The sequence below is a fragment of the Elgaria multicarinata genome, chromosome 7 (assembly GCF_023053635.1).
Source record: "Elgaria multicarinata webbii isolate HBS135686 ecotype San Diego chromosome 7, rElgMul1.1.pri, whole genome shotgun sequence".
Lineage (NCBI taxonomy): Eukaryota > Metazoa > Chordata > Lepidosauria > Squamata > Anguidae > Elgaria > Elgaria multicarinata.
This window is the reverse complement of record NC_086177.1, coordinates 44,729,170-44,873,348: the sequence shown is the minus strand read 5'-3', so window position 1 is coordinate 44,873,348 and position 144,179 is coordinate 44,729,170. Positions and strand designations below refer to the sequence as shown.

The 144,179-nt window shown below is 42.3% G+C and overlaps 3 protein-coding genes across 3 annotated transcripts in view; 1 reads left to right on the top strand and 2 right to left on the bottom strand.

Moving 5' to 3' along the window:
• Window positions 1-35,948: 35,948 nt before the first annotated feature.
• Window positions 35,949-54,681, bottom strand: LOC134401499 (cytochrome b5). The gene is made up of 5 exons (XM_063130504.1): window positions 54,371-54,681; window positions 45,406-45,534; window positions 41,803-41,832; window positions 39,765-39,799; window positions 35,949-37,202 (listed from the first exon to the last, which is right to left on the bottom strand). The coding sequence occupies exons 1-5, from the start codon at window positions 54,521-54,523 to the stop codon at window positions 37,124-37,126; spliced, it is 426 nt and encodes a 141-aa protein (XP_062986574.1). The 5' UTR covers window positions 54,524-54,681; the 3' UTR covers window positions 35,949-37,123.
• An 8,876-nt stretch (window positions 54,682-63,557) lies between these two features.
• On the top strand, window positions 63,558-108,909 carry C7H18orf63 (chromosome 7 C18orf63 homolog). The gene is given in 13 exon segments (XM_063130021.1): window positions 63,558-63,613; window positions 63,615-63,689; window positions 66,564-66,642; window positions 67,587-67,643; window positions 76,993-77,104; window positions 80,420-80,461; window positions 81,794-81,870; window positions 83,203-83,312; window positions 83,967-84,063; window positions 84,158-84,258; window positions 88,297-88,480; window positions 94,408-95,361; window positions 108,868-108,909. Coding segments are annotated over 13 exon segments (1,986 nt in total).
• Window positions 108,910-137,432: 28,523 nt separating this feature from the next.
• The window catches only part of DIPK1C (divergent protein kinase domain 1C), a 20,235-nt gene continuing 13,488 nt past the window's right edge, over window positions 137,433-144,179 (bottom strand). The window contains exons 4-5 of the mRNA XM_063130020.1: window positions 140,382-140,546; window positions 137,433-137,675 (exon numbers count right to left, since the gene is read on the bottom strand). Coding sequence (XP_062986090.1) covers window positions 137,433-137,675; window positions 140,382-140,546 — 408 coding nt within the window. The remainder of the gene's footprint in view (window positions 137,676-140,381; window positions 140,547-144,179) is intronic.

Sequence of the window (144,179 nt, the reverse complement as noted above, 5' to 3'; positions counted from 1 at the left end):
ATTGCTTGAATCTTGATTTTTCACATTTATTGAAATGAGATCTAACTTTTACTATTGCTTATATGAGCATGCATTCAAATTACATATTGCAATCCATGAGTGGACTTCTGTTTAAAGGAAGTGGGGCAGAGCTGAGTTACTTTTGTCAGTTTTGTCTTCCCCCCTGTTCTGAAGGATTCCCGTAGACTCCAAATTTGCTTTTTAGATGGCACTGGGGGAAGGGGGTGGGGAAATAAGTGAAAATCCATCCCCACGCTCCTTTAGCAGGAAACTGCTGGATCCATGACCCTTCCGCAAATGGAGGTCAAGTATGCAATAGTGCGTCTGTGGCACCTTAAAGGCTAACAAATATACTATGGCATAAGCATTTGTGAGTTAAATCCCCCTCTTGTTAGCTCCACAAAATAGCCTCCAAAGTCAATTGGTATAATTTCTACATATGTACAGTTAAAAAAACAAGTGACCTTGCTCAGAGGACTCCGATAACATACACCCTCTAGAGCTATAGCATAAAACTTTCAATCCAGGATGACTCTTCTTATGTTCTTATGATGGGAGGTTGCCCAGGACCCCTGTGTAAACTGCTCTCCATTGGAGGAAGCTCTGAGCTGTTCACATGGGCTTCCAGTCTCCAATCCAAACACTAACGAGCCTCAGACTTGCTTAGCCTTAATATTGCACTATTTTCACCTGCTTTTCTCACTATTTCACACTGGTTAGTCCCTTTAGTGTGTGTGTGTGTGTGGGGGGGGGAAATGGGTCTGAACCGTATGACCTTGTGCAATGCTCCAGGCTCACAGACTGCCTACAAGCATGGCACAGGAAAAACAAAACAAGAAGGAAAGTCTTATGAATTCTTAGGCAGACACCATTGTTTTTCCTGTCCCTTTGTATTTAAGAACAAAATTCACTAGGGGGTGGGGGTCTTCAAAAGCTTGGATATCGTGAATCTTTTCATATATATATATATATATATATATATATATATATATATATATATATATAGCACTGACTTCTCTTCCAGTATTTTAAAAACCAGTTAGTCCAATAAGGGTGCAATCCTATGTGAGTTTAGACAGAAGAAAGTCCTACAACTCCCAGAATGCCCCAGCCAGCATGGCTGGCAGGCTGAATGCTGGAAGTTGCAGGACTTTTTATGTCTAAACATGCATAGGATTGTGCCCTAAAAGTCATAACCTTCCCTTGCTCTGTAGTTTTCATTCAATGGGGAACAACATGGTAGATGAGGTTCTAGAGGTGCTTTGACAAGGCTTTTATCACTGCATCACCTGCCTCATTCACAGAATTGTATGGGAGGTCCAGGTTATATTGTGGTTCACTTGTAATCCTCCCGTGTTCTCACACATCTCTTTTATTACCATAGAAATCTGTTGCGGGGGAAGGGACACACAGCATTGTTGCGCAATGCCTTTTGAGTAGCAGCACTAGGCACCCTCCATCTACAAACACCCTGATCTGTCTTCATTGTGGTGATAAATGGCCAGTTCTGCAACTGGCATAAATTATCTGTTTAAAACTTGCTGAGAGTCTGGTTTAAAGAAAGTGTAGTTACACACCTCCACGATTAATTTGGGATACCATCTAGAAAAGTTTGTTGTCTCAAAAATGTTGTATTTTTATAGATAACACAGTCAGTGTGTCCCTTTAAGTGAGAAAGTGAATCAGAAATCACAGCAACCATGATTCTTTTTTGATCTGTTGTTCACCACCTCCTCCTTTCTGCAATATGCCTGTGCTAGTGCATTCAGGAACGTGTGCTTTTTTCCTCTGCTAGCTGCAGAGCCAATTTATCTGAATAAACCACAGGCAAGCTGGCTTCAGTACAGGACCCAGCAATTGATTTTTAGGCTGGATTAAGCTTTCCCCTTCAATGCCTATCGACTCGATGTCCGGCAATAAATTATATGATCCCACATGCTTGGAATCCCTCATATGCACAATGCACAATGAGACTAGCTAATTTGCAGACAATCTATGGCAGTATAAAAGGAATTGAAGGGCACTTTAAAAAGAAATCTGTTTGCTAAGTGTAAAACACCAGGCCAGTGCAGAACCTAAATTTCTCAACTGCCAACTTTTGTTGGTGTGAGCAAGGTCCCAAAATAGAGGACTGAGATCCTGAAGTTGAGTGCAAGATACCTTAAGGTGGATTGCCACCAGTGACTAGGGTGACCATATGAAAAGGAGGACAGGGCTCCTGTATCTTTAACAGTTGCATAGAAAAGGGAATTTCAGCAAGTGTCATTTGTATATATGGGGAACCTGGTGAAAGTCCCTCTTCATTACAACAGTTAAAGCTGCAGGAGCTATACTAGAGTGACCAGATTTAAAAGAGGGCAGGGCACCTGCAGCTTTAACTGGTGTGATGAAGAGGAAATTTCACCAGGTTCCCCATATATACAAATGACACCTGCTGGATTTTCCTTTTCAATACTACTGTATATTTTCGATGCAGGAGCCCTGTCATCCTTTTCATATGGTCACCCTATCAGTGACCCTTGTGGAAAGTGCGTCACATAGATCCAGTAAAACATTCTCCATGAATGGGCAGAACTGTTTTACTCTGTACAGCACCATGTACATTGATGGTACTATATAAATAAATAATAATAATAATAATAATAATAATTAATAATAATAATAATAATAATAACTGACAAACAGATTCTGAGGGAAAAGAAGATTCTATTTGTGGGTGTGAGTGTTTTTGGGTGACCCTTTTTAAGTTCAACTATGACAGAAGAGAGTCCCCTCTAATATTCTTTCCTATTGCCCTTCCATTATAAAGCTTTTGTGTGGTTACACCTTTCCTCCCTCAACTTTTCAGGCTTACATTTTACCATTTTGTGAGGCATAACTTTTAAAAAAGCTTTCTCAGAATGTAATGAACACAAGTGAGAACCTGCCACAAAATGTTGTGTTCCTGTTCAAGGCTCACAACAGGCGTGTGAGGTAACTTAGGCTGAGAGTCAGTGACCAGCCCAAAGTCATCCAGTGAGCTTCATGGCTGAGTGGGGACTAGAACCAGAATCTCCAGAGTCCCATTCCAACACTAACCACTGCACCACACTGTCTCTCATTCCACTAAAGGGCTCAAATTATGAACTGCTACCTAAAACCATGGCTGCATTTTCTTTTCCCTCCTCTCTTTCTCTCATGTTACAAGCAACCAATACCATCCACACAGAATGATAAAGAGTCGGAAGGAACCTTAAAAAGTCATCCCCTGCTCAGTACGGGATGGCCACAAGTAAAGCATTCCTTCTTTCTCCTCCTTTCCATCTTCCACACAGGGTTTTGGTTAGTTTTGTAATCCTGACACAAAAGTCTTGTACAGTAGTTTAATATTTCCCCATAGTGCAGAATGAGTAACACAGCTCAGAAAGAGGCAGGATCTACACTACTGTTTTAAAATGGTTTATAACAGTAGTGACAACTTTTGGGGCCCAAGACACAGTCCATAATACAGTTTTCAAACTGTTTTTCAAAGTATCCTATTCTGGAGAGACAGACTGACTGACTTATAAGTACTTTTTTGAAGTACTTATAAGTACTTGGCACACGGCATAGGAAACATTCAAGCTTAGGATTTCATAGGTTACTGTACTATGTGCAAACTTAGCCAGTTAGGTACTTGTGTTAGGATGACCATATGAAAAGGAGGACAGGGCTCCTGTGTCTTTAACAGTTGCATAGAAAAGGTAATTTCAGCAGGTGTCATTTGTATATATGGAGAACCTGGTGAAATTACCTCTTCATCACAACAGTTAAAGCTGAAGGAGCTGTGCCAGAGTGACCAGGTACAAAAGAGGGCAGGCCTGATATGGAATGGTAGCAAGAAGCCCATACTAGTCTGATAATAAAACACAGTCAACTATTTTGACCCTTGGACCACTGGGTATATAATGGTGGGGCCCCACATAATACAGTTGGCCACCCCATACATTGTAAAGGATGTAGGACCACTTTGCAGAAGATAAGCCCCACCATACAGGACACAAATCTGCTGTGCACTGCAGCTGTCCAAATACGCTACCATGCAGATAGATCAATTCTCACTATGTGATCAGGGTTATTTCACTGCATGCTTCAACTTGATCTGGCCATGAAGTGAGAAGAGCCAGGTAACCATGTGGCCAGCTGTAACGTCTGCTGGATTTTCCACAGACTTTGGGCCCTTTCAAATGTAGCCACAGTGGTGAAATAACCCCATACCCTTGTTGCAATCTCACTAAGCCACAAGCTACACATGAATGATATAATGAAATCATGTGAGGAGGGCTGATTTCTTGGGTCTTTCCGATGGAACAAGACCCACACCATTGGCCCCATCACATCAGCTTGAGGCCCACTATTCACACACAGATTCATACACAAGATGCCCTTGCAGGGAATTGCTCATCAAATGACAGCTCCCATAATGTTGCAACTATATGTGAAGTGGGCCTCAGACCTTGGACTGGATTGTTTGAATCGGCCTTTTGTCTCAAATAAGAGTTTAGCTCTAAAACCCTATTTTCATTCCACACTAAAGTCTATTAAATTGGCATTTTTTGAGATTCGCTTGAAGGAAGCAAATCACCCTCATGTACATCTGTGACGCCAGATGGATGCCATTTTGGATTGAAGCTCTCTTATAAACTCAAGCTTCAACAATTGAACTCAGTTCCAAGGGACTGGTTCCAATGTGGCTTTATCCATTCATAAACCGAGAAATTCTGCCATTCATCCCAGTCTCAGCATGTATTACTAACCCGCCTAATATATGATCTGATACAATAATTATAATATATGATTTTATTGCCAAACCAGCTGCCAGGAAAACCATCGCAATACATAAGAGTTAACTAGTTCCATTTTGTTGGCATCTGTTTTACACATATATTTTATGTGTGTGAATTTAAAAGAGCGACAGCATTTTGTTGTTAACAGAATAGATGCAATGCACAAAATTATGGTTGCTTTTGTAACAGATGGCACCAGTTCCAATCAACAATTTAGCAAGACCGCTGCCTTTCCACTGAGCAGCATTTTTTTAAAAGTCTCAGAAGATGAGAACAATAATACAATTTACCTAACCTACTAACAGGCAAATATTGAGGTCCTCACATTCCCTTTTATCACTAGGATTATCTGAGAATGGCTGGTATCATATAACATTAACAATACTTTGCAATGGCCAATCTAGCAAAGTGTAAGCAGCAGGCAAAGTCTGAAGTCCAGCCTGAGGTCCAATTCATAATAAATCCAATTCAAGGTCAGGAATGCAGAAAACACAGTAATCAGCAGAACCAACAACAATCACAATGCTTGTTGCCAGTGCTGTTTGATTCCTTGTGCCGAGTTTTATTCAGGGCCTTAGTCCAGACCCACCCATCTCCAGCTGAGGCTCATTAATGAACCTTCCATCGCAACCAGCTATATAGGTGAGGCTGTGGATGTGCTGAACCAGTGTCTAGCTGCGACAATGGACTGGCAGGATATAAATGTAATAATAATTTAAAAAATCAAATTTAGAGAACTTCTGAAATATACCATTCTGGGATAGGAGAAGACATATTTTCTTACCTTTGGGCCCTTCCCAATTTTTCTTTGGTGGGGGAGGCCATGCTCCCTGCCCCACCCCCACACACATACCATCCTGTAATTTTGCAAAATACCACCTGCTCATTTGCCTCTACACCCTCAAGCTGTCATAACCTGAAGAGGCAGCATCATTTTATCAAACGCAGGATCTCTGCTAAGTGAGAAACTTGAGAGAGGAATTAGGATGTGGGCAGACCTGGGGCACTTCCAGATGGGTGGGGCCCTAGCACTAACAATGAGAAGCCGTTGTGCAGTTATTCCCTCTTTTCATCCGTACTGGATTTTCCACATTACAAAAGCACCTTGAACAGCTCCCTTATTGCTCTGATTGGGTCTAACTGAAACTCAGAGGGGAAACCACACTGACACTGGAACTACCAGCCTCCGCAGCCTAGAATATTTTCACTGTATAGTTCATCCTATAAGACTTATCTAGACTTGGCTAAATGTCCCCTGACTCTCATCCCAAATCTTCATTTTAGAATTATATAGCCTGCCTTTCCTTCCAACAAGAAGTTCAAGGTGGTTAAGCAATTCCTAACAGTGTGCTTCAGTGTAAATAAAGAGCAAGGTTTTGCTTCTGTGTGCGGAAAGGTGGATTACTGCTGCACTTGAACTGCATCCAAAAAACTGCAGATCTCTTCCCCACCCTCCACCCCCTACTGCCACATTCTTTCTCTCAGCTGCATCCTTCATTTTATTCTCCTTGTCATCTTGGACCAATCCTCACAACCTCTATCAAGATTCATGAGGGCTGCCAGCATGCTGAGGAAAAGAAGAAAATGGTTTTTTTAACCAGTAACAAAAAGTGATATGCTAGCCGCCTTCCCTCCCCCCACCACCACCATCACACACACACACACACACACACACTCTGTTGCCTCCGTCCCATTTGATTGATAGGAGTCATTTAGGCAAGGAAACATATTTCACTGTTTCTACCAGAGTTTATGGCACCTCTCTTTTACCAGAAGGGCAATGCTGATGGACTGTCAGATCTCCAGCTAAAGAAAGTCCATCATGTATCTTAGATGTCCCATCTAGGGTGAATTTCAACAGTTCCTTCTGGAGTCTCTTCCACAAGAGGATTAATCATAGCAAATCCTTTCGGTGTGCCCTAGTTAATTTTATTTCCCATTCAGACCCATATGTTGTGAGGAAACCTATTTTGATAGCATCATTAATCTCTGAAGTGGTTTAGTTAGGACACAAATTCTTCCTGTCTCAATGGTTCTGTACTCAACCAACTACACTTCAGCTGATCTTTTTAAGCAAAGCTCTTCCTCCTGATTGTTACAGAACTGCTAGGTTCCATTTATCTCTCTCTCTCTCTCTTTATTCATTTATTTAATTTATATCCTGCATGTCCATCAGAATGGTGTTCGAGTCAGCTAATAATATAATACAGCTTTTTTAAAAAAAACCCCACACAATTAAAACATAAAACAATTAAAAACACATCACCATATTTACTGGGGAATTCTGGGAGTTGTAGGACATTTTTCTGTCTAAACATGCATAGAATTGCTCCCTAAAACAGACAGGCATCACCCAACCAATTAAAAATTCCTTCAGCAACAGACCAGTTTACATGCCAAATAAATAAATAAATAAATAAATAATATCTTTGCCTACCCGCAGAGGAACCACAGAGCCAATCTAGCCTTCCTTAGCAGGAAGTTCTTCTTCGTGGTCTCTATGCATCACACATATGGGCTTTGCGCCTGTGCAGAGACCAGACCGGAACCTACTATAGCTGAGTGGAACGTTTTTGGCGGGAACCCCTCCCCCCACGCTACCGCGCATGTCCATGGGGTTCCCGCCCTTACCTCAGTTCTTCGTCGTCCGCCATTGTGCATAGACATAGAACCAACCTGCTTAGCGTTTTCTCTATTAAAATACCTTTTTCTTCATTCTTCCTCTTCTCGTTTGCTTCTCACTTTAACTTGCCCTTTTCAGCCTCTATTCTATCCTATAAAAAAAAAAAAGATATTTGTAGTTAGATTTCTCCTCAGCGACTTCGGTCGCGTGAGGCCTTTATGGCAATCAAAGCACCATTTAGAAAGTGCGTCAAGTGTGGAGCGAAGCTCCCTCCGTCTGACGGGCATTCATTGTGCATTATTTGTTTGGGAGAGGGACATGTGGTAGAGACTTGCCACCATTGTATGTCCTTTACCAAACAGACCAGAAAAAACCGAGCAGACCGACTCCGTTCGATACTCTGGGAGAAGGCTCTTAAGGCCACGGAGGCCCCGACGATGGAAAGAGCGGCGGTTCATAAGTCTGTTGCCCGTAAAACGGCAGTTACAAAGACTGTTACGGAAAAACCGCCAGACCACAGCACTGAAGTGCAGGCCAGAGCAAATAGGGCTGAGATACCCCTCACGCCTGGTCGGTCTTTATCGAGTTCGATGGCTAAAAAGGTTTCTAAGAAAGCCAGAACTCTGATACCTTCTTCTGAACTGGAGAAGAAGAAGAAGAAAAAGAGGGACGTGGAGAAATCCACCGTAGCGTCACCTCGGCCGCGGAAATCGGCCAGGAGCCATTCCACCCCTCCTGCCGCGCCGACCACTTCGATACCGAGGTCTCCTTCGGTATCGAGATCGATGTCGGTACCGATGGCCACGGTACCGACGTGCCCTCCAAGTTTATCTGAGGGTGAAATTCGGGACTCCGTGTCGGTAGCTTCCGCTCGGCAACCTATGAGGCCGCAAGAACTTGTACAGCCTTCTCCAAGACGGACCTCAAGAAACGATTGGGAGCAGTACTCTGATTCCCAGCCTAGATACGGCAGTTATGACTGGGAAAGATACCGTCCTCAACAATTTTTTCAAGGGGATCAAGGGTACTACCCGCAGGAAGGTTATTATGCACACCCTCCTCCAACAACAAGAGTCTGCCAGTTGCCTCTACCTTCTCCTCCTGTTCTAATGTCGACGGTATCGACGCCTCGACACCGTGTACAGCACGCAATACCATCTGTTGCATCTGCTACTGTGCTGCCGCAAGAAGAACAACATGACCTGCAAGTGGTGACGTTATCATCACCAGATGATAACTATCCCTCTGACTCTGAATCTGAACATTCAGTGGTCCCAGCTGCTCCTTCACCGGACAATGCAATTGAAGATGCAGATCCTTCTTCGCCTTCGGACGATATGGTATGTTTTTCGGACCATATGCTTAGGATGGCCAGAGCATTGGGACTCCATACAGGAAACAGATGAATCGGTAGTCGACCCAATCTATGATGTGTTTCAGTCGACAACGAACCAACGTTTGGCGATTCCCATTCCTCAAGCCTTGAAACAAACGGCTCAACTGTCGTGGAAAACCCCTGCAGTTACACAGGCAACATCAAAGAGGTTGGAAACACTCTATAGAGTTAAGGAAGAGGATGCACAATTTTTGCTTCAGCATCCTAAGCCGAATTCCATTGTAGTGGAATCAGCACAGGGACAGTCACAGAAGACTCATTCTGCACCTGTAGATAGGGAGGGGAGGAAATTAGATCAAACTGGCAGAAGAATTTATTCGTCCTCATCCTTGGGCATCAGAGCGTCGGCGTACAAGGCAACTATGGCGAGATACCAGATTTTCCTTTGGGAAAAGATAGGTTCCCTATGCGAACATCTTCCGGAGGATAAGAAGGAGCTCGCAAGAGTCTTTCAGAATGAAGCGACAGCCATAGCAAGGCAGCAATTGTCTACCGCTCGACACCAGGTGGATTGTCATTCGAAATCCATGATGGGGGCCATTTCTTTGAGGAGGCACGCTTGGCTCAGATCAGCCAATCTTACTCAGGAAACAAAGTGGAGGATAGAGAGTATGCCATTCGATGGCGAAGGTCTATTTAACACAAAGACCGACGAGACGCTGGACTCTATCTACAAGGCGAGAACAACAGCCAAAAAGATGGGGTTTACTGCTCCTCCTCCTCAGACTCAATATAGACAGAAAAGATGGACAAGGCCTCCGATGCAGCAACAGCATCGACCACAATATCAGCCTCAACCTCGGCAGCAGCAACAACAGCTACAGAGGAAGAGGCCTTACCAAAGCCGATTCCAGCTGGACAAGAGGCAACCTGACTTCAGCAAGAAGCAGCGTGTTTGACTCTTCGGCCCCAGATCCACTCCCTTTTGCGAACCGCCTAGCACCCCATTACCATCAATGGGAGTCAATAACAACAGACTCCTGGGTGCTCACTATCATCAATTCGGGCTATGCCATCGAGCTCGATGCCCTTCCTCCTTTTTCCGGCGTGAAAGTAACGACTCCATCCCCTCCTCTGCTGCTCGAGGTACAGACCTTGCTGTCGAAGGGAGCCATTTCTCCCGTACCCGCAGAGGAAATCAACCAGGGATTTTTCTCCCGTTACTTCACGGTCCCGAAGAAAGATGGAGGTCTTCGACCGATCATGGACTTACGACAACTGAACAAGTTCATCACCCCGAGGAAGTTCCGTATGACAACGGTTACTTCAATTTTGCAGCTTCTACAGAAAGGAGTTTGGTTCGCAGTGGTGGATCTGAAGGATGCGTACTTCCATATCTCCATCAGGAAGTCGCATCAAGCTTACCTTCGGTTTTCGATCGGTACATCCCAGTACCAGTTCACCGTTCTTCCGTTCGGGTTGGCCACGGCACCGAGAGTCTTCACGAAGGTCATGGCGGTGGTATGCGCCCACCTAAGGCAGAAAGGCATTTACGTTTATCCATACCTGGACGATTGGCTCCTCGTAGCAGCGGGGCGCTTCAGTCAGACATACTGACCACCCTCAACCTGTTGGACTCGTTGGGCCTGTGGGTCAACCAAGAAAAGTCCATTTTGACTCCACAGCAGAGATTGGACTTCATAGGGGTAACCCTATCCTCTCGAGACGGGAGGGCATACTTACCGTCGACCAGAGCGAACACCTTACAGCAGTTAGCCGTCGATACCGAAAGCTGCCGAAAAATTTCGGCATGGACAGTACAGAGACTACTAGGTCTGATGGCAGCTACTACGGCGGTCATCAGATTTGCAAGACTCAGAATGAGGATATTGCAAGCTTGGTTCTTGAGGACTTTCGATCTCAGGCACAATGCTCGACGAACTTACCTTTCGATACCGAAGCAAGTGAGGGCATCTCTGAAATGGTGGTTCTCGATGTCGACTCTTCTCGAAGGCGTTCCATTCCAACAACAGGCGCCCTCGGTAACGATTACGATGGATGCATCCTTAGAAGGATGGGGAGCTCATTGCAACTCCCTCACCTCTCAAGGTCGTTGGCCTCTATCCCAGAGAGAACATCACATCAATCACCTCAAACTCCTGGCGGTAGAAAATGCAATAAAAGCATTTGCACAGATGATCGAGGGCCAGAATGTCTTGATCGCGACGGACAATACTACCGTAGTGGCATACATCAACAGGCAGGGTGGGACGAGGTCACACCCTCTGAACCGTTCTGCACTCAGGATATGGAACTGGTGCATAAAGAGAAGGACTTACCTGACTGCGATCCATGTAGCCGGCAAGGAGAACATCATTGCGGACTCTCTCAGCAGGTCCTTCCATGTCGACCACGAGTGGGAGCTCGATGTCGAAGTGCGAGAAAGCCTTTTTCGGTACTGGGGCCGCCCTGCTGTCGATGTCTTCGCTACCGAAGACAACACAGTCTGTACCAGGTTTTGCAGCAGGGCAGGAAGAGGAAAGCACTCGTTAGGAGACGCTTTCACCAGGACTTGGAGAGGAAATCTCCTGTACATTTTTCCACCTTTTCCGCTATTGACGAAGGTGTTAGCCAAGATCCAGATGGACAACTCCAATTGCATCCTGATCACACCGTGGTGGCCTCGACAGACGTGGTTCCCTCATGCCCTTCGGTTATCGAGAGGGGATTACATCAGGCTTCCGTCGATGCCAAAGCTACTGTCTCGACACCAGGGCAGGGTTCGACACGCAGATCTGTCCACCCTCAAGATGACTGCATGGAGGATAGCAACCACTCCTCTGCTGGAACCAGAGTTTTGACTGTGGACCACATTATATTGGCAGCTCTAAAGCCTTCCACAAGGAAAGCTTATGCAGCAAAGTGGCAAAGATTTCAGAATTTTGCATCGGAAAAGGACAAAATACCAGAATCTTGCCACTTATCCTTCATCCTCAATTATTTATTGACACTTTTCCAGCAGGGACTTAAGCTCGCATCCATCAGGGTTCACCTTGCTGCGATTACATCTTTTCATCGGGGTGTGGATGGTTTTACACCTTTTACCCATCCAACAACCAAGAAATTTCTGAAAGGTCTGAAGAACACAATACCGACTGTGAAGACTATCGTGCCGCCATGGAGCTTGTCAGTTGTGCTGCAAGCATTGACACGCAAGCCCTTCGAGCCCATGGCTTCGACAGACCTTATGCTGCTTACTTTAAAGACTGTCTTTTTAGTAGCCATCACATCGGCAAGACGTGCAAGTGAGCTTAAAGCTCTTAGGATAGATGTCCCGTACACTATTTTTCATAAGGACAAGGTTGTGCTACGCACAGACCCAGCCTTCCTACCTAAGGTAGTGTCAACTTTTCATCTGTCCCAGCACATTACTTTGCCTGCTTTCTTTCCTAACCCAACTACACCTCTTGAGTCTTCCTTGCATACTCTCGATGTAAGAAGGGCTCTTGCTTTTTACAAAGACAGGACGGACAATTTTAGAAAGACAAAACAATTGTTTATTTGTTATGGTGAGCCTTCTAAGGGACTCCCTGTGTCTTGCCAGCGCTTGTCATGCTGGATAGTGGAGACTATTGAATTGGCCTACTCTATTTCTAAATTAGAGTTAGTGAAACCTGTGACAGCTCATTCCACCAGAGCTGTCTCAACATCAGTGGCCTTCACCAGAGGTGTTCCCTTGGCAGAAGTCTGTAGAGCCGCAACGTGGTCCACTCCGTCCACGTTTGTCAAGCACTACAGTTTGGACACCCGTGCGAGGCAGAACTGCTCGTTTGGGAGGACAGTGCTCTCGGAGATCTTCAGATGATGCACCAACCCACCTCCAGAGGTATGTCAGCTTGCTACTCGCCCATATGTGTGATGCATAGAGACCACGAAGAAGAAATGCAGGTTGCTTACCTGTAACTGTAGTTCTTCGAGTGGTCATCTATGCATTCACACAACCCACCCACCATCCCCACTTGGTGGTGTGAGACTTATAAATGACACTGTTTTTATTGTGGAATGTACTTTATTTTATTTACACTCATGTTTATGGGGGCACAATGTCGGACTCCTGTAAACTGAGGTAAGGGCGGGAACCCCATGGACATGCGCGGTAGCGTGGGGGGAGGGGTTCCCGCCAAAAACGTTCCACTCAGCTATAGTAGGTTCCGGTCTGGTCTCTGCGCAGGCGCAAAGCCCATATGTGTGAATGCATAGATGACCACTCGAAGAACTACAGTTACAGGTAAGCAACCTGCATTTCCATAGCCTGGGAGCAGCCACCAAAAAGGCCCTCTCTTGCATCACCACCAAATGTGCCTGTGAAGATGGCAGTACCAAGAAAAAGACTTCCCCTGAAGAGGTGAAAACCCAGCCGGGCTCATATGGAAGAAGGTAGTCTTTCAGGTAGCTTGGTCCAAAATCATATAGGGTTTTATAACCAGCACTTGGGATTGTGCCTGGAAACAGACCAATAGTACTATGCAAGACAAGGGGACTTGTTTGCTCCAAATATAAAAAAAAATACAGTTGACTCTTTGGAACCTTGCTTCATTTCACAGCAACTTCATAAAATTTTTGTGACAAATTCCTGGCATCATTGATCTATAGGCATTCTATGGTGATGAAGCTTAGGTGTTAATCTGGAAACCTGTTTCAGGAAAGGATGTCTGTGGGCCTGTTAGGCCACTAACCCTTTTTCAGCAAGAGGTTAGTGAGTGTGTTTAAATTTGGTAATGTAGCCACCATGGTTAGGAATGATTCACATGACACACTAAGTCATAGTTCACAGGACACATTAAGCTATCATGTTTAGCTCAAAACACTTAACCATCATGGTTCAGCCTCTTGTCTAAACAGGCCCTATACTACAGAAACCTTAAAAGTAGGGGTGTGCACGGACCCCCCAATCCACTTCTCTTCCAGATCCGCAACTTCCGGATCGGGTCCGCTCCGCTCTGCTGCGCTTCGCCTATAGTCCGCTCCGGTTCGCTGCGAAGCTCTGGATCCGGATCGGAGCTCTGCTTTTTCCCCCCATAGGCTTGCATTGAAATCCAAAAAAGCCTACAACTTTTTTTCTGTTAAAGTTAGAAACCTCAAATTCGGCACCATGACACCTCATGCACGTATACACATGCATGCCAAGACTCAAGCCAATCCAAGCCTCCCCTGATTTTTGGGGAATTTTTGAAAATTGGACACCCCATTTTCAGACATGGGATTTACTCTGACATTTTGATAGATAAAAACTTGGAAGCAAGCACATCCGCATTCATGGCAAGTTTCAAGCAGATTCCATTATCCCCTGATTTTGGGGGGAGCTTTAACCTCCAACGCAGCACCCCTAACCCCAATTCAAACACCCCTTTCTATATCTCCGTCAATTTTCATGTTAGAAACCTCAAGTTAGGCACCATGACACCTCATGCACGTATACACATGCATGCCAAGACTCAAGCCAATCCAAGCCTCCCCTGATTTTGGGGGAATTTTTGAAAATCAGACACCCCAGTATCTCAGGGATTTAAAGCTGCAGACAGCTCAATGGGGCCATTTCAAAGGAAATCCCAACATGCCATGAATTGGGGAGTAGATAAACCTAAATATGAATCTTCTTCCACACTTGAAAAAATTATTTGGAACTTCAAAAAGTCTAAGTGAGCGCAGGAAGGACTTATCCCCTGAGTCAAAGCAAGACACACACAAACCATCCCTGCGAGGCGGGCAGGGGAGGAGGGAGGGAAGGCAGGCAGGCAGCAGACATTTCTGGGGGCACAAGGAAGTGCGGCAAGGATGGCTTGTTTCTTTCTAAGCCAGCAGTAACGCATTGCAAACCAACCCTGCGAGGTGGATGCAAGGAGTGAGCAAAGGATGACTTGTTTCTTTCTAAGCCAGCAGTAACGCATTGCAAACCAACCCTGTGAGGCGGGCACAAGGAGTGAGCAAAGGATGGCTTGTTTCTGTCTAAGCCAGCAGTAACGCATTGCAAACCAACCCTGTGAGGCGGGCGCAAGGAGTGAGCAAAGGATGGCTTGTTTCTTTCTAAGCCAGCAGTAACGCATTGCAAACCAACCCTGCGAGGCGGGTGCAAGGAGTGAGCCAAGGATGGCTTGTTTCTTTCTAAGCCAGCAGTAATGCATTGCAAACCAACCCTTCTTGGTGGGCACAAGGAAGTGAGCCAAGGATGGCTTGTTGTTTCTTTCTAAGCCAGCAGTAACACATTGCAAACCAACCCTGCGAGGCGAGCGCAAGGAGTAATCCAAGGATGGTTTGTTTCTTTCTAAGCCAGCAGTAACGCATTGCAAACCATCCCTGCGAGGTGGTCACAGAGGAAGAGGACAGGCGGGCAGAGAGCCAGGCAGAGATATGCCGTAGATCTAGTATGGGGGAGTCAGTCCCGGCAGATGCCCCACCACAGCAGCACTCCGGGGGGCAGGCAGGCAGGCAGCAGACATTTCTGGGGGCACAAGGAAGTGAGCCAAGGATAGTTTCAAAGCCAGTAATGCAAACCATCCCTGTGAGGTGGGAGCAGCACAGAGAGATGCCTTTTCTTTTGCATCTCATAACTAGGAGGCTAGGAGGATAAGAGTAAAGCTTTGCGATCCTTGCTTCAGAGTTGATTGACTGCACTGTGATCACAGCCATTATTAAACAACAACAACAACAACAACAACAATAGTAACGTTAATAATAGCAGTACTAATTAATATTAATAGCAATAATAATAACAACAACAACAAGGAGTTGAACCACAATGAAAGCCTGCCTGACTTCACTGAAGAGTAAAAGCCAGGAGAGCTTGGGCTATGGGGTGTAAATATAAAATGGAATAAATAAATAAATAAATAAACAAACAAAGGAGGGGTGGAATTAAAAGCAGCAGTGTTGCTGAATAAACAACAAGAAGATTTTTTTAAAAAAATCTTTTATTTACCTAATATATGATTTCAGGTTGTGTTTGTGCATTTGGTGGGGCTACTGTTTTAAAAAACACTGGGAAAAGTCCGTTCAGACTAAGAAAGAGAAGTTTCCCAGTATCCCAAGTTACTAAGTATCCCGTTTTGCCTATCCCCTCCTTCAACTTTGGGATTGGAGGATGCTTCATCAGGTGATCATGACTGGGAGTTGAATCTGCCTCTCAGCACTTCAAAAAGGTACCTTTCCTGCTTTTTTTACCCGATTTTTTAAAAAAATATAGCAAGCGAACCGCACCACGCAGAGTGCTGAGAGTAGGCTCAAAATGACCCCCAGCCACAACTCTCTAAGCACAAGAAATTTCAAAAAGATAGCTTTAAAAACAACACAGTTATGCCCTAATCTTTTCCGCAATGCAATCCTATGGGCGAAATTATCCAAAATGGCAGGCGGATTGCTCCGCGAAAAGAGAAACGTTTCTCCTATGGCCACTTCTCTTCGCCATGCTTCTAAGGGTCCCCGGTTCGCTTCTACTCCGCCTCTGGGCAAGGCGGAGCAGGCCAATTCGCTTCTGATTCTAAGCGGAGCGGAGCACATCCCTACTTAAAAGTGGAGTTGTGTTTAAATCCTTGCTATTGATATCAATGAAAGTTAAAAGTGTTTTAACTTTAGCTAAATTGTTTGTGCCCTTCTTTTTTATTGTTTTAGGCTGCTTCTGTCACACTGGAACTTTTGCCACATTTCACTATTGTTTATCCCTCAATAGTCCGAAACAGATTGGCATGTTTTCCAAATGAATCTTTGAATTGTATGCTTGAATACAATTGTTTCCTTGAATACTCTTCTTTGAATTGTATATTCAATTAAAACAAAACTGAAGAGCCAGTTGTAGTGTAGAAGAACCATGCAAGCCAACTTGGGTTTCTTGCAAGAGGAAAAAAAGGCAGGATATAAATGTAATAATAAATAGTAAAATAAATACATACTCTTTCAAATACGATACAATGTAACAAAAGAGGTAGCAGTAAGAGGACATAAGATAGGATCATGAAAGTGCCATGTTTGGGAACCATAACGTTGCCATGTTTTCAGCTTCTGCTACCAAAGCGAAATTCCTGGGTGAATCAGGGCATTTATAGATACAATGACAAAAATAATAATCAGGTGTGATTTTTAAACAGTTACTGGCATGAAAGAGGAAGGATACAACATTGGTCAGGAAAGGTCAATGGAGAACTTTTGGGAGACAGAGTGCACACCATAACTGATCATGGGATGCAATATGAAATGCACTGTTTTATTTCGTCATAATGTACCCAGCGCGACATAAGAGTTAGGTGTATGTCAGCGCACTGAAATCAATCCTGGAGTGTTCAAGGTGTTTAAGATAGATAATACTTAAATCAGAATAATGGATTGGGGGAGTTCAATCGGAGTAATTGATTTTTATCGCACTACATGTGTTATTTCGCTCACCTAGTGCGAGATGTTTGTTACCAGCAAAAGCTGCCCTGTAAAAGAACCACTATTAATAATGTGATAACCAATATGAGTACTTTTAGCACTGAATTTCCTTTTGGTCTCACTGTTTACACACCCATCTCTCTCTCTCTCACACACACACACACACACCACCATCACCACATAAACCTGAAACTCTCCATAATACTCGATGTATCTGATGGAGTGAATTATAGTCCATGAAAGTTTATGCCACTATGAAAGTCTTATCCTTAAAGGTGCCACAAGACTCTTTGCTGTTGTTTTTTCTGCAATAGACTAATACAGCCATCCTCTGGAAATCAAGACAAGTATATCAGCCATTTATGATGCAGTCCTATGCAGGTTTAGACAGAAAAAAGTCCTACAACTCATAACATACATAAGAGGAGCCCTGCTGGATCAAACCAAGGGTCCATCTAGCCCAGCACTCTGTTCATAGTGACCAACGAGTTGTTGCCCAGAAACCCACAAGCATGACACGGTGCAACAGCACCCTCCCACCCATGCTCCCCAACAACTGGTGTACACAGGCTTACTCGTAGCATTCCCCAGTCAGCATGGGGAATTGTAGGACTTACTTCTGTCTAAACATGTATATGATTGCATCCTAAATTGTATATCGTATAAACCATATTTGAAACAGGAGGGTGTTTCAGAAGCAGGATGCAGTGTGTGTGTGTGTGTGTGTGTGTGTGTGTGTGTGTGTATATATATATATATATTCACATACTTACATAGATATGCATGCACATCACATTCCAAACTGCCTTTGAAACATGTGCTGTGTGTATATGTGTGCTCGTATGTATGTATGTGTGTATATAATATACAGGCTGTTCCACAAAAATAGCCCATTGGCTTTTGCCTTTTGAATACCCCTGTCATTAAATACCCATTTCTAATGCAGCACAGTAGATAACATCACTGCTGCACATTGCAGATCTAGGAATGCTGTACTAGATTTACAGGCCAGAGCAGAATTAGTTATTATGAGGGAAGGCCCATCCTTATAGCCTCAATTGAAAGTCCAACTTAATTGTAATTACAGTTGCCATTTAGGCAAGAAAATGGATTAAATATTTAATGATAGAATGAGGGATGGATTTAAATAATTTTCATTACTCTCAGATTAAAAATGCCCACGGATTCTCAGCACTGTTACCTTTATCGAATGCATTTGTTGTAAACATTATGTATTTTCATAAACATTTAATGAGGACTAACTGTTAGAAATGTAAAACTATTTTTCTCGTTATTTTTTATGTGCAGCAGTTTCAACACAGCATAGGATAATACAAATATTTACATACCATCTTAACTTAATTGGGAAGTATTTTGAAAACAATTTGAATACAAGCCTGCTGCCTGATGAAGAGTATCAGATGGAAACAGTATCTGCAGAAAACCAGGGATAAAACCTGAATCAAAAATAGAACAGTCATGCCAGAGACCTAAAAAAGAAAAGAAAAAAAGAACACATATTTCTAAAACTAAAAATCCTGGGAAACAATCAGCATTTGATTTATTACATTTCTATACTGCACCATTGCCAAAGCTCTCTGGACAGTTCACAAAAAATTAAAACACATTGTACAAAGTACAAAAAAGAGTATTCGCATAAAACCATATAAACAGATAAGGCAGAGACAACATGTACCTAAAACCACCAGGTGGGCCTCATCAGAGAGATAATTCCATAACTGAGGATGGGGGACATCACCAACAAGACCCTCTCTCTTGTTGCCACCCTACAAGCTTACCTTGGAAGAGGCACGTGGAGGGCTTTGGATGCTGAGCGTAGTGTACTTGGCGGTTTATACCCGCAGAAGCACTCCATCAGGTATTGTGGTCCAAGACTTTATAGGTAAAAAAACCCCAGCACCTTGAATTCGGCTCTGAAACATACAGGCAGCCAGTGCAAACGGGACAGAATCGGTCGTATATGTTCAGACCTCCTGTCCCCGTTATCAATCTGGCTGCTGTATTTTGCACAACCTACTGCACCCTCTAAGCTATATATTGTATATACAAGTACAAATCTGAGTTACTACAGATCAGGGATTAATTAAAACAAAACTCTTAACAGTGGCAAGAAGTGCTGCACACAGATGAAAGCAACAAACTAATACTCATATTTTACAGGTGATGAAGACTGAGGCTGAGATAGGTAGTTAGCCCAAGGCCAGGCCCGGGCAAAGCTGGTAATAGGCCCGGGTCAGATAGGAAATGTAGGCCCCATTTCAAACTCCTCATTAAGTATTTTTAATCAGTTCTAAATACATATGAACTAGAACGATTTATTAAAAAGGTATGGCAAGCACTTTTATTCAAGATGTATATAAGGCATCACTTCTTCACATTCAGAAATGCTTTACGTGCTTTTCTTTGGGCAAATTCATCATCAACAACAGAAAAATCAAGCAACTTTGCCCAGGGGGATTCGAAGTGAGCCCCCTCAAAATCATAGAGGCCCATGCCAACTGCCCCCACTGCCCCCCCCTCTGCCCAGCCCTGCACAAGGCCAGCCATGGCAGAAATTTCTTGCTAACTTCCACTTACTGCTGTTAAACTATTAGGCATCAGAAACACATGGTGATCTACTACAGTTCAACCAAAGATCTACCAATTGACCGCAATCTACCTTCTGCCTCTCCCTGGGTGCTTCATGAGAAACATGAGAGAGCAGTTTGTACAGACGCACCCATGATAGTTGTCCTGGTGTCTACACAAGGGCAGTGAAAGTATGCCACTTAATCTAGGTTTTCTAATCTGCGCTGTGAAAAATCATTCAGCAGCCCTGTGAGAAAATGCTGGCTGTGATGCTGTAAAGCTGTGGAGCTCAAGAGATTAAAAACAGGTTTGGCTAGCAATCATGTTGAAGACATCATCCAAGAATAAATTATTCCAATACAGAGTATAACAAAGCTTTTCATGAGTGCAATATTCTTGGGTGTTTACCAAGTACACATAAAAATTCTTTCAGGGATTGAGAAACAGTACTACACAAGGGAAGAAGAGAAACAAGAGCGCTTCCATTACAGCAGCTGGGAACAACATTATCCAGACATTCTCAATTCTTTTTCATTTACGTATTCTCAGGAGGTCCTAGTTTCCTAAACATCTCAAGCTATTCTAAAAATGCACTACTCTTAAAGCAGGGGTGAGGAATCTCTTTCAGTCCAAAAGCTAAATTGAATTTCGGAGAAGCTCTTGGGTGCCATGTCCCAGTGGTGGATGGCAGGTCCATAGCCAGCCAAGCATTCAGGGGAGGGGGGGGGGCTACAACAACAAAAAAGTAGCGGGGCACACTTGATCTCGTTTGCAGACCTTTCAAAGCCAAATACTGTTTAATTATTTCTTTGTAAACAAACTTGGGGGGAGGGGAGGCAGAGAAAATTTAGGGGGCAGCCCTTCCCCCTAGCCCACCTCTGGCTATAGGCCTGGTGGATGGGTACAAGACAAAGAGGGCAGATCTAATCACAAAAGGGATTGGGGGGTGGGAAAAGAAACCAGCGTACCTTAGCTTTGATTTCTTATCAGTAACGAAGCCCTTATGAGAGGCATTCCAACATTTTAGAATGGGGAGGGGGGAACTGCACAAAAGCAGGGAAACCACAAGATTTTCAGTAGTTGGAAAGGAACATGGCCAATTGGGGACCCAGGAGAGCAAAACCTGATGTTTCCTATTTTTGTTTTAAGGAGTACAGACTATCAGGACTACACATATGCTTATCTATCCTACATGCAAGGAGCAGCATTGGATTGGATCCCTGAGTTCATGGAATGGGATGCTCTCAGCCCTAAAGTGCCCCTCTCCCGTAGGTCTGCTCCAGAGGATTGGATGACCCTCAGAACAGCACCATGGCAGGAACCATGCCTAGGGATGCCAGTGACCATGGAATCACACAGGTCGGCACAATGGGTTGTATCCAATGGTAACCCTACTTAGAGCAGACCCAATGAAATGAATGGGACTTAAGTTAAGACTAACATTAGGTTGTACCCAATGGATTGTACCCAATGTGTCCAACTCTGACGGCTGCTTAAATGTGCTTCAAGGCTTTGCTACATCAAAGCCTTGTCTATTCACTAGTTCTTTTCACATTATGATCTATCTATAGATGCTGTTTAGGATACTGAAGTGGAAGTGAAAGCTTATAAAAACCGCCACTGATTGTCAGGAGGATACATTTACTTTTGAAAGTGAAATGGGCAGAGTTTGAATGGCATAATCTGTTATATTTGCCTACAACAATTTACTGCCATGAATTAACCTTCCCATCAACTCAAGTTTACAGCACTACCTCAATGCATTGCCCTGGATCCTAACATAAAAACTGTGGGAGGAAATTTTTCTATCCCCTCTCCCTGTGATCAACTGCATCTTCCGAAAAGCCTCTCTGGGATCTGGAGGACCTCATATGCCATGTGGATGGGGTGCTGCCCAGAGAAGAAGGAATCCTATTTTGTGGGGGAAACATAATTTCTTTTGAACCCTAAGCATGAAGGCTTGGCAACAAGCTTGTTAAAGTTTAGCATTTTAGAAATCTGAAGACATGAAGTGGGAATTTTCTTGAAATTAATGAGTTTAGAATAAAGCACTTGTTGAGGGAAGGGGTAATCTCAGTTAACTTTAAATATGCTGAGGAATACATTGGTGAGATAGGAATATACATGGTGTTCCAGTGGAACAAATGACGTGGAATTATCAATTCCAAGATTAGAATCAAATTTGGATTTATGGACAAACACACTACTATAAAATACGTTTTTGCTGTCCATATGTACTCTTTGCTAGTGAATTATTCTACTTTATAGCAATAGTTATGGCTTGTTCAGGATTATTTATCATATGGTTCTGCTTTATGTACCATCTAATGGATTTAGTTCAGTTTATATTTAATTTATTTTGGGATGTTTTGTGTAGTGTTCTGAAAATTTTATTTGTTCAATACAAAAATTACTTAATTTATTCTTAGATATTAATAGGTGTGTTATGCTGAGTGTTTTTTGTTGTTGTTGAATAGCTGAAATAATTGACAGTGTATAAAGAATATGTTGTATAGCAGTATATTGTATGTTTTTTGTTGAAATGAATAAAGTGTTAAAACCTGGGGGGTGGGGAGTGGTATGTGTGGTGGGGAGGTGGTTCAAGAACAAATGGGTGGTGAAAGCTGGCAAAATATTTTACCACATCTGTTCTTTAAGCTTGTTATTGGACTTATATAATATATTGTCAGTGCATAGAAACTAAAGGTAAACCACAAAGCACTCTGGTTTACTCTTAGGCTGGAGTTCCATCTAAGCATTCACCAGAATCCATCTCCTTGTTTTCTCATGTGCCCTCACAACTGTTCTGCAGTCACAAAAGATCATTGGAGCAGGAAGAGGTTAGTTGTGCGCTGCTACAGCCATGTAAATGCAGCACACAAGCAATAACACGCCTCATAGGGTGCTTATTGGGGTAATGCGTGCAATAACATGTGAGGCTATGTTGCTGGATGTGATCCAATGTTGCTGCATCATGCCAGTTCAGTATAGCAGTTCTGTGCAAGTTTTACGGATCAGGGCATTTGTTGTAAAGCCTATAAAAGCAACTTACATGTCTACGTACCTTGTAACAATAACTAGCAAATGACTTGAAATTGAAAGAATCCTCTTCAGAAGCAAAAAAAAAAAAAAAAAAAAGTGGTTAAGGAAAACTGATTTAATAACCCATTTCCCAGCTTGTGCAGCCAATGAATACTTCACTTCATATACCAATGCATGAATTGTTCTCTGTAGTTGAAAAGACAACAGTTATCACTGGTTTTCTTCCCAGAAAGGGGATGGACTTGAAGGAAATACTTGGTTTACTAGAGTAGCCAGATGTTTCCAGCTCCCTACCCTGAGCTCAACTTCTTTCAGGAGTGACAGAGGATACAAACCTTAAAGTGTCTAGGTGAAACTCTGACACCTGGCAAGACTAGTGCCAACCTTAAAAGTATCCTGTAAATACTGAAATATTTTAAAAGCTAGAAATATAGTCACTCTGAATTTTTTTAACAACATGACTTTGTCTGATGGAGGTAGCATTAAACCTTCTGTCACAAGCATTAAGAGTTTCTGTTTATCTGATTTACTAAAGTGTGGCAAATTGCACAATTATTGAAAATTAGTGTAGTGAGGTTAAGAGATGGTAGACAACAGATATGCAGGTTGCTTACCTGTAACTGTAGTTCTTCGAGTGGTCATCTGTGCAGTCACACAACAACGGGCTCTGCGCCTGCTTGGAGTCTTGTTTGGGAAAAAACTTCTATAGCTGAGGCGTTTTAGGCGGGAACCCCTCCCCTATGCTGTGAGTGCGCATGCGCAAAGAGGGGGTTCCCACCCCATTTCCTCAGTTCCTGGAGACCGACATTGTGGCCTCGGAACCGAGAGAATTCTCGGTATCAATGGAGACATCGTCACCGAGAGAATGTTTTCATTACAATATCCACATAAGGACATCTACCTCAAATGAAGGAAAGATTTAGTTATAGAACTCATCGACACCGTAGAGGGGATGGTTGGGTGGGTTGTGTGACTGCACAGATGACCACTCGAAGAACTACGGTTACATAGGATGACCATATGTAAAGGAGGACAGGGCTCCTGTATCTTTAACAGTTGTATTGAAAAGGAAATTCCAGCAGGTGTCATTTGTATATATGGGGAAACTGGTGAAATTTCCTCTTCATCACAACAGTTAAAGCTGCAGGTGCCCTGCCCTCTTTTAAATCTGGTCACTCTAGTATAGCTCCTGCACCTTTAACTGTTGTGATGGAGATGGAATTTCACCAGGTTTTCCATATATCCAAATGACACCTGCTGAAATTCTTTTTTCTATGCAACTGTTAAAGATACAGGAGCCCTGTCCTCCTTTTCATATGGTCACCCTACGGTTACAGGTAAGCAACCTGCATTTCTTCTTCTTCTTCAACAATGGGAGATTATTGAGCTGACTTACTGGAGGTGGGTCAGTGTCCTATGTCAATATAGATGATAGAACAGCCCTCCCGAAAGAGCAGTCGGCTCTGGCTCTTATATCCAAACGATAGTGTTTAATGAAAGTAGATGGCCTCAACCAAGTTGCTGCACGACAAAGATCTGGAATGGGAACGCCTTTTCCAAATGCTGTCGACGTTGACATCGCTCTGGTGGAATGAGCTTGGATTGGCGTGTCCAGAGAGAGTCCCCCACCTGATATGCCAGCGTGATGGTATCAACTATCCATGTCGAAAGTCTTTGAAATGTGATGTGTCAGTGTATTCACTCTAAGTAAAAAGGATTTTACAGACCTGAATGGTAATGGTTAACCAAGCTCCTGAAATGAAGAGAGCTAATTGCATCAGCCAGAGTGTGCTGATTAGCAGCACCTGGGATGTTGCTGGTCAGGTTGAAAACCCTGTGTATATATTCTGTAGGTGATGTTCATGTTGTGGTTGGGTAGTTGATGTAGTCGGTGGTGGATGGTTGTTAGAAAATATATTTATGATTAATTGGACCAGCAGACTCTGTGTCTTCCTTTGGACTGGAAGAAGGGAAGCGCGTACTCTGTCAGGTTATGGGCCCAGAGCTGACTTGAAAGCCCTGATTCTGTTTGAGTGGATCCACTGGTGAGCAGTGCTTAAGGCATCTTCTTGAGCTGTTGAAGGTTTTGTAATGAGGCCTGAGAACACCAGAAGATATGGAAGCCGAGGCAGCAGTTGCAGTGAGTGGAGGAATTCCTTTGAACCGACTAAATGAACATAACTACCTAATGTGGTGCATTAAAATGGAAATGTACCTCCGGAGGGAAGGTCTCTGGGATGCAGTCAGTAATCCTCCAGTAAACCCTACTGCAAGAGAGCTGAGAGCTGATGAAAAAGCTAAAGCATGTATAATTTTGGGTCTGGAAGACAGCCAACTTGTCCACATTCGTGGGTTAACAACTTCCAGTGAATGCTGGAATGTTTTACAACATATTTATGTCCGTGACACTCCAGGCAGCAAGATTGCTTTAACCAGAAGGCTATACAAAGCTAGCTTGAAGCTGGGGGAAAGTTTATCTCAGCACTTGCAAAACATGAGAACTTTGTTTGCAGAACTGGAGGTAAGAGGAATGACTTTTTCAGAAGCAAACAAAGTATATATTATTCTAAGCTCCCTAGATGATTCCTGGAATATGATTGTTGCCAGCTTAGAATCAATGCCAGAAAGACAGCTTACTTTGCATTATCTTACTGGGAGGCTTCTCGAAGAGGAGCAGAAACGGACTGATAAAGCACAGGAATGTGCCCGTGCAAAAATAAACTTGCGAGGAAAAAAAGACATGGAGGAGGCAGCGAGCAGCGGAGGAGTAGAGAGAGCTCTGGCTGTAAAGCGTTGCTACAGATGTGGATCAACACAGCATCTGAAAAGAAATTGTATGGCTTAGCTGCAAGAAGGGGCTGAGAAACCCAGGAACCAGTGATTAACAAGAGGCAAACGTCAGCAGTTTGTTTCAGTGGTGAGAGCAGTTGATGAGCTGCAAAAAGAAACCTGGCTCCTAGACTCTGGATCCAGCCAGCATATCTCCAACAGAAAAGAAGATTTTGTGACTTTGAATCCAACTTCTAAAGACCATGTTAGTTTGGCAGATGGAAAGAAATCTGCAGTTCATGGTCAAGGGCAAGTGTTTGTGCCAAGCATGAACAAAACATTTGATGGGGTATTACTGGTGCCAGGCTTAGAGTACAATCTTTTAAGTGTTTCCTCTCTTACACAGGATGGATATTCTGTATTATTTAAAGGAAAGTATTGCAAAGTAGAAAAAAATGGAATTCTCTGTGCAAAAGGTGTGTTAAAGGACAGGCTGTATGTCATGTTACCTAAAGAAAATATCTCTGATAATGTAAATACTGCAATGTATAACAAACCAGTGCATGATAATTGTATACATTTACTTCATAGAAGGTTAGGTCATGCAAATTTCAGAGCTTTGGCCAAAATGCCTGAAATGTGTGAAGGGTTAAACATAAAACAGTGTGGCAAGTATTTGGATTGTGCTGCGTGCAAAGTATCAAAATCAAAGGCTTACCCTGTTAGTAAACAGAGTAATAGGTCAACGAAAAAACCATTTGAATTGGTGCATGCAGATTTAATTGGTCCACTGCCACAAAGCCTAGGAGGGGCAAAATATGTACTGGTAATAATAGATGATTTTACAAGGTATGGGTTCTGCCATTTGCTCAAATCCAAAAATGAAACGTTTGAGACATTTAAAAGCTGGGTTGCTTGGGTGGAGAGGAGGTTTTCCTACAAAGTGGCTCAGTTACAAACAGATAGAGGGGGAGAGTTTCTTGCAGGTGTTTTTCAAGGTTGGCTGAAGCGGCAAGGCATTTGGCATCGCAAAACAAACCCATACTCCCCCAGTGAGAATGGTGTAGCAGAACGGAGGAATGGTGTGTTACAAACCATGAAGGACTCACTGTTACAGGATTCAGGATTGTCAAGGCATTTCTGGGGGGAGGCTATCTTAACAGCGAATTATATACTGAATAGATTATGGAGTTCTGTCATGAACAACACTCCATATTATCTGCTGTTTGGAAAGAAACCAGTGTTGTCTCATTTAAGAGTATTTGGTTGTTACGCATGGGTGCATATACCAAAGGGACAAAGAAGAAAGGGTCAGCCTAAGGCAAGGAAACTGAGATTCGTTGGACACCAACCTGGTTCTAAGGCATATAGATTTGCACTTAACAATGGGAAAGTTGTAATTTCCAGGTCAGCAGAGCTTGCAGAACAGGATGGTTGGGAGAGATTACATGCAAACACAGAGATAATCATGCCACTAAGTGATAGTGAGGAGACAGAACACAGTTTGCAGCCATCACAAGAATCAGCAAAGAATCCAGAAAAGAAAGCAGACATTCTAAGTCCTGAAGTAGAGAGAGAGGAGGGGGGAAATGAAATCTTTGTACCCAGACGTTCTGAAAGGGCAACAAAAGGCATACCTCCAGAGCGATTCACTGTGGGGGAAGTGAGAGTGTGTCATGTAAGTTATGAACCTCAATGTTTAGAGGATGTGTTGGAATTGCCAAAAGCTGAATCTAAAAAATGGTTTGAGGCAATGGATGAGGAAATGCATTCAATGGCAAAATACAAGGTCTTTACACCAACACAGTTGCCTAACGATCAGAAAGCAGTTGGCTGCAGATGGGTATACAAAAAGAAAGTTCTAGTGTCTGGTAAAGTAAAATACAAGGCACGTTTAGTAGCACAGGGATTTACACAAAGAAAACACTTGAACTTTGATGAGACCTATGCACCTACTGTTAGGTCAGAGAGCGTAAGATTAGCTTTGAAATTGGCAGCATTAAAGAAATTTGAAGTCAATCATTTTGACATCACAACTGCTTACCTAAATGCAGAACTAAAGGAAAATATTTTCATGATGGAGGCTCCTGGGTATGAAAGTGGAAAAACAGGAATGGTGTATAAATTGAACAAAGCCATCTATGGTCTAAAACAGTCAGCCAGAAATTGGAATCAATGTTTAGATGAAGTTTTACAATCCCAAGGTTTTAAAAGAAGCTTGGCAGATCCATGTGTGTATACCAAGGGAACAGGAGAAAAACAAATGATTTTGTTAACTTTTGTGGATGATCTTTGTTTGATGGTGAGTAAAAAGGAACAAATTCAAGACTTTGAAAAGGAAATTGGTAAAGAATTTCAATTGAAAGATTTGGGAAATATTAAAAACTATCTTGGAGTTGAAATTGAAAGGGCACAAGATGGCAGTTTTCTGCTAAACCAAAAACAGAAAATTGAGCAATTATTAAAAGAATATAACATGGACAATTGCAAAAGTGTCCAAACTCCAATGGTAGTAGATTTTCAAAAGAATATAGGTGAAACATATTTTCAAGACTCAGACCTTTATCAATCTGCCATTGGAAGTCTGTTGTACCTGGCACAATGGTCAAGACCAGACATATCCAATGCAGTGAGCATTCTGAGTAGATTGGTGGCAAAACCCACAACAAATGCATGGCAAGTTGTAAAAAGAATAATGAGGTATTTAAAAGGCACTCCGGACAAATGCTTAAAATTAAGTTCATCAGGAACACCAAATCTGGAGTGTTACGTGGATAGTGATTATGCTGGAGACAGAAGTGATAGAAAATCTACCACTGGCATTGTGGTAACATTTGCTGATTCCATAATTGGCTGGAAAGCAAGGAAACAAAATGCAATTTCTGTTTCTACTGCTGAGGCAGAATTTGCAGCACTATCTGAACTGTGTAACGAAATAGTGTGGTTCAAACAACTGTTGATAGATGTAAATGTGCCAATTGATAAACCAATAAAAGTAAACGAAGACAGCCAAACATGTATCCAGATGGCTAAAACTGAAAGAATGCATGCCAGGAGTAAACACGTGGATATAAAATATTGTAATGTTAGACAATCTGTAAATAATGGACTGATAGATCTGGAATACTGTGAATCAGAAAATAATGTAGCAGATCTGATGACTAAACCATTACATGCAAAAAGGCATCAAGAGTTAATTGAGAAACTGAATATGGTAAATCACAATATGTAAACTGTTTTGTGTATGTTCATTCAGGTCAGTAAAATGGAGGGGTGTCCGTGTATTCACTCTAAGTAAAAAGGATTTTACAGACCTGAATGGTAAGGGTTAACCAAGCTCCTGAAATGAAGAGAGCTAATTGCATCAGCCAGGGTGTGCTGATTAGCAGCACCTGGGATGTTGCTGGTCAGGCTGAAAACCCTGTGTATATATTCTGTAGGTAATGTTCATGTTGTGGTTGGGTAGTTGATGTAGTCGGTGGTGGATGGTTGTTAGAAAATATATTTATGATTAATTGGACCAGCAGACTCTGTGTCTTTCTTTGGACTGGAAGAAGGGAAGCGTGTACTTTGAAATGTGATGGGCATGCCCTTGTGTTGTCCAGAGTAAGAAACAAATAAACGAGGTGATTTACGAAAAGATTCTGTTCGTTGTTTGTAAAAGGCTAGAGCTCTTCGGACATCCAGTGTGTGAAGGGTGATCTCCAATTTTGAAGATGGGGAAGGAAAAAATGCAGGCAGGATAATGTCCTGATTTAAGTGAAAATCCAAAACTATCTTAGGAAGGAAGGTCATGTCCGGTCGTAACACAGCGTTATCTTTGTGGAAGATTAGATAAGGAGGATCGATCTGGAGAGCTGCAAGCTCGCTAGCCCTTCGGGCAGTGGTGACGGCTATTAAAAATGCTGTTTTGAACGAGAGGAGTCGGAGGTCCGTCGTAGCTAGTGGTTCAAAGGGTTTTGAAGTTAAGGATTTCAATACTACTGAAATACTCCATGCTGGCATGCGTGAACGGATTGGAGGTGCTAAGTTATTAAGCCCCTTTAAAAAACGTTTGGAAAGAGGATGTGAAAACACAGTAGAACTATCAATATTGGAACGAACCGATGATATAGCTGACAAATAGACACGTATTGAGGATGTAGATAAACCTTTTTCAGACGTTAGTAGAAACATTAAAATTTGGTGTATAGTAGAAGAAAAAGGGTCAAAGCTGTTGTCTTTGGCAAATGCCGAAAAGGAAGCCCACTTGCGGTTGTACGACCTTCGAGTCGATGGTTTTCTAGCTGCATCAAGAATGTCCTGTAACCGGGTGGAAGTTAGATTTGGGGGGACAGTTGTATCCTCCAAGCTGTTAACCGCAGCTTTGTAAGTTGGGATGTCTGACTTTGCCGTGCTGTTGTGTCAGTAATGTTGGGAGGAACGAGAGCCGTCGGTATCGAGTCCTCGATAGCCATAGAAGTGTGGCAAACCACGTTTGTCTTGGCCACCATGGGGTGATCAAGATGCAGTTGGTGCTGTCGGCAATGATTTTGGCAACCACTCTGGCTATGATGGGAAAAGGAGGGAATGCATAGAAGAGGGCGTTTGTCCACTGAAGTGTAAAAGCGTCGCCCTGTGTGTGTTTGCCTAGACCTGCACGACTGCAAAAAGTTGAAACAACTTTGTTTGTTTCTGTGGCAAATAGGTCGATGTCCGGGGTATCCCATGCATCGAATATTGTCCTGACAACTGTTCTGTGTAGTTGCCATTCGTGTGCGAGATGATGAGAACGGCTTAGGAAATCTGCCAGTGTGTTTTCGGTACCAGCAATATGGATGGCAGTAATCATAATGTTTCTCGGGATGCACCAGTTGAAGATGTTGATTGTCAATTTTAGAAGACGTTCTGATCTGGTGCCACCCTCTTTGTTTATATATGCGACCACTGTCGTATTGTCTGAGGTTATCTGGGTGAAGTGTCCCGTAATCTCCAATTCGAAGGATGTGAGCACTCGTTGGACTGCTCGAAGTTCTAAGAGATTTATGTGGTGTTTGGTTTCTTTTTTGGACCATCGACCCTGAACGGTTAGTGAGTCTAAATGTGCTCCCCAACCTTTCATTGACGCATCTGTGGTGAGTATCCTGGTTGGTTGTTTCTGACTGAAAGGGATGCCCTGCGTCAAGTTTTCCATCGCTGTCCACCATGTAAGAGAGTCTCTGATGTTGGCAGGTGGGTAGAGTAGAAGATTCTTTGAATCCCTTTGGGGATTGAAGTGCCGTAGGAACCACGATTGAAGTGGTCTCATCTTGAGGTGGGCATATTGAACTACAGCCATAGTTGAGGCCATAAGGCCTAACAGTTGTTGCGTTGCGAATGCCGATGTGTGAGGTTGGTGTCAAAACTTGTGTGCTAGGTAGATTATGCGTTGGCAGCGACTGGTTGGCAAGAAGGCTCAAGCAGATATGGAATTGAGGGTTCCTCCGATGAACTGGATGACCTGTGAAGGTTGTAATTGGGATTTTTCATAACTGATGTAGAGTCCTAATTTGTGTAGCAAAGAGCAAGTAATTTGTATTGAATTTTGAAGTTGTTGCTTTGTCGGTGCTACAAGAAGCCAATCATCAAGGTATGGGTAAACTTCTACACCCATTAGGCGAAGGTGAGCACATACCACAGACATGCACTTCGAAAAAACTCTCGGGGCAGTGGATAAGCCAAAAGGAAGTTTTATATTGGTAGATGTTATGTCCGATTATAAATCGCAAATATCTGCGGTATGTGCTTTCCATTGCGATGTGAAAATAAGCATCACGAAGATCGATTGATGCAAACCACTGTCCTTTAGATAATAATGGGAGAATAGCAGCCAATGAGACCATTCTAAATTTTCTGGTTTTAATATGCGTATTTAGTAATCGTAGATCTAAAATTGGACGAAGCCCTCCGTCTTTTTACGGTATGGTAAAGTATAGTGAGTAAAAACCTCTTAAAAGACGACTCCAGGGAACACTTTCGATGGCGCCTTTTTTTAGTAGCACATTGACTTCCTGGAGTAGAGGTGATGTCGGTGTTGTGATCTTTACATTACCGAAGGAAGGGAGGGTTTCGAACTCTATACGGTATCCTCTTTGGATTATCGAGAGGACCCATGTGTCAGTGGTGATAGCTTTCCATTGCTGGTAATAATAGGAAAGTCTATCATTGAAGAAAACGGTGGGGGTGGTGTAGTGAGCTGGCATATAAGGGGAATCAAAGACGCCGCCTAAAAGAGCTCTCGCCTTTACAGGAAGAGGCTCTGCCTCTGAAATTAGTGAATTGCTTACGTGGCTGAAAAGCCTGCTGTTGTTGTTGTTGAGGTTGATTGTGTTGGTACTGTTGTCTGTTGGAATAGTACGAGGAACGTGGTCGAGACCAACGTCGTTGGAATTGTTGTTGCGGTTGGTTGAAGCCCATCCAGCAAGCTGTTGTTCTTGCTTTTTGCACGGTATCAAGAGAATTGTCTGTGTTAGCATTAAATAGGCCGAGTCCATCGAAAGGTAAGTCTTCTATTCTAGAACGTGCCTCTTGGGAGAGGCCTGCAGACCGAAGCCAAGCATGGCGACGGAGTGCTATAGTTCCTGTTAAGGTCTTTGCTATACAGTCGACCTGGTGTCTAGAGGTATGTATTTGCTGACGGGAAAGCTGTGACGCTTTGGAATGGAAGAGTCTAGCCAGATGTTTCTTATCTTCAGGGAAGTGTTCCATTAATTTTCCCATTTTGTCCCAAAGAAGTAGTTGATAACCAGACATAGCTGCCTGGTAATTCGTAACTTTTAGTGCTAGAGAAGACGAAGTGTATAATCTACGAGCGAGAAGGTCTAAACAACATCCTTCTTTATCTACAGGGGAAGAATGTTGATGTGTACTCTTACCCTGGGCTGCCTCGACGACTATCGAATTCGGTGGCGGGTGTTGGAACAAGAACTCGACATCAAACTGCTGGATCTTATACATACCCTCCAACCTTTTGGAAGTTGGCGGGGTTGTTGAAGGTGTTTTCCAAGACTGTTTTATAGTTTCAAGTAGAACCGGTAACATAGGTATGGATACAGGTTTTGTTGTGTCTGAAACAATCGAGTCAAAAACTGGATCTTGTATAGTGGATGTAGCTTGTTCCACCTGTAGACCCAAGGCCTGCGCCATTCTGATGACCTGATCTGAAAAGTGTCCAAGGTCTTCTGATGGAGAAATACCCCCTTGTGGGGCAACCTCTATATCAGGAGACACTATTGAAGGGCGTGCCGAGGATGAATCAGAACCATATTCATCCTGACCTGATGTTGGGGAGTCCACCAGAGCAGTTGGTATTTGCATGAGTAGAGCTGGTTGAGGTTGCAATAGCGCTAGAGCATCGGGGGGGGGGGGCTAGTGTTGTGTGTGGTTCGAGTTGCATTGGTTGTGGTCGTGTACTCGAGTTGATGGGTCGATTAGAGCGAGGATCAATGTGAAGTTGAGGATTAGAAATTGTAGCCGATGGTCTGGCTAAAGAATCCATAGGTGGTTGTTCACAAAAAGGCCGTTCTCAACCATAATGGTCTTGAGGAAAAAATTCCCAATGACCTTCGTAAGGTCGTCAGTAATATGGGTTGCGTTCCCAATATTGATGTCTATGGGGGCTTCGTTCCCATCTGTCCATGCGGTGTGGTGAACGGGATCTATCCCTTGATCGAACTGAGCGATCATAATAGTAGTACCGTATTTCTTCGATTCTAAGACGTCATCGATTCTAAGACGCACCCCATTTTTAGAGATGTTTATTTGGGGGAAAAGGGCATCTTAGACTCAAAGAAATACTTCCCTCACCGCCCAGCCAACCTCCTCCCACCCCACCAGCGCTTTCTTCTAATGGTTGTGTCCTTTTCTTTTTTCCCTCTGTGAGAGAAGAAACTGCCATTTGCGCGGGAAGAAGGGGGGGCATTGAAACAAAGAGTAAACAATATTTTCGGGCGGGGAGAGAGAGAAGACGCAATTAAGGAGCTAAAACGCTTAACTCTCCAGTCCCGCTCTTTACTTGTCTGTGCACCAGGGGACGACGACACACGAGTAAGTCCCATGGAAATCGATGGGACTTACGAATAAATTTGACTAACAAAAAACCAGGCGCTTACCCTCCCAGCTCCTCCTCGCTCACATGGCTCGAGGCTGCTGCAGGAGCTTCCTCTTTTCCTCTTACCATATTGCGACTCTAAGACGCCATTGATTCGAAGACGCACTCCATTTTTAGAGCTGTTTATTTAGGGGGGAAAGTGCGTCTTAGAATCGAAGAAATACAGTATCCTCTCCCGGAATGAGTGGAGAACATCGAGTCCGGGGAGTCATGTCTGTAACGCCTATCTTGAGGTTGCACCTGTCTAGGCGGTATAGGTGCCGGCGACAGATCTCTGATTTCGCCTTCCGATGTCGATGTTAGCCTTGGTAACTCACTGAGGCTAGACTTACTGTCGGTATAGGGGACAGTAGTAATGGTGGCGGTGGAGGAGGCGGTAATGTCTGTGTTGGTATCGGCATCGAAGCCGTGGCTTCGGTCGTCGAAGTTTGAGGTTGCCGTAAAGGGTCATTTGTCAGTACCGATACAGGTTGTACGGAATCGTCCGTCGGTATCGGTCTATTAGGAGTCGGAGGAGGAATAGACGGCAGAGTAGGGTTCGGCACACTCTTTTTAAGAGATTTTTCTTTCTCTTTTTGTTTTGCTCCTCTGAGCTCGTGGCAGTATATTTTGCCTTTTTAGCTTTCTTCGTTAATTTTTTAGCAATTGAAAGCGTAATGCCTCTCCCAGGCGTAGCAGGCAATTCAGGCTGTTGTGTTTCAGCAAGTAATGGCGAGTTTGGAGAGGTTTCAACAGGCTCCATAATAAAGGATTTCGACGTAGACGGCTTGTCGACTGCTTGTAACGCTTTACTCCAGAGGAGAGCTTTAAGTCTGTCTGACCTATGTTGCCGTGTTTGTTTAGAAAAAGCTTGACAAAAACGGCAGGTACTGACGACGTGGGCCTCACCTAGACACAAAAGGCAGAGGGAGCGCCCATCGGATGAAGGGAGCTTACTCCCGCAATTTTTACATTTTCTGAAAGGCGCCTTGAAGGCCATGCGCCCTTTTGGGCAGTCACTGTCGCAAAAGAAAAAACAAAATAATGAAAATAAGAATAAGAATAAAGTAGAAATATAAGATAGATAGAAAGAGAACGCCTCTAACAGTAGTTTGTTTGTATTTTCTACAGAGAATTTCCCAAACGATGTCACCACAATGGCGGTCGAAAGAGAACTGAGGAAATGGGGCGGGAACCCCCTCTTTGCGCATGCGCACTCACAGCATAGGGGAAGGGTTTCCGCCTAAAACGCCTCAGCTATAGAAGTTTTTCCCCGAACGAGACTCCGCGCAGGCGCAGAGCCCATTGTTGTGTGATGCACAGAGACCACGAAGAAGAACCCTAAATTTATAGAGGAATGGAAACCTTTTATTATTGGAAAAGTAATTATGATAGAGAAATATATAGTCTTGTTTTACTATATAATAAAACATTGCTTGGGAGAGAAGTGATATTCTGATCTTATGTACTATCTAATCTATTTAGTTCAGTTTACATTTATTTTGGGATGTTTTGTGTAGTGTTATGAAAATTTTATTTATTTGATACAAAATTTACTTAATTTATTCTTAGATATTAATAGGTGTGTTATGCTGAGTGTTTTTGTTGTTGTTGTTGAATAGCTGAAATAATTGACAGTGTATAATGAATATGTTGTATAGCAGTATGTTGTATGTTTTTTGTTGAAATGAATAAACTGTTAAAACCTGGGGGGGATTAAATGAATAGCTTTGCAGAACACAAACTGATCCATTACCTATAGAAGGAAAACTAGGCATCTGTTAACACTCTAAGAGCAGTGTCAAGGCATTGCTTCGGAGCTAGGCTTGGCTAGAGGTAAGAGGAGCAGCCTCATTTCCTAAGGAATAACACATAATACATGCTCTTTACCTGAAATGGTAGTACAATGTATATTCTATTTTTTTCAGTAAATCCTTTTAAATTCTTAACCAATGTGTGCATTCTCAACTGAAGCAACATTTATATCATTGTATCTTCAAAGCATCCCAAGAGCTGCCAATTTTGATCTTGCTGTGGAGTAAGAGTAAGCCAAGGGGCTGTGATCCTTCGTTCATTAGTTTTATTACAACTACATGGGGAATTTACTCCATATTTTGACTTGCAGCCTTTTCATGTGGTTCTTGCCCGTTATGTTCTCCCAGCCTTCCTCCCCATTTTAAAAACACAACTGTGTGGTTACCAACTGAACTTGATGCTAGATAGACTCCACAACACTCATATAGCTTGACAAAAAGATACAGTAAACAATTGCATTTATTCCAGAATATCTTCTGTGTGACTAATACAAGTGTTGCTAGCTGGTATTACCATACATACAGGTAAAACAGACAACATAAGCCTATCATGCGAAGTACCAACATTCTTGCATTTCCTTCCCTTACTTCATCAAGAGGGCACAATCAACAAACAGGCACTGAAAGTTCACATAATTTGTTTTTGGTTGCTGAATTCTGCAAGAACAGCGGATCTCACAAGGATCCAAGATGGAACTTAAGGATAAAAGTTGCACAAACCTATGAATCCTGATTCAAATAGCCACATTGTGCTTTACTTGGACTTTATTTAAACAGGTAGTAGAAATCGAAGATCTGGGTTTCCCTTTTTCTTCCAGCATAACTTAGAACAGAGACAGAGTGATGGTGGTGCGTTTCTAGCTCGCAACATAACTAAGCCGGAAGTCAAAGGCTTTGATCTCAAGAGCCTGCTATGAAAGTAGAAGTTACTTTCACTTGGATAGGGGGCACCATGAGTTAACCTATTGAAAAACTGCCCTGAATGGGTCCCTCAACCCTTTGAGCCAGTCTGAAGGGTCCACAGATGGAAGCTACTAGCACTGTGTGCCTCTTGCACAACAGGATCTTTCCATGGCACTTTGTTAAGTACAATAGTATACACCTAAGATTTCTCATTCCCATATTGAAAGCTCTTATTAGTTTTATTTGTAAGGAGAAAAGATACAATTATATTTAAGAAATGGATAGAACGGAAAATAATTGTATGAAGCAATTCTAACTGAAAGCAAAGATGTAAGGAATTTGCATAGACAGAGCCTCTTCCTGCTTTTTTTCTTTTTTTGCAAGAAAAGTCCAAAGAACTAATCTTTTAAAGAAATCAGGCAAGTTTTACTTATCTTATACCAAAGCATAAACACCAGTGCTCTTAATTTCAAGAACAGCATGACAATATCACATGGATAGTTGATGAAGGCTACACATTTAAGCATTTAAAAACAGTTGAGTAAAAGGCAGCATTGGAAATCTATTCCTGAAGCAACTTTATTTTGGCTTTCTGGGAAAAAGAGGATGGATTTTAAGAGTTATTTTCATATACGGCCCTGATGTGGTTAGAGATGATTTTTTGGTTCTCTTTCCCAAAACAGTATGTCCCGTTATTTCTTCTCAGTATGGTCTTTACTCAGACATGTAGAAACGGTACATAAGAGCCACGATAAATGCTGCTATTGCAGGAATCACCCAATTGGTCCACGAACTAGAAGAAATAAAAAGTTATTTTCATATAGTATTAACTAGTTTTTAAACAATGTGGAAACTGAACTTTTGCAAGCCATCTTGTCGTTGAACAACAATAGCAGATCATAACTTGTTCCACTATCATATCTCTAGCCAAACACAGTATGATATATAAAGCTTATTATAATAAAGTTAAGTAATAAAGTAAACGGCCTGTATCAGGGATGGGCAACTTCTGGCCTCTATGTTTTTTCCCCTACAACTCCCATCAGCCCTAGCTAAAATAACCAATGGTGATGGATGATGGGAGTTGTAGGCCAAAACATCTGGAGAGCCTCAAGTTGCTTAGAATCATAGAATAGTAGAGTTGGAAGGGGCCTATAATGCCATCGAGTCCAACCCCCTGCTCAATGCAGGAATCCACCTTAAAGCATTCCTGACAAATGGCTGTCCAGCTGCCTCTTGAATGCCTCTAGTGTGGGAGAGCCCACAACCTCCCTAGGTAATTGGTTCCATTGTCGTATTGCTCTTACAGTCAGGAAGTTTTTCCTGATGTCCATCTGGAATCCAGTTTCCTGTAACTTGAGCCCATTAGTCCATGTCCTGCACTCTGGGTTGATCGAGAAGAGATTCTGTCCCTTCTCTGTGTGACAACCTTTCAAGTATTTGAAGAGTGCTATCATGTCCCCCCCTCAGTCTTCTCTTCTCTTCTCAAGGCTAAACATGCCCAGTTCTTTCACTCTCTCCTCATAGGGCTTTGTTTCCAGACAACTGATCATCCTGGTTGCCCTCCTGTGAACCCCATCCAGCTTGTCTGCATCCTTCTTGAAGTGCGGTGCCCAAAACTGGACTCAATACTCAAGATGAGGCCTAACCAGTGCCGAATAGAGGGGAAACAGTATTTCGCGCAATTTGGAAGCTATACTTCTATTAAAGCAGCCCAAAATAGCATTTGCTTTTTTTGAAGCCACATCACACTGTTGGCTCATATTCAGCTGGTGATCTATAACAATTCCAAGATCCTTCTCACTTGTAGTATTGCTAAGCCAAGTATCCCCCATCTTGTAACTGTGCATTTGGTTTCTTTTTCCTAGGTGTAAAACTTGGCATTTATCTCTACTAAATTTCATTCTGTTGTTTTCAGCCCAGCACTCCAGCCTATCACTTTGAAGTTTGCTTCTGTCTTCCAGAATATTAGCTATCCCACCCAATTTTGTGTCAACTGCAAATTTGATAAGCATTCCCTGCACCTCCTCATCCAATTCATTAATAAAAATGTTGAAGAGCGCTGGGCCCAAGACTGAGCCCTGCTTATCCTGCTCCATATGGTTACTAATAAATAAGATTTAGTAAGGTGTGATCTAAGAGAAGGCACAGCTACATTGAACCTACTCTTCTCACATTAGAGGAATCCTTTACTGAACTACTACATTGTCAGTGGAAGTGCAAACACAAAGCAAGCTCTTTTTTCCAGGCAAAAGAGATCAAATAAAATATTCTTGAATATAGGTGGATAGAACACTTTAGTATAGGGGCAGGAATCCTTTAGCCAGTGGAGCTCTTTAATCCTGCTCACAAAGTCTTGCCGGTTGATACAATCCCTTAAAAAACCTGCCCTCCTCTTACTTTTCCTCCCCTCTATTCCCCTCAATGCTTTCAGCGGGGGCAGCTGGCTGGCTAGCTACTAAAATGTTTTGCCCTGCTGAGCACTGAAAAAGGCTCTCTTTCTCAGTGCTCAGCAGGGAGCTGTGCTTATCTGAAATCAGCTGCTCATAGGAAATAAGAACTTTTCCCTACAGGGAAAAGGGGGTGTGGCCTGGGGAGGAAGTTGCTGAGCAATTCAATCACGCTTACTTTTGATGCTTGCCCTGCGAAGATTTGCTCAGCTTACTTCTGAGTGGGCTTAAAATCAGTTACAATCACGTTTTGACTGTGCCCACAAATGGAATGTGCCCCTGAGATCTTTCCCAGATTAGAGCCCTGCGCCTCAGAAACCTGCTTCAGAGGGACAGAAGACCCTCTGAAACAACATGGTGTTCGGAGCGCAGGGAGAAACGGAGGAATGAGCAAAAATTATCACTCTTCAGCCCCACCCTTTCTCCATTGGAACATTCCATGAGCAGAATTCTGGCCATGCACAGTCTGGTTCACAACCATTCTATGGAACATAAATGATTCTCAAGGCACAAGTACTGGCGAGCTTCTTGTGAGTGCAATGATGATTCCCTCACTTACTTGAAGATGCTGAAGACAGGAAGGAAATGGGCACTAGATCTGTCCTGATCTTAGTGGAGTTGATAGATCATGTTCTAAGGAACCATTAACTTGCTGATATAGCACAAGCAAGGCACTTATTTTCATATCTTACTACGAGCTCTCTCTCTCTTGCTTGTGCATGTGGAATTCGTTAGCATGGCTAACAAATTTCACAGGCACTAAAGTCACCCTATTTCCAGTATAGTTCCTACAGATTTCATGCTGAGAAAGGCAACAAAAACATTCTGTAACGATCACCGAACAGTCCTTTAAAAATAAATAAATAAACACAGCAGTGACAAGTGAAATTAAAGCCATACTATACCTAGATTGAGAATCAACAGTGGTAATGTAAGTGTCCTGAAAAACAAAGCCATAAATTAGTTGCATCCTTTAGGTGACATTGGTTGTGTATCCTTATTGCCACAAAATTAGTTCACGTAACAGCTGACATGGTGTTTTCAGTATGGTTTTTTCAGGTTACCTCAGATACACTGCAGCATCTCACCTCTCATCCATTTTAGCTTATCATTAACTATCAGTGTTTACTTGCTAGTTCAGCCAGTTATTCTCCACGTGCTGAATTCTGGCAAGAATTTCTTAATATGGAACTGTGCCTTATGTGCAAGGGATGAAGTGGAGTAAAATTTGTCAAGTACAGAGACCTAACCACTCTCATGGGTAGACTTTATGCATGCCAAAGGGATCCTAGTCTCTGCACAGAGCTGCATTAAACTCATGAATTAATTACATCAAACTGTATTTAATGGATTTACATTCACAGCATTTATCCAATCGGAAGGCAATCCTCAATGCACTCAATTTAATTTTAACAAGCATGAAGTTGGTTTTAAAATAAAATCAAACCCTAAAATAAATACAGGAATTAAATGATACTTGTGCACTTTAACACACAAGTGTCTCTACATTCAGAAGACAAAACAGTGCTTTCTTGTAATAACTTACCAAGCGCCTTTGTCAAGCGCTGAACTGGACCCAACCCTTTTTCAATTATAAAACTGGGAGTGAGGGGACCTGTCTTATTTTAAACATAGCTTAGTGCTACAAGAGGGTTTCAGTGAACCAGGCCTTAATACACACAGTATTTGTGCCAGTCAAGTGTTGTGGGGCACACCTCCGTTCTGTTGCTAACCTAACCTGGCACTGCAGTGTGCCTTTAGTCGTCTCTTCATCTCCATCGTTCAGGGGGAAAACACGTGCTTTGGACGAAGAAGGATTTGGCCTCTCCAGTTAAAAGGATTTTTCAGAGGTTTTGGGGGTCTCCTACGAGTCAGAATAGATAATACACAGCTAAACACACCAGTTGTCTGACTTTGTAGAAGGCAACTTTCTATGTTTATGGGAAAGGCATTTCCCCCCCCACCCAGAATATGTACATTTCACATTATTATTATTATTATATTTATATTCCACCTTTTTTCCTCCAAGGAACCCAAGGTGGCGTACATAATTCTCCTCCTCTCCATTTTATCCTCACAACAACAACCCTGTGAGGTAGGTTGGGCTCAGAGTCTGTGACTGGCCCAAAGACACCCAATGGGTTTCCATGGCCAAGTGGGGACTAGAACCCAGATCTCCCGACTCTCAGTCCAACACTTTAGCCACTACACCACACTGGCTCTGCACACCTGACTAAGGATATGGAGCGTATCCCTAGTCAAGTGTGCAGAATGCGCTAGTTTGCCATCCTCCAAGTCTTCCAAATAACTCCTTGTGAGCCATTTGCAACCGCATTTTACCATTATGCTGAACAGCCTAAGACTGCAAGAAGCTTCTGTGGCACAAAAAATCCAGAAGCCAAGTAAGAGAATGGACCACAGTTGGGGCTGTTGGGAAATTAACAAATGCAGTAGGAAAGATACACATGGACAGGTCAGCCTGTTACAAATGCAACAGCTGTGAAGTGATAGTTGGCTGACTTGGGTAAGGGGATTTGACCCTACAGCAAAAGTAATGGTTCACAGATGAATTCAGAACAGATACATTTTAAACTCTGCATTTCTCCTTATCACAAATGGCTTAGTTTTAAAAATATGCTTTTGAAACCCACCCCCCTTTAAACTTAAACCTACTTGGAGAGGATTCATTCTGGCACTCTTTGCAATTTTGCTGTCAAAAACGGTGGTAACCTTTTAACAGCTTAGTGTTGTAGTGATGTCTGAGACATGTTCGCTTCACAGGTCCCAGACAACATATTATGTTGGGGACCTTGCAGAACTGTTTGCCATGTTGTCCTCTGCCATCTCTGAACTGTTTTTCAAACATGCTCAGATACAAGAAGCAGTTCCTAACAATACCAATGTGATAGAATAGATGAAAAGTTTTTAAAGTCAAATGCTTACTGTTGGTTTCTGAATTTTTTCCAGATCATCCTGAAAGATACAAAAGAGTGATAAACATAACTATGCAGAATGACCAAAGTTAACAAAGTTACCATTGAAATATCCTAAGGATATTGTTCACCCTGCCAATTACTATGGGAAAACACAGTAGGGCCAACAGTAAATCGTGGGTAAAGTAACCCAAGTTTTGTCACGGTACACGCCAGACACATTTCACAGATTTTCTGAATATTCAACCCCTGATCAGGATATTACAGGTTAATCATGGGTTAAACAACGCACAGTTAACCTAACCACTAATTGCTGGCCGGCCAATGATTAACATATAGTGTCCAGGTTCAGACATCACATAGCAAGCCCCGATCAGCCCAACTGGGTGTTAAATATTCAAAATAGTTGTGGAACACACACACACAGCACATGCTGCAGCAAGTCTTAGGTCAAATAACCCATGATTTGCCACCATTATGTTCAAACTGGGCCAGTAAATACCATTTTAAGCCCGTATATATTTTAAATGAGTTCACACCTAATTACTTTTTGCAACGTTTGCTGACAATTTCTAATATATTTTTCTATCCTAATGTCTTCTACCAAATTATATTGTTTTCTTTCAGAAAAGAGGTTTCAGTTAATTCTGAAAAGATAAACACTACCTTGGTTAAACACTTTCTGTTAACATATAAGCAATCAGACAAGCCCTCCAGCATAATGGATGTTTCATAGCAACAGCAGAATGGTTAAGGAGGGATGAGGCCTTTAAAAGAACCACACACAGCATAAAACCAGGATCAGAAAATCAACCTTGCACAAATACTTCGATGCCATGTCCCCTTTTTTTACCATCTTTGTATTAAGAAAGCTTTAATGCCTTTTAGATATGGCATCTCAACTCGGCTGTTTTGGAAAGTATAAAGTACACTTTGCAATTTCATCCTAATTCCATTACCAAGGCCACAAAGTTAACTCTTGAACAGAGCACAGCAATAAAACAAACACCAGATAAGGACAAGGTTATATTTTAGCAGAAATATGCTAAACAGTCAAGAGGGACCATCTCAACAGAATGCAGACTGGGCTACCAAAATACTTATTAGAGTGGTTTACCCTATACTACATATAGTCACATTTCTACATTCACCAATTTGAAAAATATCAAATATATTGGCTTACCTTTTAGTCAAGCAACTGTACAAAGAATCTCAACCCATTATGACACATTCTTGAACATGGAATCAAGAAATCATTAGAGTGGCAATACCAGAACACCACACTATTAGAAGTGTTTTAATAATATATTCTTCAGTAAAGTGAGAACCTCGCTGCAGTGGTCCTTCAAGTTCCCAGGTCTCAAGCTATGCAGGGCTTTAAAATCTTAACAAAAGCAATTTGGATTTTGCTGGAGAGCAGCCCTACAACCAGTGCGGCTGTTTAAGTTACTGGCAAAATACATTCCATATGGTGGGTCCTGGTCACTAGACTAAGAGCAATACCCTGGACCTGCTGAAGTTTCTGAGAACAGAACACAAACAATGCATTGCAGTTAAATGAACATGGCAACACACTTCGTGCAGATTGTCAAAGCAGGAAAACCCCAGCAGGAAGTAAGAGCTCACTGCTCACCCGACATCTTTAAATTCTCTGCATGTGCTAGAAAACTCAGGGAAGGATCAAATTTGCTTCTTCTACCCTGCATGATTTTGCCTACAACAAAGATGCACCCCCAACAGCTCAGAAAGGATTGCATCCAATAGCGTTGTTCCACTGACGGCAACAGTTCCATTACCATAACTAGGAGGGGGGCAAGTCCCCCTCTCCCTGAATTCCTCAAAAGCAACTCTAGAGACCTGGGAAACCCTGCAGAGCAGATGGTGGAGGAAAGAGGGAGAAATTCTGATTGTGGGAGTGGACTTCTTAAAGTTAAACCATTTGATTCCTCTATCTATACACGTGGCAGATGTGGGAGCATTGCAGATTGTGCAAAAATGTTGCTCTTACAAGGAAAGGAGAAATGGTAGAAAGTAAAACCCTGAAAAACTTCACACTTTTTTTTAAAAAAAATTAATACTGTTTTGCACAATATGTGTTTTCAAGTGCTGATTATGATTAGGCAGAGGAGTGCAGAAGCACATTGTGGGCGTGCTTGGCAGAAATAGCCAAGTGATGTTATTCATGCTCTGAATAAAGTGTGCGAATTATCATGCTCCTTCCCAAGAGCACCTTTTATCAGCTTAGGTTGATATACCAACTACACCCTTGTCTGGACAGAGATAGCCTAGCTACAGTTATCCATGCTCTGATAACCTCTCGTTTGGATTACTGCAATGCGTTATACGTGGGGCTGCCTTTGAAAATGAAAAAGCTGCCTGGACCTTAAGATCATCTACAGGGGCCCTTCTCCGTGAGCCCCTGCCAAAGGAAGTGAGGCAGGTGGCTACCAGGAGGAGGGCTTTCTCTGCTGTGGCACCCCGGTTGTGGAATGAGCTCCCCAGAGAGGTCCGCCTGGCGCCTGCATTGTACTCCTTTCGTCACCAGCTGAAGACCTTTTTATTCTCTCAGTATTTTAACACTTAATTTTAACTTAAATTTAAATCTTACTGTTTTAACTCTGTATTTTAATCTTATATCAATTTTGCTGCGTGGTTTTATCCTGGTTGTGCTTTTTATATTGCATTTTGTATTTGTGCTTTTAACCTGTTGGTTGTTTTATTATGGTTTTAATTTTTGTGAACTGCCCAGAGAGCTTCGGCTATTGGGCGGTATAAAAATGTAATAAATAAATAAATAAAATCCCCTGTACATATCAAAAAACTTGTGTAGGTTTGTGCTATTGCTAAATATGAAGCAAGAAAACCTCCACATACACACCACCCTATTATGGTAACATGTTTGCTGCCCTGAAAACAAAAGGTCCTGGAGTTCAGTGTATGTGTGGGTGCATATATACATGCTATTTACACACAGCTTTGGTTTTAATCTATGCTTATTTCTTTCTCAGTTCTGCAAGCCACGATGAAAATGGCCAAAAACCTAAATGTAAAATATAGCACAATATTAAAGAGAAGTACACTGTGTTCCTTCTGGAGCCTCCTGAAAAGTCCTATTCCAGGAAGCATTCCTTAATTGACCAGCCATGTTTTTTTATTGATACGCTGTTTTAAAGAGAACAACTTTATTATGGTGTTTTAAACTTTTTAAGGTTTTACCTTCATGTTCACCACTCCGAAATTTGTCTTAGATGTAGTACAGAAATGTACTACATCTAAATGTACTACATCTGCAGTACAGAAATGTTGTAAATAAATAAAGTTAGTATTAATAAATTTGGCGTAAAGTACAGAGATCAACTGCTGGGAAAAGTTATTGGTAAGCCATTTCTTTTCTGCATGAACTGGGATTATTCAACCTTGAGTGAAAAGCATGATCTATATATCAGCCGATGTTTTGGGCTGCAGCCCTCATCATTCCTTGCTGGGTCTGATGGAAATGTAATCTGAATTATCTGGAGGGACCCGGGTTGGTGAAGGCTGATCATACTGGTTTGCAGCTGTGATCTATGCAAAACAGACAGGTAACAGCTCTATCCATGCACAGGGTACTCACCGGATGAACTTCTCCCACAATGAATGATTCTGACAATGTTCTAGCATCTGTGGAATGGCCAACATCTTCAAAACTTTCTGTAGCATCTCCTCCTGCTTGTTCCCTTAAGACTTCTTCACCACCTGGGTGCTATATATGAAAACAAAATATGAATATTTATCATCTGCATACTTTGATATAACTCAACACTGTGAGAAATCATAGCAAATTGTAAGGGGACTCTTTTGCAATTAAGTTTTGTATACCCACTGCCATTACTACTACTATGGAATAATTTAATATTGTAGCACCTTTGATGCAGTCTGTTTTCTCCTATTCTCTACATCAATCTTCTGATGATTTCTTGCTGTACAGAAAAAATTGCCTTACTTGACCAGATGAAGATTCCATCTAGCTAAGCCTTTATTGTCTCCTTGACTATAAGGAAGGATGCCCAAGGAAGGACACAAGCAATCCTGACCAAAAAAAATCCATTACGTTCATTTCTAGCCTTCAGTTATCATATATATACTACCTTTGAACTCAAAACTTCTATTTAAGTTCCATGAATAATTGACATGCCTATCTTCCATACATTTGTCCAATCCTTTTAAATAGCCATATCACCTAGTGACCATTATTATTATTATTATTATTATTATTATTATTATTATTATTATTATTATTTACGTAGCCAGTGTGCATAGTTTCCCCCCAAAGGTTGAGTCTATATATATATGCCTGGAGGTGCATTCATCGTGATCCAAAACTCAGTGAACCTTAATCCTGTTCACCACTGCAGCAGTCTTTGGGTTACTTCACACTTGCCTTACCATATGATGTCTTGCTAGAAAAAGTACGAATAGATTGAACTGAAGGGCATAGAGTTTGATGAGGTCAGGGAAGTTCTGTTGGTAGTGCTGAATCTCAGCTGGCTCAAACACATTCAAGCTGCTATCTGAAGTTGCATTAATCAGGTGATGCACATAAGTGTAAACCAGCTCAGTAAAAGGCAAAAGATTTACACAATCTGATGAAAAAAACAGAAAATAGCACAATATTTTTAAGACCTGGCTTTCCTTGCTCTCAGAAAGGCCTTTACTGTCCTCCATTTCCAAACAATGCCTTCAGCTTATCCGGATGGGAAGTACAAAGGGATTCCCTATGCTCAGAGGACATGTATTTGTGGTGCAGGGGAGCTGGAAGATGTAGTGCATTACTTGTTACTCTGCTCCTTGTATAAAGATATTAGGGATCATTTTCTGGGTGATCTTCTGAGAGCAAGAGCAGGTTGGCCTACTGCTATTATCTGTGATCTGTTAGCAGGTTATAGTAAACCTATTACAATCAAGGTTGGAACTTTTGCTGCAGCAGCTTAAAAAATCCACTGAAATTTTCTAAAGTAATCAGGCGCAGATTGCAGAGGGGACCACCTGCTATAATTTCCTGTTATCAGCGCTACTGGGGTCTGCATCATTTTTTCACCAGTGTAAATCTCAGCCTTTTCTCTGTTTGGTTCTTTTATTTGAATTTTCTCCCTCTTTGAGTTCGTATGAATTTAGGTTGTCATGTAGACACTTTGTTTTATGGTTGTGGTTTTAACGGCCTTTGTGCCATAGACAAATAAAATGAATTTGAGTAAACCAGCTCAGTATGGAGCCAACAGGTGATTTCCTCCAATGTAAATACCAGCTAGAGTCAGATCTTTTTTTGGACAATAATAGCTGCTGTTCTTGCTGGTCTACTCCCTCACTCCTTTGGTTCTATCAGCACCAGCAAGGTCAGTGCTAGTATGGCTACTGAGGGCCAAGTTCTCCTGTCTTGAAAGGGGAAAGTGATCAAACAGGCCCATGGCCAAGTCATTGCAGAAGCCTGCAGAGCAATCTCCCACTTCCCAATGGAAAAGGCATCAAGTGGCTGTAGAATTCAACTCTGTCCCATTTAGTTTAGCCTGGGATGACTAAAAGGAACTGGTGGGGTCCATTCTCCCCCACCCCCTGCTCTCTGGCATTACTCCCAAACTCTGTAGAAAAAAGTGTGCCAGCCTACACTCAATCCAACCACTCAATCCAACCCAAGATCAATTCACCCTGCTTATGGTGTAACCTTATTTAAAGCACAGAAGGCGAGACAATCCATGTCTCGTGAATTTGTAAATGCCTCTCTGCCCAGGTATGCCGGTATTCATTGCATAAGCTTCTTTTTCATGCTCGAAGGTATTAACTCTACTCAAGCTTCTATAGAACATGTTTACTGCAATCTCATTCCAGTATGTTTCATGCAAACCCTATGCTGCAACTCAAAGAGCAGTCAAACCTCTGAAGCACTGACAAAAGCAAAGAAGGCTTCCTATTCTTATCGGAAAGGCTGTTTCAGGGCTCCCACAGAAATGGAGAGTAAAGCAGCTTAAATGCAATAGCTACGCAGGGCAGTGAACAAACATGCAGCTTTTACAAACACACCTATGCGCTACATTCCAGCATCCCTTTCCCAAGGAGAACATAAGCAAAGCTCTGTTGAATCAGATCAAGGTCCATCTAGTCCAGCATTCATTTTTCAGCACCTGCTAGCACAGAGTATGAATGTGACAATCTCAAACCATAATACTCAAATAATTAAATGGCTATCCAGATGTGCCTTGGCAACATTCTCAAAAACTCAAAACATATTTTTTCCTGAATAAAAATGATGAAATTTGTGAACTTTTCATAAATAAAATACTTGGGTTAAGATAGCATACAGTGCCTAGGCACAGTGACTAAGCAGAAATGTGTAAACTAAAGATTACACATGAAAAAACCAAAAAGGGTTAAGGGAGTGCATGCAGAAGGGAGATTATGCAAGGCAGACATGCAAATATGGCTGACAAATCCTGCCCTTGAATCAGTTCTGATAATTACACACGCACAGGAATGGAGCAAAGGTCTCGGACAACTATCGAAGCTGACTGCTTTGAGATTTACAGTGTGTGTAAGCCAAATGAATCCACAGAAAAAAGTCACATAACAAAGTTTACTTATAAAACACCACAGAAGAGTGAAGGCACCTCACAAATGCCAAGTGCTTTGTTACCTTTGTTACCAGAACAGAATTGAATAGCTGCGAGAAACAGCCATTTCATGCAAGAACTTTTTGAAAAAATCCCTGAGAAACTATTAACTCAGATTTCAAAATACCATTGGGAGGGCCGGGGGAGGAAAGAGGGCGGAGGAACTGTCAATCAAACATTGCGATGGATTTTACTCAACTCCATGGTAGCCCAGAGTCACACAATGAGTCACACAATGGTGGAATTAGAACATGTTGTGTGGGGAGTACCTCCTAAAAACTCAACAGTTGAGTGGGGTTTTCACACTACATTGACTAAAATACATACATAACTAAGATGAAGTGTTCTGTTACCATCTTGTTCCTTTCAAAATACTCACATACATGCTACTCCTTGGAATTCAAAGTATTCGCTAGATGTGTTTAGAAAGATAACAGCAGTATTTCTCTTTGTGTGATAAAGTTTTTGTGAACCGCCCAGGGAGCTTCGGCTATTGGGTGGTATAAAATGCAATAAATAAAGAAATAAAATGCCCCTTTCACCAATTAACAGGAATAGAAGCTATCTGTTCATTCTGTACTATTCTAGACAGTAGCACCACTAAAAGTAATGGTGAGAAAGCAGAAGAACGTCATTGATTATTCTCATACAGCACAAATACCACATTCAAATTAAAACCTAAGCAGAACCAAGAACCACATTAAGCTGCTAGGTTTTGCCTAACACAGATTATTCAGCAAGAAGATGTTTTCATGGGCCAGTCCCCAAACAAAACAAGAGGTTTTAAGTATATACTCAAAAGCACAAAGGTGTAAATGGAATGAATAAATGTTCTATAAATACATGCATCATGCATGTATATTCCTGGGAAAAGCAGGATGTGCTACAGCTCATTATTGACTATATGTTGTGATTAACCTGGGATTGCTCCCATAACATGTGAAAAAACCATTCTTAAGTCATCTTAAGTTAGGGCTGTTTCAACAATTAACATTAACAAAATCCAAGATGCTGGATTTGAGCATTTCCACATATCCATGCAGAGACTGGCATCTTTGTGGCACCTACTCTTGGGTAATTCCAATTCAAGCAGTGTGATGCAATTAAAGTATGGATTTCCATGAAGCTCACCAAGTGGTTTGACCAAGTCAAAGTATTTCTCTACATGAGCGATTTAATGAATTCTTATAATTGGCTTCTTACAGAGGTTTGCAGATTCTTTACATCATGCTGTCAACCTCCTGGACAGCTCCCACACATTCCCATGGAAATCTTGATAAACTCCCCCCCCCCCCGCCGCCCAAGTTAATCTGTTAATTGATGTTATTACGGGATTAATTCTGCCACTAGATGGTGGTGTTTCATTGAACTTTATGAAACATTGCTCAGCAGGAAAGGTTTCAATTACAAATCACATGGTCACTGTCTGAAGGAGCTTGTAATGAGTGTGGAAAGATCCGAGGCAGGGGGGAGATCCTGGTAAGGTTGCAGGTTTTTCCTTAATGAAGAGATGCTCATATTCCTGCACAAATATTTTATTTATTTATTAGGTAAGTCTGCATCCTGCCTTTTCATCAACTGATAGGTGGATTGAGGAATTCCTTAAAAAAAAGTATACTAGGTCCTTTCCTCCCTAAACCAACAAGCTGCCTTTTTAAATCATTAAACATGGAAAGAGAAGAGAGGGCTGATGTATAAAAACAAAAACTTGGATATATACTGTACACGTATACACACAGACACACGTCTATTTTCTGGAGGGTTCTAATGGGTAAGCAAGCCATGAGACTGCAAAGTAACACTCCTTACTTTACCAAGCTTTAAAAACAGAATAATAGCAATACAGACAAATAGGCTACCTAAAAAACACTAGTAGGAGGAATCACAAAGACCTTTCACAGTTCATGAATCTGGTCTGCACAGACTTTTAAAAATGTTTTGAGTATGATTTGTGAGATCCTTCAAAATACAACGTGGCATCTAGATTAATTTAAGTTCTATATAATTTATTCAAATTTAGCCTATCAGCTGTACTTGTTCATTTTCATAGTATATATGTTCCTTCCATTACGAATGAAAATCTTGATAAATATATAATGACCCATGGAGGCCGCCACACAACATGGTCTGCAGACCATGGGTTATCAGAGTGGGTTATTTTGGCGAAATAAGCAATCATGGGTTTAAAAACTCCCACCAGACGACACAATAACCTATCATCGGTTATTGTGATGTCCAAACCTAATCTTTGAGTTTTGTAGAGGAAAATCTGTCTTTCCCCCAATTAAAATCTTCAACTGTGTGGCTATATCTATGCATAGCCTTATTTCTGCCATCAAATATGAAAATCTTCTATGCGGGTTCATTTGTTTATAATATTTGAAAGCCACTTTTCCATTAAAAATGTCTGATATGCAGTAGAATTCTAAAAGCAGCAATAACCTTAATGTAAGAGCAGCCACCCATAAAAACACACAACCCACCTCTGAAATTAATATATATTTTTCTCTAGCGCAGAGAACAATATAAGGCTGTTGCCATGTTAGTCTCATCATAAAATCTCCTGGTAGCCATGGGTGACAAGGAATTGCATGCAGGTGAGTAAACTGGCTGGTGGAGAAGGGATGAAGCTCTTGGTCCCTCCTCTACCAGCATTCAGCAAGCTAGTATATTTTTTTTGCAGGCTGGCAACATCTGTGGTCTTATTTACAAGGTTGGGTTAGTAGCAAATTATATGCCATTATATGACTAGCTACATCCTTCACAGGAGACATTTTGTGGTGGTGCCCACACCAGTTTCTCAAATTCCCCAATGTCTAAAAGTGTTGGCAACCACTTTCCTAATGCAACCCCAAAACAAGCAGAAGCACTCATTTCCGGAGCTCCCTTCTGCGACCTCGCTGACCTGACCTCTTCTGGAAGTGAGCATTTTCACTTATTTACAGTTGTTTTAAGAACTACTAAGCTATCTGTTACGCTAGCGGTATATCCTGCTGGTCGGCAAAATGTTCCTAGGGAGCCTGGGATTTTCCAGAAGCTTATCAGATATGGTTCTTTGAAAAAATCAGTAACGGCAGGGCCAATACTGTGCAATTGCAGATGAATATTGAGATCATTTCAGGGTGTATCAATTTGTTTGGAGCAACAGCTAAGCATCAGTTTTAAACCTGTACTGAGAGTGTACAGAGATTCTACAGCTACTATACAGTGGTTCCTTCAGACAAATTATTGGGCTTGTTCAGCCAATACACTAAGCCATAGTTAGGCCGCTAACCCTTTTGCAACAAATGGTTAGTGAGTATCTTTAAACCACCATGGTTAGGAATGGTTCACATGACATGCTAAGCATGTTGTCTGAATAGAGTCAATATTGAATGAAAAGGATTCCATAACAGTAGGTACTTCAAAAAACAGAGCCACATGGTTTTTAATTTTAGTTTACATGCAACATTAATCAGCATATTTTTTTAAAAAAAAACAGTGATGATATCTAACTATGCACTGGATTTATATGTCAGAAACATAGCTCGCAAAGGTCTATATCAATGCAACAATACTGTATACTTGGTGAACGGGCAGCGGGACACAGTTGCACCCACAGGTGGTTTTAAACCCACCCAACCTCGAGCAGTGAACTGCAGTGTTGCAGATGCTCTGACAGAACTAGACTTTGCTCATCACAGCCCCCAACATTAACACAACTGCACTATGAAAGGATAAAGAGGAAAACCGCACCAACAGTGGGACCATTCCTGTCCCCGATGTGGTGCAACATGATCTTTTATGGGGCTGCCTTGGGAAGGAGGGGGCAGGAAAGTCTGCTTCTGGAAGTTCAGTTGCACACACCTTAATCTTGATCTAATTTAGTATGTCCTAATTAAAGACTAGTAGTCATAGCTGTTATTCATCTACTAGCACACTTAGCATGAAGGTGTTATGCACTTTTAAAAAGTTAGTATTTTCTGTATTCTTTGCTATTACTTTATTTTACTATTCACTGTGCTAGTCAGCAGGGACGTACAGGTTCATGCGCCTACAGCAGGGTCCTTACTGTTGCTCTTAGTTGGGAGACAGCTTAATAAAAGTTAATTGCTGCTTGTTCTCCAACATGCGTGAACAGCTGCAGATAAAAGGATAGTTGTTTAAAAAATAAAAAGTCAACTCTACATTATGACCACCCTACGGTACTAAGGAAGTACCAGAAGACTACAGCTTCCCTTTCTATATCCAATACAACTGATGCTTTAAAAAGTTTCTAAAATGCTAACTAATGCAAGACCAAAATATCCAGGAAATGCATCTATAGGCATTACTGTAAAGTGAATCATGTATATTTACTTTAGAAAGATACTTGGCACTTCTACCTGCACACTAAATTATTTCCTATATCCAGTTACATTTAGGGCACAATCTGAAGCATGTTTAGACAGAAAGGAGTCCTACAAATCCCAGCATTCCCCAGTCTAAACATGCACAGGATTGCCCCTTTACTGTATCAAATACATAAATTTTGAGAACAGCATTTCATAACATAATTAGCTTTAATCCCCACTAAGAAGGAAAGTGAAGCTGTGGCAAATAAGCTAGTCAGTACAATGAACACATTACTCAACTCTTTATCCTTAAACATGACGGGTGAAAGGTGTCATCTTGCCTGGTGTATGTGAGCAGTAAGCATCTGATTACAAAGCTTTCACAGAAGAGCCAGAACAAAGTTTGGCAATTTTGCTTTGCCAAGTTAAGCAAGGTCTTATTTGTTCATTTCAAAACATCTCTTAATTTCAAACATGTATATGTTGAGCCACCTTGAGGCCCCAGTATTGGGAAAAGGGCAGGATACAAATAAATATAATAATAATAATAATAATAATAATAATAATAATAATAATAATGATGTTACAATGTTGCTTTTAAAGAAAAGATATATCTGAAAGTTGTGCTGCATTGGACTTTCTCCAATGAGAGGTTACAGCAGCTGGGATTGTTCATCTTAAGGGGAGCCCTGATAGAAAACAAAATCATGCATGGTGTGGAGAATGTGGATAGGGAGACATTTTTCTCCCTCTCTCAACATACTAGAACCCAGGGTCATCCCATGAAGCAGATTGGCGGGCGATTCAGGACAGATAAAAGGAAGTACTTCTTCACATATCGCATAGTTAAACTATGGAATTCACTACCACCACATGTAGTGATAACCAGTAATTTGGATGGCTTTAAAAGGGGGCTGGATAAATTTCAGGAGAAGACTATCAGCGGCTACTAGTCCTGATGGCTAGTCTAGTATCGAAGACAGTAAGCCTTTATACACTAGTTGTTGGGGAACATGGGTTGGAGGGTGCTGTTGCACCAGGTCCTGCTTGTGGGTCCCTGGTCAACAGCTGGCTGGCCACTGTACGACCAGTGCTGGACTAGATTACCCCTTGGTCTGATCCAGCATGGCTCTTATGTTCTTATGTTCAACAAGCACAAAGAGCAACAGAAAATCACTTCACTGAATAGTTAGACACACCCACACCTGGGAGGCAGTGCTTTACAGGAATCTCCAAAGGGAAAGAAAAGATCATATCTACTTGATCTCTGAACCAATCCTACTCCCATTCCACCCAGAGGAGACACTACAGCTCTTAATCAGCAAACCTTGACAAACCGTACTTTTCAGCAAGCATGTTGCCAGGTTGCAGGGGACTGCAAAGCCTCCAGAACTATTTAGAGCAGACTTCTCCAACCTGATTCCACTCCCCCAGATCGGTTAGAAATACCCAGCATGGCTGGCTGCGGAATTCTGAGAATAATAGTCCAACAACTTGGAGGGTACCAGGTTGGAGACGGGCGATTTAGGGCTCCTTTCGCCACTTCCAAATGATTTAAATATCCAGCAGCCTTTGCAAAAGACGCACCAGCCAGCTCTCTCTCATCCCAGCCCCATATACTCGCCTCCTCCAGGAACTTGGTGACGTCATACACACGGTTGTGCAGGATGATCCAGGTACTCTGGCTGTGATTGTGCTTCTGGATCTCCTCGAGCCTGTGATAGCGACCCCGCCACGGTTCGTTCCCACACTTGTCGTCGCTCTCAGTCTTCACCATCGTCGCCGCCGCCTCTCTCTCTCTCTCTCTCTCTTGCCTCTTCGCTTTGCAAGACGCACACCTTACCTTGACTCTCGAGCGCAGCGGCGGATCGCGAGCACAGAACTCTGACCCGGGAGCGTCTTACCTTGCGCGCAGGCGCACAAAGGTCTTTAGGCGAGCGGCCTCTTAGGAACAACGCGTCACGCTCTCGGCTGAAGGGCGGGGAAACGTGCCCTTGCCGACTTCTCACTGGTCGGATGGGACGCTTTCGTAACGAATTGACAGGGCTGGTTGAGGCGGGTTTTGTTTGCTCTCCGTTCCCTCGATTCCAAGAAGCTCTCGAACTGCTTTCCTTCGATAGGAAAACCATAGAGATAGGGAGGGGAAGCCAAGGCGGAACGAACACCCACGCTGACGTAGACGGCTAGAGACAGTCACATGATCATACGATTGTGCAAACTTGTCCTCCGGATTTTAGACCTACTTCAGCCTTATTGCCAACGACCTTTAGCTCCCTGGAGGAGTTGCGGGTTCATGGACTGCTATTGCAACAAACACAGCGAATCCCGTGGCACTGTGAAGTTTTATGGTGGCATTACTGGGTGTGGTTTTTTTCGGTGCTGTTAATTCTTCTTAGCTGCCTTGTACATGTTATGGGGTATTAAAACGCTTGTGGACTAGAGCCTGTTTCAGCAGATGCAACTTAATCAAATGGGCTCTAGTCCACAAGAATTTATGACATAATAATCGATTAGCTAATATGTCACAAGGACCATGTCACCTCCACATCTCTTAGCCAGAATAAACATTTCTCAGTTAAGTAGGTCTGAAATGTGACATGAATCCCTTCGGTCTTTTTCAAAGTTCTTCCTGTAAATTGCTACCAAACTATGCATTTTTACTTAGAAATCCCACTCTATGGGTTCAACGGAGCTTACTCCTAGTAAGTGTATTTACTGGTATTGCTGTCTGAGACTGCAATCCAATGCCCATTTACTTGCGTGTTAAACTCAGTGGAACTTACTTCGGACTAGATATACATAAGATTGCGGTACAAAAGATTTGGCTAAAAAGCTAAAGGGTAGATTGTTTTGTAATGTGGTTGTATCATAACTTGCTTCTGCTAATTACACCTTTGTGCCAATAACAAGATAACTACTGCATGGTTTATGCATATTCTTTTATTCTATGTGTTGTTCACTGCTCTGAATTCTTTTGGATGGGAAGCAGTATATAAACATTGTAAATAACAAAATAAATCATATTGAAGATCTGTTACTTTGACATTTTTATTAACTCAGGAGACCTACACCACTACATTAACTGCAGAAAAGATTTTTTAAGTTTTTAACTCAAGTATATCTAATCATGCATACAAACTTAATGTACATGGATGGAGCCAATTGCTGGAAGATCTTTAACCACTTCCAAGTTTTCATCTATTCCTCTGTCAACAAGGAATAACTGGGTTGTGTCACAACCAGAATTTTCATTAAAAGGTAATGAGAAATAAAATCTCTCAGTACAATCCTATATATGTCTACCTAGATACAGTAAGTGAATGTAGGATTGTAGTCTCAGTGAATCTCCCCTTTTCTCTTTCCCCCACTGCCCTCTCTGCATCCCATGTCTGCTAAGATACTTCCTTTTATGTTTCTTCAAACCATATACTTCCTTCTTTCACTCTCCCAGGAATTCAGACTATCTGGGGCTCCCAGAATATTCATACAGAGTTAAGCTGAATGTCCACAATAGTAAGGAAATTCACACTTTCAGGGGCTCCCAGAAGGCTTGTACAGAGTTAAGCTGAATATCCACAATAGTAAGAAGTCTTTAGTAATGAGATGTGATCTAGTTCCTAAAGTGCATCCACCACTGCATTATGCTCTCCATAACACATTTGTATGGAAAATGCCCCATTATGACCAGACTCCCCCACAGATAAGCTGTAACTTCTCTGGATTAATTTTTATGGACTTCACACATTTTTACTCATCTGTTTACTGCAGCATTAAATGCTGATTTTGATGTGTGAATGAGCTCTCAAAGCAAATGCTTCAGAGAGAATTTTAACTGAACATTTCGACAAACACAAAACTTTTCAAAGGAGTAAGTTCACACAGTCATCAGGTGATGTCCAATGAAATGAAGAGTAATCAAGATACCAATATTTAAAAAAGGTAACAGGGAGGATCCATCCAATTATAGGCCTATTAATTTACTGTCAGTTGTGGGGAAGCTGTATGCCAGTTACTTAAATACAAGGCTCACCACTTGGATAGAAGAGGAAAATATCCTGGGAGAAGAACAAGCCGGTTTTAGGAAGGGCAGATCAACTCTTGACCATTGTTTAGTCCTAAACCATCTGGCAGAAAAATATATGAATTCTTATGGAAATGCTCTGTTTGTTGCTTTTATAGATCTTAAATCTGCCTTTGATACAATATCAAGAGAAAGACTATGGACTAAGTTACAACGTTCTAGCATAGACAAAAGATTGTTGCACCTTATTAAATGTTTATATCAATGCACCACGCTCCGAGTAAGGTGTGGTTTGGAGGGTAACCTGACAAAACCTATTTTAGTCAACAAGGGTGTCCGCCAGGGTTGTATATTAGCCCCTACATTGTTCAACCTCTATTTAAATGATTTGATGGGGAACTGCTTAGCATCTGACTTTCATACACCAAAACTGGCAGAGACCAAAGTCCCTTTATTGTTGTATGCAGACGATGCTGTCTTAATGGCATTGTCCAAAATAGGCCTTAAACGCTTACTTCGAGTTTTTATGACTTACGGTAAGGATAATCTACTCAAAGTTAACTTCAGTAAAACAAAAATTATGGTATTTTCCAGGCGTAGAACAACAAACAAGTGGTTAATAGAGGGACAGCACATAGAGCAAGTTAAGAAGTATAAATATCTGGGTATTGTGTTTTCCTCCACACTTTCCTGGGCTACCCATAGGCAGTCTGCAGTTCAAGCTGCCCAGAATATCAGTAAGGCAGTTTTTCGGTTTTTTTATATCAAGGGGGGACAATTTATTCCTGCTGCCCTACAAGTATTGAAGGCTAAAATTCTGGCCCAGTTGCTGTACGCTATCCCAATATGGATCCAGGGATTTAATACAACTGCCGAGAGTGTTCTGTCAAACTTCTTGCACTCACTTTTTGGAATGCCGAGGTGTGTGCCATCTGCTGCATTGCGCCTGGAGGCTGGCCTAGCATCTATAGAAGGAAGGGCTTGGTCCCTTGCCTTTCGATATTGGCTAAAGGTTGTATATGCCAATTCATCCCAAAGCTATCTTTACCTTTTGCAAAGGGATGTTTTTACCAGTTCATGGTATAAAGGTTTTACTGTCAAATTGTGCATATTAGGTCTATCAATGGATTTTCTACATACACAAGATTACTCTGTGGTAAAATCCATAGTAGAACAACGGATTAAAGATATAGATTTTCAATATGCTATGACAAAGGCACGCAGTTCCTGCTCTCCAATACACTCTGGTCTAATTTTTGAATTTCCCAGATATGCTAGATATCTGGACTATTTGACCATCCCCAAGTACCGACATGCTTTTACAAGGGCTAGATTTAACTGCCTTACTTCTGCAATCTTGGAAGGGCGTTATCAGGGCATCCCATATGAGGACTGCTTGTGTCCCTGTGGTGACAAAGCAGTTGAAACACTAGACCATGTTTTTTTTCCACAGGGAATGTAGCTTCCACAGGGAGGAGAGAAATAGATTTCTTGGCCGTCTTATGAGAAAATGCCCTGGAAGGACACCCAAACAGTATTTGGAATATTTTCTGGCAGGTACAAACAAGTTAACAACAGAGTTAGTGGCTAAGTTCCTCCTCTCCATACAAAGGAATCGCAAATTGATCTTATCTTAATTGTAACTTCTATCCCATGCTGCTGTTGCTTATCTTTTGTACCATGCCTATATATTTTAAATATGTGTATGTTTTAAATAGCTCTTTTAGCCTGTTTGTATAATGAACTAATGACTGTGATTTTATGGTTTTAAATTAATGATTGTTGGTATAGTCAGTATAGTTTCTATTGGGTCTGTGACCACATAATAAAATGTATGTAACTCCATGCTCAGGGTGAAAGAGATTTGACGCTCCTGCCCTCAGTGGTCAGAGGCCAGAATATTTCATGTGCTAGCGGTCTTCAACTGGTCCAGACCCAGGATCCACCTCGGATTCCCAACCTGCAGCATGGGGCCCACTTTCCCAATTTTACTAACTATGCCTATATATTTTAAATATGTGTATGTTTTAAATAACTCTTTTAGCCTGTTGAACAAAAGACTGTGATTTTATGGTTTAAAATTAATGATTGTTGGTATTGCTTTTATTGGGTCTGTGACCGCATAAAAATCTGAACAGTAATCAAGTGCTACACTTGAACCAGCTCATAACATTGCAGCACTGAAAAATATTGTGTCATAATAATGGAACTCACTGCCTAGATGTGACATTGCATCCATCAATATTCCAGGTCCGTGGAGGCTGTCTAAGGTGGTAAACCATATCCCTAAAATAGGTTCAACACTTTGGATAGCTCTGTTGGAATTCTAGCTAGTTCTGACTGAAACCCTGAATGGATTCACAGTCCTATCAAAATTGGAGCCAACAGCCTTCAACTATTCCATTTCATACGAGTAATTTTTAATGCAGAATCACAGGACAAAGAAAACATACAAAAGGAAAAGCAGAATCTACTTTAATAAATTAAGTGGCACTGGAAAAGAGCACCTAAAATCTAAATGTGTGGTTACCTTATGAGAAGGTGATTCATCTTGTTCAGAAGAGGGCAACCAGGATGATCAGGGGTCTAGAAACAAAGCCCTATGAAGAGAGACTGAAAGAACTGGGCATGTTTAGCCTGGAGAAGAGAAGATTGAGGGGAGACATGAAAGCACTCTTCAAATACTTAAAAGGTTATCACACAGAGGAGGGCCAGGATCTCTTCTCGATCCTCCCAGAGTGCAGGACACGGAATAACGGGCTCAAGTTAAAGGAAGCCAGATTCCGGCTGGACATCAGGAAAAACTTCCTGACTGTTAGAGCAGTGCGACGGTGGAATCAGTTACCTAGGGAGGTTGTGGGCTCTCCCACACTAGAGACATTCAAGAGGCAGCTGGACAACCATCTGTCAGGGATGCTTTAGGGTGGATTCCTGCATTGAGCAGGGGGTTGGACTCGATGGCCTTGTAGGCCCCTTCCAACTCTGCTATTCTATGATTCTATGATCTTGATACAGTTGAATGTTGAGAACAAGCTTGTCTTTGACAATGTATCACAACTACTGACAAGATGGTACCAAAAAGGAATAATAATAATAATAATAATAATAATAATAATAATAATAATTTTATTTGTTACCTGCCTCTCCTTCTGGATCGAGGCGGGGTACAACACAAATGAAAACACTATAAAATACATATAACTAATTAAAACATTTAAAACTAATACACTATTAAAAGCAGCACATTACTAAAAATGCATCTTAAAATTCAACTGGGTAGGCCTGCCAGAAGAGATCAGTCTTTACCCTTTGTCCCCAGTGTCGACAGATGCCTCTTCCACAACCAATTTAGTGCGGAAGGATTATTGAGGCCACAATACATAGTGTTGACTATTACTCCACACTGATTTTACTCACTCATACACCTCCCTGTACCCCCCCAATCCTCCCACTAGTATCCCATCAGCCATTGCTGCTGAAAATCTATCCTGCTTACTGAACTAGAGCACCAGCCACCACTTTGACCACTCTTGCCTTGCGACTCTGAGGCTGACGAAATAACCAACAGTGGCTGAGGAAATAACAGTCTGGAAGACTGTTAAGTTGATGAATCTCTCCCGGCAAGCCATTCCACAAACTGGGAGCAGCAGAACAAAAGGTCCTCTGGGTAATAGTTGTCACATGGGTGACATATCCTCATGGGTACTTCCAGATGGATGGGTGCTAGTGCTACCAAAAGACATTGTACAGCTATTTTGCATTTTCCTTCTTAAGAGATTTGCTGCAGAAAGGAAAAAGAAGCAGCAGTGGGAAAACACAGGCGACTTACAAATGGATAGCAACAACATCTGAGCCACCTGTAAAATTCTGTGAATGAGGCAGGGTATTTGCACAATAAAACTGTTGTCTGGAAGGAGACGTTTTCTGTTTGTGGTTTGTGGTTCTGTTTGTGTAATATCCTAAACTGTTTATCTACACATATATTCACACTGTATAGAATTCACACATTACAAGTCAGTTGTTTCAGTTCATTGAATAAGTTGAGTCCCTCTCCCCATCTGACTCAAAAAAATTAAATTATCCAGTGCTGTGGGAATATTTTAGTATTTTGCACAATTCTACACAGAAATTGTGACGTTTTCTGGGATCATGGTATTGTTATTGGTGAACAACCTGATAAAATGGGGATCTAAACATGTATGCTTTTTCCACTTCTTGTGGGAAACTATGGAATTTGCTACCACAAGATAAATTCTTGACGGCTATGTGCTACTTCCAGTATCAGAGGCAGTAAACCTATATACATCAGTTGCTGGGATCATGAGTGAAAGGATGCTGTTGGCCCGTGTCTTGCTTGGTTGGCCATTGTGTGAACAGAACGCTGGACTAGATGGCCCCTTGGTCTGATCCATTTTGAACTTCTGCCATACTCATTCAGGAAATCACACATTGAAGATAACAGAAATAAACTAATTATTTGGTTTTATTGAAGTATTTCCCCACTCAAAATAGTACTAGGGTTAAATTTTAGTAGTAATTTAAAGACTACTAAAATAGTAGTCTTTACTATTTTAGTAAAGTAAAGCTCCTTGGAAATTCAAAAATGTACATGTTCTAAGACTAAGTAAAAATCAGTAACGTGGAACTTAAATACAGACGGTTGACTCTCACTCACTCTCTCTCTCTCTCTCTCTCTCTCTCTCTCTCACACACACACACACACACACACACACACACTCTTGGACACTGGTTAGAAAAGATAGTCTGTTCTTAATGGAAGAACTTGCTGAATCATTATAGATTATCCCTAAGACATTTAAGTGCAATCCTCTGCGCGTCTACTCAGAAGTAAATCCCATCTGGCTTACTCCCGGGTAAGTAGGTATAGGATTGCAGCCCAAATTGCCTTGCTGCTAGGCAATGCCACTATCCCAAGGCTGAGGTTATCACTTGTTGGGGCCGGGAGGCGGAGTGGTGAGGCAATACGTCCAAATAAAAGGTTGCAGTGGGAGAAAGACCAGCTCTGCACCCACGGTTTGCTGAATTTCTTAGCCATCCCATCCCCCACCTCTGCCAGCCCCTTCACATCCCGCGCGCGCTCGCCAAGGGCGGGAAAAAGGCGACCCGACGAGTGGGAGCGAAGCACCAGTACCACACCCCAAAGAAGAGAAGAGGGTGCTCAGGGAAAGTGGTAGGAGGGTTGAGATTGTGAGTAATGTCTAATGAAGGGAGCCGTTTCCCTTCTCTTGGCAGAAAGAGGGAGTATAAGGTCGACGCGACGACCCCCTTCCTCCCCCATCTATTTTGTTTCTTCTGCAGTTGCGCCTTTTCCTTCCTCGTGGCTCCATTTTCTCCTGTCATTACTGCCCACTCTCCCTCGGTGCCACTTTCTGCTTTGCTGTCCTCTTCACGATAATTTCCCGCACTTTCTGGACAATCAGTCATTTGCCTCAACCAGGTGTTCGGCATTGGATTTGTTCCTATCTTCAAGTGACTGATTTAAAATTGGAGACATTTTCAATTTCTTATTGGGACAATTCACCTCACGATCATTCACAGGGGACCATTCACTGAAAAATAATCACTGGATGTTGTAGTCAACAAGTGACAAATGAACAAAGTCACCTTGTAGGAAAAGGACCAAAATTTGCTTGTGTGGTTCATGTTCCCATTTATAAGTGTCTTCCCTCCCCCCACCCCAATTAAGCTTTTAAGGAAAGAACGACTCCAAAAGTAGAATTACTAACATCTCTGGGTGTTTGTTGTTGTTTAGTAATAACTTGATTGTTTAAAGTAAGGGTAACAGTAGCAGTAAGGGGCTTTCAATAAGTCCTTCCTAGTTCCTCATGGATTCCAGATGTATGCCCCCACATTAGCTTTTTTGGGGGAAATTATTTTCTTAAGGAAAATAAACAACTTATGCATATAGGCCCCCTTTTCATCTGCGCAATTAATTCCTCTCCATAAATTGTAGTTAGTGCTGTTAATCTTTCAGTGGTCATAACTACAATCATATATCAGGGATGTTCAGATAAGAACATAAGAAGTGCCCTGCTGGATCAGACAGTCCAAGGGTCCATCTAGTCCAGCACTCCGTTCACACAGTGGCCAACCAGCTGTCAGCCAGGGACCAACAAAGCAGGACATGGTGCAACTGCACCCTCCCACCCATGTTCCCCAGCAACTGGTGCACACAGGCTTCCTGCCTCAAATACTGGAGATAGCACACAACCATCAGGGCCATCACTATATCTTGTGGTAGTGAGTTCCATAATTTAACTATGCGCTGAGTTCCATACTTTAACTTCTGCTTATGCAACAGGACTGTCTCTTGCTCTCCCTGCAGTCCACAAATGCCCTCCAAATCTTCTGGAGGGTTCCCAATCCCCAGAGCAGATTTGAGTGGTGCATCAGTGGAGACTTCAGGGAGAAGGGAAAATCCATTCCGTCAGTGGTTTCCAATCTGACACCTCAGTTTTTCAGATGCATAAAGGCCTTCAGCCTTGGGGGAGGGGGGGAGAAAAGAGGGAAAATAAATTTCAATTTACAAACATATATTTCTGCATACCTAGCGGTCCCCTAAATAGGTAGAACACTAATTTATTCAGTGGCACTGTTTGGCTTTCAGACTGATAGGCACTCAGTCACCCAAATTCACGATTAGAGATAATGATGTTATGGACACCATCTTTCTAGTATGAATTTGTCTCATACTCTTTTATCTTTATGTTAATCAATTTTTTCTTCTGTGATAGATAGGTCACTCAGTTATTGCGGTTAACAGAGTAACATGAATGATGTTAGGTGCCAATCTCTGTTTTTCATACGTCTTCCTGACCTACGAAAACTGCGCTGTGAAGGTTACAGTGAGTTCTCAATTGGCAGGAACTGGGATTAGAACGGAACAAAGGAAGATGTGCAGGTAAAGGAAATATACTTATTGTATTTTTTATTTTAAAAAGGTATTTGGAATCAAAATAATGTATTACAAGTTACTTATCATGGTTAGATTACAGTCATCAATACAATCAGCACAGGATCCACCCTTATTAGTGCTGCTGACTGAGATTAGGAAACCAACAGGACCTGCTTTGCTGATTTAAAGCTGTATTACAACTGTAAGGGAATTACTGTAGCTCAAGTTCTAATATCCCTTGACCCCCAACCCAGACACTGTCTGTGTTCAGATGTACCACTAAGCCACCATGGGTTGCATTTGAGAGAGATCCACGGTGGCTTAGCATATCATGAGGGGGTGAAATCCCTGTCCATGATTCGTTAAGTACCTACCTCAGCTACCCATTCTCTGCAGTGGGGATAAGTGGCGCTGGGGTAGTTTACAATGTTGCGTGGTTGGTACATAATCATTAAATCTGGCCACTCCATGGAAAAATGCAGTGACCACAGAGATGGCCACCTAGAGTGTTCAGAACTTCCAACAATGCTCTAGGCATCATGACCGGACTCCATGTCCACCATCACATAGTGACGGATGGAGCGGCCGATGGAACACAATTCCCCCCGCTGTGGTGGCTGAGATAAGTAGCGGCAGCAGCGGGAAGACAGGAATTTCCTACAGAGCAGGGAGGGGGAAGTTAACTATGGTGCACCATGTGGTTGCCAATAGGGCTGTGCATGGACCCCCCCCAATCCGCGTTGGATCCCGATCCGCAACTTCCAGATTGGCTCCGCTCCACGCCGATTCGCCAGTGGTTTGCTTCGCTGCGGAGCTCCGGATCCGAATCGGAGCTCCGCAGCAGCAGCACTGCCACCAGGTAAGGCCCCCCTCCCTCCCCCCTTACCTGCGTTCGTCCTTGGTCCGTCGGCTGCTTCAACTGAGCCTGAGGACTCAAACTGGAAGACTAGGCTGCAGCTGCTGCCTGGTCTGGTTTGAGTCCTCAGGCTCAGTTGAAGGTGCTGCCCCCCGCCCCCTTATCTGGCTCCACCACCATCGCCACATGGGTGGCAGCGGCAGGGCCAGGTAAACCCCCTCACACACACCACTTACCTGGTCCATCGCGGCCCATCGCCAGCTTCACTGAAGCCCGTGGCTCAACCTGGAACTGTAGGCCCCGCTCGGGGCCTACACTTCCGGGTTGAGCTGAGAGCTCTAGTGAAGCTGGCGACGGACCGTGATGGACCAGGTAAGACCCCCCCTGCCCCCTTACCTAGCTGTGCCGCCATCGCCGCACAGGCGGCGGCAGTGCCAGGTTTAGGCCTCCTAACCTTTTTTTCGGAGCTCCGGATCGAGGCGAAGGATCCACCTTCATCTCGATCCGCGACGCTCCGCTGCCCCCCGATCCTCTTCGCCTCCGCCTTAAGGGGAGGCAAAGCACCCCGATTCGCTTCTGCTTCTCCGACCCGAAGAGATGCAGAGTACAGCCGTATTTGCCAGTTATGTGAATGGCGTGCATGTTGTCCTTTCCCGCTCTGTAGTTTCCATTCCCACCCTCCCCCAATGATCATGTGAACAGGGCCACTTTGTATATTAATATCAGCCCAGATTTGAGTAAGAGAGTTAAAAAAACACAGATAGTGTGACCGAAGCCAACTTTAGGAATCCAGACAATTAAATGCACATGACTAGATGGCCAAAAATGAAATTTGATGTTCTGTTACAACAACAAAAAATGTGACATTACAATGTCACTGTAACAATACACATCTGTTCAAATGATTCAGATTAGAGTTAACTGTTTCTGAAAATTATAGTTTATTACCTATGACCATGGAAACTGAAGGGCAGAGGAGGAGCTCAACTGAAGACTTTTTATTTGGAATATTAAAAAAAAAACTCCCTCAGGAAAATTTGTAAATGTAATAAAAACCATGTATGGTTTCCTTTAAAATTATTCAGATATCTTGATTGAAGGGGAGCCTCCAAACTCATTTTTAGTTTCAATTTAGGTAAAGTTTCTTTGAAAACTCCAATTATGAAAGAGTGGATGGCCGACATCCAAACTTTAAAAAGAAATTGGAATTGCTTGCTTTAGGATTGGGCCAACAGAATTCACATATAGAATCAGGTATTACCATCCATGCAAAACAAATAGCCATGGCTCTGATTTTTCTTTTCTGTTGGTTGGTCTTTACTTCTGTGGGAAATATCTATAGTGAGATGTGTGAAATTAAAGATATTAAATAGCCAGTTGTGCTGGAGTCACTTGAAAGACTGTCTAAGTTTACATGTTGTTGTTATTTCTTTTCTTATCTCTGCATTTTATGGTGTGCCCCTTCCCAGAAAATGGGGTGGGGGGAACAGGCATGAGAAAAAGTGAGTGGGTAAAACGAAACTTTTTTCTCCCACTTGTGTCAACCCTGGATTTAATGCAATCTTCACATTTTGTTATTTTTGTTCACCCTCTATTCCACAGGCAGTTTATCTTCATTTCTAGAAGCTTATTGTTCTAAGTAAGAGCACTTAGGGTCTCAGCACTAGGTTGTGGAGTTCAGTATTGATTTCCCCCCCTCTCCAATAAAACAGCAAACTGGGATAAAACTTTCTAAGTTGGGATAGCATTAATTTAATTATTCATTGATATTTTTGATCTTCCTTATTTCTGAAAGCTTAAGATTTGGGACAACATTTAAAATCAATTTCATATTTCTTAATACTAATTGAGAATTCATAATATTGCTAAGGGATGTTTCTAATTCCCTAAATATGGTGAGAATTATACAGCCATATAGCAAGACTTCAAAGGTACTGAGTTCTATGAGACTTTCTCCCTAATAAATGTACTTTGGATTGCAACCGTAGTATGAAATCATGAAGGATTTTTAATACTTTATTTAGGCAGCTCTTGCTTCTCCACCAAGATGTCCTTTCTTCACCTGTTCCTGGAACATTGGATCAAATTTCAGTGGTTATGATGGTCAGTAATAATATTTCTGATAATTACTTGTGTATAGTATTGCCAGAAGAGCAAATTCACCCACAATTTTACATGTGTTTCCCTCACAGATTACCTTGTCTCAAACATTTTTTTGATATTATTTTGCCTGGTAAAGGAAAGCTAAAGTGTAGGGCTGCATAGGGCAACATTGAACGTTTTCCATCAAATGTTCCTCTATTGATACGGGCAAGGGAATGGTTCCCACTTGCTATTCAGTTAGCATGGGACCACTGGAGAGTGTAAACAGCCTATATCCACCCAGTTCCAATCTAATCAACCCTCACTGTAATCTATTGAATTGGCTATGAGAACGCTAAGGACAGTGGTGGTCACGAACTACTGTATCCACTGTAAAAATTCAAGGAAAAGACAGCCATGTAACCACCCCTCTCTTTTGTTAATCAAGCCTTTGCTTCCAGCCATTGGCTTATTCCCAGCCAACCCAGAGGGGCAAGAACAGAGATTACCTCTATCCCTTTACATGTTTTGTCCCTTGAATCCTTAAATACAGTGCCTCTAAAACTTCTTTCCTGAAAAGTTTTGTTTTCAATTGTCATCATGCCAGCATGTTGGGTATCAGTGAACAGCTTGTACCACCAAAAGTAATTTTATCTTCTTTTTGTCCCACCTTTGAAGCGCCAAAACAAAAGGAATGGCACAAATTGGTATGCATTGGGCAATCAAGATATAGTTGGCCTGTGCTAAAGACATTAGATATCTAATTTTTTTCTGTTCATTTCTTTCTACCCAGCCACTGTGGGAAGAAATGTTTCAGTGGTAACACTTTCAAGATGAATCAAAGCCTGCATCTCCCTGTAAATGGGATTATTTACTCTTTGCTCCAAAAAATATAATATTCAGTGTATCCTAACTGCCAAAACCAATGTGATAGATTTTTGTTTTGTTTTGCTTTCTTGTTTTAGATACCCTTTTACAAATCAGGAAAAATTCAAACTTATATGGAGAAACATGGAGCTATAGTAAGTGATAAAAAATATTTCCCTTTAACTTGTTGTTTCTTTAGCAGCCAATTACAAATATGCACACAACATTGGCATTAGTAACACAATTTGGTTGTTCTTAATCATCAGTCCAGTGCCTGATGGGTTTGGGAATTTGTAGCCGATAGTACCACCAGCACATTCTCCATAGTGCATACTTACCCTTTGTCCCCAGTGTAGACAGATGCCTCTTCCACAACCAATTTAGTGTGGAAGGATTATTGAGGCCACAATACATAGTTTCTCCATACTGCAGTAGTGTACTCTACATCCACCTCTTTCTTTGGGGTGTTGTTGAGGTGAATAGAGAATATTCAGGATTCAGAATTTGAGGCATGGGTTTCTCTTCCTGGTAGGGCCTTTCATACTGGGTAGGTGCCTTGTTCTTGCACCCCAGGTACAGAAGTGAATCTGAGCTTGAAATCTTTGAAGGGTTCTGAGAAGAAAAGCTTTAGTGATATGCGCTTCCTACTTTGTTGTTAGACTTAACTGCTTGTGCAGACTTTCCTTTGTGCAAAATGCCCAATCATCAGTTTCTGTTTGTTTAAGTTCTGCGGAGATATTGGCAGAGTGATGTAACCCTATTTTATTTATTTATCTATTGCATTTATATACCGCCCCATAGCCAAAGCTCTCTGGGCGGTTCACATAAGATAAAACATTTTAAAACAATATACAAAAATTAAAAACACAAAACATGCAAAATTCACATACATTTAAAACCACTATATCAACTTTAGTTTCAAAAACAGGCAGGAGGGCAAAGCCCAATTTTACAAGCTGCTGTCCAACCCCCTGCTCCCAAAAGCTCTCTAAGGGACAAAACTGACCAATTGACTGATGTGTGGCAGGGGGTCGGCAACCAGCAGATCTCAGCATACTTCAGCCACCAAATTGTCTGTCCCTGAGGCAAACAATGGCTGCGGATGAGCAAGAGTGATGGGAATTGGCTGCAAGCCATTATTGGCTTCTGAGGAGGTGTGGGATCCCAATCCACCCCCAGCCTGAACTAGTTATTCACCTATCTGGTTGCTGAAGAGTCCTATGAAACTTTGCATATGCTCCCTAAATCTACCTATGTTTACCCAATAAAAGCTTTGTTCTCTACCTGGGACCTTACGTCCTTTCGAGCCCGCCAAAGTGATGTTGACTTTGGCCATGGTGGCTGGGGATGATAGTGGGAGGTTGTAGTCCAACACATCCAGCGGGCACCAGATCGGGGAAGGCAGGCCTACATCTTAAGATCCACGAGGGGCCAAGGTGAGGTCGGGCGGCCTCCTAGGGCGGACACAGACCCTCCCTGGGGTGATGTGGGAAACACACACAGAGGATGTGTCTTCTTGAGCACATGTGCATCCATTAGGCTAAGAGGCAAGCCAGACACGCATCTCAACCTGCACCTTAAGGTAGGAGAAGGCAGAAAGTAGATCTCCAGAAGTTTTGCACTTCAGCTCCCAGCATTCCTGGCTGTTCGCTGTGCTGGCAGGGCCTTCTGGGAATTATGCCATGTATCTTGATATACGAGACATGCATTCCTGGTTGGGGCTTATATACTGCTGATAATACGCTATGACTGGCTACAAAATTAGCCAGAATTCTGTCCTCAATTGTGGTCGTGAGAGCAGAGAGAGAAAGAGCAGGGATGGTATTCATTCATATGGGGCTCTCTGTTAACTATAATGGAAATATTTTTACCCTGGTAATCTTCATTAGGATCCTAATACCTGAATTCCACCAATTTTTGCTTTTCTTCCTGGCAGTGTCATGCCAGTGTAACAGTAATGTTAACGAACAGTGGCTTTTCGATTGTAAACCTGGGTGCAGGGCCTGTCTTATTATTAATCGGTGTAAACCTCTCTTGGAGCCTCCTTTGCCTGAAGAGCAGGTTGCAAGTTATGTAAATAAAGAAATAAATTACTGATATGGCATCTTTGGGCTCTACAGTGCAATTATTTTTAAAAGATCCTGTCCTCACCCAGGAGATTTACGTGAAATTTGGGCTGTAATGTTACATCATTAATAATATATGAATATAGCCAAGTATAGTTCATGAACTCTAGAAGTTCAGTTCAGATTCCTGCTGAGATGTGAACTGCCTGGGCCCTGTTAAACAAATAACTATCACTTAGCCTTGGCTTTCTGTAGGAAAAGGAATAAGAGTAATGATCCTTACTACATGGTAGTAAGGGTCAACTAGGTAGATCTGGTTAAGCCTTACAGACATGAAACAAATACATTATTAACAATTAAATTATTAACAATTAATTACAACTCTATGGCTGTGTTCAGACAACAAAATAATCAACAGCGGGGTAATAATCAACTCAACAGTTGTTCAACTAGGGGTACTCCCCACATAACATGATAATAATCAACTGTGGTGTGGATTAGGATCAGCATTGAGTTGACTATTACTCCACACTGAGTTTACTCACTCATACACCTCCCTGTACCCCCCAATCCTCCCACTAGTATCCCATCCGCCATTGCTGCTGAAAATCTATCCTGCTTACTGAACTAGAGCACCAGCCACCACTTTGACCACTCTTGCCTTGCGACTCTGAGGCTGACGAAATAACCAACAGTGGCTGAGGAAATAACCAATGGTACCCTCCAGACAACACGATAACCAATGGTGGTTCAAGTAGCCAACTCTGCATAGTGTTGGTTATTTGAGTTGGTTATTTCAGCCAAATAACGAATCATTGGTTAAAAAACTCCCCCCACACGATAATCCATTGTGAGTTCAATAATCAACTGTTGACTATTTAAACTACCATTGGTTATTGTGTTGTCTGAACCCAGTCTATATTACTTTTTTTTAGTTTTGCAGCATTGGCATTATAGCTGTGTTGCTGCTGCTGTATTTATCATTAGCTTATAATTTATTTCTATTTTTTGTCTAAAATTGATTCTTGCCCTTTATAACATGTATATACTTTTACAAATGAATGTGGAACAGCAGAAGGTGAAAAAGTCATACATTATACTCTACAGCTTTCCTGTTTTAAATGTCCTTATCATTGGCTGGGTAACTTGTTGGACCGGTTTGTCTACATTTTGTGAGTCTTTAGTCAGAATGGTATTCTGTACTTAATGCTCAGATATTTCACAGCAAGCATTTCAGACGAATATTATTGCCTAATGAAATCTAGACAATGACTTCTACATGCAATAACAATGAAATAATATATAATATTTTTACAAGGTTGGGTAGTCCTGATCACTGTTGCTGTGGCTTTCTCTAAATTGCTGCTAGATGAGGGGTAGGAATTTATTGTTTGATTGATTGATTTTTTTATCACATATTTATACTGCCCAATAGCCTAGGCTCTCTGGGCAGTTTATAACTAAAACTATAATATAAAGTTCCAAATTAAAACTTTAAAAATCACAAAAAACAGAATAAATTACAGTCCCGGGAGGGCTTGTTTAAAAAGATATGTTTTTAGGAGGCGCTTAAAAGATATTACATGTTCCGCCTTCCGAACTGCACAAGGGAGGGTTTTCCAGAGGGTGGGTGCCACTACAGAGTAGGCCTGCTGTCGAGTTTCTTCATTATGACATTCTCTTAATCTCAGAATCATGAGCAGTGTCTCCTCTGAAGATCATAAACATTGCCTGGGTGGTCTGCTAGGTATCCTAGTCCCAAGCTGTTTAGGGCTTTATAAGATAATAGCATGACCTTGTACATGGTTTGGTAGCTAACAGACAGCCAGTGCAGTTCTTTTAACACTGGTTTTATGTGGGCAGAGCTAGGCATCCTGTGTGCATCCTAGCTGCTGTGTTGTCCACAAGCTGTAGCTTCTGAACCACATACATGGATAGCCCCACACAGAGTGCATTACAGTAGTCTAATTGTGGGTTACCAGTGTACGAATGACCATGTCTAGGCCATCCCTATCCAGAACAGGCAAACACTCCAATACCTGGCCCTGGGAACCACCAACACACAAGGTCTCTGTCTTATCGGGATTCAGCTTCAGTTTATTAGCCCTTATCGAAGCCATAACTGTATCCAAGCACCAGTTCAGAACGTACATGGCCTCTCCCAATTCAGATGTTACAGAGAAATAGAGCTGGGTGACACATTGCCCCAAATCTCCTGATGACCGCTCCCAATGGCTTCATATAGATATTGAATAACATTGGGGACAGGATGGTGCCCTGTCGGTTAGCCCCCCACAGCTAGCTCGAATAAGCCATAACAGGCAAGGGTCGAGAGAGCATGTGGTGGGTCGAACAGATGCAAGCGTCCTGTCCACATCCTCAAGCTCCAAAACCTGAAATTGATCCCAAAAAACAGGATAAGACGATGCACTGGACACCTCAGTAGACTCTGAATCAATAGCAGCGTTCAAATTAGGGGTGTGATCTACTTCTTCTCAGATCGGAGAAGCAGAAGTGGATCGGGGTGATCCGCCTCCGCTACAGGCAGAGGAGAAGTGGATTGGGGGGCTGGAGAAGCATGGCGAAGAGAAGCAACCATAAGCGGATCGCTTCTCTTTTCGCGGAACACTCCTCCTGCCATTTTGGATTTTTTCGCCCATAGGATTGCATTGCAGAAAAGATTAGTGGATAACTTTTTTGTTTTTCAAGCTATCTATTTGAAACTCACTGTGCTTAGAGAGTCGTGGGTGGGGGTCATTTTGAGCCTATTTTCACCACTTTGCGTGCTGCGGTTTGCTTGCTATAATTTTTTTACAAATAGGGTTAAAAAAGCGGGAGAGGTACCTTTTTGAAGTGCTGAGAAGCAGATTCAACTTCCAATCATGATCACCTGATGAAGCATCCTCCAATCCCAAAGTTGGGGGGGGGGGATAAGCAAAACGTGATACTTAGTAACTTGGGATACTGGGAAACCTTTCTTTCTTAGTCTCTGAACGGACTTTTCCCAGTGTTTTTTTAAAAAAAGTAGCCCCACCAAACACACAAACACAACCTGATCTTATACTAACCAAATTAATAACAGATAGGAAACACAGCACTGCTACCCACCCTAACCTTGGTGAACAACTGAATAGATGTGGTGCAAGGGGATGAGGTCCCCTAGGGCATGTGGACGTGCCCAGTGCACACACTCCTGCCCTTGGAGGGTCATCAGAGCCCTCCAAAGATTAACCAGTGGAGACTGGAGAAGCTATGCCTATCGTGAGTTGAAGTGTCAGGTAGTTCTTAAAGACTGGTACTTAATTAGGGCCAGTCAAATTGGCATAATTCCCCCTCCCCCTGGGCAAATTCACTTTCCTCTTACTGGTAAAAGACAGACATAGCCTTTTTAAAAAAAATTCTTCTTGTTTATTCAGCAACACTGCTGCTTTTAATTCCACCCCTCCTTTGTTTATTTATTCATTTATTACATTTTATATTTATACACCCCATAGCCCAAGCTCTCCTGGTTTTTCTTCTTCAGTGAAGTCAGGCAGGCTTTCTTTGTGGTTCAACTCCTTATTGTTGTTGTTGTTATTATTATTGCTAGTGATATTAATTAGTACTGCTATTATTAACATTATTATTTTGTTGTTGTTTAATAATGGCTGTGATCACAATGCAGTCAATCAACTCTGAAGCAAGGATCACAAAGCTTTACTCTTATCCTCCTAGCCTCCTAGTTATGGGATGCAAAAGAAAAGGCATCTCTCTGTGCTGCTCCTGCCTCACAGGGATGGTTTGCATTACTGGCTTTGAAACAATCCTTGGCTCACTTCCTTGTGCCCCCAGAAATGTCTGCTGCATGCCTGGCTGCCTTCCCTCCTCCGCCTGGGTGCTGTTGTGGTGGGGCATCTGCCGGGACTGACTCCCCCATAGATCTATGGCATCTCTGCCTGCCTCTCTGCCCGCCTGGTGCCTGGGAGCTGTACTACAATGTGGTAAATAACTGGCAAGGAGTCCAACTGCATGAAGATGAGGCATCCCAAACAGGCGGCCCCGTCCTGGTTTTTATTAAGAACTAAGTGGTTACATTTCTTGTGTACAAGCTATGATTGGTTGTTAAGTACAGCATGTTAAATGCATGATTACCTCGTGCACAGAAGGTGTTGGTTAGTGTATGTTCAGCATGAATATACCATATAAGGGTTAAGGAAATACGTGATCATAGCATAGTGTCTTCAATACTGTATTGTATTCTGTGGTTCTTGCGTCTTGCCGGAGAGGGATAACAATTTCCCCTACACTACATGATGGGCTTTGTGGTTCAACCACAAAGCCCATCATGTAGTACATGCTTGCTCCAAGGGCTGCCTGTCCTCCTCCTGTGCCCGCCTCACAGGGATGGTTTGTGTGTGTCTTGCTTTGACTCAGGGGATAAGTCCTTTCTGCGCTCACTTAGACTTTTTGAAGTTCCAAATCAATTTTTCAAGTGTGGAAGAAGATTCATATTTAGGTTTATCTACTCCCCAATTCATGGCATGTTGGGATTTCTTTTGAAATGGCCATGAATAAAGCCCATTGAGCTGTCTGCAGCTTTAAATCTCTGAGATACTGGGGTGTCCGATTTTCAAAAATCCCCCCAAAATCAGGGGAGGCTTGAATTTGCTTGAGGCTTGGCATGCATGTGTATACATGGATCAGGTGTCATGGTGCCTAATTTGACGTTTCTAACGTGAAAATTGACATAGTTCTAGCATGGGACTTGAATTGGGGTGAGTTAAAAGGTTAAACCCCCGCCAAAAATCAGGGGATGATGGGATTTGCTTGAAACTTGCCATGAATGTCGATCTCGATGGCATCTGTGAGGATGCCCGCTTCAAAGTTTTTATCTGTCAAAATGTCAGAGTAAATCCCATTTCTGAAAATGGGGTGTCCGATTTTCAAAAATCCCCCCAAAATCAGGGGATGCTTGGATTTGCTTGAGGCTTGGCATGCATGTGTATACATGGATCAGCTGTCATAGTACCTAATTTGACAGTTCTAACATGAAAATTAACGGAGATATCGAAAGGGGTGTGAATTGGGGTTAGGGGTGATGCTTTAGAGGTTAAACCCCTGCCAAAAACCAGGGGATGATGGGATTTGCTTGAAACTTGCCATGAATGTGGATCTAGATGGCATCTGTGAGGGTGCCCGCTTCAAAGTTTTTATCTGTCAAAATGTCAGAGTAAATCCCATGTCCGATTTTCAAAAAATCCCCGAAAATCAGGGGATGCTTGGATTTGCTTGAGGCTTGGCATGCATGTGTATACATGGATAAGCTATCACGGTGCCGAGTTTGAGGTTTCTAACGTTAACAGAAAAAAAGTTGTAGGCTTTTTTGGATTTCAATGCAAGTCTATGGGGGGGGGGAAGCGGAGCTCCGATCCGGATCCGGGGCTTCACAGCGAAGCAGAGCAGACCCGATCTGGAAGTTGCGAATCTGGAAGAGAAGCAGATCAGGAGGTCCGTGCACACCCCTAGTTCAAATAAGCATGAAGGTGAGGGATTTTATCCTCAAAGTGTCTTGCAAATTCATCACAGTGAGCCTTTGAGTGTTCTAGTAATGGATTGAGTGGGTTAGATGTAATTAATCCCCGAACCACTCAGAAAAGCTCACATAGATGACAGCTTGAGGATGCAATGGAAGCAACAAAGTAAGCCACCTTTGCTGCCTTCACTGCCACGCATAGGCACAGTTATACTCTGTTACGCCTTCATGACGAGTCTTACGCCAATTACACTCTAGCCATCTTCTGACCTGTTTCATTGTCCAGAGCTCCCCAATAAACCAGGGGGCCTTCAAAGCTCCACAGTGTCGAAGAGGTTGCTCAGGAGCAATTGTATCAATGGCCCTTCACACCTCACCATACCATAGTGCAACAAGGGCCTCGACAAGGGTGCCGGCTCTGGCTACTGAAAATTCCCCCAAATTCCCCCAAAGCATTCAGGAATCGCTCGGATTCCATAAGTCTCCAGGGGCGGACCATCTGAATGGGTCCCCCAACTCTGCAGGGAAAGACTGGCACTGTGGGACCAAATTTCACCAGGAAGTGGTCTGACCATGACAACAGGGTAATTTCCATCCCCCCAATATCCAGACCACCTCCTCACACCCAGAGGCAAAGACCAAATCAAGGGTATGCCCTGCCCTATGTGTTGACAAAGGAGCCTTGAAGTTCCTTGATGGCTGTAGCCGTGGAATCTGAGTGTAGAGGGCAAAGACAATAGTGCAATTAGGGTTGGACCTTGAGCACAAAATCCTCCAGGATACTCCATTCCCTCTCTGGTTCTCCATTCTCCCGCTGCTTCCAAAAGACAACCAGCATTCCATAGCCACTGAGGATGCTCAGTTCTCAATGGGTTGTTTTGGATACCCGCCCCCCCCCCCCACACACCTGCTGATACCTCCCTCTTATGGAAGAAAAGACTATCAATGGCTACTAGTCATGATGGCTATGTATTACCTCCAGTATCAGAGGCAGTATGCCTCTATATCCATGCTGGCTCCAGGTTTTGGGTGGTCCATGGGCAGGACACCCAAAATGGGCCCTGCCTCAGTAAGGCCATAGCTAGACCTAAGGTTTATCCCTGGATCGTCCAGAGGTCAAACCTGTTCACCTAGGTTCCACACAGGGGATCCAGTGCTCAGGCAGGGGCGAACCCTGGATGATCCCAGAATAAACCTTAGGTCTAGCTGTGGCCTATGACTGCCTTCTCACTGCTGATGTTATAGGTTGCTATTACTCCTCATCCTCTCTCTTATCATTCCTACCATGTGCTTGCTTGGCAGGCAAAGAGAAAGCAAGGAAGTAGTTAGTGGCATCTGTTGCTCCCCCTTCTCACCACCACCACTTTTGGCCAGAGCAAAAAGATGGGTGAAGAAGCAGGTTGCAATAGTGAGGCTCACCAAGGAGCAGTTGTCACTGGGCCTCTGCTGGGTTTTGAGCCTTTGGCAGACGCCCGGCTGTGTCTTATTTATTTATTTATTTATTTATTTATTTATTTATTTATTACATTTATATACCGCCCTGTAGCCGAAGCTCTCTGGGTGGTTTACAAAAGTTAAAAACAGTAAACATTTAAAAAGTATACAAAATTTAAAACCATCAAAAACATAAAGACAACAGTATAAAAACAACACTGGCCTGTTCTATAGGCCAGTTGCTGCGCAACATGAGCTATTGCACTTAGTCCTGCTTGCAGGCTTCCCATTTGTGAATAGCATACTGACTAGATAGGCCTTTGGTCTGATCCAGCATGGCTCTTCTGCTGTTCTCAGATGCTGTATGGGTGGTGAATGGTCTGAATCACTATAAGACAGCTTCATATACTATCAGAATTTTACCTGATATGATTACTGTGTTTTGAAAGACAGCATAATTTTTAATCCTGTTTGTTTTGTTTATCTTATTAGATGGCAATGCCAGAGAGAGTTATCCCAGCTGTCTTTCAAACCTGCCTTTCTTATACACTTACAGCCAAACTTGCTCCTAATTGGAACCAAGCTGGTCATCTGTTGATACAAGGTATTTATCTGGCGCCGTTGCCAGTCACAATCCTGTTATAGAGTTATATATTTGTTTATACACTGCATATGTTTAGCATATCATTAGCTTTAGATTTTCTTTTGTTCTGTGATTCAGAGTGTATTTTTAAGGGTCACATTAATTTGAGAAAACTCTTATAATCCTCATGCATATATTCCTCCTGATTTGGGATTGCAGCCAGGCTGTCTCTACTCCACCCTCAATCCTAACTAGGTTGGGACGGGGGAGAAAAATAATAATATAGAAGCTGAAAATGGCCCATGGCCCAGTAACTGAACATTTCTGAGCTAGGCTATATAGCTCTATTTTTGCTTTCTCAAAGAAGAATATAGCTTGGTTTAGAACAGGAATCTTTTCTCACATTTTATCAGTCCACATATTGCTTACTCACCATTAAATATTGTAAGCCCTACTGAATGGTATTTCAAGTGAGGATTTTACAACTTCTAAAAACAGACATAGGGCACAGTCTGAAGAAAGTCATCATCATCACTTTTATTACGATCCATAGATCCATCAAGGACAAAACTCAGGCATAAAACATAAAACAAATTAAAACTATTATCAGCTTTCATCTAATATACAAAGTGCTCTGATCCTGGCCGCCTCTATAAGAAATTTAGCAACAGCCAAAGTCACTTTTGGGGACTTGTCTTCCAGCAGGAACTTATAATAGAATTTATCTGAACTTCTGGGCAGTTTACACAGCAATGGGGTAATTATAGAACAACGAGCCTGATTATAGAAGCTACAAGACAGAAAAATATGCTACATCTTCTCCACTTCCATATTCCTACAGGGGCACGGTCTTTCCTGATATGGGGCACCAGCAATTCTGCCCCAAAGTAATTCAGTAGAGTAAACATTACATCTGGCCTTAGAGAAAACACTGTGGTATTTAGCCACCGACAGGTTCTTTAGGTAATCAGCCAGACGAAAAGGCCCGACATAGTGGACATACATTGCACTAGGAGAGCAGGAAACAAATGAGCGGGTGAGCAAATCGCAAAAAGCTATGTCCCACAATCTTTGTTTGGCAGATTTAAGAGCAATATTGTCTGAAGAAAGTTAAGGATGCAAGACGGGTGAGCATTCAAAATGAACACAAAAAAGGGAGAATAGTCTGAGGATGCTATAAATGAATTTAATGGGGAAAAGCCCGGCATGTTTTGGCCTCTTGCTTTTTATTAGACCTTCATCAGGGGGTTGTAACAGTGTCTGCAAAATTATTTACAACAGATTGTCTTTTAGTCGCCAGTGTTTATAGCAAGTCAATCTGTTATTAAATAATTTGTGCAGACATTGTTGCAACCCTCTGAAGAAGGCCTAATAAAAAAAACAAGAGGCTGAAACACGTTGGGCTTTTTTCAATCGATTCCTTTATAGCATCTTGACAGTATTCTCTCTTTTGGAGAAAGTTAAGCCCTCTTGTGATTAAAAAACCCCAATTAAAATGTGCACCTTCGTTTCCATTATTTTAAAGAATGTAAGCATACCTTTAAGGTGGATTCCTGCATTGAGCAAGGGTTTGGACTCGATGGCCTTATAGGCCCCTTCCAACTCTACTATTCTATGAGTCTACCTAGATATAATTCTCATAAACAGTGGATGAGATGGTAAACCTGTATTTGCACTGTACCACTCCAGACTGAAGAGGGGGCTCATGTCATTGTATGTTCCTTCATATGTGAAAATTCTTTGCATATAGAAAATTAGGATGTCATGAAGAAAGATCTGTACCTAACCTTCTTGCTAAAATACACCTTTTCTATTTGCAGCGTGATTTTTTTTCATGAGAAAATATTTCATTATGTGAACCCTAACCTGCAATTTGAAGTGGTACAGTTGAGGTTTGAGACACAGGTTTACCATCTCATCTGTAGTTTGTGAGAACTAGGCTTCTTTGACTATCATTTGAATGCACCTTCTGACTGGAGTATTACGACACCTAGATAACCTGGGGGTGGAAACACTGAAGGGCAGGATACAAATTCATAAACAGATAGCATAGGTTTAATAATACGATCAATAAATAAATACAGAATTACTTTGCCATATAAAAATGGGAATAATTATGCTTCCCCCATGGTCTTAGATTAATGTTTTCCTCATCAGAATGAATGGCACCCATTCATTTATATGGGAGAAAGTAAATTGGTATGGTCAGGAATACCAGTAGGCAGGGAGCAATAACTTTCTGTTACTGGGAAACTGAGCCACAAGGAATCAAGCCTGCTTCTTCTTGCATAGCCCCATCCTAGATTCTGTTTCCTGGTCGTATTAGAATTGACTTATTGAAATCGTGGAATATTGAAATAGTGTACATAATATTGGGAATCTATATAATTACATGTTAGTGTAAGGCTTTACTCGAGATCTACCAGACCGATTTTACTCATTTTAGTTTTAAACTGAAGCTTGAACAGTGTAGATGAGCAGACAATGTTGAAAGTTTGAAAAAGTTGAAAGCTCGAGCTTTAATAGCAATTAATTTTGTCCACACCAAATAGTCAGGGCATCCCCTCTGCCAACAGGGCGATGAATAGCCCTGCTCAGCCAATCAGTGTGGTGTGAAGGCGGGCCCCAGGCTGTCACCGTCAGAGGGGAGGGGACAGAGGCATCTAATTGGGGGTACAAGGGGGCACAGCACATGCAAATTTCAGAAGAGGGATTCACTATGTATGAGCCACATTTGCATTATTCATGAGCCCTTTTGTGGTGAGGTTACTGAGGGGCAAAAAATCAGGAAAGGAGCAGCACTGCTAGTGCCTATGGTGACTTTACACTAGTTTAGAAAGAGATGTATATAATTTAATAAAAGAGGATTTCTTCTGAATTGCTCAACAAAAATGCTGACTCTTGCAATTTGGTTACCAAGATTATTGTTATCCTATTAGTAGAAGTGCCAAATCTAAAATATCCTTCAAAGATTATTGTCTCTGCCATATGGAAGTAATCCCAAATTCAATAATTTTTGTTCAGAAATGGAAATACACTTTGGCTGGCTTATATTTTGTGTTTTCACTGAATTTCATGTACATATTGCTTAGTGGGAGATTTTTAAAATAGAATTGTAAATAATAGTAGGTTTATATGTCTTGATTTTTATTTAGGGCAGTTCTGATTCAGTTACAGAATACCACATGCCTCCCTTTTTCCTATACAGCATGAGGAACGTATTTTGATGTAAACCCTACACAAATTAATTCACATCCTTTTATAAAATGCTAGTTTGTAAAAGCTTTAAAGGCATAATTGTGAGTTTTATAACACATGCCAATTTCATTTGTTAAGGGAGAGGTTTTCTGTCACAACCAGGAAAGCAAAATGCAGTTGGTGAGTACAGTATTGACTGGGGGGAAAAACCTATGACTCTTTGAGGATCAAGAATTATTCTGATGATATGTGTGTACATGTCAGTGTCTGTCAAATCATGGAACTCTATGTGTACCAAATCCAGCCTATGGAAATTACATGTGAAACCTCTGCTAGCTTTGCTATATTGAAACCTGCTGAAGATCTCTGTATCTTTAAAACATGGCTCCTCAGTTACTATGGGAGCAGATAGTGTGCATGCACACACACCAAGGAGTTCTAACCATGGAGACATCCTTATTTTCCCATTCCAGTCCCGGACTTTTGCAGAGGTACCTAATGGACAAATATATGACATTTATATTTGTGTGGGATTCAGATGGGAGAAATCAAACTCTACCTTCTCATCAATCAGCTTTCCTTCCTCTCAGTTGCTATTCAGCATCTCTGTTCATAATTTTGTTATTCAAACTGTGTTTTACTTGCTCTGCACAAGTATGCTACTATTACTGCAGTTCAAATATGACAATACCCACAGAACATTAGATTAGGGGGCTGCCTTTAATGTATATGTACTACTATTGTCTTGAAAATTAAGTTTTCCTAAAGATGGCGAGACGTAATATGTTAAAATTGTGTGTTAGTTAGTTGATAGTTTAATCATGTAATATCTAACACAGGAAATCATGTAATAACTAACTAGCAAGATGTTCTGTGATCAGCAGAACAATCCAATGGTCTAAATAATATGACCACCACTACACCAGTGTAAACAGTTGGGATCCTATGCTCTTTCCACATGTCAAAAATCTACAATAATAGCAAGCCAAGAACAATGAAGCAGCAATGACAGAAACACTTACAGAGTCTCTAGCAACCCTATTGCTATCCTTCAATCACAGTGTAACTCCCAAGGACAACCCAATATTAGGGCATGCACGAAAGGCACTCATCCACATGTGGTGATGATAGGAGCACAATTATGATGTCACTAGACCCATTTGATACTCTTTCCTACAACAAGACACAAGCACACCACCAGAGCCTATAGTGCCCTCTCCATATTTGCTAATGATATGGTTAGGGGGTCAGCAACTGATGTTTGCAGGCACAAGCACCAGGCTTTCCTCAAACATGAGTTCAAATTCTCTGACAAGGCAGACAACAGTAGCTGCAAATAACTCTTGCTAGGAAAAATTCCAGGGCAACACAGAGATAGAACAATTATTTGCAAAAAGGATGAGTATAATCTCTTGAATTTGCCAAATTGCAATACTGAACATTTAAAACTAAGCATAATAATTTTAACTCGGAACATGAGATGAACAGACAGAAATATACTATTTATTTCAGTTATGAACATCAATGTATCGGAGACTCAGCTTTGCATTAGTGTAGAAGTTTGCACAGTACGGCTACCACCACCTGAGGTACATCAGTAATTTATATTTTTCCACTTGTATTTTACTGGCTTTTGTAGAATCTAAGGGCTGATTCACACAATTGGTTGTGATTGTCTCTGGGAGTGTGCAGGAGTTTGTGTATGAAGTTTGAACCAATCCAGAGAGGGCAATCCTATTTGCCACTGTGGAGAGAGAGCTCTGACATCAGAGCTTTCAAGACACCTGAAGTCCTACTGGCTCTAACCTAGCAGGCTCTAGCTTGGCAGGACTTAAAAAAGGCTTTCTTCCCACCCCACCCCCATTTCCTCATTGGGGTTTCTTTTTAAAAACTCTTTCCCTCCCTTTGCAAATAATGGGATGGAAATTATTAAGCCAGCTCCATGTGCAGCAACTGAGAGGGATGGATCCACAGTTTTCCCCAGTCCACCGATACCATGTCCCCAACCTACCCCCCTGTTTGCCTCTCTTGATGTTGGAGCTCTGAAATCAGGGAGATGGGAGGTTCTTCTTCGTGGTCTCTATGCATCACACATATGGGCTTTGCGCCTGCGCAGAGCTCGTATCAGTACTTCCAAAGCTAAAAGCAACCTCTCGGTGGGAACCATCCCCCCAGCGCTACTGCGCATGTGCCGTGGTTCCCGCCCAGTTCCCCAGTTCTTCATCGACCGCCATTGTGGCAGCATCGTATGAAGGGACTTCCTCCTTTTTTCTTATATTAAAAGAGATTTAGCAACGTTCAAGATCAGATCTTACCCTCCAACAACAGATCTCGCTGCCTTCGGATGAGGAAGTTGAGAAATCTTATGGCCCTTGGGACATCCTTTTAGTGACCATAGTTTTGCAGCCTTACAGTATTCATGATGCTACATTATTGCAGTAAAAAAAGTTGTAGGTGAGATTAAGGATCCTAAGGGGCTATCTTCACAGTGCCAGGTTGGCACCACCTCCCTCCTCAACCCCTCACTTCCCCCCCCCCGGGGGGTAATCTTGAAGCTGAGGAGGGAGCGCAGGGTTTCTGGGTGACCCCCACCCTCTTTGTGGTAGAAGGTGACCAATCGCTGGTTGCCTTCCACCAAGTTCCATGCCTGGATTGGCCCCAGGTTGGCCATGGAGTGACATTACATAGCCATGGAGATTCTATTATTGTAAAAGCGGGTTGTGAAGCTTAAAACACTTTGTTAATGTGATTTTTGAATATCTCACAATAAGTAGTTTGCATTAAGTATAGTCAATCCTGCATAGATTTTGTTAGCTCCTTTAATGGCATGTAATTATTTTAATGCATAATACTTTTTTGCTTTGTATGTTTGTACATACATTTGAAAAATTACTATATTGATTATTATTTTCTATTTTTAGCTAGAAGATTTTGATATTTCAGCAAACATCTTAAAGCGATTTGACAATAATAATAATGTAGTCATTCAAAGATGTTCTATTTTAAGTAACTGGTGCTATGTTTTACCAAGGTATGTTTTTTTAATATTTTGACAAGAAATGGTATTAAGATGAACCACACTTCTCGTGCAATATATATTATTACTAATGATGTGAATCCAGGATAAAAATTCTTCATGATCAAAGTGGAATTAATGTTTACATTAATACAAATTCAAAAAAATAAAAGATTCTAAGCAGCTGCCTATAAATGCAATTCACATTTGTTTATTTTTGAAAAGCATTTTTTAAAACTCTTTATTTTTTCTCATTTATTATTTTAATTTTGTCAACTTTCTAAAGAAAATCAATGCTATCTATCTGCTTTTCCTCACTTAAAATTGTTTCAAATTATAGATTATATTTGCATATAAAACTGTTTCATCAGCTTCTCTTTTCTGTTTGAATCTGACTGAAATATGTCAAGATTTTGTAGCACAAATTTTCACTGTGTATTTATTATGATTATAAACACAATGTGACAGTTCAGTTTCTGATCCATTCCCCACAAAATAGGAAAATTGCTATAGTCGAATAAAATTAGGCTGATGTGCCTCTAGCGTACCTGGCTCGCTAGGGTGTTGGGACCATAGGATTAACTGGCCCATCTCATATTTGTCACAACTACCACATTATATAGCATGCAATTACTATTTTTCTCGTATCTTTCTTTTACCTCTGTACAGCATGAAAATGGGTCAGGTTATAAGCATCAGTCATACAATTCCATCTGATTCTCCCTTTCGGTCATATGGCGATTTGCAACTGCATTGGGAAAATCTGGTAAGAGAATATCCATTCAAATATGATTTTTTTGTAATTCCATATGTGACAAATTACAACCTTATGTTATTTTATGTACATATTTCATCTTTAGTACGGCTATACTCTCCCTGAGGATCCTCAGACGTATTGCAGCATTTATTTCAAGATGATAGGGGAGCAACTCTTTACATATCTTTTATATACTTTAATTGTGTTTATTTGTTTATCTTTTGTTTAGCTTACAGTTAAACTAAATATCCTGCCTTTCCTGTTGAGCATTTGTTGTTCTGTGCAAATAATAGTTATTCTCAGTGTAAACATCTGTGATTTCTTTATATATATATATATATATATATATATATATATAATGAATAGTTACACAAACCTGTGAATATTTCATGCTAAAAAATTCAAATTATACCCATGAAATCAAAATTCTTTCCCAAAGGAGCTGAATTCTGCAGCCTGTACAAATTATGTATACTTAAACATACTTAAACAAATCCCCTTTCATTTGCACAATGTATCCTAGTTTTGTCAGTCATTGGGAGACGTACAGAAGGCACCAAAGGCACCCTGTGATCCTAGTGATATGGGGCGGGATACAAATGTTTTAAATAAAGAAAAGGTCTCTTTCCTAACCATCAGAAAACCTTGTTCACCAACCTTCCAATCTCTTGAGATTTCAGCAGACTTTGCTCATACACTTGTTTCAAGCATGTCTTCACCAGCCATAATGACTAGAAATTTGCTTTTTAAAATAAATTAAAAAACTAGGTCTCTTAAAAGCAGAATTCTGTGTCCTAATACCTGTTGATTCTTCACCTTTTCTGTGTATATGCAGAATTGCCAAATGTACATGCCCTGAGCCCTGCTTATATTGCAATAACTTTTTTTTAGATGAATGCTAGAATAAAAATGGAAACCATACATTCTGTTTGTGTCAAATCTTGATTCAAATTGTCTCCAATCTACTTGCACCTGGAAAAGGTTTTAAATTAAGTTTAAACAAATGCATAAGTAGTTTCAAACCAGCCACATGAGCAATTAGTGGTGTGATTACTTAATTGCAACCTGACACTTTCAAGTGTCGTTGATGCCGGGTTCTTCTTCGTGTTCTTTGTGCATCACACATATGGGCTCTGCGCCTGCGCAGGGCCAGGTTCGGAAACTTCTATAGCTGAAATTCTTTTAGGCCGGAACCCCTCCCCCACCGTCCACTGAGCATGCTCAGGGGTTCCCACCTAATCCCCTCAGTTCTCTTCAACCGCCTGTAGGGTCAACAGCGTTTTTGGAGACTTCTCTGTTTGGTATCATTATACCTAGCTGAATTATACTAATTTCATTCTTTTCTTACTTCTACAGTTTTCTAACTTTTCTATCTAGTTATATATATATATATAAAAAAAACTCAATGAATTAGGCCTTTGCATCAACAAGGAAAAATTAAATTTTCATCCGACCCAAAAAATTAAATTCCTTGGAGCAATTCTGGACTCAACCCTCTCCAGGGCTTTCCTCCCAAAGGATAGAGCTAATACGTTAATTAAACTTGCAATTAAGCTCTTCCACTCTAAAATTACCTCTGCCTTCCAGGTGCAAAGGTTATTGGGGTTCATGGCAGCAACGGTCAACGTCGTCCCTTGGGCACGTCTGCACATGAGACCCCTACAGTTGTGGCTCCTGCGGGAGTACGACAATACATTGGACGCTCACCGAGTGAAATTGTCGCTCCCTGCCAAAATAAAGGACACGCTCCTTTGGTGGACGGATTTGTCCAATATCACACAGGGCTTGGACTTCAAACCCCAAGTTCCATCGCAACATCTGATGACAGACGCATCCCTATTGGGCTGGGGAGCCCACTGCGGGGATCTGACTATCCAGGAGAGATGGAGCTCCCTCAACAGGAAAAGACACATCAACGTCTTGGAGTTGATGGCTATCCAAAAAGCCTTGTATGCTTTTCAGCAGACCTTATCAGGTCACGTAATCCAGATCCATACAGACAATATGGCTGCTGTTTGGCACATAAACAAGCAAGGTGGGACGAGGTCTATGGACCTGATCTCCCTCACTCTGGACATTTGGCATTGGGCAATTGCCCATGACATGACTTTGTCTGCCATTCATATCGCAGGCCAGGACAATATCCTGGCAGACGACCTCAGCCGCACTTTTGTGGACACGCACGAGTGGTGGATGAACGACACTGTTCTGGACATGATCTTTCAGGCATGGGGACAGCCTGTAATAGATTTATTCGCGTCACCAGAGAACGCCATCTGCAGCCAGTACTGCACGTGGGCGGGCCACGGGGCAGCATCTCTAGGAGACGCCTTCGAGAGGACGTGGACAGGACAGCTACTGTACCTGTTTCCCCCCATACCACTCCTCTCAAAAGTCATTGTAAAGCTGCGCAGCGACAACGCCAACGCCATCTTAGTAGCACCTTGGTGGCCAAGGCAGCCGTGGTTCACTCCACTACTCAAACTGTCCTCAGCGGAGTATATCAGACTGCCTCAATGCCACAATCTCATCTCCAAGGGGAAGGGACTCATCTTCCATCCAGATGTCCAGTCCCTAAACCTAACAGCTTGGAGGATAAGGCATCGCTAGACAGCCAACCACTACCTACTGACATATGGAACATTATCCTAGCAGCTAGGAAACCAGCTACTAGGAAATCATACGCAAACAAATGGACAGCTTTTTCTGCCTTTGCCCTCAGTAGAAACTAGAACCCGTTTTCAGCACCAATAGCAACAGTGCTTTCCTTTCTTTTTTCTTTATTTAAAAAAGGACTCAAAGTTCGCGTCACTTAGATTTTATTTAGCAGCTATCTCTGCCTCACACCATTGGATTCAGGGCTGTTCCGTCTTCACACACCCCTTGACAAAACGGTTCATGAAGGGCATGAAAAATACTATCCCACCAGTCCGCTCCTTTGTCCCTCAATGGAGCCTCTCGGTGGTGCTCAAGGCACTTTCTGCCAAGCCCTTTGAGCCTTTAGCAAGAACAGACTTGCGATTACTAACTTTCAAGGTGGCATTCCTTGTTGCAGTCACATCTGCCAGGCGTGCATCCGAACTTGCTGCACTCCGCATAGACTCACCATACACGGTGTTTCACGCTGACAAGGTGGTTCTTAGACCGGACCCAGCTTTTCTCCCAAAGGTTGTTTCTTCTTTTCACCTTGGGCAGGACATTACGCTTCCAAGTTTCTTTCCTTCACCGACGTCACCTATTGAGTCTGCTCTACATGCCCTAGACATGAGACGGGCTCTGGCCTTTTACCAGTCCAGAACTGCCACCTTCCGGAGATCCCGTAGACTTTTTGTTTGCTATGGGGGCAAGCAAAAGGGACTCCAGGCATCTCCTCAGAGAATATCTGCTTGGGTGGTTCAGACTATTAAGCTAGCCTATGAACTCGCTGGCCTCCCGTTGTAGGGTAAGGTGCGTTCTCACTTCACGAGAGGAGTGGCCACCTCTACAGCCTTTGAAAAGGGGATTGCTCTACCAGACCTCTGCAAAGCAGCTACCTGGTCGACACCTTTGACTTTTGCCAGTCACTACCGCCTGGACATCAGGGCGCGCAGAGACTGTGCCTTTGGGCGTGCCGTCTTATCGGCAATCCTATGACTACTAATATACCAACTGACACCACCCACCTCCGGTAAGTCAGCTTGTTAATCGCCCATATGTGTGATGCACAGAGACCACGAAGAAGAAAGACAGGTTGCTTACCTGTAACTGTAGTTCTTCGAGTGGTCATCTGTGCAGTCACACAACCCTCCCACCGTCCCCACTATGGTGTCATTATTTGATCACCTGGTGGTTCTCCTCAGTGAGACTGTTTAGGCGGTTTCAGGAACTGAGGGGATTAGGCGGGAACCCCTGAGCATGCTCAGTGGATGGTGGGGGAGGGGTTCCCGCCTAAAAGAATTTCAGCTATAGAAGTTTCCGAACCTGGCCCTGCGCAGGCGCAGAGCCCATATGTGTGACTGCACAGATGACCACTCGAAGAACTACAGTTACAGGTAAGCAACCTGTCTTTATCCCATTCCTCACCATTCTTGCTAAATGAGACCCAAAGTCGGTGCAGAAGATGCAAATATGTCCTTAATCAAATTACTTTCGCCACAATTCCTTAGGAAAGTTTCTCAGCACAGGACTTACTGAAACAGAAACAGCGTAGGTTTTCAAAAATATAGATTTCTAAAAAAAAAACAGCCCTTAACACCAATTCAGATATCCTTTCAGTTGCATCAGAAGTCAGCCAGTGCAGTACTTTCCTAGAGTACATTTAGAAGATGTTTTAAATGCTTTTGTTACTGATCTGAAGACTATCATTCCTCATACATGTGGATTTCCTCTTAAGATGACAAGTAAAGCATTGTACGCCACAAAAGATCTTACACAATCTTCTGCACAGGTAAACAAAATTCGATGTTCATTTTTATAAGCATACAATTAATAGAACTTTAGACTAACTGGTTACCTTAACTTTTGCCATTATGGTACTGAGAAGCCCTTCTTTACTACTTTCAAAACACTGGTGAGCTCTATGAGGCAGCTAAAGTGTAAGGATCGACAGCTAGAGCAGGCGCAGCATGTATGTGGGAATGAACTGCTTCCAACCCACATCATTTTTGCCATAACAAAGACTGTGATGGTTTTGCTAGGGCATGTCTAGACATAGGGAGGGGAGAGGAGGGGGAGGATCTTGCAATATGGTGATTGCGAGATCTCCCCCTCAGTCCACATGCAGTGTGCGACGTTCCAGGAGGAAGATGTCACGCCCGCCATTTTGGTTTTTTCTTCTTCTTGAAGATGGGCACACGAGCACCCCATCGAAAAGGTGAATTTGGGGGTTGTTGTTTTTTTTTAAAAAAAAAAGACCCCGCTCCCCCTCCCCCCTGATGGGCACGGAGCTAGCTCCATGCTCGGTTCCCAGTTCCTTTACGTTTTCTTGTGAGGAGCTGGGACTAAACCGGGATGGCCGCCCACACATCCTGCGGTCTCGGAACAACCCCGAGACCACTGGAAACGGGATTAAAGCCATCACAGTTATCCCAGGGAAAGGGAGGGATCATCCCTCCCTGTGTGTCATGTGGATGCACAGGGATGATCCTGAGGCGATCTCCGGGATAACAAGTTGTGTAGACATGCCCCTAGTTGCTCTCATGATACCTGCAAATGCTTGTCTGTCTTAAATTATTCCAGAAGGCCTAGCTAACTAGGAGCTCTGACCACTATGACTAATTTGCCACTTCTCTGTGGGAAACATTGCTGGTACTTGCAAGCAAGGCATAAGAATGGGACTTTGGCTGCAGAGTCGGAAACTAAGCATTGTTCTGTTTATATGGGTTTGAATCATAGCTTCATCCCACGTACCTGTTTCCCTCGAATTATCCCCTACAGCGCTAAGCTGTTGCCATTGTTGTTGTTGCTAGCTAAATCACACCCTGGGCGGCAGCACTCCTAGGACCCTTTGCATACCAGGAAAAGGGTTTAAGGGGGGGAATGTAAAAAAAAACAACTACAATGGATGATGCAATCCGATTCAAATTTGGTATGCTTAAAGCTCTCCTTAATATCTATTACTGTGCCAATTTTGATGTCTTTATCTTTAAAACTTACGCAGATGTAAGCATTTGTTTAATTTTTCTTTAAACATATCAAATCCTGCTCCTGTGCCCCCAGTGGCCTCTCGGAAAACAACAAATGATTCACTCCAAAACTAGTAGCAAAATAGGTCGGGGCTTTTGGCTTTATAGCACAATTAAAGCAGGATGCATGGGAGTACTTCACAGTCAAAGCAGATTATAAACTGGAAAACTTCAGAGTACTTCACAATAAAAGCAGATTATAAACTGGAAAACTTCGGAGTCCTTTGCATGCAATTCACAGTGATTGCACAGTATAACACTGGTGTGATAAAGCTTTTAGTATTGTCCATTGATGCTAAGAGTGTGCTTGCAGAAATGACAGCAACTAACTACAAGTTTGATCTTAGCTGGAACCACTGCTTCCTGGCATTTCAAGACCTCCTGTAGGAGAGCAGGATGCTTAACAACCTTAAAACAATAGCTGTATCATGTCTGGTCCAGAAATCAGTTCTTAATGTTTATTCCCTGTTAACGGTTAGTCACCTTACAGCAACCTTTTTGGGCCCGTTCACACATTCAACAATATGAAAAACTGGTGGCACCACCACAGAATGGCTGCCATAGCAGGTGAGGCTAGTCACAAACAACAAGTAACCTGCCCATAAGAAGTATAAGACAGAGTTGGGGGTCTGAATCCCAACACAATAAACAACTCTTCTAAACCCACACTTCTCAGCATCAATGGAAACCTATTTGTGTTTTTTTGTGTTTTTTAAAGGGATGGATTGGGCACCTTGCTGGGCATCAAGAGAGGCATCTGGAGGCACACTGGCACCCACAGTCACTATGGCCTCGTCTACACCAAGCAGGATATTGCACTATGAAAGCGGCATAGAAGAGGCAGGAGCCACACTACTGCTTTATAGCAGTATTGAAGTGCACTGACAACTGTTGGGGCCCATTGACATATACCATATACTGCTTTCATACCACTATATCCAGCTTGGTGTGGCTCCTGCCTTTTCTATACCACTTTCATACTGCTTTCATAGTGCTATACCTGCTTGGTGTAGATGAGGCTCATGTTGCTTGCCCTTTCCTTTAAGCTTCAAAGCCAGATTACAGCTGTTTCCTGGATTTATGCCAATCTAGTTTCTAGCCCAGATATGGGCCAGATCTACACCAAACAGGACATAACACTTTGAAACGGTTTGAAAACTGTATATAGAGTGTGTCCTGGGCCTAAACAGTTGTTACTACTGTTATAAACCATAAAAACAGTACTGTAGATCCTGCCATACCCATTTTGTTTGTGGGTATGTCTGAAAATCTTCTATCCTCTTGATCTTGCTTGATTTCCCATCCACCTGTAAAATGGCTGGTTGCAACATTCAGGGGAGGTGACTGTGGTACCTGGTAACATGGTATATGGTACCTGGTATATGTTGATAAACACATATAAAGCACCTAACATTTTCTAACTGGTGTACAGATATTAAAAGATGAGTTAGTCTCTGCCCTCAAGCTCACAGTGTAATGCACACAGAACAAAAGGGGAAAAATAGGGAGAGACGAGTAAGTCAGCACTGGACCAGCCAGATCTTTACTGGCTGGTGGCAGAGGACACACAAGTGTGCTTCCCTTCAGTTCTATTGGCTTAGGACAACCGGTTCAGGCAGTTTTAGGATGGGGCTGAGTATTCTTTCTGGTGGGGAGAGGGGAGAGAAAGCAAACTGATCTCCTCTTTGCCATTATGTTCTTCCCGGGAGGCAGGGGATTTACCCTCATAATAGCCACTGGATCTCAGATAGTTCTGGGTATTTTTGGAAGAGAGTTCCAGCATGCAGTGATGACCAATTTGTTGACATTTGAGGGTACTATGTAGATGGCATCTAACTCCATCCCTCCTTCTCATCTAACTTCCTGTCTCAATCCTTACATAGTATGTCATAGTGGGACAATGGCTATAGGTGAGCCATGGATGAAAGCAGTATGAAAGTGGTAAATAAAAGGTAGGAGCCACACTAAGCAGGATATAGTGGTATGAAAGCGGTATATGGTGTGTGTCAATGGGCCCCAACAGTTGTCAGTGCACTTCAATACCGCTACAAAGCAGTAGTGTGGCTCCTGCCTTTTATATACCACTTTCATACCGCTTTCATAGTGCAATATCCTGCTTGGTGTAGATGAGGCCTGAATCCCAACAAGATAAAGAGCTATTTCTTTCTTAGTTATTTTTATTCTCATAACACCCCCACCCTCACTTTATTTCTAAGTGACAGAAATGGCCAACTATCAGCAGTACTATTTTTGTTCATGTGATAAAATAATACTGGAAGAACTTGACGTCTGTCATAGGGTTGTCAAGAATGGTGTGAGTGTACCTGTGTATCACACCAATATTACTCTTTCTGTTGGGATAGACCAGTGGTTCCCAAAGTGGGCGGTATTGCCCCCTTGGGGGCGGTAGGATTGCATAGGGGGGGCGTTAAGAGGCAAAGGGACGGCAGGGGGCGCTGGCAGGGGACGCTAACAGGCAAAGGGGCGGCAGGGGGGCGCTCGAGGTGGTCTCTCCAGAAGGTCTTAAAACCCAGGGACCAAGCAGGAAAGAGCAGCAAATTCAGCTGCTCTCCCCACACTGCTCCTGCTCACAAAGGACTTTCTCACTCACGCAGCCGCTCTCTCCTCCTATCTCAAGCCCACAGCAGCCCCACCAGAAGTAGTGGGTGGGGAAAGCGCCCACATGAGGCAGCAGAGCAGGAAACAGCGGCGAATTCAGCTGCTCTGCCCACTCTTCTCCTGCCTAGGAGGGCCCAGGGCTTCTTTCCTGCTGGAGCCGCCACCCCCAGCTCCCTCGCTCGGCCAGAGCTGCTCCCTCCTACAAGCTGCCCCGGCAGACCTCTCACGATAGTTGCTGCACAAGGCGGGAGCAGCAGCCAGGTGGCGGAGAGGAAGGAGCATGTGGAGGATGGCGGGTGGCAGACAGCTGCTAAGAACAGCAGTCAGCCGGCAGGCTGGGTGGGGAGCAGGACTGCTTGTGCTGATGCAAGGTATCACCAGGCTCCCTTCCCCTGTCAGGAGTTGCAGATTGGGGCCATCTCCCCTCTGAGCTGCTGCCCTCCTGTTGTAATCAGCCCGGCAGCTATTGTGAGGCTTGGGGGGAGGGGGGTTGGAGAGAGAGAGGGAGAGAAAGAGAGAGAGATGCTGTGTGTCTGTGTGTGTGCTCCCACCCCCAAAACAATCTGGACTACAACAGGATTGGGAGAGAAAAGAAAAGGGGGAGGGAGAGAGAATTGCAATTCCCCAGGTCCTTCCTGGCTAAAGAAGATTCAGCAGCACCTTTTTCCAGAATGCTTGCTGAAACCATTCCTATCTGCCCTTGCTTATTTCAGGGTGTCCAACCCCCTTTTTTCAAGCGTTCTTTTGGTAAACATGGTATGTGTGTATCTTGTGTCACCATAAAAACAGAGCTGCAACACAATCCTAAGTATGTCTACTCAGAAGTAAGCCCCACTGAGATCAATAGAACTTACTCTGAGGTAAATGTGCATAGGATTCAGCCTGAAAACGAAGAGAGGGTGAAGAAAAGACAGGAGAAAATGAATTGTAGAAATAGAATAGCAAGTTAACTGTGGGATATTTAACCATATTTAAAGACAATAAGTACAGTAAAATTAGTGCCCCTCTACTTCAGTCCCAGCCAGATTTTCCATAGGAAAAAACTCTGTACCAGGTGGCAGATAATTATTTTAAATTAAAATACATTATCCTTTCCTATAACAAAATGGTGCTTACTCCTAAGTAAGTGTGTTCCACTGAAGAAGGAAATCCTATTTGATTCCTGTATACATGCTAGTGTGATCTGATACATTAAAGGCACAATTTTATGCATGTTTAGACAGAAAAAAGTCCTTCAACTCCTAGAATCCCCTCTAAATGGGAAGCACCTGCCCCAGGCTTGTCGAGGGAGGGAGGGAAAAGAGAGCGAACGCCTCTGTTTGCAGCCAGCATGGCAGGGCACACCAATTGGATTTTGAATAAAGTATTCAATTAATTGTTACTGTTTTGAATTTTATTGTTATTATCTTCCTTGGTGGGTCGTTGAAAACCACTATTCTGAATAATGATTTTGATAGTGTAGGGTAGGGGGGCGCTGGGCATGAGTTTGTGGAACCAAGGGGGCGGTGACCTGAAAAAGTTTGGGAACCACTGGGATAGACCCTTGCATGAGCAAATATAGTAATAGTGCAGTGTCTGACTTATATCAGTCTGATGGCTACTTGTAAGTCAGTCATGAGTATGCAGAGATTTGGGTCAGAATGTCTGTGCAGGTCATTCTAACACTGCTAATTTTACTATGGAAAGTACTTGAAGGTGTCTTGCCTGAGCAAATTTGGAAGTGGTTGGCAAATCCTGTATTTGGAAGGAATGGGGATACCCACAATTGTTAGAGTTGAGGCTCCCATTGTCAGTATGCAAGACCAGCATGCTTCTAGATCCATAACTCTTGTCTAAATCATCATGTTGTGCCATTGTCTAACTTTGGTCAGAAGGTTATAGCATTTTCTGCAATACCAAGACCTAACAAATTCCATTTCCCATTTATATTCTGTGGTTTTATTTGTCAAATCCCATAAACAATAATTGATTAAAATATCATATTTTAAGACATGAAAATGTACTGTGTGCAAAACCAGTTAATGGTGTGTAATGCCATTCAAATTATTCTGTTTGATTTCTTATATTTTAGAAAGTAAACTCTAAAGCAACCAATCTCACTGGAAAAAGGAATTGCAAAGTAACTTTGACTCAAGTAATTCCCCCAAAAGGCATGTTCAGTCCTTCAGCAGGTAATACAGAAAATAGCCACAAGATGGAGCTTAAAGTCAACCAGTCAGAAACAGACATTTTCTCTAATTTCAATTTACTAGCAGAAGATGAGGCAAAGCAGGGAAGAGTCTATGGCAGGAAGCAATGGAAAACTCCTAAAGAACCTGCGCTGATGCTGAACTCAAAAGAATCTTTTCAAATGTCAAAGAAGTCTTTAAAAAAAGATCCCACCAGAATCATACCTATTTTCAAAGGAAAGCTGTTGCAGATGGATAGGCAAGCAACAAACACCATCCATGGAAAGAAAAAGCAGAATGTTTCACACCATTCACCAAAGGTTATGAAAACTAATACCGCTGCTAAACTGGTTCTATTCAAGTCCAGCAAATATCAAGTTAACCAACCATTACATGTTGCATCGTTAAAAAATAATACAAATAGAAGTGTTCTTCAGATGCAGGTTGAAAAACCCAATGTAAATTCCACTATATTTTCGTTGAAAGGTAAAAATGAAGATTTTGGATATCTGCCTAATTTTGCTTTCATTAATAGAGCAGTTTTAGATAGGAATTCAAGTAAAATCAAATCCAGGCGGCTAAATTCCTCTTTGATGCCTATTTGTGACCAATCAATGCAGCATGCATCAACTATTCATCAACATTTGAATAAACCTGCAAATCTTAGTACAAGCCAGATTGTACTGAGCACTGGATCAAAGAAACCCCATCTCTACATATCTCACTCAGATATGGATGGGAAAACCCCCAGAACATTTCACAATCAAACACGAAGCCTGACTGAAGAAGCAAAGGCAAACGCTTACAAATTAACCAATTCATTGTGCAAGAGAAACAAACGGGGAGCTCAAAAAGAGGTAACATTGGTAGTGAAAGCTTTCTTATATCTTGCAATTTTTGAAAGCAAATTTATTTTCCTATTTAAAACTTAGTATGGTATTGGTATACTAATTAGTATAATAATAAATACTTGGTAGGGTTGTCAGGGGCCAGACAAAAGTGTTCTGTTCTCTCTTGTGGGTCTGTCCTGTAATAGATTGTTCCAGGGTACCAATCTGGACTTGTCACTGTTTTTTTACCTCATTGACTAGTATTGTAGTCTGAGGAATACCTGATTTAAATCTTTAAGTTGTGAGTCTCTCCTCAACAGTTCTGAACAGATATGGTTATATCGTAGGGCTTGGGTGCAGACAATGGATTTTATGGTGTGTTCCGGAAGGAAGGTGGAAGCGTGTACAAATGTATAGCAATCAGTAGATTTCCAATATAAGGTGGTGCTTATATTTCCATTATGTAGTTGCACAGTCATGTCCAGAAAGTAAACCTGTTAGGTGGACTAGTCAATGCTTCAATTGATGGTGGGGTGAAATCATAATCTGAAATAACCAAACAGAGAGAAGTCCAAGGGCAGCAATGCCAGGTTTAGCTTCCCTTCATAAGAGAGCACTGGAAATGCATAGTGTCAGCAACAAGTCAGCTAACTTTGAACCACATTCCAGATAGAGTATCTTCACTCCAGTTTTAGCTAAGTCCTGCTAGAAACTCCCCTCTCTCAAAAACAGCAAGCTAGCTCTTGCTCACATACAGATACACACCTGCAAAACATGAGTCCAGAACATGTGTCTCTGCAGGTAACTATCCCTCTCAGGAAAAGCATGCACAGTCACTTTCAGCCAAATTATACATTGGGTCAATGCATAATTTCACTTTGCATGCTCTATTTTCCCCTTTTAAAATACTGGCTTTGAGGAGTCCCAGTCAGCAGGATAACAGTGTACTGGAAGTGGGGGAAAGGTGTAACACTTTCCTCCTGTGCCATGGTCCCAACAAAAATGCTTCTCCACCGAAATTCTATTTACTCCCAGGAAGGAAGTTGTTATTGGTGCCAATAACAGCATTCCTCGTGTACCAAATAGCAGCTGAGGAGAGGATTTTTGTTGAGATTGTGGCATAGGAGGAAAGGGTTAAATCCCCCTATGTGCTGTTGTTGCTATAAAACAGCATACATACAGCATTAGATCCATCCTTTATATTAGAATAAATAAGAGTAAAAGTTTTGAGCAGAATGGAGTGTAAGTATAAAGTTGTAGCAAACCAAAAGTATATTTTAAAAGTTCCATTTCCATGACTTTTATAATGCCATGCAGATGTAAGTGAATGGAGAATAGCTAGTTTTTCATTTTAAGGCCACAATCCTATTCATGTTTAGACAAAAAAAAAGTCCTACAACACCCAGCATACCTCAACCAGCATGGCTAGTTTTATAGTAATAGTCATGGAGTATCATCGATAATCCCAGTCTCTGTCCCATTCATTTGAAGTTGTAATTTTCACTGAAATACTTGCTTTGCTTATAGTAATATCATTCAAATCTATGAAGTAAAACATACTGGCTAGTGTGTATTTTTAATCACAACATTTAGAAGGACATCTCAGATATTTACATAATCATAGAATCATAGAATAGTAGAGTTGGAAGGGGCCTACAAGGCCATCCAGTCCGACCCCTTGCTCAATGCAGGAATCCACCTTAAAGCATACCTGACAGATGGCTGTCCAGCTGCTTCTTGAAGGCCTCTAGGGTGGGAGAGCCCACGACCTCCCTAGGTAATTGGTTCTATTGTCATACTCCTCTAACAGTCAAGAAGTTTTTTCTGATGTCCAGCCAGAATCTGGCTTCCTGTAACTTGATCATACTACTTCAACAACTGAATTTAATCATATTACTTCAACAACTGAACATAAAAATATGTAATAGGTAGGAATGACATTTGTTATGGTAGTTGTTGGCTCAGGTCTATTCAGTACAAAGTGCCTTGATTTTCTTAAATGTAAATATCATTTGCTTTAATGATTTAACATGCTGGCAGGAAGAAGGAGGAATTTATTCAAAGCCCAAGAAACCAAGAACCAATAAGCCACCAAAGTAGAATAAGGATATAGAGGAGAAAGGAAAACCAGGTATGTGAGCACTGGAGAAGTTTTTTTTTTCATTTAGTACTAGAAGAAATTCATACAGTGCTTATTAAATGTTTCTCACTTCTTTTCATAAGCCAAGAATTATATTTATGTTTTATACAGTTTGCCAAATTCCTAGTAGTTTTCTTTCACTGTGATTCAGAGACCTATCTATACTCAGATGTACAAATAGATCTCTAATGTGTGCAGAAGTCCAGATCTGTTCAAAAGACATGAAGCAATTTGTGTGTACTGATGACTACTCTTCATTGAAAATAATAGTGAAGGCATTACAAGCAGTGAAATCCATTGGAACTTACATGTCCTAAATGTAGGACTGTATTTGCATGTAACATTAAACCATAGTTCAGAACTACATACAGCAAGAAAGAGCCAACCCATCAGGCTCGGACACTCCCCTTTCCTCCTCCTGCTCTGCCAATGTCATAAACTAGGTTTCTATTTGCATTCTGTTGAAACCAGACATTGTGGTTTAAAATAAACTCTAGCTTATTAAACAAACAAGTTTAATGATCCATGGTTTGTAGTTGACTTGTTTAATAATTGACTAGTGTTATGCCCACTTGATATTGCTTGGGCCAGGGCCCAGGCTTTGCTGTGCATGGGCTTTCCTGGTTAAGGAAGACTACACACAGCAAAGCAAAGCCAGACTAGCCCAATGGGGAGCAAGAACAACAGAGACTAGGGGCACATCTACACAGGCTCTTTACACCGAAGTAAATGCACAGATTCACATTTTAGGACACATAATGCTGCCGTCCATTCACAGCAGCGCCGTGTTTTTAACCCGATAATGCACATATTTACAGTTGCGATTTAACGCGACTTTTGAGCAACGTTCGAATGTGCTCTGCGTTAAATTGATGTGTCATTAGGGTTGTTAAATCACCTTTTGACATGTGGGTGTATCTTCCAGGGCAGGACAAAGTGATTTGCCGAGCTCCCGACTTCCCACCTATCACATCCTCCTCTGGCTCCCTCGTTCCTTCGCGCCCTTTCATTTTTTAATTCTATGTTTCTCCAGAGCTTATATTAAATATGAAAACAAATGGGGAAATGGGCAGCCAGAGGCAGGAGACGTGTTGTTTTCAACGCTCTGCTTTCCCCGCCTCTTATCCTCCTGTGCTGCCTCATTCCTTTCCCTGCCTCTTTCCTTCCCTTGGCCCGTTCCTTCCCCTGGCCCGTTCCTTTCCCTTGCTCGCTGTTGATGTTGCAGTATGATGCTCGTTGCGTAGATTCGAATCTACAAAAATTTGACTTTATATTTAATGAGCAATTTCATTGTCATGTAGACGAGGGCTAGGTCGGCTCTATCTCATCCTTATGTGCTCTACCTCCTTGTGGGAAGGAAGCAGGGGCGCTAAGGACAAGTCGCTGAGTCCACCTTTGATTCTTCGATGGAGGAGCAAAGGACACTTAGCCACTTCATGCTCCCCGCCTCTTTCCTCCTCCCTGTGCCCAGGAAGGCCCACACCCCTCATCCCTCCTGCTAACTCCAATCTGAGATCAGAGACAGTACCAGAGACAAGGGGCAGTGGGTGCCGCTTCTTCTTTGTATCCCACACTTCCAGCGTTTATGAATAATATTAGCACTGGGTTGTATGTTTTCTATCCTGCAACATCCCTTTGATTTTTGTAAACTGTAATTTTTGTATTTGTATTATTCAGTGCAAAGCATTTTCTGAGAATTTGTTTTGAAATAGTGTTTTGTCGTTGTAGGGAGAATGCAAAACACCGGAGAAATCCTCTGCACTTGTCTCAGAATTGTTATTTTGATGGTTTTAATCGGCTTATGAAGTTACCTTGTTCTCTTAATGATAACGTTTTGTCTGCTTACCTTTACGATAGTACTAAATTCCAAAAGAGACGACATATTTTTAATGCTGCTTTTCCACAATTGAAAGGAAAGCTCCTTTTACAAGATTGTGAATCAAAATACAAAAGCTTTTCTTCAAGGATATGGAATAATCAATCTAGATTATTTTAACCTGTTTTAACTGTTCTATTACTAAAGTTTATTTTCTCTGAAAAAGCGGTTAGAAAAAATTGCCTGCATAGTATTTTTTCTTTCTTAAATTTATATTTTGACTTTTTCTGAAAAGAATGGTACTCCTTCTATATCACATGTAACTCTTATATGTTAATAACTTTGATTTATATATGTGCTTATAAATGCTGCAAATGCACATCCCCACTGTTTGAAGAGGCTATTTTGAAAGTATTTTGCTTGCATTATAAAAATGCATATCCTCCCTGTATGTATTATAAGTTACATTTCATGATACAGAGCAAGTATGACATTGCATATTAAGGCTAAATATAATTAAATAAAGGAAAAATACAGCTTTTATAATTGCTACAAATGGCCTTGATCCAAAACTTACCATGCATTTCCATTTATGTGGGGAGGGGGCGACACTTCATTCCAGAGTCAGCCCCTCATGTCTCATGGAATGCAACATCAAAAGATGCCCAAACCTCAATGCTTTCAGACAGGGCTTTTATAGTGCTATCAACCTGCTGCATTCACAGAACTGTATAGGAGAAGGGGGCACAGGGCTAGCCTTACCATGAGGCAGGGTGAATCCCAAGAGGCAGGGAGGCGTGGCTGATTGCGTGCCTCCTGCTGCCGGAAGACCGCCTGTGGGCACTGTTGCCACCACTGCACCCACCCTACTGCACCAAATGGCACAGCAAGAGAGCAACAACCAAACAGGACTCCTTCAAGGAGCACTCCTCTCCCCCTCCTTCTCTCGTTCTGAGACCTCTCCCAAAGCGAGGTCAGGCGGACGGGCTCTCCAGAGAGGCCACCCATCCACCTGATGTCTTGCTTTTGGAGGGGGCTCAGAACGAAAGATCAAGTGGGCAAGCTCTCTGGAGAGGCCACCCTCTTGCTTTCCCACCCACTCTGTTATTTTGATCACTCTCTCACAGTGAGAGATTGGACAGGTGGGCATCCTTGCCAGAGAGGCTTCCTGCATGATCTCGTGTTCAGGGCACTCTCCCAGAATGGGAAATCAGATGGGTGGGTGTCAGGCTCTGCCCGCTGACCAATGCTGCCTTCCAAGGAATGGCCGTAAATCTCCTGCCATTAATCAGCAATAAACCCATCAAGGCCAGGGGGGATGGGAGGGTGAGATGAGACAAAGCAGGGCTTGGGAGTTTACCTGTTCTTCAAAGCCAATTCACTGAGGCAGAGAAGGATCCTTGTCCAGTCCAGGGTCCAAAATCCAAAGAAGTCATGGTGTCCAGGTGGGACAAGGTTCAAGGTCTAGGAACAGGCAAAGGAGCGCCAGTGGGTGGATCTGATGCTGCACTTCAGTGCCAGCCTGTGGAATTCCAGCAGCTTTATCTCCAGTGTCCTGGAGCAGCTGATGTTAATTAGTCCCCAGTCTCCCAGCAGGCTCTTTCCCTTAAATGGGCCGACACTCTTCTCCATTGCTCTTTTACATTAAGCCTCCTTCGCTCTGCAGGGGTCAATGGAACTTGGTCCTTTGAATCACACAGAGGGGCTGTGGTAGGGCATTGGTCATTATCTGGTAGTGAGGGCTCTGGAGCTATTTGTGCACTAGGACCCTCACCTGGATCCTCCACCTGTCCTTCCTCTTCATCCTAGGAAGAATCCGAGGGAGGCATGACAGCAGGCAGCCTCTCTGGAGAGCCCATTTGATATCTCACCCTGGGAGAGTCCCCCAAATGAAAGATTGGGCAGGCAGCCTCCCTGGAGAGGCACCAAGGTCTGAATGCTGTGCTTTGAAGTGTCCTTTCTGAAAACAAGTCATTGTGACGGCCCTGGGAGGTTGGGGGATGGGCAGTGTCTGACGTGCATCTTCCCACCTCAGGTAGCAGGACATCTTGCAGCGGTGCTGGTGGGGGGGACGGGACGTGATGGAGTCCAGGTATCATTGTCTTCCACTCATAACCCCCCTGTGATTTCCTACCAGTTTTTCCAGCTCTTTCCTTAGCATGGAAAACCTGTTTAGCGGGGTGGGGGGAATTGCTACACACAGTGCCTTCTTAATTGTTACCACTAGAAGTCCTCTGACTGGAGGCAACCCTTGAGGAAGAAAGGCTTTTCAGGGGATTGCCAATGAAAGGAGAAGCTAAATAGCTCCTTTCCATGAGTGGTAGGGCTCATCTACCTCAAGCTGGATATTCCACCATGAAAGTGGGATGAAAGGTATCTAAAAAGCAGGAGCCACAGTACTGCTTTATAGCGGTATTGAAGTGCACTGACAACGGTTAGTGCCCATGATACATACCATATACCACTTTCATAGAGTTATATCCTGCTTGGTGTAGATGTGTCAATGGGCTCCAACAGTTGTCGGTACACTTCAATACCACTATAAAGTAGTAGTGTGGCTCTTGCCTTTTATATACCACTTTCATAATAGAATATCCTGCTTAGCATAGATGAGCCCCATAGGAAAGTCAGTATGAATATCAGGAACAGGTCAGTATGAATATCAGGAACAGATTGCACAAAGCTGCTGGTCTAGATATATTCTAACCTTTGTTTCGGTGGGCTTACATGACTAAGGCTGCAATTCATTACACACTTGCATGTAACTAAGCTTCATAGAACACAGTATGGGACTTAGTTCCAAGTGAAACTGCAGGGGATTGTGCAGTGTCACTGTATCAGCTGCAACAGGCCTGTTGAGCCCCTTTCAGCCCAAGGGCTGGATTCCATTTCAGAGAAGTTCTTTGGGGCTGCATTCTAGAGGAGGGTGGGGCCAAAGGCAAAAGGGGTGGGGCCAAAATACTAGCATATTTTACCTTAAAGCTCTGACTGCCAGTAACTAAGCCTTAGCCGAGAATGTGTCAATGGACCTGTTCAGACAATGTGCTAAGCTATGGTTAGGCCACCAACCCTTTTGCAGCAAATGGTTAGTGAGCATGTTTAAACCATGCTTATGTAGCCACCATTGTCAGGAATAGTTCACATGACACACTAAGTCATGGTTCACATGACACACTAAGCCATAATGTTCCGCTCAAAATGCTTAACCACTGTGGCTTAGCGTGTCGTCTGAACAGGGCCAATCTGGTGTTGGGTACTTGGACCCAAATTTCTTTATCATGTGAAATTATTCACATGCATTTCTCAGCACCAGCAGGCTGAACAACAACAACACTTCTAAACATTGGCATAATGCCATCCCTTCAGCAACTTTGTTCTGTTTACAAATAGACCCTGGTCTGAAAGCAGTTCATTCCTTTGCGGCAATACAGCAAATCAATTTCAATTGACTATATATAGATCTTATATCTTGGATTATTTATTTATTTTAAAGTCATTAAAAGATTATATACCAATAAAACTGTGTTTTTCAAGACAAATGCTAGGAAAACTTCACTTATTAATTCAGTAAGAATACTTACCCTGGTTGGAAACAGTTGACTTCAATACTTTTATTTTTCCCCAGCCAAAGTTCATTCCAAATACATCTATAAACATGCATATACTCAATTTTTATTTCAGAGTGTTTAAAAAAATTGCAGAGTATATAAAAAGTGTCAAACATTGTACAGATGGTTCACACTGGCTAGCAACTTTTGGGTCACTCTTCATTGCCAAATTACAACATGCTGACATATGAGATAATTTCCATTTGTATCTTAGGGTTCCCGTGTCATAATCTATCACATACACACAGAAAACCATTTATGTTCATGGGAAGAAGCTGCCAAAGTTTAATTGGCTTTAATTGTGCTGCTGTAATTAAGTTTTGAATATTCTACTAATTAAACAATTGCCTTCTGTTTTAAAAGAATTGCAGTCCTGTCTTGTCAACTTTCACTTCAGTTAGCAGTATTAAATCAGATACCATATTTTGCAATATAACCCCCAAAACAAAACCTTTAACTGTTTTAACCGAATTGCCCCCTGTATTAAAAAAATATTGTTAAATAATCCCACTAGATTAAAAGAGAATACTCATGTTTGACAAAATATGGACACAATATACTATGGGCTCATCTACACCAAGCAGATATTCCACTATGAAAGTGGTATATAAAAGGCAGGAGCCACATTACTGATTTATAGTGATATTGAACTGCACTGCAGGATCTACACTACTGCTTTATAGTGGTACTGAAGTGCACTGACGACTGTTGGGACCCATGACACATACCATATATTGCTTTCATACCACTTTCATAGTATTATATCCTGCTTGGTATAGATGTGTCAATGGGCCCCAACAGTTATCACTGCACTTCATTACCACTATAAAGCAGTAGCGTAGATCCTGAAGTGCAGTTCAATACTGCTATAAAGCGGTGTGGCTCCTGCCTTTTATATACTGCTTTCATAGTGGAATATCCTGCTTGGTGTAGATGAGCCCCGTGAATTGAATGGAAAGGATTGATGGGGCAGATGTGCCTTTCTGCCAATAGAGAGGAGGGTGGTACATCTGCCCCAGCAACCCTAATACAACCGTGGGAAGCTCCATGGGTGGAGAGCTACTGCTGCAGTGTTTCTGCTGGCCATAGGCCACAAAATGGGGCATTCCAGGGGGAGGGGTGGCCATGAATTCACTGGATTCAAAGCCTCCTTTGTTCCCCAGAGGAGCCCCAGGATTGCACCAGTAAATTATGCCAGCTTGGAGCTGGTCTAGTTAATGTTCCTCCACCACCACCCCGCCCTTGCCATCTATTTAATGACAAATCCTTGTGACTCAAAACATCCAGTACATGCTCCAGAAAACAAAGGGGATACACTCTGTACCAATCTCCAACTGCACAAGACTCCCATCTCCATCAGTGCTGTATGGAATTGGGAACAGATGGCTACCGCCATGGCAGCTGCACTAATAAGAGCTAATGAACCAGAGTAAGATTTGTGTCTCAAGTGTGTGATACGCCCTGTCATATGATTGGGCCCTTAACCAAATATTCCATCTTTCTAAGCTTCAGATGTTTTGGGTGACCTATTTGCATGTTCTGTATATGGAAAACAGATTTATATCACAGAATTAGAGTAAAATTGTCTAATTCCAATGTAGTTGTGGGTGTATCTGTGCCATTATCGATAGTCCACCAGAAATGTAAAATCATGCCATTTGCACAAACTTTCACCATTTTTTCAGTTAGCAATTCTGTACTAATCTTTGAAAAAAAGATGTTTATGGTAGCTATAATAGAATCTATATATGCAGATTCTTGGGGGGGAACCTATTATGGGCTAATGATAATATTTGAATTTTTTATTAGGTCTCAATGCTGCTTGAGGGCATGTGTTGGCTTTGCTACCAAATATCCACCTTGCTTTGCTCTATTAAACTTCATCTGATGAAATTTGGGGCTTAAAGGACTAATGAAATAGTTGGCCTCTGAGGTGTTTTTAAATAAAGAGGAGCAATAAATGTCAAAGTCTACAGGGTGGTTGTTTTTGTTTTTTTAAGTAAGTCAATGCACTACAAGAATTGAAAAATGTATGGCTCATTATGTAGGCACCTTTCCAAGCTATGTCAAGTGGAATGCATTTGTCTCCATTAATCCTAGAGTTACAGATCTAGTAGCATTATATCAATACTCTATCAAATTTCCAGGAACACTCATGATTTGGGGGTACTATCAGGCATTGTGCCTCCTCCAAAGGGAGAGGTACAAGCATATCCTATCCCTCGATTTCCATCCCAAAGGAAAGATGTAACATAGTAAATGCTGAAATTATCCACTTTATTGACCTTCAGTACAGCACAGGATCATTAAACTAAAGTCTGAGTCCTTTAAGGAATTGAATTCCTATAGAGCAATGAAAGGCACAGGTAAGAAATTGCAGGTTCTTCTTCGTGGTCTCTGTGCATCACACAAAATTTCAGCCTTGCATGGGTAAGCAAAACTTTGGAAGTAGCAGAAGTCGTTCACTTCATTCCCCCCCACCCCAGCCAAGACACATGCCATTTAGGATTTCTCTGCTCATTAAGCTTAGAGTCAACTCATGGAAAACAATAGGACAAGTTAGTCATGACTAGTGCAAATCATATTGATTGCAGTGGGTCTACTCTAAGTATAAGTGAGTCTGGATCCAACCCTAGTTGTGAACTTTTGTGAACCCCCAGAGAGCTTCAGCTATTGGGCGGTATAAAAATATATTTATTTTTATTTATTTTATTTATTACATTTCTATACCGCCCAATAGCCGGAGCTCTCTGGGCGGTTCACAAATAAATAAATAAATAAATAGTGTCTGACCTTGTGTTTTTCCTTCTCTCTTTTTTGACCAAACAATTGTGTTTCCTAATCAGCAATAACTCTGTGGAAAACCTAAGCAAGGCATAAATACCTATCAAGCATCTGCTACAGAGTCTAAAACTAGGAAGTATTGGGAAATTATTTTGCTATATCTGCTCCTTTGTTTTGGGTCCACCTATTAGAGCTGATTTTGCTAACTCTTTAATGTACAACCCATCCCAACTTGACTTTTTGGAGAAATTTACAAATCTCTTTGTAATAGACAGATAGATTTCTTACACAAGACTCTTCCAGGGGACTGGGTGGGTTCATGTCTGCTATAACAAAACACTCACCGGCCAAATCTCATCTTACTTGAGAGGAGGATTTGATCTCTGCATTCATTATAAACTTGGACAGCCTGCTTGCCTGTTGGAACATCTGTATAAAGGAAGCAAAATATGCCCAGATTCCACATCACCACCACCCCTTTGTACCTAAGCTCTTAAGACTACAGAAGCTCTGAGCTAGTTGAGTTGGGATGTAGTGAACCAGTCCAATCTTTTCCATCACTCATGTGAAACAATGGGCCAAAATATGTACAATGTATCTGAAGGTGCTTCCAGAATGTGATGCAATAACGGTAGATATTTAGTTTGTCTAATCTGCGGAGCTAGTGGTATGCTTTGATGATGGTCCCTTGGCTTTTTAAAGACAGAAATATTCACTGTAGTTTAGTCAAGGATTAACTGAGGGATCAAAATTGTAGCTTTGAGAGAATGTAGAAGATTCTTTTCCTAAAAAAAAGAATTTTTTTTTGGCAGTTGAACAGGACTTAAGTATATAGTGCAGATATCTTCACACTGTGCAGTCTTATACATTGCCCAAGGTATTTCTGAAGTAAACACTATTTCATTTGGAACACCAGAAAGGCAAGTTTATTCATACTTTTGTGCAATTTAACTGTAATATCTGTATATATGAAGACTCAGCAAATGTTGCATACCTTTTAATTGCCAAAATAACATGTATGTCTTTTCTTGCTTGTGAATTTCCTCATCCCAACATTCAAATGACTACTGTGGTGTTATGGAATATTAATGACTATTCTATTGATCTGGAAAAGTCATGGAATATTAATAAACAATGAGAAACAATCGACAGATATGAGGGGGGAATCACAAACAGCTAAGAACAAGAGAGATTATGTGCTAGTTAAGAAGGGTACTGAAGGTCAAAAAACTTAGAAAATCGGGAGCGGCCAAGAAGATATAGGAGTTAAGTTTACTTTCCTCTTTCTCTTTTGCCCAAAGTATAATATTCTTAAAACAAAATGGTTATTAGGAGAACATGATTTCAATCTTCCATCTCACAGTAAAATTTTACAATGGACATGAGAACCATACCATTATAGGGAAGACAGTTGAAATACTGTGTAGCAAGTAACTAGAGTAGTATAGTTTTAATGGAATGCAAAAAAGATATGCACTCTCATGTAGAATAGCCTTGTTCTCTCCCCCAGAGTGACCATGACCTCTTCTTTCATGCTTAAAACTTTATACTCTATAGTGCTCCCCTCCCAGGCTCTGCTTGGTCCCACTGACTGGTATTTATCATTCTACTAGAAATAAGCTGACATTAGAAATATCTATCATTAACTTTTAAAACTAGCAGCACTACAAAAATACAGCCAACCCTTGGTACAGCCAAAAATAAACTTTCATCGCAAATGTTTAACATTACATCTATATACTGGAGTCTCTGAAAACTCAGTGTCTTTTTAAGACAGAGCAGTGTTCATTTAATGCACAGTTCTGAATGTTACCCATGGGAAAACTAAAACAAAGCCTATCTCATTTAGAGCTGTTGTGAATGTTTAATGCCACATATTAAAGAGGTGAATTCTCTGCACCACACCACAGCTTTCTTTTTAATAATTTGTAGAGTCCCCACCCCACCACCACTCTGTGGTTGCTGGGTGGGTGGAGGAGAAGCTCATCAATCCTTATTTTTTATTGCATAGAGAAAAGATAAAATATTTATGTAATAACTATTTTTAAATTATTAATATGGTTTATTTTCTTAATTTAAAAGGTTAGCTAGCTTGGCAGCTCTGTGAAAGCAGTGATGCCAGGTGCTGGGTGTATCCCATAATATTTGATGGATGGAGGCTTTCAGCCAGCTTCAGATGGGTGGTTAGGAGTGCCTTTTAACAAGTTAGGTTGGTTTGCTAGCTATGGTCTTATATGGAAAAAGTAGACTTTGCCTCAATTAGACACTCTGTGGTTACATCTGGGCTAGACTATCGTAATGAGCTCTACATGGGATAGTTTGGAAATTTCATTGGGTACAGAATGCAGCTTCTTGAATGCTTATGGGCCCCAGGTGTTGGGAGAACATTACACCAAGACTGCGCCAGTTGCACTGGTTCCCTATTTATTTCTGGGTTCAATTGAAAGTATTGGCTTGAACCTTTCATGGGCCGAAACAGGGCCCAGGTTGTTGTTGTTTTGAAGGGTGCCTGCACCCATATGAACCTATCTGTCCTGGGTCTTAAGATGAGCCTCAGAGTTTCTGCTCTCTGGACTATTGGTAAGGCCCATTAGCCTGGCCCCACACCTTTGGAATTCTCTCCCTAGAGAGGTTCTTAGGGCCCCATTTGTATTGGCCTTTAAATGGACTCTGAAGACATTTTTGTTTTGGTCTATCTTCCGAAGGAGTGTGCTGTGCTGGGTTTTAAATTACTGCTATTTTTAGATTGGAGATGGAGTTGTTTTAGTAAATTTAACTGTTTATGCAGTTTTAATTTTGTGAGCCTTTTTAGGAGGGTTGTGACCTAAAAGGCAGGTTAACAATCTATGATGGATAAATGGATGGATAGAGAGATAGAGCACTTTTTGGGTGGGGGGAGATTCATATAGACTTGATCTGGGTAGTTCCCAAACTGGGCAAAGCACTGTTAGTTATTTGGGGAAGGATAGGAGCTCCTCCTGTATACCTTCTTAAAAAACACACAAGCAAACATATGGCTTACTAGGACATGGAGGGCTGTATAAACCTACATATTCCTAGTGCAATTATATGGTCTCTCCAAATAGTGTCAGTAATAGGACCCAATAGAGCTATAGCAACGTTTTCCATAGGTGTATTGATTCTCTGAAATCCATTCTTTTTTATCTGTTTTTGTGCCTCGGCAGCCAGTGTTGCTAGCTGAGATGTTCTTGGAACAGCTTGAATGAACTTAACATTTTGAAAACTTTACAATCTCTTATTTAGATTGCTTATTATTTAGGTTCTTGAGGCTTTAATCCTGAAATGGTGGGCTTAAAACCAGGTACTTTACATAGAAACTGGTTTGTAAATGGGGTTGTGGAGCAGCCACGCTTATTATGCAAACTGTTTGATGACTTTCCTACAGCAGCCTTCATGAGCAGAAATCTGACCATAGCTTCTTTCCTCGTTGCTTCACAAGCCACCATCTGTTTTACCTCTGTCTGAATCCCCTGCGTGATGTACACAGGAGGATTCTGCTATCAAAAGTAATTAATGCAGCCAGCATTCTGTGAAAGGGAGTGAAACTAAGGTCAGCCTGCATTTGCATAGAATATAAAGTTCTAATTTTATTATCCAAGATAGCCATACCAATGGGAAACTAAAATCCAAAAAAGAATTGGTCTTTTAATATCCATACATGTAGCCTTTCCCCCTTGACTCTTTATACTTAGGATTGTATTTCTAACAGGTGTCTTCTATGACAACATGAGCAGATTCAGCTAGAGAAGCATCTCTCCCACTTTCTTTGCCATCCCATCATTCGTTGCCCCTCTATCAGCATGCAGCAGCATGAAAGGGGACGGCAGACAAGCAGACAAAGGGTAGTTAGAGGAGGTGTAGAATGTTTCTTCCACCAGCTGCTACTTCCCACCCACCACCTGACATTACCCAGAATCCCAACTTATATATTTGTACATTGAAAGGAATCCAGGAACATCACTGCCCTTGAAAATGAGGGAGACCCACCCCTGGACCATTACAGTAAGTAGCCACTCAAATTATTATTATTATTATTTATTTATATAGCACCATCAATGTACATGGTGCTGTACAGAGTAAAACAGTAAATAGCAAGACCCTGCCGCATAGGCTTACATTCTAATAAAATCATAATAAAACAATACGGAGGGGAAGAGAATGCACTGGGTAGGGTAAAACTAACAGTATAAAGTCAGAACAAAATCAAGTTTTAAAAGCTTTAGGAAAAAGAAAAGTTTTTAGCTGAGCTTTAAAAGCTGCGGTTAAACTTGTAGTTCTCAAATGTTCTGGAAGAGCGTTCCAGGCATAAGGGGCAGCAGAAGAAAATGGACGAAGCCGAGCAAGGGAAGTAGAGACCCTTGGGCAGGCGAGAAACATGGCATCAGAGGAGCGAAGAGCACGAGCGGGGCAATAGTGTGAGATGAGAGAGAAGAGATAGGAAGGAGCTAGACAGTGAAAAGCTTTGTAGGTCAACAGGAGAAGTTTATATTGGATTCTGAAGTGAATTGGAAGCCAATGAAGAGATTTCAGAAGTGGAGTTACATGGTCAGAGCGGCGAGCCAAGAAGATGATCTTAGCAGCAGAGTGGTGAACAGAAACCAACGGACTGATGTGAGAAGAAGGAAGGCCAGTGAGAAGAAGGTTGCAGTAGTCCAACCGAGAAGTAACCAATGCATGAGCAAGAGTCTTGGCAGAAGAGACAGACAAAAATGATCGAATCCTGGCGATATTATACAGGAAAAGGGGTCCAGGGGTCAAGCCTGTTCATCTAGGTGACACACAGGGGATCCAGTGCTCAGGCAGGGGCGAACCCTGGATGATTCCAGAATAAACCTTAGGTCTAGCTGTGGCCTTAGTCTGCTGTTGAGGTGCTAACTGTTCTTATGATACTTTACCTTTAAACCAGAACTGGACAGTTGAGCCCTTCAAAAGGAGGATACCTTCAAAGACAGGATGATTCTCCAGAAGCCATGCAAATAGAAGACAGAATTTCTGTAAAAAAGGGGGAAAATAAGAACACATGGCCACTCTGCTCGTTGCCTTCATTGATAGATGGCACATTGTGTTGTCCCAAGTTTTGATGCTCAACTAACACTAACCTCCTTCACACATTAATCACATGAAGGGGGTCCATGACTGGGTCCACCTCAATGTCCATGTACTGAATGTTGAAGTCTGCAGGGAGAAAGCCTATGTGGGTAGACCTCTAAACATGTAGGCATCTATGGGAGCTGGAACCCCAGTTACCCAGGATTTGTGATTCCATAGAGATCTACGTGCATTTGCTTTCCCTCTGAAAATGTCTACACTGAATGTTGGGTGGTAGGGCAAGGTGGCTGCCCAGCCTTGGAGGTAAGGCCAGCAATGTACCTGTTTCCCCTTCAATTGTGAGCAGTGGGCAGCAGGTGACGCTTCTCAGTAGCTCTGTAACAAAGTACCATGTAGAAGATTCCAAGGTAGAATTTTTGTTGCTTCCAATTTAAAAGGATCTTAGTGGCTAGGCAAGACCTCTGCCCTACGAGAAATCCTGAAAAACTGCTGAGAGACAGTCCTAGGATAGATTATCAAAATAAGGACAAATATAGATGGTGACCGGTTCTATCCGTAGAAGAAGTGTAGGGTGGTCTGGCCATGCCAACATTAATTTTTATTCTTTTTTTTTTTGCCAGAAAAGTGTTAAAAGGAGCCTCACTTAAATTTTTCACGCATGTCATTATCACAGATAATGCGATATTCCGATGGCACTTTGGCGTCAAAAAGAGAAAGTATATCACATACAATAGCAAAGATGTTTCAAAATATTCATTTTTAATAATGTTTGGAGGATAGGGGAATGATAAAAAGATGCTTGTAGCTTTGAAATATAATATTTATGAACAGTAAATGTGTCAGCTTTTCTGGACTGCACGAGTAATGTATGCACCAGAGAAGCCTTGAAAGCCTTCAAGACTCTGAAAATGAAAAATGAATCAAGGTTTGGAGGTAGTAATTAGTTCATGCAATTATTGGGGTCTCTATTGTGATAGCCAAAAGCACTATCAGTGTTTAAAGAAAAAAGGCACTTGGCCAAGAAGAAAAGAGGGGCAAGACATCAAATTATTACATAAAGGTCAGATGGTAATGAACACTACTAACATTAGCAAGCATTAACATTTCTCAATGGGAAATCTCATTCCATTTGCCTAGACCAATAAACCTTCTTAAACCAATGTGAGTTTGATTTAATCTCCTGGAAGTCAATTTCAAAAGCTAAAGAAGTTCCTGTAAAGCTCGCTGAACTGTTTTTTAAATGCTGACATTTTTACTGATGGATGACATAAAAGAAGAAAGCTTTTTTTCGCAAGCACTTGGTGCATTAAAAAAAATCCTTGTATTTTACTTGCATTGCTTCTCTGTTGGAGTTGCCAGTTTGCAACCCAAAGATCTTCCCTATGCCTTCTAAAATTGCCATTCCATTGAAGAAACGCACAGCTGTGGTTTCTTCCCACACATCCTGATCCAGCCTTGGTGGGGTCCTTTAGAATAGTGCTCTCCATGGGCCCCTTCCTGCATCCATGCCAGAGCTGCCACTCCTCCAGTCAGTGCCAGAAAGTCACCATTTTAAATTTTCCACAATGCCCTAGACCACTCCACAACAGGCCATTTAAAACTCCCACAATGCCCAGGAGCAATGCTTTGTTGGATACTCAAGGAAATGTTAGTGAGCACACCTGTCATGTCCAGCCCTGCTCCCCCTGAGTTGGAAGAAGGTGTTACAGGTGATCAATCAGAATCAGCCTCTGAAGTAGAGGAGTCGGTGCCAGAAACAGGCCAGCCTGTACTAGTGGGGGAGAAAGCTCTCATGGGCTCTTCACCAGCTGGGAGTGAACTCTCTCCAGAGCTTATCTCGTCAAGGGCAAATAATACACAGTCAGTGGGAAGCCAACATTCTTCCAAAGGAGAGAACACAGACAAGTTAGCCGATCCTAGAGTATGCCGCAGACTAAAATGGGCAGAGTGAAAGGAAGGTGAGAGGAAGTCAGCCCGGCTCACATCTCATCAGAAGCTGCCTCAGAACTAGTCCCTCTGAAGTTAACATGTCTTGGGAAAGGGCTTTCCATTCTTCTTGAAAGGACAATTGTCTTGCTTAATTTGCATAGTTTTGCCTAGGGGAAAGTTCCTAGAGATTAGACTCTCTTCAGGTGGGAAGAGATGTTTATTGCTTGAATAAAGCTTTGTGGATTACTTAGCAGGCCTCGTTATTATCTCCCAAGAAGGCAGGAGGTTTTGAGAAACATGACAACACCTTTGTCCACAGTAGAATGTCTCCCCTATCATATGGGGGGGGGTGGTACACTGGGTTAAAAAGCCCACACAGAAGATACAGAGTATGTATGTGCTGCATATGTGCAAGGTCACACCTTAAAACAACTTTAAACCATTGCAACAGTCCTCAGTTCATAGGATTCCTTGGAAGGAATCTAGTTTTTGTGTCAGGTTTGAGCATTCAGTTAGATCTCTAGACTCCCCCAGCCACATTATCAAGGGGAGTGCAGGGTAGGTGTGTCAGTGGACCCTTGCTGTGCCACAACAGCTGGCCAAGGATGCCAAATTATGATGCTGAGCCTACACATTTCCACCCCCTCAGACCTTTCTGCCTGCAGTAGCTAGCTGGACTGCAGGTGTGTTGCATAGCTAGTGAGAAAAAAGGGCAGGTGAATAGAGAGGAGGAGGTCAGCTGCCTCATCTCTGACTGCAGCAGTAATTTTAAAATCTCTTGGCTGCAACTTTGAAACCATGGGGCTGTCTTCATGGCGCTGGGTTAGCCTGCCTCCCTCTTCAACCCTGCACTTTCCCTCTCATGCGGCAGTGTCAGGTAATCCCAATGCCAAGGAGGAAGAGTGGGGTTTCTGGGTGGCCATCTAGGTCCCAGAGCCTTCTTCCTGGTGAAAGGCGACCAATTACTGGTCACCTTCCATCAGGCTCCACCCCCATATTGGCCCCAGAGCAAAATCAGACGGCGAAAGTGTTGTGTTGACTGCTGCGGTTGAAAAAGTCGGGGTAAATCCCAGACTTTTTCAAAACACAGCATCGTGGGGAAGCCCCACAGGTGCTGCGAACCTGCACCTGCGTCATCTAACTGACACGGCACAGATGTACAGCTGCCGTGGGGCATGCAGACAGCCTCCATATTCTCTGTTCAAAATGGGCAACTATAGGTAACAGCATCATGAAGAAGTTTCCAAAGGAACTGTCAATGCTTCTCAGAAGAATTCCCAGTGGCATCAGCACAACCCTTTGGGTCCTCCATTCAGTGAAGATGTGATGCAAAACCAGACACACACATTTATTGGGGAAGGGCTCTAGCCAGAGTGTTTGCTTCACATGTAGAAGACCCTAAGTCAGTTCCCAGCATCTCTTCAGGCAGGATTGGGAAAGGTCCTTGTCTGAAAAGCCCTGGAGAGCCTCTGCCAAACCAATGTAGATATTACTGACCTAGGTGGAGCAATGGGTAGACTTGGCATAGGTTCCTGAGATCCCACACCCTAGTTTGAAAATAAGAGCAGAGACGTGGAGACTGTCTACATGAGAATGTTAATCAGCTGTGAATCTGCTGCATCTACTTTTGGTTTCATCACAGAACTGAGATCCAAACACTACATGAGAGCCTTTCCTTCCTTATGTAGCTTTTCTGCTATTTAACCTCTCGGTGGCACTGTGGTATAGCAGAATAGTGCAAATTCACGGAGGAAATCATGCTTTCTTTCACTTTCACAATTAAATGCCACATTTTCCCTGCTCTAAAAAAAGTCACCGAAAAGTGCTGGTTAGGCACAGAAACAAAACTAGACAGGCACGACGTTGTTTAAAGAACCTGTAAACAACTGTCTATAGGGAATGATGAGTGCCCTATAAATGATTTGTATAGAAAAGCTCTTAAGGGAAGCATACTTAAAAAAGTTAAAGGCTGCAGTATTAAACCAGTTTCTAACTTTCACTACTAACTTATAAGAAAACTTGTCTATAGAAGCATACAGTCACATATGCCGTATACTGTCTTTAACTGAAAGCACTTCCTAACACCTTTGCCTCCTTACATTCTGAGCTGGCACAGATGTTAAAAAGGACTTTATTACATGAACTGGGCACCTATGCATTTGAATTGGCTATTATTTGTTGGGGACAGGGTGAGTAACGCTCTAACTTAATACTGAATCCTCAGTACTTACACAAAAACTAATTTTCTTCCAAAGAATCCTAAGAATTGAGGATAGGTAAAATGGTTTAAAATGGTTGTAGGGTGTGGCCTTGTGCATACATACCCTGTGTGCTCTGTGTGGGCATTTTAACTCAGTGCACACCCCATATTGTAGGGGGAGACATTCTGTTGCCAAAGGTGTGGTCAGTAAGCCCTAAATTCCTGGAGGCAAAAGCTATCAATGGCTTACTTTGTGAAGGAAAACAATTATTATTCATTCACTCTTCTTAATTTGCTATTGAGCTCAGCTTCACCAACGATCCCCATAATGACATTTCCACTTGTATCTTCCTAGTTCTGCAGATATGGGTAAAGGGTGATGGAGGTCCATGCCACACATTTTAACATATGTGTTCTGTTTCCCCTTGCTGAGGCTTATGTGCCCATTGAGGTGTGCCATGATTTGTTTGCAGAGTTTGTTGGAATTCTATTCTCCAATGTGGCTTTGAAGGAGAAGGGAGTGGAGGTTTTCGTCTGTTGATCTCAATGCTGAATAATGCCATCTCTTTTGCAAGTGTAATGTTTACAATTGTCAGGGATAGAAGAACCAATTTTAGAGAAAGCAGAGAATTTACATTATCCTCTGGCCTCCCCTACCATGTCTGGGGTTCTCCATCCAGATCTTCTCTCTGTATTGATGTTGTTCTTCCAGTGCAACGCCAGTGTTAATTTGCACTTTCAGTGTAGCTTAATTCTGCTGACAAAGCAGAATCTATTAGCGATCCTACCCTGCTCAGTCAACATAAAATGCATAGGTAGAATTGTGCACTTGGTCAAGTGATGCTATATATTGATTTTCTGGTTTCTCTCAGTGGCCCAGAATGTTAATGGATGCCTTTATTCAATAAAGTACCCTTTAATTAAGTGATGACCAATTCTTCCAAGATGTATCTTCCTTCTGAAAAGTTTTAGTCCCCAAAATTGCTTTTCAATCCTTAAATGCAATGCTGAAAACATGATACAGCGAAAACAAATCATGAAATTGATTTATTGCTAAGATTTTTACAGTATTGTATTCTGGGAAGCCAGTTAGGGAGCTTGATGATAAATTTCTCTCTCACACACACAAAAACGCTGAAGCACGTATAAGCACAGGCCAAATATAGCATTTCTGAGTATGCTTTAGATAGTTATTAGGGCTGTCAGCTAATTAAAGATATTGGGTTGAATCAAGTTTTTTGTCATACTTGGAGTAGACATAATGAAATTATTGGAACGTAGGTTTGTCACCACTAACCTAAGTCCCAACAGTTTCCGTGAGTGTACTCTAGGTATGACCAAATTGGTATTCTACCTATTATGGCTTACAGAAACTGTAGTATCGTAGTAGGCCTTCCTGCAAGGCAGAAAATCTGAGGTTGCAAAATTCATGGATTTAGAGATGTAGAGACAAAGACATGCGGAAGTTCCAAGTATGCAATGAGGTTCATTGCACATAACAAATTATTTTATTGAGAGAGTAGACACCTTCAATTGATGTCCTGTTCTGTGGTTACCTGAGGCTTGTGGGGGAAGTTGGTAATATCTGAGGACAGACAGATCAAGGCATGTGGATTCCCATCTAGCAAACAGAGTCACCTCACAATAGGCAAGTATAGGTCAAGCTCATAAAGTCCAGTCAAAGTATATAGGTTGAGGCACAACAGGCAACATCAAGGCAGAATAAAGCAGGACCTTGGATAGCTCCATGTGGGTCCTCCTGGTTGTGCCTCTCTCCTACCAGGACAATAGGAGAATATTGTCTTAGCAGGGAGCTAAAACCAACTGAAGCTTTATGTCAGCTGATCAGACTTGTAGTATGATCACCTCCATCTCTCCGGTAGGACCTGACTGGACTTAATTGATTTTGTAGATTGAGATTTCTGCGAGGCTGGGGAGGTGGAGGTTCTGCTGGGGTATCATACTCTGAGTCATAGGATGGTGACAGGGCTGTGTACCCCAGCCAGGAGGCCCCTGATTAAGGCACTGACTATCCTACCCGTGAGGAAGTAGTCTGTGCTTTGTCCACATCAGAATCTCTGCTGCTCACTGGAAGGACCAAGGGCCAGGGGTCATGACAGTTTGAGTTACTAAGAGATACAAATTGCAGACAGCAAGGAGGTGAGAACAACACCAGATTGGGAATAAGTAAGCCACAACTTTATTAATGTAAACAAATAAATACTGTTATAATATAAACACATCAATACTGTTTAACAACAAATAAATCAGTGATGAACTTCCTTGCCTGATTTCTAACCTCTATTATAGTAAAATTATCCCTCTCCCAAACTTTATACTGAAATACCTTAGCTGCATCCCTGCTCCACCTGCTCAAGTTGTGACAAAATAACAAGACAATAAGTCAAATAAACAACAGCCAAAACAAAGGATTGGGAAAGCTGAAAAACATACCCAGATAAAGCCAATGTACATTAAAGCATTCCTTCCTGAACCCAACTTGCTCTAGTCCTCCAAACAAAATGAGTGGATGGGAAGGATGCATTGCCTCCCTAACCCACACTAATGGCCCCATAGCAATATGTTCCTCAAATTATTTTTATTTTTTGCATCCTTTATTGTGTGCTTTCATTGTGTGTGTGTGTACACGTGCACATTTTTCTTCTTTTTTGTTATCCTCATCTGGGCAAGACTTCCATTTTCTGAAGGAAGCATTCTTGTTTCTAATAGCTTCCTTTTCTCTGCCTGTTAACGATGCTGTCACCCTCTTGAACTTGGTGATCCCTATCTTGATATCGATATACATTCTAGCTAAGCTTCTATTATTTACCATCGTTTTGAATAACACTCAGACACACTGAAGAAATTTGACCCTATTAACTTTCCCTTTAACTTCTTTTTTACCAATCCCCTAATTTTTGAGAAGTTTCCTCTTCTGAAGTCAGAAGACTGTGTTGCTTCCTTGACTATTGTCCACTTACACCCATTTATTTACAGTATTTCTTACCATGATTTATATGCCTCCTTTCAGTATACAAATTCTACTGAAGTGGGTTACAAGTAACATTAAAATAACAAAATCACAATAAACTGTATTAGCAAATAAAAATTAGCAGGATCCTTCCTACAGGGCATCTGGTGGTAGATGGCCCTATGGAGGGGAGGAGAAACAGATCCTGAGGACTTCTTCACCAGCGCCTCTCTCTCTCTCCTGGAATTCTTCCCACAGGGTTGTTGATGGTAGATACCTTTGGCCAATCTCTCTCTCTCTCTCTCTCCTTTCCTTTCCTCTCCTTTCCTTTCCTTTCCTCTCTCAATCCAACTTACGTCATAGATTTGTTGTGATTATAAGATGGGATAAACTCCAGTTATACCAATCCAACCTCCTTGGAGGATAAAAATGTCACATAATAATTATTAGAAACTATATTTGTTAGGCATTATATGTGACATATCTCTTCACGTTTTGTGGAAGATTTATCACTTTTATTTAGCAGAGAGAAAGATAGCAGCAACAGAATACTTGACCAGATGTTGTTTATTAAACTGTTTCTTTATGATGAGCTTGAAGAAAGTAGTAAAGAGTACATCATCAAATAACAAGAGAGACTACAAAAAACAGTTTGTCCTTTTCTTAATACAGACGATGGAGACGAGAGCAGTTAACTGCCTTTTTACGACCGTAATGGAATAGAGCAGAAAACCCTCCTCCCACTTTATACTGGTAGAATGTTGCTCTATCTAGAATCAGACTATGCATAACGCATCATCAATATTTCTAACAATAATAGCTCCAGGTCTGGAAAAATAAGCTGACCAGACTTAACATAGAAGAAATAGGGATTACTTGTGCAAAATCTCCTCATCGATGGTGTTCTCTTTAATTTTGCCTGTGATATATTGCTCAGTCTCTGGAGTATCATATAACACTCTGAAATGTTCTGATATCTTTTGTAGAGCTATGATCATTTAATTGTATGTTGTAATAACAAATAAGGGGTGGGGTGTTGTTGTATATTCCCATTATTAATTAAGAATATTCTTAATTTTGCCACATCTTGTAGTTACACAATGGCCTCATGTAGCTCTGAATTTTCCACCCTTATAACCTGTTCTTTCTGCCATCAATTAGATAAGGGAAGCATAAACGTATCAAGTACAACTTGGAAGGGGTATTCCATTGCTTTTGCTGGTACTAATTTTGAAGGCATAAATAAATAAGAGTCTTACGTGTGTGCGTGTGTGTGTGTGTGTTAGAGAGAGAGAGAGAGAGAGAGAGAGAGGGTGGGGTGGAGTGGAGTGGAGTGGGGTGGGGAGCATTTCATCCCATGTCTTGCTTTGGCCCTGTGCACCTCTAACCTCAGAAGTTTAGCCACAAAGAAATGTGTCCCTCAGGCTGAAAAATGTTTCCCAACCTATATTGAATGTCAGCCTTCCCTAACCTGGTGCCCTCCAGATGTTTTGGACTAGAGCTCCCATAACACCCAGCCAGTGACCATGATGGCTAGGGCTGATAGAGGTTTTAGTCTGAAACATCTGGAGGGTACCACATTGAGGAAGAGGATCACATTGCTTGTAGGAACCCCATATTGATTCCATTAAGAGGTACCCAATGTGGTACCTGAGAGATACTGTGAAAGAGAACTGGAAATTATTAGAGGAAAACTTTAAGGGAAGCCAGCAAGGGAGTTGTCAGAGTAGATTATTCAAAGGCGTGGAAGGGAGCCAAGAAAAACAATGAAAAGAAACCAGAGCAGGTTTCTTGAAATTTACTGCTTCAAAAAGTTCAGCACTCCTTTCATATTGGTGTTTAATGTTGTCGTTGGGCTTTATTGCACAGTAATCACACTGCAGTGAAAATCGCTGATATCACAATAAATAACAACCTTTGCTGGCATTTAATAGCAGAATCCTCCCCACCCACCCCCTTCCCCTTAATACACTGTAACACTCCTCAGCAAGAATTTTATGGAGAGAAACACCACCGTAAAATCCATGTCTGTTTTATATTACATTTTTGAGGGCCAGCGCAAGCAAACTTTGCAGGGTCGCCACTTCCAGGATCTTGCTGTTGTGCCTGCTTCCGTGTGGTGGGACATTATCAGTCCCTGCAGTGAGTCCAGTTTACCGTGGTGATGGGAAGATTGGCTTTCAGTATGACAAATCAGCCCAAACAAATGGTTCACTGTGTGCTGGCATCCTCAGTGGAGAGTAAGTAAGTGGCCGTTTGTTGGCTCTTTAGGGAGGATCAGAGGAACAGTTTTCCCTGCTGTGTTTCAGAGGACATGATTATTTCTCAGAAACTCCTTTCCCTCTGATTAGTATGGGGTATAAAAAGCAAGCACAGCCACAAGTAGTCTCCAAGGTTACTGCTTGCCGTTTAAGCTTGAATCCATCTAAAACAAAGTAGCAGAAACATGGGAAAACGGAGATAGTTGGAAATTGCTGTTTGGCAGAACTGTCGGAAGTGTATGTGTGTGCATATATGTGTTCCCCACCTTCAAGAGGGTTGATTTCAACTGAATATTAGGAGAAATATTGTAATGATAAGAATAGTTTTGACAATTACCTAGAGGGGTGGGTGGTCTCTCCCTCAATAGATAGCCTATAAGGCCCTCACCAACTCTATGGTTTTCTGATTCATCACTCTGCAAATCACAGGCTCGTAGGAAGTTAAAATGGCCACCAAAACCAGAGTGTTCAGAATCCAGTGCAATAGGACATTTCCTTTTCTTTCCTTAGGGTGTCAGTTGCCACTGTTTTGCTGCAATTCATGGAAGAGTTAGGGCTGAATCCTATGTTGATAAGTGTGGCAAAAAGGTACAGGTCTGCACAAATGTGCTGCCATGCATAGGAGGTGATGTGTTAATTGGAGGTTTGGGTGTACGTATATTAGAAACATCAGAAGCTGCCTTAAAGAGAGGCAGACCATTGGTCCCTCTGGCCCAGTATTGTCAACATTGACTGCCAGTGGTACCTGGAGATATCAGGGATTGAACCTGGGGTCTTCTGCATACAAAGCATGCTCTACCACTGAGCAATGGCCCCTGCCCTTCCCCGATGCAATACTTCAAGCACCTGCAGGTTCTTCTCGTGAGTAGGTTCCAAATGTGGAAAGAGGAATTAATATGTTCATTATGCTCTGGCTCTGAGATGCCTTTGATGATTAACAGCACCAGTTTGACCTCATAATGATCTTCCCCTACCCCTACACACACACACACACACACCAGATCATCTTGAAATTCTTGTGGTCTCCCACAAAAAGAAATTATGTTACGTCCGAATCCCTGCTTAGCCATAAAGCTCACTTGGGTGGTTTTGGGCTATCTCTCAGTTTACCCAGTTCACATGATTACTGGAAAGATAAATGCTATCAGTGTTACAAAGTGCTTTCTGTACCATAAAGTACTATTAAAAAAGATGAACAACATAGTTTTGTTTTTGTTTTTTGTTTTTTTAAAACATCAATAATTTTCCTATTTTGAAAGGGAAAAATGTTCTTCAGGGTCAATGGTACTTTTCCTGACCATCTCTTTTGGAATTTCTACGACAAGCTCTTGAGGAAAGCCTTTTAAAGTCCACTAACTACTGATACTGATCGAGGGAGCACCTCCCTACCTCCGTGGCATGTGTGCAAAGGAGGAGGGGATCCTGTTTTTATCTGCTCTAAGTCTGCAACCATTGGTACACTTTCTTGGGAGTAAGCCCCATTGAACACAATGGGACTTACTTCTGAGTAGACACATGGCAAACTACTAGAAGAAAAATAATTAAAAAGAATCACATTGGATTTAAACCTAGCACAACTATAATCTTGCATAATGAAGGGCGTTGTTCTTGTGGTTTTATAGAGCCCTCTATGTTCCTATGGCACACTTACTTGGGAGTAAGCCCCATAGAACTTAAAGGGGTGCTCTTGATGGGGTGGGGCAACAGATCTGCCTCCCTTTGTTGCAGGGAGGCATTTCACCCTCTTCTCCCTCCGAACACAGACACAGAAAGTCCTTCCTCAGCACGTTCATAGCGCAATGCCAACTTTGCACCATTAAGGGTTTATTCCATCTTATCTCTGATCTTTTTAAAAATGGAATAAGGAGGGGAAACTGTGGGGGGACGTCCTGTCTGTTGACAACATCATGAAATTGACCCACAAACCTCCATGAGTGGCCCGTCATGAGTGTGCTATAAATTGCTCGTTTAGAGATCCCCTCTACCACCTTTCTGAAGCCAGACAAAATTAAGGGGGGAAAGCTATAATCATCATCATCATCATTGTAAAACATTAAAAACGAACTTAAAAACCACAACAATTTAAAGATTGTTTACTGTTGTTGTTTTTATACTGTTTTTATGTTTTTTAAAATTTTTGTATACTTTTAATGTCTACTATTTTTAATTGTTGTAAACTGCCCAGAGAGCTTCGGCTGGGGGGGGGCGGTATATAAATGTAATAAAATAAATAAATAAATAAATAAATAAAGAGCCAAGTTAAAAAGATGACTCTTGACTACCTTCCTGAACACAGAGAGTCATTCATTCACACCAATAAACCAGTATCTATGTGCTTCTGGCTTTAAAAAACTTGATCATTTTCTCAGGAGTGTAAAGTGACCGTTTCTAGAATGGCCATATTCTTTTTAAATACAACAGGCTAAATCAAGGGGCTAAACATGTTAAAGATTTTATATGGATGTAACACAGTGGCTTCAAAATCAAATCAGTCAAGAGTATACGGAACATATGTGTATTCAAACAGGTTGTGCATCTGGTGCAAAGAGACGGACTTTACTTTTGGGCCTTGCTCATCATCAGTCATAAGATGAGAAGTGTTCCAGTCAAAATGCTGGCTGATAGAAGCTAAATTCCTTTCTCTCCCCCCGCCCCTTAAACTCCTTTCTCCCACCAGGCTGCTGCCTCTTTTGTCATTCACTGCTTATTCACCACCATCTTCTGCTATTCATTCCCACCGTAATTCATAGCTGTTGTGTTCAGTTTGTTCATCCTTCCAGAACTTCTCAGTGCTCCATAGATTTTGCCAAGTTTTTTTCGTGGGTCCAAAACACAGCCTTTTTATTCTAACAACAAAACTCCCTTACAGAGGTCCCAAGCACCTCCTGTCTCTTGACTGCTTCAACATCCTTGCTGTCCAATAATGCTTTCGTTATGGACCACTCTATCAAATGCTTGTAAAAACGGTCACTTTCAAACAGTCTCACATACTTTTATGGATCTGTAGTAACTGCTTATCTCTATATATTGTCTTGCTTCCACATCAGTAATAATGCTCATATCAAAGGGGAGACAGATATACTTTGATATCTTCCAGTTATGGGCAGTCACACAGCTACTTGACCACAGTGTATAATTTCAAGGAAGAGCCAGGGCTCACATCTGCCTGGACACTCACACACATACACCGATCACACAGGGAACCCCAATTAGGAAACTCTATCAGGAATCCCATCATGCAGGACTTCCTTTAAAAGGAGTACCTTTTAAAATACTCCTTTGCTGGAGATGCCAGGGACCTTCTGCATGTAAATCATATCCTATACCATTGAATTACAGTCTCTTTGAGTACCAATTAAGCTCTGTTATTTCTCCCCTTATCCCTCCCAGCGCTCATGCTGACTCATGATACATCTTTTATGTAGCTCTTGGTGCAAGTTGCCCGTTACTGTTCGAAATGCACAATTCACACAGACCTTCTTCTGAGCCAGTCCCATTAAAATTGCTGGGAATGGCACAAAACAGTTTTCCCCACCACCTGTGGTACCCTTGTTTCTTCCAGCTCCAGACCACTAGAAGATATTTCCGACAGACATTCAACTCTCTATTCCTAACTGCAAGTGCCTCCTTAAGACGTCACCTTTTCCGTGCTGGCTTTTCTTGATCGATTCTTCCTCCGATTTACCTTCCCTCTCTTGCCTTCCTAATGTGTCTTGCCTTTGATCAGCCTGCCGGCAGAGCCTGTTTTCAATTTAAATCTTTTTTACGGCCCCTCGTGGCTTGAGGGGTTTTATCTGTCTATCTACCTCTCTGTTTCTATGCACAGAATTTAAATACATTACATCCTGGACAAGACAGCCATTTTTGCAGAATTGTCAAGGCGACATTGAGACTGTACATTTAGGGCACAACCCTATTAGGTCGGCACCCGCTAGACAGAAGCTTCTGATCCTAGAGGTTATAGAGTATTCTTTGCCCTTCCAGACTACTGCCAGCAGAGCAGGAGGAGTAACAGAAATGATTTACACCTCTCCCTCCTCCTTTTAAACATTTTTCTTTGGACAAGCCTTTGAGCCCATCTAGAGGAGGCAGGGGAAGGGCTGGAGAGATCATAGGATTTTTCATATCCAGTCCCCTCCCCTCCCTGCCCATCAGAAACCCCCACTCTTTTAACCTCCATGAAATCCTCCAAAGCTGTTTTTGTGACCTCAAAGCTGGTACTGTGGTTCTTTCCACAGCGGCTGTGAGGGGGTGGGAGAGAGGGGAGGGATTGGATTGGATTGTGTAGCCCCCCCACACCCAAAGTCCTAGCAGTGTGTACAGCTTCGAGCAGGGGAATCTGAGAAATCCCATGGTCCCTTCAACGCTCTCTGGAGGACTGCCTTGATGGTGCCGCATTGGCGCCGTGTTCACCCTGAACCCCATGGTTTTGCTTTTGCAGGGTGGCGCTGGGTAATCCCCATGCCAGGAGGTAGTGTGGGGCTTCCGGCAGTTATCTGGGTACTTGAGCCACCTGTCCCCACCAACCCCTGCCCTCATCACAGCTTCTCAGGAAAGCCCGAGAGTGGCTGCGAGGTGGCTGCTGCGTTGTATAAGTATATAGGCAGCTCCCAGGAACCATAACATTGCTTTGCCCATTGTTTAGCTTTTGTGGCTTCTAATGAGCTGCACAATTATTATTATTATTATTATTATTATTATTATTATTATTATTATTATTCATTCATTCATTCATTCATTCATTCATTCAATTTATGAGTCACACTATAGCCAAAGCTCTCAGGGTGATATACACAATAAAAGCAAAACACACACTCACACACTAAAAACAGTACAACCAATCACAAAAAACCATACTAAGACATATTAAAAAGAATTCCTTTAAAATCAGCGACAAAAATTCAGCATTAAAAAGGGATAAATAACTGAATAGATAAAAGCAGAGAATGGTTTTAAAATGCATCAGTGCATATATTTAAAAAAAAATAAAGCAACAGCATTTTAGAAGGCCTGGGAGAATAAAAAGGTTTTGCCTGGTGTCAATATAGGCACTAGGTGGGCCATTTCCTGTTGTGGCTGGGATGTGGGAAGCCTTTGGGGGACTCCCTGTTGGCTTCAACAGGAGTATTGCTGTGTGTGCCTTCTCTTTTCCGAGCGTAATGTTACACCTTCATTGTGGGCTGCTTAGGTATGTGACAAGGGCCAAATAAGATACGATTATGGCAGATCCACATCTTCAAATATGGATATTCTCCAGTCATGTATTGGTAGGGATTGGGGACAGGGGCTTGTCCATTTTTAAACACCAAAAAGGACACCCAATTGAATGCAGATCACTTCCTGCAACTCCTCTACCAAAGCAATATTCTCCCAGCCAAGAAGACTGTTGGAATCTAAGCTTGAGCGGGGATAAAAGCACTTTGGAAGGACAGATTACAGGGCTGCAAATAGGGGTAGGATTCTGTGGTTCTGATTTAGTGCTGGCTCCAGGCCTGAGGACCCCCACCGCCCATAACAAAGTGCCATCTAGTGCCCTCCCACATCTGCAGGCTTGACAAAGACATCAGGCTGCCACTGATCTCCGAGTGAGAAGCTGCATACTGCCCATCACTTTAAATTTCCCACTGTGAGACATGTAGAGTGGCAGACAGCTTCGCAGACCAAGTTGCTACCCTTGGATAAGCCCACAGCCCAGGTTGCTACCGACAAAATGGTTGTTGGTACCAGTGGGCCCTGCTGGGCTGCTTACCAGCTACTGAGACCAGCCATGTCTCCCCTGCCATCATGTCTGGATTGGCCCTCGGCAAGCACAGGATTCAGACTAACCTCAATTCCTTTCCTTTCCTTTCCTTTCCTTTCCTTTCCTTTCCTTTCCTTTCCTTTCCTTTCCTGCCCTGCCCTGCCCTGCCCTGCCCTGCCCTGCCCTCAACTCCTCCCAATTTCTCCCCACCCTTTGCTCTGGTTATATACCAAGTACAATGGGCGAGGCAGGTTCTACACTGGGGCTACACCAGGGAGGATCATGCCCTGTGCCTGGTTCACTTGTAATGAGAAGCCACTGTAGAGGAATTTCCTCATGGGGTTTTGTGTCATGGTAGTGGCCACCACCGTTTTATTTTATTTATTTTATTTATTTCATTTCTATACCGCCCAATAGCTGAAGCTCTTTTGAATATTCAGGGTGTGGTAGGGATGCAGCATAGTTTCTCATTGTGTGGTAACCCGGTAAGGGTGGGTTGTTGGGTAGGGTGATCATATGAAAAGGAGGACAGGGCTCCTGTATCTTTAACAGTTGTATTGAAAAGGGAATTTCTGCAGGTGTCATTTGTATATATGGAGAACCTGGTGAAATTCCCTCTTCATCACAACAGTTAAAGCTGCAGGTGCCCTGCTCTCTTTTAAAATGGTCACTCTAGTATAGCTCCTGCACCTTTAACTGTGGTGATGAAGAGGGAATTTCACCAGGTTCTCCATATATACAAATGACACCTGCTGAAATTTCCTTTTCTATGCAACTGTTAAAGATACAGGAGCCCTGTCCTCCTTTTCATATGATCACCCTATTGTTGGGGTGGTTGACAACATACTTGCTACCCTAAAACAGCCCATGGTTTCTGGTTCGCTTGTCAACCACCCCAACAACCCATCCTCACCAGGTACACATGTAACAACAAGCTATGGCATGGCCCCGCTGCAGCTTGAATATTCAAAATGGTGGCCGCCACCTCAACAAGAAACCCCATGGGGAAATTCACCCATGGTGACTTCTAGTTATGTGTGAACCAGGTCAGTCTCCAACAGTGCCAATGACTTGGGAGCACACCTTCCCCCAATCAGCAGACATAAATTGAGGATAGGAATTTTATTTATTTATTTATTTATTTACAGTATTTATATACCATTCCCCATTCAAAATTTCAGAGTGATATACAAGATAAAATAAAATAAAAACACATTAAAATAGATTTTTAAAAGAAGCAAAATGCAAAATGAACCGTGGCTTGTCATCAAGGGAAGGCTTCCCATAACAATGACATTTTCAGGAGGCACCGAAAGGAACACAAAGTTGGTGCCTGCCTGACCTCCAGAGGCAGGGAATTCCATAGGAGGGGGGTCACCACACTGAAGGATCTTCCCCTTGTGGACTCCAATAGGAGGATGGGTCTATGTGGAACTACCAGGAGCATACCCTCAGATAACCTCAGTGACCGGGCTGGTTTATAGGGGAGAAGGCGTTCTCTCAGGTATCCTGGTCCCAAGTTGTTTAGGGCTTTGTACACTAGTACAAGAACCTTAAACCTGGCCCAGTAATGAATCGGCAGCCAGTGCAGTTCCCTCAGCAGAGTTACATGCTGGAAAGGGACAGCTCCAGACAACAGCTGAGCTGCAGTGTTCTGCACTAGCTCCAGCTTCGACAGCAGCTTTAAGGGCAGCCCCACATAGAGAGCATTGCAGTAATCCAATCGAGGTTACCAGTGCTTGTACCACCATGGCCAAGCTATCTCTGTCCAGGAGAGGCCATAGCTGGCAAACCAGTCAAAGCTGGTAAAAGACACTCCAAGCCACCGTGGCCACAGAGATGGATCTAAGAATATCCCCCAAACTACAAGCCTGCTCTTTCAGAGGGAGTGCAACCCCACCCAGAACAGGCAATGAGCCTGTCTCCCAGACTCAGGAACCACTCACCCACAGGGCTTCTGTCTTGCCAGGATTTAGTTTCCTTTTATTGGCCCTCATCCAGGATTGTGCTGATAATTTGACAGCAAAGGAAGCTGTGAACTTACCATATATAGTTCTCCTTTCAGAGAGAAAACAAATCAAAAGCCACTCATGAGGATACTAAATTAGAAAAAATGAATGCCATATTTTATATAGCTGTCTGAGAAAGAAGTAACGTAGGTGATGATTAACAGTGTTGCAGACTGGGCTACTGTTCAAAAAGATCTTCCCAGTAAGCTTGTGCTGCAGGGCACACTGTATACGTTGATTCTGTTTGTGTTTAAAACATTGTGATTTTTTTAAAAAAGTCTTCAGCTACGGCAATGATCATTGCTGTCAAAAATCAATTCAAGTTTAGATTCTTGCTTTTTTTACTCCCAGTCAAAAATAATCTGAAAGTCACATTTGGGTGTTTGGGAATTACATGCATCACTGTAACTACAAAAGTAATGTGGGTAGAATTTTGTAACAAGACCAGGTTGTAATACAGATAAAACTACCCAAATAAGCAAAGTGAATTGGGTTAAGAGAAAAATAGGGAGGGAGGGAGAGGGAGAGAGAGAGAGAAGCCAGGAAACTCCTATCTCAAATCTTGTATCTTTAAATCCATTGGATGGCCTTAAGCAAGCTATTATAACAACATACTCATGTAATAACCCATGCTTGAATTGTGGGTGGTTGAATTGTGGATAGTCATGACATGTGAACCCTGCACTGTGGTTAAACTATGGGTTATTAACCACAAAACACCCAGAGTTCACAACCCAACAACAAACTATGGGTTCTCTTCCTGGATTATTCATGGTTAACAAACCGTAGTTAAACCATAGTGCAGGGTTTGCACATAACAACTATTGATTCAACAACAATGACAACCGATACGCAACCCATACTTTGAGATGTTGTGATGTGTGAACGAGCCAAAGTCCATATTAGTGTAATACCTTTATTAGGTCAACCAAAAAGTCTCAAAAAAATGTGCAATTTTCTGAGATCTCCAGATTTATTAATTAGTCAAGATGTCACAAAAAGTGGGTAGGAGGAAGGGTGATAATAGGAGAGAGAGAAAACATGCTGACTTAATGATGGACTCATGGTGTCTGCGTAATCAGAAGCCTAAGATGGGGAAAGAGGGGTCTGCAACATTCAAATTAGGCTCGAACATGTCATGTGATGTTACAGGCTGGATCTGAAGCTGCCCCTGGGACTGCTGGGAGTAAAAAAGGACGAAATGTTGGATCCCTCATTTTTTAAAATATAAATCTCAGAAATGTAACATCATGACCCCTTTATGGTTTGGACACATTTAGGTATTTTCTTTAGAAAAAGTCCCCTTTGTGCTACCCTAATTTTTCATGAAAACCCTGTCTGAATCACAATCTCCAATCCAGGAGACTGTCCCATGATCCAGGTCTCAGGACAGTCTCAAAAAAGCCATGTTTTTCTGCACTCCATCATCATTAGTCCTTCATTCTATGTGATTCCTCTGAATAGCTAACAGCAGTTGAATCAGCACTGTGAAAGTAAACACCGACATAGGTACATTCTGGCAGAGGGAAATCTTGGGCAGTACTGAGAAGGCGGCAGGTACAAAAAAGCAAGAGGGGCTCTGGAACCAGAGTCTAGGTGGCCAGACCAAAATTCCTGGGACCTGGTCTTCAACAGAAGTTTCACAATGCACTGAGAGCAAACAAAAGTGGAGAATGGAAACCAATCAGCCACATTCAGCTGCCAAGATTTATCTGTTTCTGCTGCCTGCAGGTCAAATTCATTTATGTGGAGGACTCTGGCAGCCAGACATTCTTTCTTTTTCTCCCTGGAGATCATCCTCTGCCTGATGCCATTATAAGCTCTGTTCCTGCAAGTTTTGAGCAAGGTATTTATTTATTTATTTATTTATTTATTTATTTATTTATTTATCATATTTATACCCCGCTCCTCAGCCAAAAATGGCTCTCGGAGCGGCTTACACTTAGCAAAAAAGGTAGTGGCTGGCTGCAGCCCGAGACCTCCGAAGGACTGAGTGCTGGGCATTTAGGGCTGGAGAGTCATCGTCCACCAGCGTTGGCTGGAGTTTCACTCCTCCTGGAAGAGCAAGTGCATCGCTTGGTGCTTTCTCGGTCTTGGTGCTTTTTAAAGAAGCACAGATACCAAGACTGCCTTTTACCAGCTTTGGTGGATTTGCCAGCTGCATTTCTGCCTTGCTACAGTCATGCAAAGCAGTCCTTGCTAAAGTCATGCATGCTCTGGATATGTTAAGAGCATGAGAACTGCCATGCTGGATCAGACCAAGAGTCCATCTAGTCCAGCACTCTGTTCAAACAGTGGCCAACCAAACAGCCATCAGGGCTATTATTATTATTATTATTATTTATTTATTTATTTATTTATTTATATAGCACCATCAATGTACATGGTGCTGTACAGAGTAAAACAGTAAATAGCAAGACCCTGCCGCATAGGCTTACAATCTAATAAAATCATAGTAAAACAATAAGGAGGGGAAGAGAATGCAAACAGGTACAGGGTAGGGTAAGCAGGCACAGGGTAGGGTAAAACTAACAGTAGAAAGTAACAGTAGAAGTCTGCACAACATCAAGTTTTAAAAGCTTTAGGAAAAAGAAAAGTTTTTAGTTGAGCTTTAAAAGCTGCGGTTGAACTTGTAGTTCTCAAATGTTCTGGAAGAGCGTTTCAGGCGTAAGGGGCAGCAGAAGAGAATGGACAAAGCCGAGCAAGTAACCATTAATAGCCTTCTCCTCCAGGAACTTGCCCAACCCCCTTTTAAAGCTATCCACATTGGTGGCCATCACTACATCTTGTGGTAGTGAATTCCATAGTTTAACTATGCGCTATGTTAGGAAGTACTTCCTTCTATTTCTCCTGAATCTCCCACCAATCAGCTTCATGGGATGACCCCGGGTTCTAGTATTATGGTAGAATTTTGTATACCTGTCCAGACTGGACAATTATAACACACTGTACATGGGGCTGCCTTTAAAGATGGTTCAGAAGCTTCAGCTGGTGCAGCATATCTCTCTCTGGTTGCTTGTGGGGACTAGATGATCAGAGCATTTAACAATGATTCTGTACCAGCTATGCAGAATTTAAAGTGCTGGTGATCACCTTTAAAGCTCTAAATGGCTCAAAGGACCACCAGCACCTGTATATTCCTGCCCAGGTCCTAACATCAGCCACGGAGCCTTGCTCAGGTGCCTCCCAGTAAGATTTGTTAGCTCAGCAGGCATGAGACATGGCCTTTTCTGAGATGGACCCATCCTTATGGAATACCCTACCACCAAATTTGCATGTGGGTCCATCCCCCCCACCCCAACTGTTTTTTAAAAGGCTTTAAAGACCTGGATGTTCCAGAGTGCTTTTAAATGAATGGCTTCCATTCTTGATTTTATAAGTGAGAGTTTATAAAGTCACGGCTATTTTAAATGTTTTATGCTCTTGTTTTACCTAATTGTATTTTTATTGTTTTATCATTTTATCTTGTAAGCTGCCTCGAAGAGGTTTGCCTCAAAAGGAAATATACAACTATTTCAAATGAATAAAGAAATAAATCTGAGTTCTTAAAGAGGCTTCAATGACTATCCTCTTCAATGACTAGCCTTCTTGACCTCTGTGTTTGGACATGTAGGTGTGGGTGTGTTATGGGTATTGGGGTTTCCTGTTCCTCTATGAAGGATCTAAACTCTGTTCCTGATGCCCATATTATTTTATTTAGTGCTGTTTATATCCAGCCCTTCATAAACAAATCCAGGCAGATAACAACACTATTAAAACAACCAACAATAAGATAAAAGACTCTAATAAAACCAATCAATAAGCAATAGAGAAAACAAATAAACAGTCAATCCAGCCCAATTCACTGCAGCAACAACTAACCACTCGTAAATGGCCAGGTAAACAAATGGGTCTTAGCTTGTTACTGAAAAGTTAGTAAACTTGGTGCCGGTGGATCTCTTGGAGGAGGTCATTCAAAGTCTGGGGTGCCACCACAGAGAAGGCACACTATTAAGTATGAGACCATCACATCTTTTCTCCAAAATACGGGAAAGCAGTTGGGCATGCGGGCTATTTTTGAGTTGGAATATGGCCAGAAGTGGAAGGGTAAAGCAGCCCCACTTCCTCCATTATTTCTTTATTCAGACTTGCAGCTTACCAAGGCTGCATTTAGTTATTACACACATTATTTCCTTGTCTCCTGTGTTTGGGCCCTGCCAGGTTCTGGCAGCTATTAAGCTATTAAGACCTCCTTTGCTCACCAATGAGTGTTGTGCCAGGGAAACTAATCCGTTTTAAGAAATGATCCCTCGTCTGGTGGAAAGTGTGACAAATGCCAAGCCTTCCACACATCTGCCTGAAGTTACTTGTTATATTTTCCACCAGACAATGATTGTTTCCTAAGCCAAGAACTCTGGAATAGCACCATCCAGTTTTTCCAAAATCATAACTTGCAGAACTCCTTAAAAGTAACCGTGAAATTTGAAAGCAAAAGGCATTTGCCTATTAAAAAAACAGCTTCTCGTTTCTAAGCCTGAAAGACTCCTTGGCAATAGGGTAAAAAAAGGGGGGGGCAATTCACACGATTGAATTGCCCCCATTCTATGGTTCCTTGAGGCTCACAGGGGAAGCTGGTAGCAATCAGATCAAGACAGGGAGTAGGTAAGAAAAAAGCACCTTGGATAGCTGCTGGGTGGAACAGTCTCCTACTAGAACAGGGGTGTGTGACCCACGGCCCGGGCTTCTTGTGCAGCCCCTGCTGCTCCACAAGCAGCAGCAAAAGAAAAAAAAGGGGTGGGGAAGAGGGTTGCTACTTAATTTTGGAAGTAAAAGTAAATTGCAATGGAGATTAAAAGGATGAATATAACTTGAAGCTAGATTTGTCCATTTGCTGCTGAAATTCTGTGCCAAACCACCAATTTCCTTGCTGTTGCTATGCTACCAGGTTTCCACAGCAGCAGAGGTGCAGTCCCAATGGTGGCCCAAGGGGTGGGAAATGATCCTGGGACCTGCCAAGTTGCCCGTGCCTGTAGTAGAAAAAAATTGGGTATGGATCTAGTTTTGCTGGGGCAGAGATTCTATTCTGGGGTTTAGTTACAACCAGCCAGAAGTCTAAAGAAGCTATCCAAGATGCTTAGCCATATCCCCAAAATGGGTCCAGCATCTTGGTTAGCTTGTTTAGACTCCTGGTTGGTTGTAACTAAATCCCACCATGGAACCTCCTTCCCACCAAAACTGGATTCACCAGCCTTCCCTGAAAATAGGAGGATGCTCTCTCAATAGGGAGCACAGTGCAACTGAAGCCTTATGTAGGTTGTAGTCTAATTACACTACAAGGCCTGTAGTGTAATTAGCTCCGCCTGCTGGAGAAGCTGTCTGCAGGAGCTGATTGGACTCTTAAAGGGCCGTCACCTGATTCTGCAGCCTGAGATTTGTGCAAGACTGGAAAGATGGAGGTTCTGCTGTGGACTCACCCTCCAAGCCAAAGGATGATGGTAAGGTTGTATCCTCTGGCACGGAGGGCCCTGAATAAGGCATTGACAATCCCACCCCCAAGAATAGTGTGTAAGAAGGCATGGTTGACTAGAACAGTGAACAGGACTACAGCATGCTGCAACATTTTGTTGCAGTTCCCACTTGTCTGTCTCTATTCCATATGTGTAAAATGGTCAAATGTTTCCTTCATGCTTAATCCGTATTGTGACATCGGTTGTGATGTGTGGTTTGGCTCAACTCCTTGAGTGAATTTAAAAATGTATCTTATTAAAAGTTTGACATCCACGGACTGCACTTCTGTATTGCCCTAAACTTCCATTTTGTAAAGGAAGCTGATTGAAGATAAAAGATCAATGAAAATGTGGCCAAATTGTAAGAAAGACAAATATATGAGATTGTAAACCATGCTTTCTGCTTACAGGTGCCTTAAGTTATCGTTGCCATGCTTTTTGCTGCATGAGTGAGTTTGTAAATTTCCAAACTTTTGTCCTAATCCAAGAGGGGTTTGATCCTAGAATATTAGTTGGACATATTAATCAAGAGCCAAATTACATGTTATATTAGATCCTTCTTTATTATATTAGATCCTACTTTAAAATAAAATATCCAAATTTCAGGGGTTCAAACAGTATTGGGACAACAACATTGGTTAAGGAGGGGCAGTTATCTTTTTTCCTTCTATTCTGTGGCTCCAATGAAAATGGGGTGATTTTCATCATGAATGTGGCAGGGAGAGAAAGGGTTAAACCCTTCCTCCCTACATGCTCTGGTCCTGATTCCCCTCAGCCCCCACTATTTTGCTTTTAAAACAGCCACATGAAATGCAAAAATGCATGTACATAATGTACAATTTTCACCTGATCCTCAGAATGTTCCAACTCTAACCACAAGTAGTTTTAGGAACTATATATAGCAGCAGCTTTCTTAAGGTTTCCCATGTTCATCTGTCAACAGTGTTAAGTATATCCGAGTCCATTATCAGTGAATTCCAGCCTGTTATTTCAAGTACCAACACATAATTAATTGGCTTTACTGACATGAATTTTCTGAGGAATAGTTTATTAGAATTTCTCTGGGATGTAAGCAAAGGCGGTGGGGATGGAATGAACATAATTCACCTACAGTGCAGTCCTATTCATGTCTACTCAGAAGTAAGTCGCATTGAGTTCAATGGGACTTACAGGTAAGTGAATATAGGACTGCAACCTCAAAAAAAATGGTTTGTGGAGCTCTGACCCACACCCATGTCAAGATGTAGTTCAGCTTAAAGCTTCAGGGAACAGAATAAATTTGCCACATGTAGTTTCATTTCTTAAGCCTTGTCAAGAATAGATGAGCTCAAGAAAAATCAAAGATTGATCCAAAGTCTCTTAACCTTCTGTTTTGCTATATAGGATATCTGTTTACGTAGCAATCCTATGCACAGTTATTGGCATGTAAGCTTTATTGGACATAGTGGGATTCACTTCTGAATGAATATGCTTAAGATTGCTCTTTTATTGTGCCCTTGGGTCAGATTTAAACAGCAATCAGCACACAGGTTTTGCTCTTCTCCACAAATTCCATAGTTAGTTTAGGCAGAGCATGCAAGATGCAGCATTGGCAACAGCACTCTGAATGTTGGAATTAGGGCAGTATCCATCTGTGTCATTCGGTTAGCATAGATGATGTGCTAGCAGGAAGTAGGTTCCAAACTATGCGCAAAATGAGTATCCAACTAAAGTTACTTTTGCACAAGCTTGGTTGTGCAACCTGTTCTGCATTATACTTATGCAACCTGTTGTGCAAGCATAATGGGCAACCACTTGTACAATGGAAAGATTCAGTGGAGCTCCACTAGCATTATTTGCGTTTGTGGAATGACACAAATGCAATGTCATGAAAGGCTTCCTTCCCAGGGACCTGCAGGACAATCTACATTGTAATGTTCAATGTTTTGTTTTGTTATTTAATTGTGAACGCAACCAACTGGTGCACCTATCTCCAGAGCAAGTGAAAGCCTGAGGTGGCCCAGGCACTGGACAATGACACGAACTTCCCCTTAGTGTTATCTTGGCAGAGGTTTATTAGTGGCAGTCTGTGGAGTCAGGTGATTTCAGGGCCAGCCCTACCAATATTCAGATTGAGGCAGTGGCCTTGAGCAGCATTATTATTATTATTTATTTATATAGCACCATCAATGTACATGGTGCTGTACAGAGTAAAACAGTAAATAGCAAGACTCTGCCGCATAGGCTTACAATCTAATAAAATCAGATACTGGGAGGTGGCAGCAAGGTGTTGGAGGGGAGATCTGTCTGCCACATGGCCTGCCCTGCACCACCTAAACTAGATTGCTGCCCTCTGATGCAGTGGAGGACACTGTCCCGTCACCAATGTTGAAGAAAGATTCAACTGTGAGTTTAGCTGGCTTTTGTACATGGGGTGGAATGAGGGCGCCATCTTGTTCTTTGCCTCAGGCAGCAAAATATCTTGGGCCAGCCCTAGGTTATTTCTCCTCAGCCTCTGTCCCGGGAAAAATCTCCCAGAAACAGTAGATGAGGCACCATCCAAGGCCCAGGGGCTAGTCTGCAACTCATCTTCACAACATAACTTTAAATCCCACAACTGAAGCAGGACCCTCAGTAGCTGTGACTTCTCCCCTGCAGCCTCCATCCTTCTGTTCTTTTCTCCATCCCCTTGTCCTCCTGCTTCAGGTGAGCTACACAGCAGGAGGAAGGTGGATAAAAAAGGACTGCCAAAACACAGCTTCTCAGTCCATTGCTAGACGAGGCGTTAGTGCGGTGTGAGGCCTGGTCTCTCTCCTGTGCATCCAGATGACGCACAGGGGATTCCGGGGTCAGACTGGGCTAACGCCTCCCTTAAGCCGGGATAAGCGGAAAGTCTAGCAGGGTCTGTGGCTTTTCCTGGCTGCTCGCTTACTCGCGAGTAGCCGGGAGAAGCCACGGACTGGGCACAGCGCTCATAGGAGCGCTGTGCCCATCGGGCTTGGGGGGGATCTCAGGGGGGGAGATAGGGGCCAGGGGAAAGGCCGGACCCGGCAGGAGAGAGGGGGGAAGAAGGATGGAGGACAGGGTACGGACATGGCGGATGGGGGAAGAAGGATGGGGGACAGGGCACGGACATGGGGGATGGGGGAAGAAGGACGGGGGATGGGGCATCGGGGAGGGGGGGAAGAAGGACGGGGGACAGGGCATTGGGGAGGGGGGGAGGACGGGTGAGCGAGCGGTCAGGGGGCGTCATCAGGCGTTGGGGGGGAAATCAGGGGCAGGGGGAGCAGGGACCCTATATTTATTTTAAAAAACACTTACCTTCTCCGGCAGTGCGCTCCTGCACACATGGCCCTTTAATGGTAAACAAAAATGGCGGACGCGACAGGGCTTCCCCTTACCCCGTCGCATCTTACATGTGGAAAAGGGCGACGGCGCATGCTAGCTGTAGCGCGCCATTGCCCCGACTCCCTGCCGGATTATCCAGTAGGTCTAGCAAGGCCCTCAGTGTCCCACTTCATCAGGGACACTCCGGGTTGTAAACCAGCAATAAATAGCCTAAATTTGTTTTGTTTTTTTACTCAAATATTTATGGCCAACTGGCAGAGACAGTAACATGTGCAACCTTCTTTTAGAGCTCTCCTTTATTCAAATATATATTCACCTTCTTGCTAACAAAGATCTTAGTTAGTCTGCACAATCATCATTGAATAAAACATTCACTGTGCCCATCCCATCCCTAATCCCTTATTTTAAAACTAGAATTAATTTGCTAAATAGTTCTATTTTAAAATCTCCAAAGCACATTTGAAATGTAAATGTTTTCCACCCTTGGGTCACACATCAGGCTGGACGGCTGCTGCTGCTTTTTGGATAAACAATATAATGCAAAATAACAGTGTGTGGGGGGAAACAGCATGTGTTCAGGAACTAAGCATAAACAGAGTCTCAGAAAAACAATTTCACATTTCAGGGAGTACTCATAATATACACACTACATCTTCAATCATGTTTTTTAAAAGCAGAGTAAAAAGCCAATACAAAGAAATTAATTCTTTTGAACAGAAGGTTAAAAAAATGAAGGTTATTCTTCACTGAATACAAATCACTGGTGTATTCGATGAGCAGAGCGACCAGATTTCTGAAGTTCCTTTTGGCTGGCTCGGAGCAAGTGGTATAACTCGGAAAGAGAATCTGAAGAACTACTCTGGAGATGAGTAATATCCTTGGTCCCTGATTCTGCACATTCCTGTACCGCCTTCTGTAACTGAAGCTGCAGGGGAAAGGAGAGGGCAGATCCTCTGAGGTTTAAGGAGAACCAGGGCTGGAATATTTTAGCACAGATGACCTGTGGAAAGGAAGAGAAATCACAACTTCAAACACTTTTTTTTTTTTACCTAAGTGGGTGACCTATGAGCTATTAGGACAGAAGAAATGAACACAATCTAGTTGACGAAAGTGACAGCAAAGCACGCACATGATCTTCGAGGTCAGTTCAATGGTCCATCTATTCAGCAGTGGCCAGGCCACATGACATGGTGACAACGTCTGTCCTGTCGATCACCAGCAAATTTGTCCTACTTAGAGAAACATTGGTTCCAATCCAGTTATCTGTTCTGGATGCAGGAAGTTCCAACATATTCATGAATCACCCACATCAGGACCAAATTTAAGTGGATAGAGCTGATTTACACACACACACACACACACACACACACACACACACACACTACTTCAGGCACACAGATTGGCTTCTCCCATCTAAATGAATGGAAGTACTGCAGCTCTGTTGCACATCATACTTTGGAAGAGGGTGAATATCTCTTTAAAGGAGGCTATATTTCAAATGTTCTGGACTACAACTCCCATCAGACCTAGTCAGCATAGCCAGTGGTTAGCAATAATGAGAGTTATAGGCCAAAACATTTGGATGGCCACAAGTTGCCCACCCCCGCTCTATGCTTTTCTAGCTTCTGGCTACCAACAAACCTTTCCACTATGCATTTTACCCTATAATGATATGACAGCCATCTCAGCAAGACACCTCTTTATTTGAGGGCAAAACCAAGAGGAGCCTATTCTAACAATGTAATGGGGATCGGTGGCAATAATACTAGTAGGATGTTTTTGAACCTTATAGCGGGACACTATAAATTATTTTGAAAAGCCAACATACTTGATTCATTCTCATCCAAACAACCAGGTATGAAAGGTTGTCACCCTCAGGACATGGGAGGGGGGAGCAATCAAGTCACTACACGGATACAGTAATGTGGGGCGGCTGCATTGCCCAGGCAACAGAAGTCAGGCTTGCTTTTATGAAAAAGGCAAGTTTCATGAGGCTTCAGGGCAGGTGTAAGGTGCATACATACAATTCTATCAGGTCATCACACAGAGCAAGGCTTTGCAGGCCTCCTTAAAGCCTCAGGTGACTGTGGTCCTTTGCTGGGACAGCAGCTCTTTATGAGAGAATATTCCAACCAGCACTTCCTACAATACACTATCAAAGGGCCTGACGTGACTCTTCCAGACTCTTTGCCTTGCCTGAAAAGACCCAGAACAATCAGTGAGCACTGTGTTACAACCACTTCCCCTGGCCCTCACACCTAATCAGGACAAAAGGGAGACCAGTGAGAAAACAAGAACTGGGTGACTAGAATGCCCTCTCCAAGCCAAAGCCGGCATCACTAGGTTGCCCCTGCTGTCACACCCCTGATCATGCACATCCCAAGCAAATTTACACTTGGATTCTCTTTCTTGCACACAGACCAGAAACACATACTAAGTTGATATATAGTTTTGAGACAATGGTTATGGAAGAGCACTTCTACCTAAACCCAGCACTGAGGATCACAACTGCTGCACTAAAGGTTACTGGAGTGGATCTTTTCATCAGCCCATGGAGGAGGCCCTCCCAGTTTGTTACTTGAAGCAAACAAGTCAGGGGACCCACTTACTGTGATGCAGGAAAACACCTCCACCTACAGAAGAAAAATGCAACAGCCACAAACACTGGAGTAGTATGCATTGGCTCTAAGGACTGTGGCAATGAAGGACTCTGACAACATGTGCAACAGGGAATATGAAGTGTAAGAGCCAGTTTGCTATTACTACAAATAGTATGCAGAGCTGGAGGTTGAAGGGCATTTTTTCACTAGTTCATGTACATTGCTTGATTTCTCAACACTTCTCACAGCTGGGCTAGATGGTACATCTACCATGGGAATGCCACCAAAAACAGCATTCCCACGGCAAGAGAACTTCAGTAAATGGGCAGTTTAAAAAGATAAGTAAATAAATAATAAGTTCTTCTCCCTCTTTGCCACAGCATGTAGGAGGAGTTGCCAAGTGATGTCATGTCATCACATTGTGAGTTTTCCTGCCGTCTGTACAATGACTGGATCAATTGGGGAAGGTGGCAAAGCAATGATGCCGCATGATGCGTTGAGTATTGCTAGATCTTACAGCAGGGAGCAGAACTCATCATGGGGGTGCCATTTTGGGTAGTATCTGGCATTAAATGAAAATTGTCTCAATGGGGTCAGTTGTCTTCAGTGAAAAGAATTTTTTTCAGTGATGTGGGGACGAGCCAAGTAGAGCACAGGCTTTGCATGCAGAAGGTCCTGGGTTCAATCCCCAGCATCTTTAGGTAGGGCTGGGAAACACCCTTATCTGAAACCTTGGAGAGCTGCTGCCAGCCAGTGTAGTCAATATTGAACTAGATGGATCAATGCTCTGACTCAGTATAAGGCAGCCTCCTATGTCCTGGCATGGTATAAAATCCTGCCTGTGGTGATTAGATCTGAAAGAACTTGTTCATACATGGGAGTTACCACTTGAGGCTGCAGTCATCAAGGGCATGTGTGGACAATCCTTTAGGGACCTTCGGCTATTGGGCGGTATAAAAATGCAATAAATAATAATAATAATAATAATAATAATAATAATAATAATAATAATGGGATTTTTTTTAAAAAAAAATCTGCACTGTAACGGGTAATCTAAAGTAGAGCCTTGCATCCAATAATAGATAAATAAGCCTGTCACCACTCACTTGGAGGTTGTTATTGGCTCTCTCTGCTCCACATTTTCTGCTCCTCAGGTCACACTTTGAAAAGCAATCAAAAAAATTACAGTCTTCATCTCCTGTGCAGTTCTGTTCAAGGATGTCTCTCATTTTAGGTTCAAAAAACGCCATATCTACGTCAATAGCGACGACCTGCAACCAAAGCAATGCATTCAAGGTGACATACTTGGAGGCGAATCACAGTGCAAATAATCACTTCTCTGTTCTCAGTGTTTCCGAGACTGCTGATCCAAGCATTCCAAGATAAATGCAAGAGAAAATTAGAAATTACAAGTGGAAAGACTTTTGCTGATGTGCTCTGCAACTCCAGGGTTGATTTTTGTGTGAAAGAAAAGAATAGGATCTTGTGGGAGATGGTGGGGGAAATGCCAGCCAAGGAGTAATAATTAATTCAAGTCTCCATAACAAGAAAAGTTGCTTCCTGTGAGGATGTAAATTCTGTTTCTTTGATTTCAACCAGCCTCAACTTTAAGCATTTCTCCTAAACTAAGGGTATAACAGGAGCTGTCCAACAGGAAGCTGATCCTTACTATAGTGATACAGCACGAGCTTTGCATGTAGCATATCTCAGGTTCAGTTTCTGGCATCTCCAGTTAAAAGGAGCAGGTAGCTGGAGATGTGAAAGATCCCCTCCCTCCACGAGACCTAGGACCATCGCTGCTAGTCAAAGTACAGAGGGCTGGCGTCGTGTTTCTCAAAACCTCCCGCCTTCTTTGGAAACAATAACAAGGCCTGCTAAGTAATCCACAAAGCTTTATTCAAGCAATAAACATCTCTTCCCACCTGAAGAGAGTCTAATCTCTAGGAACTTTCTCCTAGGCAAAACTATGCAAACTAAGTGAGACAATTGTCCTTTCAAGAAGAGTGGAAGGCCCTTTCCCAAGACGTGTTAACTTCAGAGAGACTAGTTCTATTGCAGCTTCTGACAGGACGCCAGCTGGGCTGACTTTCTCTCGCCTTCCTTTCGCTCTGCCTGTTTTAGTCTGCGGCGTACTCTAGGATCGGCTAACCTGTCCATGCTCTCTCCTTTGGAAGAATGTTGGCTTCCCACTGACTGTGTATTATTTGCCCTTGACGAGATAAGCTCTGGAGAGAGTTCACTCCCAGCTGGTGAAGAGCCCATGAGAGCTTTCTCCCCGACTGGTACAGGCTGACCTGTTTCTGGCGCCGACTCCTCTACTTCAGAATCTGATTCTGATTGATCACCTGAAACACCTTCTTCCAACCCAGGGGGAGCAGAGCTAGACATGACAGCTGGATTGACAATAATCTGACCTGGCATAAGGCAGATTCCTATGTTTCTATGACCAATGCACCTACGCACCGACTCCACCAAGCTGTCCCCTTGTAGCTACTTATAAAAATGTTAGTGGACACTGTCTCCCAAGCTACATATACACAAAATTCTACCCTTCAAATTGATTAAACTGCAATATTATCCACACTCCAGTGGTGACAATGCTCAGAACTGCTCCCACAAACATGTAAATAAATGCGGTGTGTGCGTGCGTGCGTGCGTGCGTGCGTGCGTGTTTTATCTTGTTTTATAAGAACACCCTTGGCCACAACAGGGTAGCTGAAGTGTACCTCATTCATGCTCTGTTTCATGCTTTACTTCAGTTTCTCCCCTCCTTCACACTGGGTAATACACAATTGGTTTAGGAGTGAAACAGGGCAAACATCAGGTGATCCCAGCAACTGCACATTGAAGTGTTTATTTCTGCATAAGCGGAGGAGAGGTTGGAAATGTCCATATTCCACCAGTGCATCTGCTGGTGTTATCTGCCACAACAGGAGCACATGAACATATTTGATATTCCACTAGCGTAGCAGGGTTTCTACCTAACCCCATAGCCTATAGAATTCCCTAAGAGAACTTTGGGGAGGAATTGCTGCTGCTGCTGCTGCTCCTAATGATATTTGCTTGCCAAATGCATGTTCGTTTCGTGGGTGATGATGTCAACTGTGAATTGTAGTCCCTAAGCTGTCAATACAACACTCTTTTGCAAATGCTCTTTTCACTTGAAAATAACAACATCAAAGGGAGCAGGAAAATAAAAGACAGCTTACAAACCACAGCCATCTGAATGACAAGGTGAAAGTCCTGAATCTGAAATGGCCCTCTCATTTCTCACTCAGACCAAGAGCAGCTTATTGCTCCAAGCCTTTTTTTCTTTTGGAAAGCCTTCTTGGAAAGCTTTAGAAGACTGACACACCCTAGGGCCTTTTGCAAGTTCATGCAAGCCATATCAGAAACACAGCTAGTTTTTAATATATTCTGGAGTACTCCTGTAACTTCTTAGAGTTTCTATATTGTTAAGAAGCTCCATTGGAAAGTGCTTCCAGCTATTCGTTTTCAGTTGGTTTGGTTTTTGTTTGCTAGGATGTCCAACACTGGGCTAGAACTAAACTGTGGCCCAAATTTTATGATTTGAACATGAGATGACCAAGCTGTAACCAAGGAGCCTTATGTAGATTCCCCATGTCCATGCAAAAAACAAAGACATATTGAATTAAAAGAATAAGAGCCTGTTGTCTGTTTGTATCATATGCTGGCCGTTTCATTAGCTCCTACTAGCAAAATTGGCAGGTTGATCAAACATGGGGCTATCTCAGGGGGCAGCAGTGTATGAAAAAGAAGTCAACAAAATGAAACAAAAAAGCACAATTAACATGCAACAAAAATGGTTATCAGGAGCTTGGTATTCATATCAGTATGAGCATCCAAAAATCAGAACTTTCCTCCTTATATTTGCCTTCCAACCACACATTTTAATATAAACGGTGTGGCGATGGCACTTGTCAGAATGAATTACTTAAAGTGACTGGTTTCTTTCCCGCTGTATCCTTTGCAATTTGTGGCAGCACTATCAAACTTAACTACATGTTACGTTAATTGCCTAGCATAGAGCTGACTGCTCTCTTGCTTTTGTTATTTGAGTGCCCTGATTTGGATCGAAACCAGCATGCATTGAGAGGGGATGATTAAAAGTTCCACCTCCCTCATCTAGGGGTTAACAAAATTTCGAAAAGTCTCTATTGGCTAAATGGAGTCTCCCCCTCCTAGTGTGTACTGGTCCTGATCCGAACTGGGCCTGTATGCACTTACTCTCAAGTAAGGAAGCAAGATAGATGTCAGCAACATGCTACATAATCAACATAATGTGTACTTCGACACTCCATGGTATGTATTTTACACCAGGCTCCAGTTTTCTAGTAAAAAACAAAGATTCCACAAGCCTCTACCATATGTCGTGGAACAGACGTATAACCCTAGTCACAACAGACTTGGAAGGAAGAGCCCCTTTTTACTCTTTTTGATTTTGAATAAGTAATATTTGAGTTTCAGTCTTACCTCTCTCCCTGCCCCTTCTTAGGACTAACTTCCTGTACATTTACCTGTGCGCCTGGCAGGCCAAGTTATCAGCATTTAGATTCCTAACTCTACCACTATCAGGCCCTCGAGTGTCTCTCTAACCTTTTGCACCTTCCAATTTCCTTGTTAGAAAGTAGCCTGTCTTCCCTCATCCTCCCAAAATACTAGGAAGCCATTCTATCTCCACCCTCCTACCCTTTCCCCACCACCAGACTAGCTCCTCCATACAATTAACCTCACAGTTTCTCTGGTCCTATGCAACTGCTGCCCATGCACATAACATTTTTTATTTTGGGAATAAACTGCTTGTTTGAGAACTCTAAGCTTGGGGCTGCGGGTGTTTCCATGTTTGTTCCTTATTTGGGCATCCCAGTTGTTGCTGTGGTGCA

Coding starts and splice junctions, on each gene's coding strand:
- LOC134401499 (XM_063130504.1), bottom strand. CDS start 54,523: ATGGTGAAGACTGAGAGCGACGACAAGTGTGGGAACGAACCGTGGCGG. Junction 39,800..41,802: donor AAAAAATTCAGAAACCAACA/GTAAGCATTTGA, acceptor TTTGTTTTTCAG/GACACTTACATTACCACTGT. Junction 37,203..39,764: donor ACTGTTGATTCTCAATCTAG/GTATAGTATGGC, acceptor TATTTCTTCTAG/TTCGTGGACCAATTGGGTGA.